General features: G+C 46.1%; 1 protein-coding gene across 1 annotated transcript; it reads right to left on the bottom strand.

The window, feature by feature from the left end:
• Positions 1–10,354: 10,354 nt before the first annotated feature.
• Positions 10,355–115,451, bottom strand: Arhgap35 (Rho GTPase activating protein 35). Its single transcript, XM_052172179.1, has 7 exons — positions 115,233–115,451; positions 64,974–68,845; positions 53,860–54,004; positions 21,453–21,530; positions 20,006–20,137; positions 13,711–13,816; positions 10,355–13,288 (listed from the first exon to the last, which is right to left on the bottom strand). Exons 2-7 carry the CDS (start codon positions 68,652–68,654, stop codon positions 12,931–12,933), a joined length of 4,500 nt encoding a protein of 1,499 aa, XP_052028139.1. The 5' UTR covers positions 68,655–68,845; positions 115,233–115,451; the 3' UTR covers positions 10,355–12,930.
• Positions 115,452–118,362: the final 2,911 nt, after the last annotated feature.

The raw sequence follows: 118,362 nt of genomic DNA, 5'->3' as shown, positions 1-118,362 counted from the left end.
CACCTGCTGTCTCCTGAATTTTTAATCTTAGCCATTCTGACTGGTGTAAGGTGAAATCTCAGGGTTGTTTTGATTTGCATTTCCCTAATGACTAATGAAGTTGAGCATTTTTTAAGATGCTTCTCCGCCATCCGAAGTTCTTCAGGTGAGAATTCCCTGTTTAACTCTGTACCCCATTTTTTAATAGGGTTGTTTGGTTTTCTGGAGTCTAACTTCTTAAGTTCTTTATATATATTGGATATTAGCCCTCTATCTGATGTAGGATTGGTGAAGATCTTTTCCCAATTTGTTGGTTGCCGATTTGTCCTAATTGTTTGAATTTTTAAGGCTGGGGGCACTTTTAAAGTTTGTAACATGCTTATATTGTGATGTCTATATTAATGTCAAACACGGAGATAAGCAAGGAAGGAAAGGGTGTGGTTTAACAGCGATATGTTTGTGTGTCAAGTTGACAAGGGGTCAACTGTGCTGGAGTGTTTGATGTCAAGTTGACGTAGCTAAAGTTCTCTGAAAGAAGGGAAGCTCAAATTCAGAAAGCACCTCCATAAATCGGGCTGTGGGCAAGCATGTAGGGCATTTTCTTGATGACTGATGGGGGAGGACCCAGCCAGCGTAGCAGGAGCCATCCCTGGAATGCTGGTCGTGGGTTCTATAAGAAAGCAGGCTGAAACAGCCAGGCAGTGGTGGCGCACGCCTTTAGTCCCAGCACTCCAGAGGCAGAGGCAGGCGGATTTCTGAGCTCCAGGCCAGCGTGGTCTACACAGAGAAACCCTGTCTCAACAAACAAACACACAAACAAGAAAGCAGGCCAAGGAAGCCATGATCAGCAGGTCAGTGAGCAGTGCTCTCCTGTGGCCTCTGCCTCACTCCTGCCTCCAGGTTCCTGTCCTGTGTGAGTTCCTGTCTGGACTTTCTTCAATAACGAACAGTGCTGTGGAATTACAAGTCAGATAAATCCTTTCCTACCCAAGTTACTTTGGTTATGGTGTTTCACCGCAGCAAAAGGTTAAACCACACCCTTTCCTTCCTTGCTCATCTCCGTGTTTGACATTAATACAGACATCACAATATAAGCATGTTACAAACTTTAAAAGTCCCCCAGCCTTAAAAATTCAAACAGTTTAAAAGTTGTCTTTTTAAAAATAGCCAGTCTCAGTCGAGCTGTGATGGTGCACACCTTTAATCCCAGCACTTGGGAGGCAGAGGCAGTCAGATCTCTGAGTTCGAGGACAACCTGGTCTACAGAGTGAGTTCTAGGACAGCCAGGGCTACACAGGGAGACCCTCTCCCTATCTAAGACAGACAGAAAGAGAGAGAGAGAGAGAGAGAGAGAGAGAGAGAGAGAGAGAGAGAGAGAGAGAAAAGTTTCAATTTACAGTATGTAACACTTCATGAAGGAGAGACTCTCCTAGAACCATCACCTATCAATAAAAAAGCTGATGGCCAATGAGCTGAGGCAGGAAACTGGAGGTGGGACACTGGCAGAAAGAGAGGATTCTGGGAAAAAAAATGAAAGAATAGTCAGGCGGTGGTGGCGCACGCCTGTAATCCCAGCACTCTGGGAGACAGGCAGATTTCTGAGTTCGAGGCCAGCCTGGTCTACAGAGTGAGCAGGGCTACACAGAGAAACCCTGTCTCAAAAAACCAAATCCAAAAAACCAAAAAAAGGAAAAAAAAAAAAAAGAAAAAGAAAGAAAGAAAGAATGAAAGGGGACACAGGGAGAGATGAGGGGAGACACGAGTGTGATGCTGGAGGAGATGTTAAGGAAGAAGCAGGTTGGGACTGGAGGAGGGGCTTTACGTGGTAGACCTGGAATAGTCTCAATGGGTTGAAAGAGTTACAAGCTAATCAGGGAATGAATGAGCCAAAGCTTATGGCCCGGGCATTTATTAATAAATAACTAGTCTGAGAGTCATCATTCCGGGAGCAGGGACCAGGCAAGAGGAAAAACGGATTTGTTTTCTTTTACAATGAAGGAAAGTCAGGGCAGGAGCCTGAAGGCAGGAACTGAGGCAGGGGCGGTGGGGGAGCGCGGCTCACCGGCTTGTCTCTGGCTAGCCCCGCCTGCTCTCTTCTGCGGCCCAGAGCTACCTGCCTAATGGTGGCGCTGCCCGCGGTGGGCCGGGCCCTCCACATCAGTCCTTAAGAAAACGCTCAGTGACTTGCCTGTGGCGGATCTAATGGAGGCGCTTCTCAATCGAGGTTCCTCTTCCCGGCTCATCCCGGCTTGTGTCTAGTTGACAACCACCACCACCACCACCACCACCACCAACAACAACAACAACTAACCTAATCTTGGATGGGCTCGGACTTAACTACCAAGCTGAGGTCACCCCCGTGGACTTCTGATCCCCCTGCTTCTGTCTTCCAAGGGCGGAGATTACATGGCTGAGTCACCTCTGCGCCTGGTTTCCGCGGTGCTGGGGACTGAATTCCTGGCTCGGCGTATGCTTGGCAAGTGCTTCACCAACAGAGGCGCACAGCCGCCAGATCGAGTTCGAACACAGACCTTGTTAATAGCTCGACTAGGCCGCCATCAGCCTTGCCTGACGCACGTGTGCTTTGTACTGGCTGAGCCGGCTCAGCGTCGCTGGGGAGTTGGGCCCAGGCTACAGCCAGAGATCGCAGAGCCCCAAGGATTCGCCATCTTCCCACGAACAGACCATTAACAAGATGTGAAAACGGAAAGCAATAGCGCCGCTCTCGCTGAAAGTTTTAGTATTTGAAAATACATTTCCCACTGGGAGGGCGCTTGACCAGCATGCGTGAGGTCCTCGGTTCAGTTCCCTACCTTGGAAAAAAGAAAAGTGCATTCTCCCCATATTTATGTCTTATCTTACCTTGTAAGTGAGATATAGCATGAAAAGTAAAAATTAAAACTATTCTGGTGTTGCTGGGAATGGGAATTCTGGGCCTCTGTATGATAGTGCATTCACTGGACTTTTGAATGTCCACTCACTGTGGGATTCTAGGCGGGGCTCTACCACTGAGCCACGCCCCCAGCCCCTCACTGGGGGATTCTAGGCAGGGGCTCTACCACTGAGCCACGCCCCCAGGCCCTCGCTGGGGATTCTAGGCGGGGCTCTACCACTGAGCCACGCCCCCAGCCCCTCACTGGGGGATTCTAGGCAGGGGCTCTACCACTGAGCCACGCCCCCAGCCCCTCGCTGGGGATTCTAGGCGGGGCTCTACCACTGAGCCACGCCCCCAGCCCCTCACTGGGGGATTCTAGGCGGGGCTCTACCACTGAGCCACGCCTCCAGCCTCTCACTGGGGGATTCTAGGCGGGGCTCTACCACTGAACCACGCCTCCAGCCTCTCACTGGGGGATTCTAGGCGGGGCTCTACCACTGAGCCACGCCCCCAGCCCCTCACTGGGGGATTCTAGGCAGGGGCTCTACCACTGAGCCACGCCCCTAGCCCCCTCACTGGGGGATTCTAGGCAAACATCTATCACTGAGGTATACCATAGCCAACTCCACTTGGTGGCTTCTAGTCGCTTCTAGTCACACTAAGCCACACCCACACTTTTATTTATTTATTTATTTATTTATAGACTTGGTCTCACTACACAGCCTTGTCTGGCCTAGAACTCTGTTATGTAGAGCAGGCTGGCCTGAACTTATAGAAATCTGCCTGGCTTTGCCTACCAAGTAGTATGATTAAAGGTGGGCCAGGCTGCCTGGTTCTTTTTGTTGCGTTATTTTTGACAGAGGCCCTTGACAGCTCTGTCTGGCCTGGACTTTGAAGCCCCCTTGCTGGGCTTCTGGCCTGATTCATTTGTCTATTTTTAAATATTTTTCTCAGCTTTTAATTTCAAATATGGTAATATTCATTACTTTGCAGATGAAAAAACTTTTGGAGTCTCATAAAAATACACAAAAACCTGGCCAAAAAGTGTGAGGAGAGCTGAGCTGTGCTGATTTTAGCTGTCCTGGCATCTCTCACATGCTGGGAATGTATTTGTTCCCAAGGCCACGTGCGTCCTCAGATACACACTCTGCCCTACCCAGTGTGCATTGCAAACCTGTGGACACATGCTCCATTTTGGGGGGTCTGCGTCCCATCTGCGACCCGGGAGGTTCACCCCACTGCTAGCAGCTTGATGTTCAGAACTGGCTCCAAAGGAAGATTCAGGAATCCACAGGAAGGGATAAAAGGGCAAGGCTGGCAAAGCGGAAGGCTGAAAGGGAACGTGCGCGTGCGCGTCTGTGTGTGAGTGTGAGTGTGAGTCCTTTACCGTCACGCCCGTCTCTTCCCAGCTCAGACCAGCGGGTGTGCGACTAAGGCCAGGCCGTGGAGGAGCTGGGACATAAGTCTGGTTTTGCCATGCCTGTGTTTTGGACTTCTTCTTGGGCTGAATGAACTCTGCAGCAAGGTTTTTGTGTGGATGAGGCCCAGCAGGGAAAGAGCAGGATGGGAGACAGCCTGAAAGGCCATGGGACCCCTCGTCGCTTCCCCCAGCCTCCTCTCTTTCGGAGTTTGGGTCTCCCTGTGTAGCCCTGACTGGCCAGGAGCTCGGTACATTCCAAGCAGCTCTCAGCCTCAGAAACCCTTCTGTGCGGAGATGAAGTGCGGGTGCCACCACTCACGTGAGATTTCTAAGCTACCACTGGAGCTGGTGAAAACCTGCTTGGTAGTGGAATTGAAGTTCTGTCTGGGGTCGCCAGGGGGCACCCGATGGTCAGAGGACGGCTAAGGGGCTTGTTTGTGCCCTACGCGGTATCCGAGGCAAGCTAGCCCCTGAGCTTCGAGGCGATTCCATCTCTGCCTCGCTTCTCGCAGAGGGATTGCTGGGATTAGAGATGTGTGGCCATTGCATTTGGCTTTGAACATGGGCGCTGAGGATCAGGTCTTCAGGTTTGCGTGCATGGCAAACACTGCTGGGATTACAGATGGTCCCTAGTTGTATTCGGTGCTGAGGCTCGAACCCAGGGCTTCCTGCACACCAGGCAAGCTGTTTAGCATCCAAGAGACCAGTCCCTTACTCTTATAATTATTTCTTGTTGTTTTTCAGGCAGGATCTCACCATGTAACCTTGGCTGGCTTTGACAGAGATCTACCTGCCTCTGCCTCTCGGGTGATGGGATTGCTGTTGTAGGCCACCACAGTCAAATTTATTGATATGTTTGCTTGCATGTTTGTCTTTAAGACAGGGTTTCTTTGGGTGGCCCTGGCTGTCCTGGATCTGGCTCTGTAAACTAGACTGGCCTTGAATTCAGAAATCTGCCTGCCTCTACCTCCAGAGTGCTGGGATTAAAGGCGTGCGCCGCCACTGCCTGGCTAATTTATTAATTTTTTTTTTTTTTTTGGTTTTTTGGATTTGTTTTTTTCAAGACAGGGTTTCTCTGTATAGCCCTGGCTGTCCTGGAACTCACTCTGTAGACCAGGCTGGCCTTGAATTCAGAAATCTGCCTGCCTATACCTCCAGAGTGCTGGGATTAAAGGCGTGCGACACCACCGCCCGGCTAATTTATTAATTTTTATAAATCTACTACTTTATTATTGTTATTTTTGTTTTTTCGAGACAGGGTTTCTCTGTGTAGCCCTGGCTGTCCTGGAACTCACTCTGTAGACCAGGCTGGCCTCGAACTCAGAAATCCGCCTGCCTCTGCCTCCCAAGTGCTGGGATTAAAGCGTGCACCACCACTGCCCGGCCTAATTTATTAATTTTAATGTATGGGGTTGTTTTGCCTGAATGTGTAATGCCTGTTAATAATTTGCATGCCTGGTGTCCTCAGTGGCCAGAAGAGGGTCTCAGATCACTTGGAATTGGAGTTACAAACTTTGTGAGCCTCCACGTGGGTGTTAAGAATCCAACCTGGGTCCTGTGGAAGAGCAGCCAGTAGAACTGGCTGAACTACGTCTCCAGATCCAAGGATTATTTTTATTATTTTAATTTATGTATTAAATTTTATCATGTGTGCAATGCCTTTGGAGGCCAGGAGAGGGCATGAGATTCTGCTGTAGTTGAAGTGAGGTCACAACATGGGTGCTAGGAACCTAACTCAAGGCCTCTGGAAAAATGGCAAGTACTTTTTCCCCTTTGAGCCATCTTTCCAGCCCATATTAGTTAGTTGTTTGTTTATTGTGTGTAGAGGTCAGATGGAGCCAATTCTCCCTGCTATGTCGGTCCTAGGGCTTGAATCCAGGGTATCAGGCTAGCTCTCTTTATTGAAATTTTTAAAAATTGGGCTGGAAAGAAAGCTCATCAGTTAAGAGCACCGACTGCTCTCCCGAAGGTCCTGAGTTCAAATCCCAGCAACCACATGGTGGCTCACAACCATCTGTAAAGAGATCTGATGCCCTCTTCTGGAGTGTCTGAGGACAGCTACAGTGTACTCACATATAAAAATAAATCTTTAAAAAAAAAACAAAAAAGATATTTATAAAAAAAATTATTTTATTTTTATATATTTTGTCTGAATTTAAGTCTTGGGGCTTGGTGCTCACGGAGGTCAGAAGAAGACATCAGATCCCCTGGAACTGGAATTACAGATGGTTGTGAGACCCCATGTGGGTGCTGGGAATCAGACCCAGGTCCTTCACAAGAACAGCCTTAGCCCCATGTTGCTTCCCCCCCCCCCCACAGGTCTTGTGTAATTTAAGCCAGTCTTCTTTTTTTCCCGTTTTTTTTTTTTTGGGGGGGGGGGGATTTGGTTTTTTCAAGACAGGGTTTCTCTGTGTAGCCCTGGCTGTCCTGGAACTCACTCTGTAGACCAGGCTGGCCTCAAACTCAGAAATGTGCCTGCCTCTGCCTCCCAAGTACTGGGATTACAGGCGTGCGCCACCACCGCCCGACAATTTAAGCCAGTCTTAAATTTAGGCTCCCCAGTGTCAGGATTACAGATGTCTGACAGCCCACACCTGGCCTGAATTAAGTTCCTTAGTTTATAAAGCTCAGTGGGGGCCTTGCTCCCTGACCTCCGGTAACCGAGTGGCAGAATAAATGAATGGACTTGGTAGGTGAGGTTGGTGGATGAATTGACCGAGAATGACGTCATTCCCCTCCTTCTCAGATGCCATGTGAGACACTTTGATTCTAGGGCCGTTTTCAGAAGTCTCCTCCTAGCCACAGCCCCCATCCCCCCACCCCCCAGCCTTAGGGTGCTTTCTTCAGAAAGTTCCCACCCTCAACTTTTGTTTTCCTGCATGCAGCACTGCAGGACGATGTTCTGCTGACCCCTGGTGGCCATGTGGAACAAGGCAGTGCATTCTCTCTGCAGGTGTTGCATTAATGCAATCCTGGCATGGCCAGCATTGGTTCTCACAGGTGTACACAACATTCAACTGACTCTGTTGTCTGGACTTCTAGGATGTGCAACACCCACCTCTCTTTCCCATGTTCACATTCCCTCAGTGTGCTAATCCTCTTTTTTTTTTTTTTTCTTTTTTGAGACAGGGTTTCTCTGTGTAGCCCTGGCTGTCCTGGAACTCACTCTGTAGACCAGGCTGGCCTCGAACTCAGAAATCTGCCTCCCAAGTGCTGGGATTACAGGCGTGTGCCACCATGCCCGGCTCAGTGTGCTAATCCAACTGACTCTCAGCTCAGCACCCAGGCTGGGATTCACTCAAATCTTTTCTGGCTTGGACTGACAAAACACACACACACACATACACACAAAGATGTTTTCAGTGATTTTGAGATGTCTCAAAGCGTCCCTTAAACTCATAATCCCCCTGCCTCAGCTTTTTAAAAATATGTGCTCATGTTATGCACACTGGTATTTTGCCTGCATGTATGCTTCTGTGTGGGTGTCGAGCTGCCGTGTAAGTGTGGGTGCTAGGAATTGGGCCCAGATGCTCTGGATGAACAGTGTTCTTAACTTCGGAGCCATCTCTCTGCCCTGCACCCCCCCTCAGACTTTGATTGTGGGGACTATAGGTATGAACTTCCACATTTGGCTTAGTATTTTGCCACTTTTTGCCATGACTGAGGATTGAACCCAAAGCCTTCTACCTGTGCACGCTGGGCAAACTCTACCACTGAGCCACACCTACCACCTTTTAGTTTTTGTGAGATAAGTCTTGCTAAGTCTTTAATTCCTCAGTGGCCAAGCAGGCCTAAAAAGGGCAATTCTCCTGCCTTAGGCTGAGTAGCTGCTATGATTGGCCTGTTTGACTGCGTTTCATGGACTTACTTTAATATTAGGTGTGTGTAGAGGGACTGGTGGAGGACAGAGCTGCAATCAGCAGTTAGCCTGTGTAGGTGCTGGTAACCGAACTCAGATCCTCTGCAAGAGCAGTATATACTCTTAACTGAGTCACCTCCTCAGGGAGACTTTCAAGAGCAATGGTCAGAGCAGGCACACACAGCTATGGCTGTAACTGACTCTGGTTATTCCACTGACAGGTGGGCTTTGGGCGGCAGGGCTGTGCCTGCGGCTGTGCTCTCTGGGGCCTGGCACAGAGCACACACTCTGGGATTCTGAATTAAATGAGTGGAGACAATCGAACGCCAAGTTCAGTCCACTGAGAGAAGCTTCCCAGCCAGGGGTGAGGGGTGTAGCCTATCTGCAATCCTATTACCGGGGAACGGAGGCAGGAGAATCAGTTCAAGGCTAGGCTCAGCTACATATTGAGGGCTCTACCAGACTAAACAATAAAAAACAAAAGGACAACTGTGGAGGTTCCAGGGATCAAGTGCTTTTACCCAACATGCCACTGCACAAGCCTAGAATCAGGTGACATTCTGGGTGGGCATAGGAGAGTCACAGATGTGCCCACAAGAACTCTAGACTCAGGTGAGTGGTAGCTTACATCTCGGCACTCAAGAGGCTGATTCAGGAGGATTGCACTAAGTATAGGAAAAGTCTGGGCTACATATTAATACCATCTTTGGGTGGAGATGGCTCAGTGGCTAAAGGTGCATGCCGATTATAGAGGACCAGAATCCTCTTTCCAGCTCACTAGTTCTCTCGTTCCAGGAGATCCTATGCCCTCTGCTGGCCTCCACAGGCACTGCATTTACCCACAAAAACAGTCATATAAAGGCTCAGAGGTTGAGGGCTTGCTGCTTTTGCAGAGGATCCAAGTTCGGTTTATTGGGTGGCTCACAACTGCCTTTTAACTCACAGGTAGGTAGCCAGAGTGAGTTCCAGGACAGCCAGGGTTACATGGAGAAACCTTCTGAAACAAAACAAACTTGGAGGAGGAAGAGGAGGAGGGGGGGGGAAGAGGGTGAGGAGGAAGAGGAGGGTGAGGAGGGAGGAAGAGGAGGATGGGAAAGAGGAAGAGGAGAGGGAGGAGGAGGAAGAAAGGGAGGAGGAGGGGGAGGAAAGTAGGCTTGTTTGAAGTCTGAGGCTGCCTGGAGGTTCTCCCCATCCATTTGGTGGTGCTGTGACAGACATCTTGGATGAAGAACTTTCAAGCCCTGCTATAGGGAAGGGTCAAGGGAGGTCAGGTTAAACGCACATGTGGACATGCCAGAATCCCAGCAGGCCTGAGTTACAGCATTCTAGAGCACTGGAATGGAGGCAAAGGGATTCTGCACAGCTTGGTACGAACACTTGACAGCAGCTGGGACCCGGATGGTGGGAGATGCCCCTATGTCACCAAGGTGTCCTCTGACAGGCCTCTGTGACAGCCATGTGCCTCACACACAGATGCTTAAAACTGACAGCTCAGCACACCGGGTCCTAGACTAGGTGTGCACCACACGTAGTTATTTTCCAGTATTTCGGGGTGGTGGGAATGTTTCTGGCGGTGGCTTCTCTAGGAGGCCGGCCTTCTCCCTCCTCAGGATGCAGGATGAGGGGAGTGGGTCGTCCCGGCTTGGCCCCAGGCTGCTTTGGAGACGCAGCCCTTCATTTCTCAGGCCTGATTTTCTGTTTGTTTGTTTGTTTGTTTGTTTTTTTTACAAGACTGATTTATTAACTATAATACATATCACATAAGGCCTTTTCTTTCTTTCTTTTTTTTTTTTTTACACCATTCCCATTGAGACAAGTACAATACTTTGTAGCAAATACATGATCTTAAAAAACAAAACCAAACAAAAACCTCTCAATTGGAGATGCCTTGGCAGCCAGGACGCTGCCCATGCACTAAGCAGGCTGGAGCCAGAACCCATGACGAGTTAAAAACAAAAAGCCTGGAAACGAAGCAGACATTCCCAACAGCGACTAGAGTCCTGGCTTGAGCCCCCATGATACAGGAAATCATCATTACACTTGCTTTACAGACAGGTTTCCAGAAGTTTGGGCACACGGCCAGACTACTAACACACTTCAATACCATTAATGTTTCTGTTTGTTCTTAGGAAACTCAAAATATTTGTTAATTCAACACATATAAAGATCATTTAACATGTGAAAATACAAGTACCAGAAAAATAAGCCGACAGCAGCACTATTCCAAAGTTTCAAACAAGTTTTATTCCCACACAATCCGAGACTTCTCCTTTGCTTAAAATGTACACAGGGAACATGATTCTTTAATGCGAACAGTAACTTATGTTCTGGCTCCACTCCTTGGGTGGCTTCGCAACTGGGCACCAGTGCCTCTAGCCTTAGCCTCTCAGTGTCCCTGGCTGCAGCAGGGCTGGACTGACCCAGCCCCTCCTGTGCCCTCCCTATGCGCACTGTGGTGACTGAGATGGAGGACCACTTCCTGCCACCTGTTGATGACTTTGGGAGATGAGGATGATAGTTGGCCCACTGTTAAGTCTGAGGGTCTGGGGGCAGAGCACAAAGTACCCTGCAGGTCCTCACTTAGGGGATGCAGGTCTTCAGGGCTTCTTCCCACTACACCAGGGGTGCAGACTACAGGAGGGCTCACCCCACCCCTCTGGCCTACAAGGTGCTTATCTTACCCCATGTAGTGGTAGAAACAGTGTGGAGGTTCTAAGAAGTTTGTTACTGCTGCCTGCCTGCCTTGGCTGGGGAAAATGGAGAGTGTAGGGTCAGACAGAGCTGCAGACCTTTCCAGATCCCTTAAAAAGCAGAGATGAGATGGTGGGACAGTGCAGAAGGACCGCATACCAACCAACGTGAAACACAAGACCCAGCCCTGGGGATCGTGGGGATGTTGGGCGGTGCTAGGCTGCGATCACCTCCAGGGCTACTTTCGGGGTAGGGCAGCAGCTGACCTGGCTACTCACGCAAGCCCTGAGTGCTCTGACTTCTGTAGTTCCCCAGGTTGCCTTGTCATGAGTGGAATGTCACCCAGAGTGCCCGAAGCAAAGGTGAGGTCCACCAGCCTGGTGTCCACAGAGAGGTCCAAGTAGCCATGTGCCCGTCTGCCGCCCACTGCCGACATAACAGGCACCATAGCAGCCTCAGAGATGGGTGGCCTGGTTCATAACTCTGTTCATAGCAGGACAGCTCCACTTCCATCTCTGCAAAGACTCAACACGGAAGCTATGGACTGGAAGCCATTTCTCTAGCTGAGGCTTGGGGCATAAGTCAGGGTAGGGACTGACTGCGACCTTAGTGGACACTACACACATTATGTTTCTATTGGCTCCAGGCCCACAACAACCAACACAGACCCCAGGAAGGAAAACATTTACGTATAACACGTGTGCCTTGGGTCTGGTCTGGTCTTGTAGATTACTTTGCAGGGGACAGTCTTAGTGTTTGCAAGCACCTTATGTTGCCAAGTATTAGAGATAGGGAGACAGCCAGGACCCTGGCCATAGGCCAGTCATCCTCCTCTTGTCCTACAGAGGAAAAGGCAGGGTGGCAGTCCACCTGAGGCCCTTGGGAACACTCCCATGTGTTATTTCTAAAGTGCAATGGTGCAACCCATGCCCCTCCTATGCTCGGGGTACCTTAGTGTCAAATTCCATGGTCCAGTGCTTCGACTGGTGTGTGTGTGTGTGTCTGTGTGTGGCAAAGGCAGGAGCCAATAAGGGCCGCCACATCAGGAGCAGAGTATGGGGAGGCTGCTGGGGAAGGGTGAGGGCTGGGGCTGTGTGGTGACAAGCCAGGCATGGCGCCTTTGCTTGAGAACAGGTTCCCTCCATCCCACAGTCATATGATCATTTCTGGAAGGTGTCATACCTGCTCAGATCCCAGACACCTCTGTTGCATGAAATGAAATGACCCCACTTCAACAGCAAGCACGCTAGCCTGGGTGCCGTGTGCACACCCCTGTAGTGTTTCTCTAGTAGTATATGTAGTGTGTTGGTCAACAGTGGGGTGGGGAGAGGGGCGGTGGGTGTAGTTACTGCCCAGGTGTCCTTGCCTTGCTGTCATACATACACAAAGGGACTTTTTTTACCCAGTGGCCACCTGGCATGTGGGAGTGGAAACTTGAGGTCTGTTTTCTTCCCGTGATTTCTGTCTTTCTGTCTCTGTGGAGGAGTTCCATCTTTCTTCCAGTGTTCCTTTGCTGCAGGGAATGGATCAGAAGCCTGGGGAGGGGCTGGAGGAAAGCCACACACTGGGTCTAGGCACAAAGCTCTCCTCTTGCTGTGCTGCTGGGCCATGCTGGCGCCCCAGTGTGTCTATGGGGTAGCAGAGCCAAAGCCCACACGGTCCCCAGACCCCTGCTGCAGGTGTGTGTGGGTATGGACAACGAGAGAGGACAAACTAGGAAACGTCCTCTTTAGAGGGGCCAGCCCTGCTGGGGTTACCTCTGCCCCTGGCAGAGGCTGGGGTGACGTCCTGATGGTGGGGCCTGGAGCTGGTGCAGGCAGACAGGCTGGGCAAGGGGCCAAGGAGCAGTCAGGGCCCTGGGGCCGCTCGCTGGTCAGTTCAGTCTGCAGATCGACCCAGACCAAGGGGAGGCCTTACTGCTGCCACAGCCATAGCCAGGGCAGGGCAGGGCAGGCTGCTCAACTGCCCAGCCGTGGACGACACCACTCAAGTCTTAGAAAGGCGCTTGGCTGTGACTTCCACCCCAGGGAACCTGATTTTGTTCAAGGCCAGATCCTACCCCGTCAAGAAGACGACTGATGTTCCCGCTTCCTGGGCTGTGGCGGCTCACAGCGTGTGCTCGGCTTGGAGCTGAGAAGGGAGCAATGGCTGCATTGGGGACTGAGGGGTTGGAGGAGGGGACTGGGGAGGTGATGGCTGACTGCTGGCAGGTGTAGAGGTGAGGAAGGGGACGGTGGGAGCCATGGCTGAAGGGGAGCCGGGCGCAGCCCCTGGAGGCTCGCTGATGGGCCGGTTGTAGAAGAAGAAGGGGCACTGCTGGATGAAGAGCTCGATGATGGTCTGGTAGGAGCGCGTGGCTGTGAGCGCGTCCATGCTGCTGAAGTCAGGCCGCATCAGCGTGGGCCAGAAGCAGATGGACAGGTTCTCACTGGTCATGAGATTCACCTTGTTGTTGTGGCTGACTCTGCAGGTGACAGCAAAGCTGGGTGAGGTCTGCACAGGGCCTCAGGGGTATCCTCCCTGCCTGGCTCCAAAACCTACCTCTCTGCCAGCAGGCCCACCATGAGCCGCTCAGCCTGGGCACACAGGACAGGCTGCTCTGTCCCGAGGCATGCCTCTTGATATGTGATCTGTCTCACACGAACACTGAGAAGCTCTTGGCATTTTTGGTTCTGTGAAGTTTCTGAAGGCACTGCCACCTGCCAGAGAAACTACCCCGCCACCCCCACAGGCTTGGAGCCAGAGCCAGAATGGAAAGTAAGGATGCCAAGGGCCTAGCTATGCCACTCGCTGCTACGAGAGGGTGGGCCCTGCTGGCCTTCTCCCTCAGTTAACCAACCCAACATGCTGCTTACACAGGAGGAAAACAGCGGCTCCCAAACCTACTTGTTCAGGTGGGAGATGACATATTTGAAGACTTCATGGTTTTCCTTTGGGAATTTCTTCAGCACTTCCTTCAGAGCATGCAACTTCTGTTCCCTGTCGTTGATTTCTGAAAGACAAAAATGAAAGGCGCTCAGGTCCGAGTGTGGTGGGTGTCTTGAGGACACCAAGGGGCTAAAGAGCAGTTGGCAGGACAGGTGGCTGGTGGCCAGCCCAGGTGTGCTCTGGGAATCCTCTGGAAGGGCAGTCCTGTCCTACTCTCCTGTGCAGAGCCAAGGCGCACACCTGGACGGGGGTCCAGGCCGTGCTGAAGGGTGGTACTGTGTGCTGGGCTTCCTGCCCCCAGCCCCCCCAGCCCATGCCGACTCTGCCATAAAGAACACCATTCTTTGCTCATGGGTTGCCCTGGAGACAGGCACCCTGATGTAGAAAGGCTGCTTGCTTCCTGGCCAGACGGAGGGTGCTGCCACCCACCCACGCTGACAGACCATGGAAGGAGGGGTCTGCCACAAGACCAGGGCTCTGTCCTTCCCTGCACATGTTCTGTCGGAAGGACTGATACAGTGGGCGATTCTTAGGCACTCAAAGGGACCACATGCCCTGTTCCCACTGCTGTCTACTGTGCCCACAGAGTTGTAATGTGCCGTGGCAGGAAGCATGTCGTCTATGCCATGCCAGGTCAGCCATCGCCACTCTGCCCTGTTCTGAGTATGGGAAAGAAGCAATCAGACAGAATGGCGTGGAGCAGGATCTGAACTAACCACTGCCCAACTCAGCTGAGTCCCGCTCATTCTGGCAGGAGGCAAAATGACGGTTCCGAGCCTAAACAGAACGACACCAGTCAACTCTGATTCCTCTGCACATAGCAAGGCATCTTTGTGGCCACTGCTCTGTGGGGTTACAGCATGCTAGTGGAATGCCCATGGGCAAAAGCACTGTCAGGTCTGTCTGACAAACTAAGCTTGATCCTTGGGATTCGGTACAAAAAACTGACTCCTGTAAGTTGTCCGCTAACCTCCACGTGTGTGCACATGCCTACATGCACACAACCCCCAAAACAAAACAAAATCCAAACTACAATGGTTTTTGTTGGTTTTGGGCACAGCCTCAAGCAAGCTAGCTGCAAGTACACAGACTCTGTGATGGGGACAGGCAGGGAGGAGTGAGGAGTCCCTCCAGTCTATCTGGTCTCAACGAGCTGCCTTATGGCTTGTGCTGACAGAAGTCCTAGAGCTAGGACTCTAGGTCCAGCGTGGGTCAGGGAAAGCAAGCCAAGGACCTGCAGACTGTCAGTGTCTGATCGTCCAAGGGAGACTGTTCTCAGTGCAGGCTTATCATCCACCTCCACTAGGCAAATGAGAGCTCAGGCTACAGGTACTATACGGCTGACAGCCAGCCTGCGGGGACGGACGGCTCCCGCTCCTATACTATCTCAGGATGCTGCATTCTCTTGTCTATCCACATAGCTCTTTAGGAACCCTGTGTCCCTCACTACAAGTACATGTGTTATGTCATGTTGTATGGACCTTATTTTTAGTTTTGGTGTGTGTCTTAGTCAGGGTTTCTATTCCTGCACAAACATCATGACCAAGAAGCAAGTTGGAGAGGAAAGGGTTTATTGAGCTTACACTTCCACACTGCTGTTCATCACTAAGGTAAGTCAGGACTGGAACTCAAGCAGGTCAGGAAGCAGGAGCTGATGCAGAGGCCCTGGAGGGATGTTCCTTACTGGCTTGCTCAGTCTGCTCTTATAGAACCCAAGAATACCAGCCCAGGGATGGCACCCACAAGGGGCCCTTGGTCACTAATTGAGAAAATGCCCATAGCTGGATCTCTCTGAGGCACTTCCCCAACTGAAGCGCCATTGTAATAACTCCAGCCTGTGTCAAGTTGACACACAAACCCACCCAGTACGGTGTTTTTATTGGTTGGGTTTTTTGATTTTCATTTTTCTGAGACGAAGACCTCACTACAGAGGGCATCAGCTTCCACCAGGAAAAGCAGGAATTCAAGTTCTAGCTTGCTAAGTCCTCAGCTGTGTGACCTGGGCCTTCAGCCCAGCTGTGTCACTCTCAGAGCCTTGGCTCATGTGCACCATGGAGAGACAATCCTCCACCTCACTGGTGACTAACAACACGCATCCGTGGTCCTGCAGAGCCTGCTGCACACAGCAAGCAACAATCTGCAAGCTCTGGTGGTGCCTGAGTTTCCATGCAACCTTGACTAAGCTGGGAAGACAACCGTCAAATAAGCACACAGACTGCACTCGGTGAGAACACCATTCCTCAGTAGTGTTCGATACTCTAAATTCTGATGCATACCTAACAATCAGACAATGACCTTGATATTGCAGTGATGGGATGTGGAACTGAATGCAAGCCTGAACACACAGCTACCTCTTGAGGCAATAAGGGAAAAGAGCTGGTCAAGGTGCCGTTGCCATGGAAGCCTGTGCTACCTTAGGACACGGAGATCTTCTCGTGACACAACCTTTCCATTGTCAGGCATCTGACTATGTTAAGCCCACCTTGAGACATAGAGCCCTGTGCTCCATTCGCTGCTTCGTCTGTTAGGTACCTTGTCAGCAAGATCCCCTTGACCCCACTCCATTCTGTCAGCCAAGAAAGGACAGCCCAGGCAAGAAGGCCGCCCAGCCTTTCAAACAGTACACAGCGACGAGGAAGTTATGAGACTCCAACTTTCCCAGGATGCTGTGCAGTACCTTCTGAGCTGTGGAAACTTATAGACTAGGCATCAGAAGTGACTGGAGGAAGGAAGTGGTTCTTCTGTGGCGGTTTGTATAGGCTTTGCCCAGGAAGTGGCACTATTAGGAGATGTGGTCTTGTTGGAGTAGGTGTGTCACCATGGCATGGACTTTAAGACCCTCATCCTAGCTGCCTGGAATCCAGTCTTCTCCTAGTAGCCTTCAGATGAAGATGTAGAACTCTCAGTTCTGCCTATACCATGCCTGCCTGGACACTGTCCCGCCTTGATAATGGACTGAACCTCTGAACCTGTAAGCCAGGCCCAATTAAATGTGGCCCTTTATAAGAGTTGTCATGGTCATGGTATCTGTTCACAGCAGTAAAACCCTAACTAATTAACACAGAAGTTGGTACCAACTTGCTGTGACAGGCCTGACCATGTTTTGAGGAAGATTGTAGAAGGACTTTGGAACTCTGGGCCAGAAAAGCCATTGAGTGCTGAGACCTCGGTGGGAAGTTCTTTAGGAACTTGGAAGGTAAGAGTGTTGAGAGCAGTACTGAAGATGGAGATCTGGCTTGGGAAATCTCAGAGGGAAGAATAAAGACTCTAACAGGGCCATTTGCTATTTTGAATTAAGATTCTGTGGTTTAGGTCAGCTGTGATGAACAAGAAACCAGGACTACTGAAGTGAAACCTTTACATTACTGAGACAGTCAATGCTGGTTAGCTAGAGCTAAGAAATTAGCAGGAATTAAGAAGGGACCAGCAGTGGTGAGGTGAACTCCTTTGTGAAGTGTTTCCTGAGAGTCAGCACATAGAAACTATGTTCAGAGGTGACCACAATTGTACCTCACGTTGGCAGCTGGACTTGGTAATGTGTAATAGTCACCCAGGTTTTGAAGACATGGAGAACAGCTTAGGCTTGGTACTGTGAGAGGCCAGGAGAGGCCATCGGTGAAGGTGCAGCCTTGGTGGCAGGACTGAAGGGTCAGGCAGAGAAGTTGAGGCTTGGCACCATGAAGAGAGCCTATGAGCCAACAGGTGAAAGTGCAGGTCAGTCGTAGCAAGAGACCCCAGCAATTTTTGGAGATGCCAGTACCATGAGATGACCACTAAGAATAGCAGCAGCCGTGGAGTAGAGCCAGGTGGATCCTAGAAGACACGCTGTGTGCTGCAGAGGGCAGAGCTGGAGAAGTGACTCAATCCCTTCCTGGGATTTCCAAAAGATTGTGAGTGGATCCTAGACCTTGGACAGTTGGAGTATAATTTTGTTTTGATTTGATTGTGACTATACCCTGATTTTTCCCTCTTGAAGTAAGAAAATATTTGGTTTACCTTTTATTTTACTGGTACCCATAATTGCAAGATCTTGAATGTTAACAGACTCTGAATTTTAAAAGAGATTGGATATTTTAAAGCGAATGAAAATTTAATGTGTTTGAATTTGTAAAGACTGAGGGCCTTATTGGGGATGAATAAGAAAAATTATTCACAAGAAAAGGATGAAAAATAAGGTTGAGGTTTAATAGTGATGTTTGTGTGTCAGGTTGATAAGGGGTCAGTAGTAGTGTGTGTCAACCTGACACAAGCTAGTCATCAGAGAAAGGATCCTCCCTTGAGGAAATGCATGCATGAGATCCAGCTGTGGGGCATTTTGTCACTGAGTCATCAATGGGGACGGTCCAGCCCACTGCAAATGGAGCCGCCCCTTACTTGGTTCTGGGTTCTATGAGGAATCGGGCTGAGCAAGCCATGAGGAGCACTCTCCATGTCCTCTGCATCAGCTCCTGCTCCAGGTTTCATCTCTAAGTTTTTGACCTGACTTCCTTTGGTGATGAACAGCGGTGTGGAAGTGTAAGCAGAATAAACCCTTTCCTCCCCATCCCATTTCCTCCCCAACTTGCTTCCCCCTCTCCCCAGCCCCCAGCAATAGAAACCCTGAGATAGCCAGCCCTCTATCCTCTTCTGCCCCTTCCCAAACAAAAAGGTGCCATGTCAGCTGTTCCGAGAAACAATGGCATTCTGTTGGGTGCCAGCATTCAACCTGCCTCTAGATGGCGCCAGGTCAAGGCAAAGCAAACGTGGTGAGAACTAGGTGTCCAGCAGCTGGGTACTAACCAGTGCCAAGCCTCCTTAACCTCCTTCTGACTTCCCTTAGAGATTCCCACATAGGTGCTGCTTCCCAGCCTTGGTAGGTGGACAACAGCAGAGGCTAGCAAATGTGAAAACAAAGCACATGTAGCTCGCTGAGCCCTGCACCCTCTAGATGGCTTCATGAGAGGAACCTCAGCAGCCTTCAGAGGAACGCTTGGGTCAGGCTCGAGTCAGCCAGGACCAAACCTCTTTTCTTGTCTGACCTCTTTCTTGATGCTTGGAAAGGGAACTCTTTCTTTTCTTTTTGAGACAGGATTATACTATGTAGTTCTGAATATCCTGGAACTCACTAGGTAGATCAGGCTGTCTCCCCCGCCAAGAGCCAAGGCTTCCTTTGGCAAAATAATAGAATAAGTGCCCTATGGTGGGCAGCCACAAGAGGTGGTCCTTCAAGGCTCATGCTGTTCTCCTAAGGCCAGCCAATGGGGAAACTCGCACACATGGTCCCCTAGAGCAGGGGTCTCAACCTCCCTAATCTGTGAGCCTTTAACATGGCTCCTCGTACTGTGGGGACCCACAACTGTAAAATTATTTTCATTGCTACTTCATAACTGTAATTTTGTCACTGTTATGAACTATAATGTAAATATCTGATTATGTAGGATACTTGATATGTGACCCCTGTGAAAGGGGGTGACAACCCACAGGGTGAGAATTGCTGCCCTAGAGACTGTCACTAAAACTAGAGGTTCTAAGTCAGGCATGGTGGCACATGCCATAATGCCAACCCAGAGGACTTAGAGAGAGCAAGATAAGGAGTCTGAGGGCACCCTGTGATATCTAAGACACTACACCTCAAATAAACAACAAAAAAACCCCAGAGTGCTTATGTGCTACAGAATCTTGTGATCTGGCCAAAGTCACCAGACATCCCCCTTCTCCACACATGCACCCAAGTAGTTTTATTAAATCAACAAAAAGGTTTTATAGATATATTAATTTCATTTTGTGTGCTGTGTTTGCATTCATGTCTGTATATCACATGTGTGGCTAGTACCTTCAGATGTCAGAAGAGGGCGCTAGAACCTTAGGAACAGGAGCGGGGTAGCTGTGAGTTACGCATGGTGCTTCAGAGACTGAACCTGGGTCCTCTGCAACAGGAGTCTTACAACCACTGAGCCACTTCTCCAAGCCCAGAGGTAACTTTCTAATAGTCTGTTGGACCTCAGATCACGGACGGGCTGGCTGCCTTAAATGAGGCAGCAGAGGTGAGGAAAGGGTCCGGGACAATGTGCTTCAGAACAGGAAGTTCTACCTTCACCTCAAGGAGTAAACGCAGGGGAGACATGGGGAGGTCAGCCATAGCAGAGGAACAGGGATCACTCCAGGTTACATGCCAGGTTTGGGGACCGACAGCTGCTCTGGTGGAATACTCAGAGAAGTGCCTCTGTCAAAAAGGGCAGGACCCTGGAGTCTCTCTCAGGCTGTCTATACTTACTGTGAGCTTCTACCAAGTCAATCTGCATGCTGTATGGTACCAGGGGGTCTGGTAGCTCTGAGAAAAAACTCTTCATGGCCCCTGCCACGGTGTTCACAGTGAAGTCTTTCTCGGCCAAGTCCAGATTGTGGTCTGAAAGAAAGCCAACAAAGTGAGGCCAGACCCATCTAAGTTAGCAGAAGCCACAAGAAAGCTCCTAGAAAAGGCTTACACAAGTTGTCCAGGGCAGGGGCTAGGGACTAACAGGTAGTAGAGGGGCTAGCAGCCTGGGTTCACACACATGGTCGACAGGTCACCTCTGGCCTGTGGGAAGGAGAAGAGTGACTGGGGACCCATGGTTCCCTAGGCCACCTGCCATCCTTGGTTCTGATGAGCTTCAGACTTTTCCTGTCAGCCATAGTCACATCTTCATCCAGATCCTGACGGAGGGAGGAAGAATCCCTCATGTTCTTCCAGCCCACGGCTCCACTGACCCTTCTTCTCACTTTCCTTCTCTCTCTAGGCCTCACTGCGTCACTGACTCTGTAAGACTTGCGTACAGATGGGCATGAAGCACTCCTCTCTGGACTACTAGTGGTTCAGATTCTTATTAGGTACATACCTGTAAGATAATTCTACCTGGTGACATCGGGGCTTAGTGTAAGTGTATTATCTGACATGTGCATAACAAGGATGCATTTTACTAGGATATATTCTTTTTTTGTTTTTGTTTTTTGTTTTTCTTTCAAGACAGGGTTTCTCTGTGTAGCCCTGGCTGTCCTGGAACTCACTCTGCAGACCAGGTTGGCCTCGAACTCAGAAATCTGCCTGCCTCTGCCTCCTGAGTGCTGGGATTAAAGGCGTTTGCCACCACTGCCTGGAGAATATGTCGACATATTCTCCATGTTTGACCAGCAGCACATGATTACAAGGTGGCACTGTCAGCTGGTCCATGGCAGTAGGCAATGGCTGCCCCACAAGTTGGCCCCCATTCTCTCTGCTTCCCTATGCTCTGGCTGGCGATAGCTGAGAGCACTTCACTGTCCTGCCCTGGCACTGGTGGCGTGGCCTGGCATTCGCTGAGTCCCTAGCTTGGAGCCTCTCACAGACTAACACAGGAGCAGGCAGCCTGAGAACTCCAGCTGGGAAATGGGAGCTGCAGCTCAGAGCCTAGGTTATCTTGAAATGTTCCCCCATTTTCTCTCCTACAGGGCCGTTTTGAGATGTACACACCTCTGACCTGACCATTAATTAAATGCTACCACTCTGGCCTCAGGGCAGGGAGGCAAGGCCCTTCCAGAGAAGAGTGGCAGGGTTAGGAAAATGTAGAATGGTGGCGGACAGTAATGGGAGCCAGGACCCCCAGGCTCAGCTCAGATTTACAGGTGGAAGGAGCACCCAAGCCCTGCTGACATGACAACCCAGCTGCAGTATCCAGCGACATATGTCCAGACTGTGCCTTACCTACCTTGATCAAACTGTCTCTGTAAACTTTCCATTTCTGACTTGTTTCCGCTGACCCGGTAGATGCCTTCAGTGCTTAGTCCTGTGGAGAAAGAATAAGCAGGTCCTAGGAACCAGAGTTGGAGAGCAGAGGGGCCTGCGCATGGGGACATGTTTGCAGAGTCCACAAGGTTCCCACCATGAGGGAAGAGCAGGGCTAACAGTACTTTCCTGTTTGATGCTTCAGCGCACTCTCTCTATCTGTCTCTCGGTCTCTCTCTCTCTCTTTTCAAGACAGGGTTTCTCTGTGTAGCCCTGGCTGTCCTGGAGCTCACTCTGTAGACCAGGCTGGCCTTGAACTCAGAGATCCGCCTGCTCCTGCATCCAGAGCACTGGGATCACAGGCCACCACCGCCCTGCCCAGCTCCTCCTTTCACTTAGAAATACCGTACTACTGGGTCCCACCTTCCTTTACTTCCAAGATAGGATTTTATGTTGTTCGGTCTGGCCTTGAATACCTGGTCTCTACTACATTTGGCTTAGCACTTGTTGGAACCTGATATGTAGAACAGGCTGGCCTCAGACTCAGAGATCCATTTACCCCTGTTTCCTGAGTGCTGGAATTAAAGGCATGCATTTCTATTTCCCAAGCCGACAAGGGTGACAGAGAGGGACCATGCCTCAGAAGGCCAAAGAAGAGCTTGGTGAGGCAGCTTAGCAGACAAAGGCACTGACAAGGTTGAGGGGCTGAGCTTAATCTCCGGAACCCAGGAGGGAGAAGTAACACTTATCTCTACCGTCAACAAAATAAGTAAAAATCAAACACATAAAAATCAAAAGGAAGAGAAAGGGCTAGAAATGTGACTTAGTGCTCTAGCACTTGCCGGCTGTGAGCAGGATCTCCACTCCAGTCCAGAGGCACAGAAAGCAGAGAGAAAGGGCCAGTGTGCCTCACCTCAGCTGCTCCCTTGCCGGACACTCAATAAGCTTTTCTTGACCCCAAATAAATGAAGAATTGACACACTGTCCCTTCTCTCACATGTGGGGCATCCCATGCCGTTCTGCTGTATAATCCAGTGTGTTCGTGTTCTTATCACAGCTCAGGAGCTGACTGAGCCCTCAGAATAGTTCCGTGGCAGTGGTAGGTCTTGGTCTGAGCTTCAGCACCATAAAAACCAAAGCACAAACCAAGACCGTCACACACCATGTTTCTAAAGAACCCGCATACACAATGACTCCAGAAACACTTTCATCCTTGTTTAGTTTCTCCCAGTCCTTCACGGGTAGAAAACTATGAGTAGCTTTTTGTGTTATAGCAGTGCTAGGGAGGAATTGGCCCAGCAAGCGCTTTACCACAGACAGAATACCCCAGGCCCTCGCTTAGGTCTGTTTCTCACTAATACCGCTGATTTCCCTCTCTAGTGCTTCTTACTTTGTACTTAAAAGAGGTCTTTCAGTATTAAAAAATGTTTGTTTTCCTCCCTCCAGATTTTTTTTTTAAAGAAAACATGTATTTCCCACCCATCTTCCTTTCTTTTGCTTAAGCGTTTGCAGAACAGCGTGCCACCTCTGACTGAGCAGCAGTGAGCTGAGGAGCCAGTGTGCTCCATAGGTTCCGACAGTTCTCCCTGGTCACAGCCTTCTCAGCTGTGCTTGTTCTTCCTTTGCAATTTCTTCTGGATCTCTGAAGGGAACCAGGCATGATCTCCCATGGGTGCTCATGGGAGACAGTGCCATGCATGTGCACAACTTCCTGGATTGGCAACCACATCCGATCACTGACTGAGCTCCCTTGTTGTTGCACAGAACATACAGCAGAGGAAAGCCCGTGTCACACAGAGCTATGGCAGGAAGATGGCAGACATCTTAGTCAGGGGTGGTGCTTAGCCCTGGGATCTGTAACCCCCAGAAGACGAGGCTTCCTGAAGGCTGCTTACATCTGGTAAATCAAGGCCTAGGAGCAAGGAGGCCGCTGTTCTTAGAGACAACGATGCTGACATCAGGGCTTCTCCGTGCCCCCCTCAGATGTATGGTGCAGATGGCATCACTTTTCCTTTTGTAGATGTACTGTTTCATTTGAAAGCCAAGGTTGGTGCCACCTGTTTGGGTTCCTGCTATAAGGATCTTAAGGAAAGGCTCCACTACAATTTGCAGGACATCAAGGACTCTGAACATGGTATGGCTTTTTTTAAAGTAAAGCTGTGACTCAAGAACAACACTGTATGGATGAAAGTGCAAAAACAAAACAAAACAAAACAAAATAAAGTCTTGCTTTATTGTCAGGTTGGCCTTGAATCCCTGAGTTCAAGAAATCCAATTACTGCCAGGTGGCACATGCCTTTAATCCCAGCATTCAGGATCATCCATCAGGTAGGTGCAGGCAGATCTCTGAGTTCGAGGCCAGCCAGGTCTACACATTGAGTTCCAGAACAGCCAGGGATACACAGAGAGACTATGTCTCAAAAAACATAACACAACAAAACAAAACAGAAATCCAGTTATCTCAATACTACACTAGCCTGACTTCTTGTTTAATTGAAATCATTTCTTTGTTTTGAGACAAGGTATTGCTATGTAGTCTTGTCTGGTTTTCAACTCACAGAGCCTTGTCTGACCTTTGACCTTGAGTGCTAGGAATGAAGTCATGCACCACATGCCTGGTTGTTTATTGCTTGCTTCTTTTTAAGTGGATTTTTATCTCCTGTGCATCGCTGTTTTCCCTACATGTGTGTCTACACAAAGGTGCTGGGAAACTGAACCTAGATCCTCTCGTGCTGACTGCTGAGGCAGCCCCCCAGCCCCTCTTGATTACTTTTTCTGCAGCATGCTAATTAAAAATTTATAAACTTTTGCTGGGCACTGTGGTATATCCCAACACTCAAGAAGCAGAATACAGGTGGATCTCTGTAAGCTCAAGGCCAATCTAGTCTATACAATGAGTCCCAGCTCAGCTACGGCTACACAGTAAGACCCTGCCAGAAGCCCAAACCCAAACCAAACAACAACAACATTAACAGTAAGCATTTTTTTCAAGACTAATCTTAAAAACAAAAAAACAAAGTCACAAAAACATAATGTGAGAGCTGGAGCGATGGCTAACCAGTTAAGAACATTTGCTGCTTTTTTAGGACTTGGGTTTGGCTCCCAGCTCCCACATGGTAACTGTCACTAGCTCTGTCCCAGGGGACTCTGATACATCTTCCTCGGGCACTAGGCACGTATACATGCAGGCCAAAACACTCATACATATAAAAAAGTAAATATTCAAACAAAACCTTGCGAAAATTTTGTTTTTACAAATAGAAAGGCTTTCCTGGGACCTAACTCTAGAGTCCATTTCCAACTGCCAAGAAAAGTCCACTGCTGTCATGAATACAATCTCATCTAGTGCTGCAGTATCACTGTGAAAACCGAGATGGGCTCTGCTGTCAACATCCCTTCTGAAGACCATTGTCTTAAGCAGTGCTAGTTAGTTAGCAGAAGGGCACCGAGGATTCGAGGGGGATGGGGGGTTGTGGGGGAGAGACCTGCACATTCCAGACAACAGGCTTCTGAGTGCCAGGCATTTCAACACTTGTCAGCATTTTGACTGCTGCTTCTGGAGAGGCCACTGGGTGAATAAAATCCCTTGGCCTATGTGTTCAAGGGCCCTGGACTAGCAGGTGGACTCTGACAAACATGTATCAGAAGTCACCAGTTCCCCTTCTAAAAAGCTAATCGCCCACAGACCTTTGAACCTGTAGAATTAAGTAGCACCAAACTCAACAGCAGCACCTGGCCACAGAGCAACCACCATGCCTCTGGTCATGCTGTCCTCTGCCTGCTGGGGTCCCATCGTAGACCCCTCGCCCCATTCAGTGGGACATGACGATGTTTGTTCTTCTCCATGGTCAGTGGGTAGGGTAGTCTGAGTGTGTGGTGGCACAGCTCTTCCCTGCCACCTACCAAACTGGGCTGAATGCTGCCCTAAGCTCACAGACCAACTAGGGTCCAGGTGCACTCTCTTCAGAAAAATGGATGGTCTGTTTTTTCTTTTAAGATTTATTTATTTATTGTATGTCTATGAGCACACTGTAGCTGTGCAGTGGGGATTGAGTTTAGGACCTCTGCTCGCTCCGCTCTGCCCCGCTTGCTCCAGTTAATCTTGCTCGCTCCGGCCCAAATATTTTTTGTTTTGTTTTTTGAGACAGGGTTTCTCTGTATAGCCCTGGCTGTCCTGGAACTCATTCTGTAGACCAGACTGGCCTTGAACTCAGAAATCCACCTGCTCTGCCTCCCAAGTGCTGGGATTAAAGGCGTGTGCCACCACTGCCCCGCCCAAATATTTATTTATTGTTATATGTAGCTACATTGTAGCTATCTTTAGATGCACCAGAAGAGGGCATCAGATCTCATTACGGATGGTTGTGAGCCACCATGTGGTTGCTGGGATTTGAACTCAGGACCTTTGGGAGAGCAGTCAGCACTCTAACCCACTGAACCACCTTACCAGCCCTTGTTTTTCTTTAAACAAAACAAAACCCCAAACTTAGATTTGCGGGACGGTACTAGAGCACACCTTTAATTCCAGCACTCACTAGGGAGGCAGAGGCAGACAGATCTCTCAGTTTAAGGCCAGCTCCATCTACAGAGCAAGTCCTACAGTCAGGGCTATACAAAGAAACCCTGTCTTGAAAAAAAAACAAAAACAAAACAAAACACCCCCCCCCCAAACCCCATATACCCACCATACCCATCCACCAAAAAACCATCTTAATTTAAAATTTGAGTGATATGTAGGAACCAGGTCAGGGGCATACATCTTTAATCCCAACTACTGGAAGGCAGTAGAGGGGCAGGTGGATTTTTGTGAGTTTGAGGCTAGTCTGGTCTATATAGTGAGCCCAGCTAGGACTACATAATGACCCTGTCTTAAAACAAAAAACTAAACAAACATAAATTTGTATGTGTGTGTGTATGCTGTGCATGCGTATAGCTGCCCTCGCAGGCCAGAGGCACCAGGTCTTCTGAACCTGAAGTTGGAAGTTTCAGGCGGTTGTGCGCCATAGGATGGGAGTGTTCAGAATCAAACTTGGATTCTTTTTTTGGGGGGGCGGGGGGGGGGGGCAAGGTTTCTCTGTAGCCCTGGCTGTCCTGGAACTTGCTCTGTAGCTCAGGCTGGCCTTGAACTCACAAAGATCCATCTTCCTCTGCCTCCTGAGTGCTAGTACACTTTGCCTGTTTTTTAAATTTCTTAAAAACGTATTTACATCCATCATGTGTTTGAGTGCTTTGTTTGCACGTAAGTACGTATGTAAGGCCAGAAGAGGATATTGGAGCCCCTAACCATATTATAAACAGTTGTGAGGTACCATATGGCTGCTGGGAAACAAATGCAAGTTTTCTTGCAAAAGCTGCAGTGCTCTTAACTGCTGAGCTAGCTCTCCGGTTGCCTATGTAACTTCAGAGATGCTGTTTTTCTACTGTAGCCAACGGCCTACTCACGGCTCCTTGTGTTCACTCTGTCTCTCCTGAGTGCTATGTCATCACAGGCAAAGCCCTACCAACTGAGAGCTACATCTCCAGCTACAATGATGCCAATAATGAAGAGGACAACAGCGGCCTCCTCAAAGCTGACGGTGGTCTTGCTATGTAGCCCATGCTGGCCCGGATTTTCTTCATGGTGATTTTTCTGCTTCTGTCTCATAAAGATTACAGGCAAGTGTCATTTTTAGTAATTTTACCATGGATTCATTCCTCAATGATGTAAGAAAATGATCTTCGACACATTTAAACTTTCTACCTATTTTGCAGGAACTGGACATATGTTGACAAGCCATGGGTATGTATCGGCAGCTTCCGGTTTTCATGAACTAGTCTGAAACCATGTTCTAAGCTCTCTTTCATGTCCCCAAGTATCAGTTTCTTTAACATGGCACTAGGATGAAGTACTGTGCCCAGAATGGAAAGGCACCTGACACTGTGCAAGAGCCAACAACCAGCTTACGCCAGGCGTCACTACCCTCTGCACAAGGCGGCAGAAAAGAAACTACATGTCGGCTATCTGGAAATGAAGTAGGGTGTGGGCTGTAGCCTCACTACAGGCTCCTCACAGAACAGCTCATCTGAAAACAAGAGGCAGCTCCAGAACATCAATTAATCATCAGCTCAGCATTTCCTGTAAGCCGCCTGCCTGTTTGTTTTACCAAACCCCATGTTAAAATAGCAATCCTGTTGCTGTTGTACCCAACACCATGGCGTAATTTAGGAAAGGTATCATTAGCCTAACAAGTACAATTTATTACAACTACCACTTACAATCAATTAAAAACAAACAGCACCAGGAGCTGACTGTGCCTATCATGACAGCTGAAAGTGACCAGTGGGTTGGCAGATGGGTGGAGACCAGGCTACTGTATAGTAGAGCAAGACTACTTGGCTTGGGCCTGAGATCATACAGAGAATAGGCTGGGGGCTCAGGCAGAGTCCCACATAGATACACCAGAATCCAGTAGGGCATGCCAGGGTCATCACAAACACAGAAAGAAAATTCTAGGGTGCCTCGTTCACACCTGCCAGCAGAATTCTTACTAGTAGCGACTGATATGCACTATGTCAATTTACCAGAGATTGAGGCACCCTTCCTACCATTAAGTCTCCAAAGAACCCTTCTTTAATTAAAGCATACTTCAACCAGAAGCCTTCCACCTTTTAAATAGCCCTTCTGATTTCAAATTTCTTCTCTGGGGCTGGAGAGAGGTGGATCTGTGTAGCTAATCTAGCTAAAACAGCAAGTCTTAGATTCAGTGAGATCTGGTCTTAAAACGTAAGACCAGCCAATGAGAGAAAGCTGCCTGATTATTAACCTCAGGTCTCTGCATGGGTAAGCGTACACTCATACACACAAAATAAAAAAAGAAAAGAGAGAAGTCAATGTCACGATTTCAAATATCTGACAACTGCCATCTAGAACAGTCTTGTTCCAACGGCTCTAGGGAACAGAGCATGACTAAGAATGGAAATAGGATGGTCACTATCCTTTCAATACGTAAAGTAATTATTAATAGCTATGAGTGCCACTTAAAGAATGGTCCAGAACCTTTATTCCCCTCCTTAGTGGATAACCATCTGTATGGGATGCTGTTTAAGATTAGTATCTGGCCCAGGGAGGTGGTACCTGACAACCATCTCGATAATGAGCTGTGTGCCAAGTGCTCGCTCAGCATGGCCCAGTGCGCAGTGCTGGCTGTGCTCGGCACAGTAGCTCCATAGGCAGGCTGCCTCCAGTTCCACTGCAGTGACAAGGATGCTGAAGTGAACTGACATGCGAGGGAGAGGGAGGGAGAGCTTCCACTCTGCTAGGTTTACCATTTCAGTTAGATATTTTATTAATACTATCCAGTTTGTTTGTTTGTTTGTTTTTCATCAGTTAAGAGCACTGACTGCTCTTCTGGAGTTCCTGAGTTCAAATCCCAGCAACCACATGGTGGCTCACAACCATCTATAGTAAGATCAGATGCTCTCTTCTGTTGTGTCTGAAACACCTACAGTGTACTCACATATATAAAATAAATATATCAGAGAGAGAGAGAGAGAGAGAAAGAGAGAGAGAGAGAGAGAGAGAGAGAGAGATGAGTATCAATAAAACCCATATACTACATACAAAACAAAAAAAGATGCTTTTAGGAAGAAATGTTGTATACACATGCGCGCGCGCACACACACACACACACACACACACACACACACACACACACACACACGAGTGTAGGTGACATGAGGCCAGGTGTTGGATCCTCTGGAGCTAGAGTTATGAACAGGTCTGAGCCACCAATGTGGGTGCTGGGAACAAATTTAGGTCCTCAAGAAAAAGACCACACACTCTAAACCACCACTTCAGCAATCTCTCTGGCCACTCACAATTGCTTTTTCTTGTAAGCAAGCCCTTAAATGCTACTGAAGTTTTAACCATGGTCATATATGATATTGATAAAATATTTTAAAAAATATTAAAAAGGAAGGAAGGAAGGGAGGGAGGGAGGGAGGAAGGAAGGAGAGAAAGAGAGCAAACAAACTGGGTATGGTAATCTACACAGTGAGACCCTGTCTCAACCATTACTCACCCTCCAAAACAGACAAAAGCAAGATCTACTTCTTAGTAAGAATTTACTATTGTGCTGGGCGGTGGTGGTGCACGCCTTTAATCCCAGCACTTGGGAGGCAGAGGCAGGCGGATCTCTGAGTTCGAGGCCAGCCTGGTCTACAGAGTGACAGCCAGGGCTACACAGAGAAACCCTGACTCGAAAAACAAAAACAGTTTACTATTGCTTTTTGTCCCTCTGGCTATGACCAAGTGTGACATGAGCTCACTAGTGTGCACATGGCAGGCTGGTTACTTTGCAGAACCTTTAGTATTGGTGAGAACTAGTCTGGCCATGAATGGCACATTTTACTCTTCAACCATCCAGATCCTGGGAGAGGCTGGGGGTACAATGTCTCACAGGAGCCCGAAAACTGAGGGGGAAAATTGGCTCTTGGACATTTTTCTCAACCCCAGGGACATTTTTTCTACATAGCCTCGGCTAGCATAAAACTCACAGAGATCCACATATCTCTGCCTCCTGAGTACGGAAATTAAAGGCATGTGCCACCAAGCCCAGCATTCTGAGAAAATTTTAACATCCAAATGAGCTTTTCTCCTCATACTGGCAGCCGTCTTGAGCAGAAGTCCTTCTGTTAAGGCCCGTGGGCTGTGACCACCACTCTGTTCTTGTGATTTCTGTTTTAGCAGTGAATCAATCCTGCCTCCAAGGCAGACCTGGAGCTGCTTATGTTTACTTTCTATATTTAGATATAAAAAAATCAGCACTTAATGTTTTAAAAAGTAACGGGTACTGTTAGCATGTTAAAACACTCCACTCAGACTGGACGGACAGCAAGCAATTCAGTGGACTTCCCAGAGGCTTCAGAAGGAACGGCATCACCCATTCACATCTTCTATGAGGTATCTGGGCACCACAGTAACTTTTCTGTCAGGACACATGCTCACAGTCTGCCATGGCTGCAACTTTTGCGGAATGCAACTGTGCAGCTGTGCAGTGCCATCACCCCAGCAGACAGGGACTAGGGTGGTCAGGTTGATGTGCTGAGTCCCATTCTTTGGGTACTGGAGGTACAGGCCCTATCTTAGCAGAGTGGTTTGTGTTTGATCCTGTGTTTAGAGTAGCTACTGCCCCAATGCAGCACTAGTAGGTACTCGCTACTGGAATATTATGCCTTTGTCTGTTTCCATAGTGTGCATTCTTTCTTCTTTGTGTCTGGAATATCCCAACAGGTGGCAGTGCTTTCAGGGTTTACCCAAGTTCTTGGCCTCTTGGATACACCCACCCTTCCTAGTTAACCTATGTGGGGGTCTTAGACCGTTTTTTATAAGCGGCTCCAAAGGATGGACTGGGGCATGTTGCAGACAAGGTTTCTTGGTCTGATCAGTGATGCTAAGTGACCTGTCTGCCCTCCCAATTGCTCATAGCCTCACCTCAGATCTGCCTCTGAAAAGTGGGGAAGCTACAAGAACTCCATGTTGGGGTTGCTTTGTCTATACTGCCCACAAGAGTATCAGCATTGAGCCTTGCTTCTAAGAGCCGTGCACTCAGGCACATAGGGTGGCAGCACCTGGCAGCACCATCCCACCACTACCTCCAGGATTGGCAGGACTCCTCTGGAAACCTCGAGTGGGAAGTCAGCAATGTGATGATCTAGTACAGTAAGATGAAGGGATGAGAGTGAAGGACAGACAGATACCAACAGGTCTTAGGCTAGATGGGACAGGCAGCCAGGTCTATGAAGAGACACTCTTCTAGGACAGGCTGCTGTTGCCATGACCCTGCTTTTCTTGCATGGCAAAATATCCCCTCTCTGTTCACTTAGGGCAGGGCAGCCAGGACAGGTAGGCAGAATGGGCCTGCTGGAACTATGCTGGGGACTTGGGCTGACGCCCAGACTGTTTCTGTCTTGGATGGAACGGGGTTACTTGGTGAAACATGCTTGACTTCTCTTTGGCTGCTGGGATCCCCTGGCAGCATGCCAGGGCACGCTGTTCTGATCATGCAGGGTACCTGGTCCCAAGGAAATCCTTTATTCTGGCAAAGTCACGAGCTAAACGAATTCCACTTATCTGGATCGTGACAGAGCTGGCAGGATGACCACCTGGATATGTGGCAGCGAGGACTTTTTGGAATGTAAGGACTTGTGCTTGCTTCACCGACAAGGAAGTAGGAGGGTGTTAAGGGATGTGCATGTAAAGGTGTATAAAAAAGCACCTTAGAGCTGGAGGTGATATTAAGTCACACAGACCCCCTCCAACCACAGCTTATGAAACCACACGCCTTATATCCTAGTATCCTAATAGCAATGGAAGGGTACATGGGAAGTGATCACTTGCAGCCATACTGGTTGTGTCCAGCCTTGCACTCACCTACTCGAGGCTGCAGCACATCTGGAGGCATCTCTTAGGTAAGGGGCCCTGTGAGAATGGCTTCAAGCAGCTCATCTTGAGGCTTTCTCAACTAGCCCTGTTACACCCAGTGAGCTGTGGAGCCTTCCCGGGTTAGAACAAGCTTTGTCTAGTCCAAGACTGTAAATCACAGCATAGAAGGAAGGTCTTCAATGATGCTGTGGGCAGCCAATGTCCAAAGAACTCTGGGATTTTTAGTTTTGATTGCAAAAAGGGATTAGTGTGTCTTTGAGGTTAACACTGTCCAGCTCATGGGAGATTATTAGCTAATGTATGAAGCCAGTCTTCAAGGAAACAGCTCTATGAGGAAAAAGACCATGTTGATGAGGCGCACTCATCATCATCCCTCTCGGTGCACTTTTCCGCACAAGGTTATGGCCTCTAGCCTCCTGGTTGGGTTGGAAGAAGAAGCCCAACTTCATGTCAGAGCTAGGCAGGGTATTGTAACACATGCCTGATACTCAGCTTCTAAATGATCTGGAAATTCCTCTAACTCTGAGAGGCAGAGTCAGAACTGGAAGTGCACGGTGGATGATGTCATGCTGTCACAGTGGTGCTGACATTTGCAGGAGGCAGGCCCTCAAGAGGGGTTTGGATGCCGGGAACAAACTCCAATGCTATCTGGCCCATGTCCATTTTCATGTAAGGCTCCAGGGCTCTACCTGATGTGTCTCTTCTGGCTTCTCGATAATACCAACCATTGGATGCTAGGAAGACAGTGGCTCTGGATTTGAGTCCTAGGCCTGGTCTCTTTCTGGACCTGGTTTTCCTACCATGGCAGTGGAAGTGAAAGCTCCAGGAATGGGAGGAGGAGGACAGAGTGAGAATTAGGAAACTCAGCGCCTGGCCGGTGAACTCCAAATCAGCACCTGGCTGTGCTGTGTCTTGGGCACCCAGAGGAGTGGAGGGACTTGCTCAGAGACACCCTGGCCATGTTACTTGCAGATGCTGCACTGGCACCGTGCTCACCAAAGACACTGTGCTGTGCTAGGTCCAAATAAAGTGCTTTCCCTACTGGACTGGCGATCTGGGAGTTCACCAACAGCTGGGAGGAGTCAGTTCCGGCATTAGTTGGCCTTTTGTCCTGCTGTCCACCATCAGGGTGACACTATAGTTTGCTTGGTTAGTTATAGAGCTGAAAAATATTTGCATATTCAAACTCTTAACAGCTATTTCCTATTTAACAGCTTGGTGGAAATATTTTGGGGGAAAAAAATTAGTTCCAGGAAAAACTGGGTTGGTCTTTCTGAATAGTGTATCACATTCTCAAGTGCTCCCTAATGCTGGTCGGCTATTTCTTAAGATCATGTGAAACCCAGTGCAGGGCAGGGGTGTGCTTCTGAGGGGGAGATAACTGAAGCTAGCCTAGACTCAAACACTCAGATGAGAGGTACAGATACTCATTTTGATTCTTTCACAAGGAGGTGAGGTGTGAGTTGTAAACCCAAGGGTGAATTTGGTACTTTGCTCAGAAAGCTACTGCTCCCCACTACCCATGCTTGCTGTCAGAATATTTGGTCACTGACTATGTGTTTACAAGGATGGAGCTGTAGGGATGGGACTCAGCACCACAGAGGTGGCCCAGGCCCACGTCAGGTGAGTCGCTCAGAGAGCTGTGAAGGGCAAACTACAACCCACAGGCTCAGGCCCCCGCCCCTGCCCCCCGCCCCTGGGGCTTTCCTCATCTCTTTTCTAACACTGCCCTTCCACCTTTGAAGGCAAAGATCTTTTGTGGGTATGTCACACATATTGGACAGTCAGTGTGATGGTTCACCTTCACTGCTAGCTTGACTGGGTTTACTATCACCTAGAAGACAGGTCTCAGGGTGCAGCTGTGACGATGTCCCCAGACAGGCTTAAATGAGGTTGAGAAGAACCACCGTGAATGTGTATGGCACCATGCCAGAAGAAAATGGCAAAGACAAGGTGAGTGTTAGCCCTGGGCACACGTAAGCAGCTACAGTCCTCACCATGCCTCCAAACTGGGAGCCAAAACAAGTCTCTTCTCCTTAAATTGCTTTTGTTGCAGCAACAAGAAAAGAAGCCAATACAGAGAGTGCCTGGGGCGACACCCGATGAAGGACACACACGTGCTGAAGTGCAGACAGCATGATGTCTCCAAGGTGACTCTCAGGTCCACATCTCCAGAAGGTCACACAACACACGGAACTCAAAAATATCCCAAAGTAAAATATATGTGTTGTAGTTTTCCAAATGGAAAGAGGCAGGGGCCTGACAACCTGTCATCCCCTAGTCTTGCTCTGCACTGTGCTGTGCTGGGGATCCCACACATTACATGCTTAAGCAAACTCCAAGACAGCACCATCGCAGCAATACCTTGTAGCATTCAATGACGAACAAGGAACCAAACTTGTATGAAACAAAAATGGAACACGGCCTGAGGACAGACCGAACACCGAGGATGAAGGAAGAGGGACATGCTGGCCAACTCCAGCCAAACACAGGTCCCACAGGGGTCAGTGCCCAGGAACGCATCCTGTGTCGTATCTGTGAGCGGGTTTCCTTATATGCCTTACTCTTCCTCCTGTGAATGTTTCTTAAATATACTGGTCACAATGAAAAAATAACTAGCATAGACTACTGCTGTCGTCTTCTCATCCTCCAGGTGCTCCAAGAAGCGAACACCTTGAGCAGCCTCTTCTTTAAGGACCAACCTTAAATCAAAGCAAGCACCCATGAACTCAGTGAAAAAGCCAACAGTCCTGGAGGAAAGTTAGATATTTATCCTCTATTTACTGTTAATATTTTATAACTTGATTATCAATTCACATTTATTCAACTCATTCAAAATATACCACACAAAGGTTTTCACCCCCTCCCAATATATCAAGAAAAAAAATCAACCATTAATTTCAGCCCATAATAAAGAAGCTGTTCCCAGGAGCCGACACTCCTAATCCCCGCCTCCTTCCAGCTGTTCCTGAACAGACAGGTCTGCCTGTTTGGATAGTTAGTGTAAATGGGAGCATACATCCTGGCTTTTGTAGGGGTCTATTCCAATGACTTTAGATATTCCATCCTTTCTGGGGCTAAGTGACAGGATAGTGTACAGATGGATGCTACTATATTTCTCTTAGCCAGGCATGGGTTTGCTATCTGGTGTTTATCCCTCTGGCTATTATGAATATCAGCTCTCCACAGTATTTTGTTGCTTTCTTTTTCCAGTGTAGGGAATCTGTGTTGTTCGCTTCCACCTGAAGGACAGCAATCTTCCCACCGGTCTTTCTAGGCTGACTCCTGCCTTTCATTCTGCTGGATGGCGGCTTGGCGTCACATGCTCTCTTCTCTTAACCCCATACCAAAGACAGAGGGCATCTGTTCCCACCCAGATACCGAAAGCTTGTTTAGGACTTAGTATTATATGCATCTCTCCTTTGCTATGTACACATCCACATTTCCATGGCTAAATGGGGCTTTTGAGGGATGGTGTCTTTTGAGTGTTTTACACTATTCATTATAGCCATTTACAGAGTCTTGTGCACTTGGCTTGAAAGAAACAATGCTGAAGATCCAGTGTCTTCCCTTGAGGAACTTAGGGTCTATTGAGGAAGCAAACAATCAGGGTCCAGTGCATACAGTGCTTGTAGAGAAAGGGGCAGGGCACACAGATAGACGGTTCAGTTGGGCTCTGGCTTGGAGGACAGGCCAGAGAAGGGTTCCAGGGAGGACTTGTGGAGGAATGGGAGCAGTTCTAATCATGACCTGAAGTTTGGGGTAAATGAAGAAAACATCAAGAAGCAAAGCTAGACGACACCAGACTCTGCATGCAACAGCATTCCCCTTTGTCCAGGATGATGGAGAACACTGACCGGGGAAGCTGATGTGGGCTCCACTGACTTTACAAAGACACTGCAGCAGTGTGGAAAAGCAGCTAGCAAGATGAGAGCACTCACTAAGATGTTATGCTAAAGTCAGGGACAGAATGAGAGTAAGCTGGAGGCAGGGACCAGACTCAGGATACCTGGAGCAGGAAGACAGCAGGACTCACTGACAAGAGCTGACAGCTGTTGGAGTCATTCCCTAGGTCAATCATCCTAAGGCAGGCCAGCAACTTCTTCCACATATAATATCCCCTCCAAAACAACAATATCTTTTCAAAAACCTATCTTCTCAATAGAAACAATCTCTCTGCCAAGGAACTCTTTAATAGACCTTTAAGAGTGCAAGCCCCAGCATCCTGATGCATGGCCTTTCTTAGACTCCAAGGGACCTAAGGAAGAGTCTGCAAACCCCGGAGCAACCCCAGGCACTGCAGGCTGACCTTCAAAGGACAAGAGCAGTACATCTCCTGCTTTGTACCAGTCTACCTTTCTCTTCTAAAGATGTTCCCACCCTCTGTCAGAGAATGGGACTCCTCTCTCAGGCAAGCGTCCAAGACATGCCGACTTCCTTCCTGACATTCCTACCATGGGAAGGTCTGCAGGCGCTTGGACACTGGGAAAACATGCAGCAGCAGCTCCTCTCTAATGTGCTCGCTCAACAGTCGCCCCTCCATTGAGGGCCTTCAGGTGTTCTCTGCACTGGAAACACCGTGTGTGAACTCAACAGGATGCATTTTCAGAAGGACTCACTTGCTGTTAAACTTATTACCCTTACAAAGAAAAGTAAGGTAACAACTAAAACCGTGTGAGACAAGGAAAATAACACAAAGACAGCAAGAACACAGAGACATGGTAGAGTCTGTCTGTAATCTCAGTACTTAGGGGGCCATGTAGGGGGATCTTGAGTTTGAGGCCAACCTGGCCGTAGAGCTAAGGCCCTAGTAAAAAAACAGAAACAAGAACACTTCTTCATAAAATGTTTAAAAATACACTAAACAAACCAATTCCCGGACTGTATAGACGCTTTGTGAAAAAAGGGAAAACACACATTAAAGTACTGCTTGAAGATGTGATCGAGGGCTGGGGACAGGGCTCAGTTGGTACTGAGTTCAACTACTATATATGAGACCCAAGGGCCAATCCTTAGTTCCATATAAATGGTGGCAGATGCCTGTAATCCCAGGACTCTGGAGGTGGTATAAGATCATTCTCTAGAGCCTGTCATGCGCAAAGCCAGCCTGGGCTACATGAGAATGCACCTCAAAGGAAAACCTAAGCACACATTTGGCCTAGGTGAGGGTCCCTCAGGGCGTTATGTGTTACCCTACTTATTTTTTAACCTCTAGCACCAAACAGAAAACAATGAATAACAGGTCGGCCCCCCAACCCCCACAGGGTTTCTCTGTGTAGCCCTGGCAGTCCTCGAACTCAGAAATCCTCCTGCCTCGGCCTCCCAAGTGCTGGGGTTACTGGTACACCACCACCGCCCAGCTAACAACAGGTTCTTAGTTGCTATTTTAAGACTGTAAGAATGAAACACCATGAAGATACAAAATGTTCTTGGTGGAGGGGAGAAATATTGAGAGAACAAATATTGAGTTGAAAATAATTTTATAGCACATTTTAAAATAAGAGTTTGGGTAGCAGGGCAGTGGTGTCACACACCTTTAATCCCAGCACTTGGGAGGCAGAGGCAGACGGATTTCTGAGTTTGAGGCCAGCCTGGTCTACAGAGTGAGTTCCAGGACAGCCAAGGCTACACAGAGAAACCCTGTCTGGAAAAACCAAAAGAAAAAAAAAAAGAGGAATTTAGGAACTATGATTTTGATATAGAAAGAAAGTAATGTCAGTAAGATAAGACAAATCTTAGAAAATACTTGTTTTACTTTATAACCTTTATTAAGTTTGTGTTTGTGTGTACATGTACCTGTGTGCACATGGCATGACACATATGTGGTTAGAAGAAAACTTGGAGGAGTTGGCTCTCTCCTTCTACCATGTGGGTCTTGAAGATAGAACTATGGGAGTCAGCCTTGGCAGCAAGTGCCTTATCTGCTGAGTGATCTCACTGGCTAGAAAAGACTCAATATTAAAGATTTACTACTCGTGCCAAAGGTGGTGCATGCTTTTAACTTCAGCACGCAGGAGGTAGAGGCAGGTGGATCCCTATGAGTTCCAGGCCAGCCAGGGGTTCATGAAGAACTTGTCTCAAAACACACACACACACACACACACACACACACACACACACACACACACCCCTCACAATACCACAAAAGAAAACAAAATAAACCCAAGTTCCAGGAGACCTGATACCCTCTCTAGCAACTGTGGGCACCAGGAATACAAATGGTATACACATATACATGTATACACAACACCCATACACAAAGATTAAAAAATAAACTACCCCAGAACTCGTCCCGTTCCCTTGGAGTATTGGGATCGCAGACGTGTGCCCTCATGCCTAGCTAAGGCTGCTGTCTGCTCCAAGTCTCTGTGGCTCTGGTTCGTACTCAGTACATGCCGGCACATGTTCATTCTGTCTTCTGAAGAGCCTGTCACACTGCTTCAAACAGAACCAAACAGAACTAGGTAGTCTCCTTCTCTAACATGGGCCCCACTGCTTGTTCTGCTGAACCGAGTCTGCTCCATTGAGCATAATACGACAGAGGGTCAGTGGGTGCTTGAAACCATCACTGCACACTCAGTTTATCTAGGAGTCTCTGCCATAGTCACAGGGTCCCAAAACAAACTAAAAATTAAATATGTAATAATCTCATCTAATGGTGATATGGCAGGATACATAATGGCATTTGATAAGTAGAGTATCAGGACTGATGAGATTGCTCAGTGGGTAAGTGTCTGCTACATGAATTGGTAACTTGAGTTTGATCCCTGAGACCCACATGGTGGAAGTAGAGACTGGACCCCCGAAAGGTGACTCCTGACCTCCAGATACATGCTATGGTGTGTGTGTGAGTGTGTGTGTCCACACATACAACTAAATTAATATAAGTAAAAAAATATAGAGCATATTGTTCCCACAGGACACTCTATTGTTCCCACTCTTGAGAGTTCTTTCTCTTTCACTTAGATAATGGTTCTCAACCTTCCTAATGCTGCAACCCTTTAATAAAGTTCCTCATGTTGTGGTGACCCCCAAACATAACATTATTTCATTGCTACTTTCTAACTGTAATTTTGCTATTGTTATGAATTATAATATTAATATTTAATATGACAGCATCTAATATGTGATCCCTGTGAACGTGTTGGTCAACTCCAAAAGGGGTTGTGGCCCACAGGTTGAGAACCACTGCCTTTGTCTATTGGTGGGTTTGGTTTTTTTTAAATAAAAAAATCTATATACATACACATATACCTATCAAAACAAAAGTGAGATAACTCAGTTGGTAAAGAAACATGCCACTGAACTTGATAACTCAAAACCCCTATGTTGGAAGGAGAAAATGGATTCTTGCAAGCCGTCCTCTGACTTTTCCCAAGTGAAGGTACACACTGGCATATTCTTAAGTAAATGTAACAAACAAACAAACAGTAGCTTAATAGGATGCTTTGGCTTACCCAGGAGGCAAGGGAAGGTGGGAAGAAAAACCTCACTGGAAGACTAAGGACAAAGGGTAACAGGAGTCAAGCACACACCTTTCAGCAGTCAGCTGATTAAGTAACCTGACACACACCAAGAAGGAATATGCAGGGGAGAGGAGGTGTGTGTGTGTGTGGTCAGTGGCTTATATAAGGTAGGACTGGAGGGAGAGGCCTGCAGTCCTAACACCATAAGGAAGAGAACATGAGATATTAATGAGACATTGTCTCAAAAACTGCAAACAAAATGAGTCATACAAATGCATCATGTCATTTCAATTTGTTTCTTTTAAACAAACAAACAAACAAAAAAACCCCCAAGAATCCGTGCATATGCAGAAATTTCAGTTAAGGGGTGGCTGGAGAGAGGAGCCAGCAGTTAGAGTGCATACTGCTCTCAGCACCCACACTGGGTGGCTCACAGCCTTGGTAATTGCAGTTCCAGGGTTCCAACACCCTTTTGTGGATTCTAACAGCACTAAGACTAACATGTATCACAAAAGTAAAAATAAACCCAGGGGTTGGAAAGATGGATCAGAAGTCAAGTACTTACAGAAGACCTGGGTTAGATTCCCAGCACAGGTACAACCCACACCCACCAATAATAATTTTTTTTTTTGGGGGGGGGGGTCAGGGTTTCTCTGTGTAGTCCTGGCTTTCTACCTAACCTTGCTTGTCTTTGCCGCTCAGGCATGCTGGATAGGCGCTGTCACATAGCTGCATCCATAGCCTCACACTCAATCTCTGTAAAGGTTCATTTTCATGTCAAAGTCAGCCTTCCAGGGCAAAGATCAAGAAAGATGGACCAGTAATAGTGCCCTCAGCTCCTCAAAGTTCTATCTTTATGACAATGGGGATAACAACACAGAGCCTAGAGCACACGCTCTACCACTAGACTCTAGCCCCTTCATAGCCATTTAAACACAGACAATCTCCATCTAGAATCCATCTCCCATTTCTGTTTTCTAACGCCTAGGAACTACAACTGTGCCCTAATCGAAAGAGACTCACTATATCCTCACACAGAAACAAAAAAATGATTGATAAATCCAGAGTTAAACTTGGATGTATTCTGACACTGGCCATAATTATCTTGCCACCATCCACAATGGTCACAAGACTCTAAGGTCACAGAGAAAGCCTATCGGAATGAATATATCATACTTTAATAACTCAAATCACACACACACACCCTCCCAAGATAAAAAGGATTATTATTGGCATAACAAGTGCCTAGTTACTTACAAAAATGAGGTAGGAGGACTTGTTTTGTTTGCTTTTCCAGACAGGTTTCCTGTGTATGTATGTAACCCTGGCTGTCCTGGAACTCACTTTATAGACTAGACTGGCTTCCAATTTAGAGATCTGCCTGCTTCTGCCTTCCGAGTAGTAGGATTAAAGGCATGTGCCAACACCTACGGCTCTGGTAGGAGGATCCTTAAGTCCAAAAGTTTGAGCCTAGCCTTGGCACCCTAATGAAATCTTACCTTAGAACCAAACCAAACCAAACTACCCCCAAAACAATGTACTTTGCATATATTTGAATCAATGAGATACTCAGCAGATAAAGGTGCTTGCCGAGTTTGATGATCTGAATTCCATCCCTGGGACCTACATGACTGAAAAAGAGATCCAACTTCTTCAAGAGGTCGCCCGACCTCTACATGTATGTTGTGGTACTTGTGTAGAAAATAAAAGAAGAAAAAAAAATGTTTAGCCCTTTCCTTCAAAGATCACTCTAAAGATTCAGCACTCCTGCCTTTAAAACAGGAAGTATGAACCAGTAACTGGTCATTTTAGGAGATACATGACAGTCATCAAGAAGTTCACTGAAATGTAGATGTGAGATAGAAAGATGCCCTTAAAACAGTAAATATCCCAATCATTCTTGTTATTAAAAAGTATTACTAAATTCTTCTTAGGTGGCCTATGCCTATTCTAATGTTTTCCAAAAAGGGCCAACTAAATGTTAATGCCTAAGCCCACCACTAAACACCCATCCCTGTGGAGGGGCAGCTTGGAATCAGAACTGTGCTTAGGGGCTGGGGAAATGGCTTAACAGGTTAAAGTGCTTACTATGTGGGCCTGATAACCTGAGTTCAATGCCCTGAAACCCATGTAAAACAGTCAAATACAGCAACATGGGTCTCTTAAGTCCACAGCTACTTTGAGAGGGGATGTAGTGAATGCCTTGTTACCTCCCAGTCTTTCCAGACTAGTGTACATAGCGCAACCATAGAAACAGAGTCCCTGCTTCTCGAAGTAGGCGGAGAGTAGACACTTGAAATCTGTCTCTGACCTTCACATGGGTGTAACAGTGCATATGCATGCTGCACACAGCATGTATAGAAAAATTATGTTTAGGATGAACAGAGTGACACAAGTCTGTAATCTCAGCACTTAGAAGAGAGAGTGTGGAAGGAGGACCAAAAGCTCTAAACCAGCTTGGAGATAGATAGATAGATAGATAGATAGACAGATAGATAGATAGATAGATAGGTAGATAGCAAGACCACGCCTGTCAGAATTAATGAATGAAATCCTATTCCGTCAAGTCCAGGGCAGGCATCTCTACTTTGGCTTTTCTTTTCTTTTCTGTTTTTGGTTTTTTGGATTTGGTTTTTTCGAGACAGGGTTTCTCTGTGTAGCCCTGGCTGTCCTGGAACTCACTCTGTAGACCAGGCTGGCCTCGAATTCAGAAATCTGCCTCCCAGAGTGCTGGGATTACAGGCGTGAGCCACCACCGCCCGGCTTACTTTGGCTTTTCTTACTAATCACACATCTTTTTGTTCTAGCATGATAGGCTAGCCCCATGCTGAAAATCGTCTCAGAAGACTTGTGGACTTAGGGTCCTGCAGCACGTCCTAGTTAGGAGAGAACACAGGCTCCTCTCTTCCTAGAGCAGCCAGCTAGAAGTGAACACCTCTCCATAAACTGTTCCACAAACACTGTCTTGCTGTCACAGCCCAAATGTTGGCTCCTGACAATCACAACAGAAGAAAGAGTTCTCTGTTGTGGCTTTTGAAACCCATAAAATAGATCACCAAGTACAGAAATCAATTGTAGTTTCACTTATCAGGAGCTCTGGGACACACACTAGAAAGGTCTCTCATTTCAACAGAACTGCAGCTGACGTGGAAAGATAAACCATGTTTTGTTTTGTTTTAAGCTGTTGGGAGGCTGCGGAACTTAATAGCTGAAGGATGGATTCCAGCCAGGAGTCAAAGGACCTAAACCAGGGTGAAATCACAAGGTCTTACGCCATCTCTGTTAGAAAAAGTGGGGTTCCATTATCCGATTCCCAAGTCATCTTCTGTTTCAAACCAGTTCGGCAGTTGAGAGCCAGGCACTATACAAGAGTCCCTTTATCTTTTCTGCCTGGGGTTCTCGAGTGTACGCCTCACATCTTCACCATCTTGTCCTGACTCTGTCACCCCAATTCCCATTCTGCTGACCCAATTCTTTGTTTTGGTCCTCTAGGCACAAAGGTCTCTTACTGAGGCCCTGAAGAGCTAGGGAGCTGGGGCTGAGGAAAGGCTGAAAGTGTTCTGAAGCCAGTAGCAATCCTTTGCTTCTGACACTCTGACCCCTAAAACATTACTTGAGGTACTGGGAAACAACACAACATTTATGTTCTGATACTCATGAAGCTGTAAAATTCAAGAATAAAATGTCAACTCAGTTTGTGTTGAGTCCCTCCTGGCTTGCAGAAGGCCTCCTTCCTGCTGCACCCACCCATGGTCAGAAGACAGCAATTCTTTCATGTCTCGCCACGTGAATGGCAACAGACAGACAGACAGACACATAACCCACCTACAGAGAGAGATGTGCTATACTAGTAGCCTGCTAGAGTGAAGAAAGGGAAGGGCCGTGGCCCACCATACAGGAGGCAGCGATGAACAGTAATGTGGAGACGTGGCACTGAAGAGTGCCTGTGTGAAAAGAGGGCAGACGAGATCGTCTGTGCTGTTTTCCCAGTGAGGCTCCCATTCAGGCCACTTCCAGGTTGGCTGCAGCAATCCAGCTGCGACTGCAGATCTGGGGGGTGTAGGTGAGCAACACGGGGGACTAGAGTCTCCGGGCCTTCTCTCCTTCCAGAGAAAGAGCAGAGTGAGACTTGGAGAAAGGCGGCTACAGCAAGAGCCCGTGAGCCCTCTAGGCTCAGGCACTCCACAGTGGCAGAGCTGCTTTTCTAGAAGGAAGCCAAATCCCACCCCTCTTCAAAGCCCTCCACCAACAGTGCTCATCCTCAGTATCAGGGCTCTGTCTACAATACTCCAGTCTCAGGACATCCCACTTATGATCTTGCTGTCTGAAGGTTCTTCTCCAAGACACAGAATGGCTCCAGTTCTTACCACTTTTACCCTCTTCAAAAGCAACTTAGCCTAATGTGGTAGCACGTATCTGAAATGCCAGCTCTTGAAACAGAGGCAGAGGAAGGAAGATCCTGATTTTAGAGTCAGCCTCAGCTACACAGTGAGTATCAGACCAACCAGAGCTACAGAGCAAGATCCTGTCTCAACAAACCAACCACCCAACAAACCAATCACCACCTAAAAGCCTATCTCTCCAAACCTTACTACAACGAAATATATATGCTTAATTCAGAGTTCCTATTCCAGGGGAGACACTTCATTTCTTTAAAGCACTAATCACTAATATTCTTCATGGTTTCCTTATTCTGAAGCTTTGCCCTCCTTCTGTCCAACTGCACCATACACAGGGGCAAGGGCTTATGTATTGTGCAGCAGTGAATATCTAGCATCCTCAACACAGCACAATTTCTACTTTCAGAGCCTTCAATGTGCTGGGCCACTACTTTGACTTTCTGGAGCAGGCAGAGAAATAAATACACAAGAATGAAATAAAGTTGAGAGGTGAGCTCTCTGGAGGAAAGCAAATCCTAAGTTGCACAGCAGACCTGAACAGCAGGAAGTGCTATGAACAGGATACTAGGATTTCAACTATAAAAGTGAATAATAAGAAGTTAAAAGTGAAGTCTCACAGCATGGTCACAGCAGTTTCCCACTCCCTGTTCTGAGGCTGCCTGAGCTAGGCAAGCACCTAACCCCCCCACACCCTCCCCACCCCACACAATTTCTTAGGTTCAGTCCTAAAGGGGTGGATAGGTCACAGGCTGTGGAGACAGGAGGCAGTTTGGTCTACATCATGGTAAAACTGGGATTTTAAAGCAATTACATGGGTTCCAGAGTCCATGCTGCCCCACCCTGCTATATAGCCTTTAGTAATTCATAAAGGAATGTCCTTCAGGCAAGTCATTCTTTGTGGGGAGTAGCCAGTCTGGACCCTGAGAGCTGGCACCTCTGTGTAGGGACAGATAAGGGTGCAATATCCTGGACAATGTCGTAGCAGCAGGGGCAATGGCAACATACTTATTAGTTATGGCCACTAGCTACTGTTCCTGTGTCTGTAACACACTGAATCAGCCTACTGACTCAAAGTGCTTTGACTAGTGCCATTTAATAGTGCAGGGAGTGAAGGCAAAGCAAGGTTAAACATTTGCTAGTAGCAGCAAAGCCGAGGTTTGGCTTGAGGTCCATCCTGTACAGATTATTCACTAGAGAGAAAGAAAACACAACCAAAACGTGCTGAATGCATAGCAGGGCCTTATGCTGAAGGCCTCTGCAGGAGATCCACTGTTAATGACAATGGTGTTCTGTGACCTGCCCCCACAGGGATGCTCAGCTGGCCCTGAGAATGTTTGCTAAGAGGCCATCTCCCAAAGGCCTCTGATCTAATGGCAAGAGCTGCTCCCTGAAGAGGCTCCCATCAATCAGTGGTGAAATCTAAATCTGCCATGCAAAAAGCAATACACACATTTACTCAGGCAAAGGAAGCCGAGTCCTCCGTTTTATGGAGCGTTTCACTTGTGCTGAGATGCCAGGGTTGCCTCTGAGTGGAGACGTAACACTGAAGCACATGCACAAGTACAGAGAACGACAGACGCGCGGCTGCAGGCCATTGGATTGGCTAGAGCGTGCTTCCTGCCCGGTCTGTCTTCTCATACTGCCTGAGAGCTGACCCTGACGTTCTGCATTCTGGGTGAGGCCTGTGCATCACTGTCAAGTGTCAGGGAGAGCATCACCGCTCTGTTCCACACATACGCAACATTGCAGCAGAGAACAATGGCTGGGCAAGCAGGACTCTGAGGTCATCAAGATTGTGTAAACCTGTCTGAACTGGAAACCACAGAGAGCCACAGTAAAGAGAGAAGCTGCAGGGCACAGGCAGACAAGTGCCTCTGACAGGTACAACCATTCAGCTACTACAGCAATGTGTGTCACTGTGCTGCCCCATCCTCGTCCTCCACCCTACCACAAAGCCATCATGTCAGCACACGAAACTGAAATCCTTTTTTTTTTTTTTTTGGATTTGGTTTTTCGAGACAGGGTTTCTCTGTGTAGCCCTGGCTGTCCTCAAACTCAGAAATCGGCCTGCCTCTGCCTCCCATGTGCTGGGATCACAGGCGTGCGTCTCCACTGCCCGGCTAAATTGAAATCCTTCAGCATATGCTCACTGCAGGACTGACTGCTCAGACCCACCCCACAGATACAATGCTGAACGAGGGAACCAGGTACAAAAGGAGCATCTCCTACTATTGCACTGTTACAGCTATTCTACCGTGTCAGAAGCCAGAACATGCCCATCCTTCCTGAGGGAAAGAACTACAAGGGCACAGCTAGAAGACTTCTCACCACCTGCTTCTCCTCTGAACTGGCTATAGCAGCACAGGTGTGCTCCATCATGCACATCTATATTGTGCACATGGATGGTGCACTTCTGTTAATGTGAGGTCAACTTCAGGGACAAGGTTTAAGAGATCTACTGAGGGCACAGTCCAGAGTTTGTCAGCCTGCTGCTCTGAGATGGCTATTTTGCTATCAACCCCAAGCATGTCACTGGCTGGTGCCACTGAAACAATGGCTAACATCAAGCAAGCCATCCCAGGCCCTCTCCTAAAATGTAGATAAGATTTGGGTTTTCAGAATCTGCTGACTGACAGGCGGGGCACACAGGCAAATCTGGTCATAGCCAGTAAACCTGACACTGCCTATGCAGGGAAAGGGCTTCACTGACAGAGACGTCATTATTAGGTCCCCAAACTCTTCTTCACGATGACATTCTTGTTGAGTTTAGGCCAGTTGTCTTGTAAATATAACACAACTGATTTATCCAGTCATTGTCTCCTGATGAATATTTAGATGAAACACTTGGCAACGAAGTTCATAAGGTTAGGGTGCACTGCTAGTGGGCAGGGCATGTTCAACCATTTTGTTAAGACAGTAAGCCTGGCCTCTCTAGCATAAGATACTTCAATTACTAATTTAATGTGTTTGATGATTTTTTTTTCCTCCCCTTTCTTTCTGAGGAAACAGGTCTTACTGTGCAGCCCTGTCTGGCCTCAAATATAGACCCAGCTCTCTCTGCCTCCAGAGTGCTAGGATTATAGAAATGCTATCACAAACAGTCACTTATACCTACCTACGTATATTTATACAATAATTTATTGTTGAAACAGCACCTCATGCTTTAGCTTCTTAAAATAATAAAACTAGAGGCATGAACTATCACAGCCGGCTTAGGCTATACAATTGTAAAAACAGTTTTCTGAACCATTCAGCCAGCGACTGTTGAGTACCTAAGATCAACTTCACTAAGGTGTGATTTACTGAAGTATCCAATTATGAAATGTGTATACAAGCAAAATTACCACAATTAAGACAAGAATGCTGCCCCTGTCCCCAAGTTTTCTCAGGCTCCCTTGTAGAAACTCACTCCTGGGCCGGCTCCTGGGCTGCACCTGCCTGTCTGCTGCAGACAACGGCCTTGTGTTACACCTCACTGCTTTGGTTTCATGACTAGCTTCTGTCACTCTTGGCAGAATGGCAGCCACAGTCTGTCGTGTTAGTGGGTGTGGCAAAGCTAGCACCTTTAGGTTCCAAGTTGTCCTCGATGGGGTGGGTGCACCATAGTTTGTTCCTGTTGAGGGACTTCTGGGTTCTTTCCAACTTGGGGATCTCCTGAACAAAGGTACTACAAATTGTGGTATAAGTCTGGGTGAACATGTTTTTATTTCTCTTGGGTAAAGAAATACCTAGAAGTGGATGGCAGGTGTATATTTAACTTTTTCATAACGTGCCAAAGAGGTCTGCAAAGTCAGCCCTCTTCTCTACGCCTCTCTGTGGTTTCTTTGAGGATGCTAACTGCTCTACCTCCTCACCAATACTTGATCTTGTTAGTCATTTAATTCCCTGTTATCAAAAAACCCAATCATGTTCTATGCTGATTAATTATGGATGTATGATTATGTCTATCTCTGTAGGGATAATCTCCTGGGCACTATGTAGAAAAATCACCTGTCAATAAAAACCTAATGGTCAATAACCTAAGGCAGGATTAGAAGGCCTGCAGCCACGCTTCCTGCTGGGAGAGTCAGGTAGGAGGAGGATTTTTTTCCTGCCACCTGGACTCTGAGGAGATGGACATATGAAACTGAGGAAAGGTAACTAGACATGTGGTACAAAGAATAGAATACACAGAATAGTTACATAAGTTATGAACTAGCCAGGGAACAAGCCAAAGCTCATGGCCTAGGCATTTATTCATAAATAATTAAGTCTTAGAGTAGTTATTTAAGGAACTGGGTGTGGGTGGAAAACCCCGAGCTTACGTATCTCTTCCATCCTGGATATCATGAGGGCAACTCAAGTTCAACACAGTGCTTAGCATACAGAAGGTGCTTAATTAATAATAAATATATTTACTGAATACTGGCTGGATGGAATCTGCTACCCCTACCAGCAGATGATTTTTAGATCTACTCATGAGTTCTAAGGAAGTTTCTGTCTCCCTATGAGCATGCAGTCCTGTATGTGGGACTTCCCCACTCAGGCGAGCCTGACCAGTAATGCTGTTTAAAAGGTCCAGTGTCCCGGAAGGGTAGACGGGATAGCACCACTTGCTTCACAGAACCATTAATTGACCACACACTACATGACCAAGGTAAGGTGGTATGACTTTATTCCAGGACTTCCCAAAAAAGACTTTTTTGTGTTTTTTGGAGACAGGCTTTCACTATGTAGCCTTGGCTGTCCTGGAACTCATTATGTAGACCAGGCTGTCCTGAAACTCTCAGAGTTCATGTGCCTCTGTCTCCTTGAGTGCTTATGTGTCACCACCACACCTGGCACACAAAGAACTTTAACAAATGAATGGGCTTCAGTTATAACACTGCACCCGACTAGGAGCAGCCGCTTAGGGCTGCCAGGCTTTCTCAAGGTTTACTCTGCACTGCTTCTGAGATGAGCAGATGGGAACACACACGCTGACATCCTCCTGCCAGTGACACTAACCCTGTACTGAAATGACACCAAGGCTCTCCCACAGGGAGCAGAAGGTTAGGATGCAGCTGCCTTGTCCCAAGGGCTTGCTTTCCACATACCTGTTTTTTCAAACAGAACAAGCTATTATGAAAGGTAAACACACACACACACACACACACACACACACACACACACACACATCCTAAAACAAAGATAGCTCACAACACCCACAAACACATACAGATAGGAAGTGAGCTGATGGGTATGACAGCAAGTCATTTTTGGCATTATTTGACAGCTGTCCACCTTGTTTGACTTTGGTGATTTTCTTATTCTTAATCCATAGGAACTAAAACTGAAATGTACCAACAGGAGGCTGGAGACATGGCTGAGTGGTTAAGTGCAGTAACCACTCTTCCAGAGGACCAGGGTTCAATTCCCAGCATCCACATGGTGGTTCAAAACTGTACAGTTCCAGGGTTCAGATGCCTTCTTCCCCCAGGCCCTATCCACACACACAGTGCAGACATATATGAGAGCAAAACAGCCACATACATAATAAAAAACAAAAAGGTTTTAAAAATGTAACATCAGATTTGAGGCCTACCAGTTAGGTGTACAGAACAGTCTGAATATTATGATTTAAGACATCAAACAGGTACCGTATGCCCATGAAATCACTTCATTACTCTCCACGTGGTTGCCTGTCATGCTTGCTTGAGTGAGAGGCCCTTGAAAGTTTCCTCATAGATTCCTGTGATATTACAGCACAGTCATTTCCCAAACCACAGGAATCCTTGATTCAAATCTGGCTGGAGACTTAGGTTTTGAAATTTATTTAATTACCAGGGCAATTCCAAATCAAACCATACTCTGAAGAGGTATTCTTAGAACACCGGAGTTCTAAAAGTAATCCTTTACCATGTTCCAGACAAATACACTGTGCAGAACTGGAGACTCCTACTTCCTGCCATGAAGCAGGAACTCAATTAACTTGGCCAGTATTCTTGGTTACTTAGGAGTCACACTTCTTCACAAGGGAGCAGTGACTCTATAGCCTCAAGCAATTTTCCACATAAACGGAAACCAGGAGCCAGGGAGAGCATATGACAGAAGGGCAGCCCCTAGGCTCCCCAGTGCACAGTGACACTCACGGAGGTCCCGGAGCAGCTGCGGTAACATGCTCTCTTCCAGCCTTTCCATGTAACTGGAGCCGAGAGGATGAAAATCTAACACCCTATTAGCAGAGCAAGCACAGAGGCTGACCCCACAGCTGCCTAATAGCATCTGCAAATCAATCTGGGAGCTCTTCTAACCATGGCCACCACCTCAGCACAATGCAATTTTCAGGCAACATTTAACAAAGGTAAAGGAAACTGGTCATGAAAAAAGTAAGAACAAGAACTGATCTACACCTATGATGTTCCAGCATTCACCCGAGGTGGAAAATGTACTCAGGAAGAGCTTCAGCTGAAGTCAGGTTATAAAGAAAGCACCAGGAATGGCAGTTTTCACATGAGAAGGCCATGAGAAAAGAAGACATAAGTATGGAGAATTTACAAGTTCATTCTCACTGAAGTAGCAAGTTCAAGGTTAGCCTGGGCTCCATGAGACTGCTTCACACACACACTCACAAACACACACACACACAAATAAATAGCCTGGGCTCCATGAGACTGCTTCTCTCTCTCTCTCTCTCTTTCTCTCTCTCTCTCTCTCTCACACACACACACACACACACACACACACACACACACACACACACATAAATGCCCCAAACCCCACAATTTTTAAAGGTGCTAGGATAGCTTAAGTTGCCTGATTTACACAACATTAAGCCCTTCTCTCACCAAGTTCCACTCTGCTGTCTGTGCCCCTGCTAGCTGTGTTGTTAAGGCTGAGAACTGGATGGGTGGAGGCATCATGGGCCCTGAGGCTGGGGTCTGACTGAGCTCTCAAGCCCACCTCTGAAATGCAAGGTCCAATGCATTGTTTTATCTACCAGAACCATGTGTCATTGTGCCCAGATTAAGGGGACAGATGCAGGAAGTGGAGTACAAGTTCTTTTGAGATTGGGTCTGCTCTGACAAGGTTGATGGGATGCTGGTTCTGTTGGTCTGGGAGGGCTCGGCTGGACACCCGTGTGAAACTGTGCAGGTTCAGGGCTATTCCTCCCACGAGCAAAGAGCAAGAAAGATGACAGGCCAGTGAGAGCACCCACTTTACTGAAGGACAGTCCAAGCTGGGAAAACAGTTCATCCAATCACTCAACACAAGCTTACAGAGCTCTCAGAATTTGTATCACAGACATGCCCTGCTTGGGGAGGAAGCAGTGGTCCTGTCCACTGCACACTGGAGACTTACCCAGGACCATGCTCTGAGAGGTTGTGGGTAGTGCTGAAATGGGCTGAGGGTGTGATTGAGATGTCTCGATCATTCCAATGGGCCATTTTGCAAAGAAGCTGTCTAGACACTTCAGAAACGGTCATGGTAGCAGTAGGGGTGGTCATGTGGGGGTGGGGTTAAGTGCAGAGGGGACAGTTCTAGTAGACCACTGTAGTGTATAACTGTTGCATCTTGGAATAAAAAACACAACAGTAACTGACAGTTTAAAGATAGCTGAGCAAATTCAAACATGGACTACTCTTGAAATAACACTATTAATACTATCAAGGGTAATGATGTTTTTTTTTCAGGTGCTCGAGGTAGAACCCAGGACGTCTGTTAAGCAGAGCCTGAGCACTGAGATATGCCCTAGCCCTTGGCAAATACTGCTTTCTTCCTAAAATTATCATCAGCATGTGTCTGCACACGCCTGTACATACTATGGGTTATGTGTGGAGGTCAAGGACTTTCAGGAAGTGGTTCTTACTTTACACCACAGGTTATAGGTTTGCCATCAAAGGCTTGACAATGCCAGTGTAGTATGAAGACCCTTTCAATTTTTCAGTAGCTTTTACTACCTTCAGCCAAGAGAAAGAGGGGAAAAGCCACGGGTGTGGTGACACATACATACCTATGATCCTTGCCAAGAGACAGTAGACCAAGGAGCCCAGCCTGATTTACAGATCAGGATTCGGGACTCTTTTATGGAGGTGGGGGATGGGGGCAGCGGCACAGGAGCAGAGATGATACCCCTGCCTCTGTGCCTCTGGAGCCAGGGACGAGACATACCAACACAGAGCCACAGTGGCCTGTGGTTAAGATTCAGGACTCTTGGAGTATGTCTATAGCAAGGTACCTTGATCTATGCAACTCATGTGGGTCTCTTTGAGTCCTTCCATGAGGTAGGGCAGTTATCAGTGTATTGATCTACTGATGAACAGATGACAGAGCAGTGATTCTGACCTAAGGAGGACTATGAGTTGAAAGATTCACCAGGACTCCAGAAGACCTCTTTAGCTATTCTGACTCATCTTTTGACACAGGGTCTCATTGTATAGCTGGGTTTGCCTATCTCTGCTTCTCAACTGCCAAGATCTAAGGTGTGAACCAGGCTCCTGCTTCTTAGGCACACAGGGAGATAATGATCAGCAACAGAGGCATGGTGAATTGCTTATTGTTGACCTTATGCAACACTGCATAAGATACAATGCAGTTAGACATTCTGTATTTCAAACAAGTTGTATAAAATGTATACTTTTTGTCAAAGTAAATAGCTGCTTTAAAAACATGTATGCTTTCAGAGTTTAGGGACCGAGGAACATGCACATCAAACAATGTCTTATTAAACATAAAACCTAACATGCTTGCACATGAGCAGGAGGGGTCAAGCAGTGCACTGAGGAAGGGTGGAGAGGCTTGTCTGCAGCAAGATTACACAGCAGAATAAACTGAGAAAGGGAGAGGGCAGAAACAAGAGATAAGGTAGATTAAAGGTTGGAATATGTTCAGACAAGTCAGTTTTTGGGGGGGACAGAGATGCAATCTGGCAGAGTTCATAGAGTAGCAGCTTGGCTTGGCAATGGCTGAAGGAGGATAGGGGTGGGGTAAAAGGACTAAGAGACATAGATTCCTGTGTCTGTGTGTGCTCAGGAGGTGTGAAGAATCACACTCAGGTCCTTGCACATGCCAGGTAAGTGCTCTAGCACTGAGCTACACGCCTAGCCCAAGCCTCTGTATTTTCTACCTTAAAGATTCTGCTATGTGGGTGCTGGGAGTCAAACCTCAGACTTCTGCAAGAACATATATGCTCTTAAATGCTGAACATTCTCTCTAGCCTCCCAAGTCTACAGTTCTATTTTACTTTTTTCCTATGGGTGTGTGTGTGTGTGTGTGTGTGTGTGTAATGGGATGAGGAATTTGAGTCAGTGTCTCACTGTTTCCCTGGCTGGCCTGGAACTTACTATGTAGAGCAGACTGGCTCCCCACACAGAGATCTACATGTCTTTGCCCCCTTTAGTGCTGAGATTAAAGGTATACACTGACTCCCAAGCCTACATTTTAAGTCTAACTAATTGGGAATCCAGTGACAGGCACCTGTCTCAGGGTCTCCTCGAAGGTTCCTGAGAGCAGTTAGGAGAAAGCAGAGGGAAGCAGTGGTGTGAAACTGGACGGCAAAGAGCCTCGAGGGAGCCCTAAGTCAGTACAACAGAGCAGCCACAAGTGAAATGCTGTCATCTCAAAGACAGAAGACCCTGAGGAAAACCTTGAGGCAACTTTTCTTTGCTGTACCTCTAGTGTGCAAAAACAAAGCTATATGATCACAAGATACTCAAGCAATGTGACTGTCTTACTTTTGCAGAACAGAGACCCTAACTATATGAGTCTCAGACGCCTGATCAGAATGCCAGAAACGCTAACAGTTTCAAATACTTGTTCCCAGTATTACATGTAATATGCGTTCCAAATAAAGCCCTCTCTTTCCTCAAGCAATTTACAGACCTACTAGCAAACACAAACAACCAAGAAACTACTAAACAAAGAGCCATACGCTAAAGTTGTCTCTGGTCTGAGGACAGAACTGCTGCCACATACTTTTAAGTCTAGTCAATGTCACATTGTTAGTGTCCTGACTGAAGCCTCAGCTGTCAGATCACCCAAGGCCTCGTCTGTTAAATCTCTCATTTCCAGAAAGCTCACCAATCTCAGCTCTTGGAAACTCCTTGCAGAGTGGGAGGTACTAACTGCTCTGGGGGCACTTACCTGTGGCTTCAATGTACTCAATGCATCTTTCAATGAAAATGGGTATCGGCTTCTCTGGAGTCACCACTGTTGTTAAGGGCACTCCAAAATAGTTACTTTCCCAGGTTGCCTTTGTGATGGACGGCCGTGGTTTGGGCTTTGGTTTCTGTCCAGGAAAGAAAAAAAAATGGAAGCACAAAGAGTGAGGATGTTTGTTGACAAGATTTCAAGCAAGACAAACAGACCCAAATTCACTCATGTCCCTAATAGTATTTTCTGGCCTCCAAATATCGTACAAGATACTGGAAAGTTGTCATACAGTCACACCTTTAGTGGGAGAGTGCATCAATAAAACAAAGATGTTTATAAGAGCCAGGCCAAGTTTACTTAATAAGTAACATCATAATGGCATCCATATCCTGCACTGGGGCCATGCTGGAGCAAACAGGAAATCTCCAAACAATCTACATGGCTGACAGATGGTATATACTCAGAGACAGCTGATGCCTTGGAAGAATCAAATGAACATAAAAATTAGTAATTTCCTCTTTCCAGAAAAGAAATAGAGTAATTTCTCAGCCTAGGGTTAATTCCTGGGATTATCCATACTAGGAAATGGTAATGCCTACTAACAAAACAATGCAATGACATGACCTAGGTCCATGCCTGAATTTCAGCCCCTAGGAGGCTGAGGCAGAAATATCAAGAGTTCTAGGTCAGCTTGGGCTACATTACTGTGAGGCCATGTCTCCAAACAAGCAGCAGGTGCAGTGACAACCACTGAGATTTTACTTTTACCAAACAAGTCCCATATGTGCTTGCTTTAAAACCTCACAACCATTCACTCTTCCAAGAAAAAGAAGTCACACAGGTCTAAATGACTCAACTAGTAAAAATGCTTCATCATTAAAACCGATATAACTGTTTAACCCTAAAACTGATGCCTCAAAATCACTCAAACTGTTACCCCCCCCCCCCAAATTTAGTTATTTTGAATCTCATATGAGAAAAGTCCAAAAACCGAAAAACATTTTATACTAATGTAAACTCTCCAAAGCCTAGGAAACAGGCTTAGAATGTCTACCTTTGTTAAAGTGTCTACTAAGAGAAGAGGGCAGCTGGGCAGTGGTGGCGCACACCTTTAATCCCAGCACTTGGGAGGCAGAGGCAGGTTGATTTCTGAGTTTGAGGCCAGCCTGGTCTCCTGGTCTACAGAGTGAGTTCCAGGACAGCCAGGGGTATACAGAGAAACCCTGTCTCACCCACCCACCCCCAACAACAACAACAACAAAAAAAAAAAAAAAAAAAAAAAAAAAGAGAAGAGAAGAGGGCAACAGGATAGGGTCCAGGTAAATGAGAATGGTGTGTCTCTGGTTTCATTTCCAAGTGGCTCAGCCCAATGCAGCAGGGCAGACAGCGCCCCCTCAACAACAATGTGTAATGGCTATAAACATATTTCAGGACTTTTCCAAAACCCTCCAAAGTCCAAATGCCAGGTCACAGGTCAACCTTTCCTTTTTCTTCTGCCCATTTTCATTCATTTTAATATTCCTTTCAAGGGAATAAGCTACATCCTGTTTAGTCTGAGATTCTTTAAGAACTTCTGGTGCAAACTGGGGCAGGGGAGGGGGAATGGGGTATGAGTTGGGATTAGAGAGGGTAGAAGCAAATTTAAAAGTATACTGGGCTGCCAACTGGTAATACCCCAGAAAACAATCAAAAGGTAAAGAAAGCGCAACCATCAGACTGCTAAATAATTCAATGTGAAGATCCATGTATCCCATGTGGTTTGGCCCTACCAAACACAAGCCACAGCTCTTTAGGTAAGCAAGCACTGACTTTAGGGAAAAACAAATGGGTGACTTATGATATTTCCTTATGGACAAATCTAGACTGCCCAGTAGTGTATGATGAATGCCTGTAATCTGTACTTGTATAAAGCTCAACATAAAGAATTTAAGCTTTGCAGGTACATGAGTACACCCTCGCTGTCTTCAGACACTCCAGAAGAGGGCGTCTGATCTCATTACAGATGGTTGTGAGCCACTATGTGGTTGCTGGGAATTGAACTCAGGACCTCTGGGAGAGCAGTCAGTGCTCTTAACCGCTGAGACATCTCTCCAGTGGTCACACAATTTTAATCCCAGCACTCAGGAGGCAGAAGCAGGTAGATCTCCAAGTTTCAGGCCAGCCTTGTCTGGGGTGGGTGGTATAGGAAATGGGTTGGAGAAGATAGATATGATTGTGCGTGCGTGCGTGCGTGTGTGTGTGTGTGTGTGTGTGTGTGTAAAAGATTGTCAAAGAGCCTGGAGTGATATGTGTGTGTGTGTGTGTGTGTGTGTGTAAGTAAAAGACTGTCAAAGAGCCTGGAGTGGGGTGTGTGTGTGTGTGTGTGTGTGTGTAAAAGATTGTCAAAGAGCCTGGAGTGGTGGCCCACACCTTTAATCTCAGCACTTGGAAGGCAAAAGCAGGTAGATCTTTGTGAATTTTGAGGCTAGCCTAGTCTATATATAGAATACTGGACAACCAGGTCTAGAGAGAATTTGTCTAACCAAACCACAACCAAAAACAACACCCCCCTCAAAAAAGCCCCAAAAAGACAAGAAAAGAAACTATCAAAGAATTAAAAAAATAAAATAAGAGTCTGGTGTGGTGGTACAAGTCTTTGGTTCCAGAAGGCAGGAGGTAAGGACAGGCAGATCTGAGTTCAAGGCTAGCAAAAAATACAGTGAGACTCCCCACACATACAGCCTCCAAAAGAATTTAACCTGTTGATGATGTGACTCAACTAGTAAGACACTTGTCTAGCATGCATAAAACTTTGGGTTTGATGCCTAGCACCACATAAAACTGGATGTTGGGGGGTACATGCCTTCCTTTAATTACAGCACTTAGAGGTGGGGGAAGAGGATCAGAAGTTCAAGGTCATCCTTGACTAGATAGCAAAAGGAAAAGGGAAAAGGGGAGAGAGGGAGGGAAAGAGGCATGTCCCCGGACATCAGTGCAAAGGAATCCCACCTAGGTGGGTCCGTGTGACTGCAAAACTTGTGCTTGCAGCCCTATGGTTTAAGTAAACGTCCTGGGGAAATTCTTGGGATAGGTAGAATGAGTAAGTGGATGCCGGAAAAGGAATAAAGGCAAATCAACTATCTAGATGTTGAAAGGCTTCTAAAGACTTTATTTGTGTGTATGTGTTAGCTTGCTTTTTATTGCTGTGGTAAGACCACAGGCAACCTGGGGAGGAAAGAGTTTTATTTTTACTTCATTTACAACATCCCTATTATAGACCATCATTCAAGGAAGTCAGGACAGGAACTCAAGGCAAAAACCTAGATATAAGAACTGAAGCAGAGCCCACAGGGAATGCTCTTCCTGTCTTGTTTATTTACTTTGTGACAGGGTCTCACTATGCAGCCCTGGCCAGCTATGGAAAGCAGGCTGTTCTCAAATCTGAGCTCTGCTAGCCCCTGCTTTTAGGGTGCTGGGTTAAGGCCGCTGCCATGCCATAGACCAGTTTACTTCCTCGTGGCCTGGACCACCTGCCCAGGGGCGTACTAACCAGTGACCTGGGCCCTCCACAACAACCATCAGTCAAGGAAATGCGAATATGACAGGGACATTTTCTCAACTGATAATTCCTCTTCTTAAATAACTCTAGCTTATATCAGGTTGAAAAAACAAAACAAAACAAAACCTAACTAACACAGTGTCTGAGCATGCATGCCCACTGATGCCAGAAAAGGGTAATAGTGGTGTCAGATCTCTTAGAGCCAAAGTTACAGGCATCTGATGGGAGTGCTGGGGTCTGAACATTGATCTTCTGATAGAGCATTAAGTGCTCTTGACCTCTGGGTCATCTTTCCAGCTCCACATATTACTATTACTATAACAACAATAACTACTAGCAGTAGTACTACTGCTGTTTTTTTTAAAAAAAATAGTATCACTACTGCTGCTGCTGCTGCTACTATTTTAAAAAATAGTATCTCACATAGACCCGGCTGGTCTTAAGGTCCTGAATCCTCTTGTCTGTCTCTTCTGTACTGGGATTATAGGCATGGGCAACTATTCTCAGGTGATTTCAAGCTGAAAGAGAAGAGCCCTAAAACAGTTACAGGGCCACCTACTGCTACTAAGGAGCAGGCTTCTTCTGTACAGTTGTGCTGCAGAGATAAGAGCAGGATAAAACACAAATTAGACAACTTCTTATCTTTCACCTCAAAACGTCCAAGATCTAGTTTAACCCTTCAATTTATGAATGTGTCAATGAAGACAGCATTTAGACAATATCAATCCACCTTGCTGAATTGCATGAATTCTACTCCACCTCTTCACGTGCACTCTCTCGAGATTTAAACTCTGGATTACAGAATGTCAAAAACATCCTTTAGATAACTGAAGGTTCTTGAGAGCATCACAAAATTAGAAAGGAATTCTTGAACAACTACTCTAACCCTTCCTCACTGGGAAGTCGGTGTGTGTAATGTTATGCCAAAAGCTGGGCTGACTTCTGATATTACCAACACTTCTGACATCTGAAAGGTTACTGTGAACATTTTAGTTAGAAATGCCATTCTCCCAAGTGGCTTGCCAGATGTCTCATGTCCCCAGTCAGGCACATGTCCCTCTTTAGGGAATCATAGGGAGCACTCTCACAGAAGGTATTCTCAACATCTATCTTCTTTTGGGGTACTCACTTAGCAGGCCTAACTGGAAAAGGCTGGGAGAGGCCAAGCCCTAGAATGACCCACACATCTGTGCCTGGAATGAATCAAACAAGGAAAAGGCAATTCCCTAAGAAACTAGTGAGGTGTTGAAACCTCGAAGCCATCCTGCAAGGCAAAAGTGTCTCAGCCCCTTTCACCGCAGACATCAGAGACCCTGTAAAAGGCTGTGAGCAACTGCAGCCAAAGCCCACACGCCTTCCTCCAGGATGAAAGGCCAAGGCTACAGATGATGGCAGGCCCAGCTTAAATCGCCTCCTCCTATCCTTTTAGATAGATGCTGATGGAATGAAGAATGGCTCCACTGTTCCAAGCCCCTTGGTTTCCTTAAAAATAAGCTTAAAGCTGTGTGTATTAGCTCACATCTGCAATCCTAGCCCTTGGGACACAGAGGCAGGAGGACTCCCCGGTCTGAAGCCAGCTTGGACAGTACAGTCAAAGCTTGTCTGGAAAAACAAAAGGCATCACCCAGGCTTCCTCCACCCATCTTGCATTCATCGCCAACACTGTGATTTTCTAGTTAACAATCATTCTCTCATGTTTCCAACAGAGCTTCAAAGGGGCCCTTTCAATTAAGTTACTCATGCTCCTGGCACGCATCAGCTTAGAGCACCTTGATTTAGGGCAAAACAGGAAGGCGGTTGTGTCAACCCACTGCAGAGTGATAAAGAATCTGGCAAGTCTGGCAAACCTGCATCCTGGCAAGCTGGGAATCTTGAGACTGAATTCTTGGACAGAGCAGCTGTGGGCAAAGTAGAAGAAGCTGCTGGATCCAGGTACAGCTATGTAATGCTCTGCCAGAAATCTCATGCACAGACTGACTGTGCCAGAGCTGTGGGTCTGGCCTTTGGGAGGAGGGGTGATTCCTGACTGTAGTTGACCTCATCTAGGTCTTGCAGAGGTATTTTGGTATAACCAGGTGGTGGAGGAGAAACAGCTGGCTTAGGGAAGCATCACAGCAATTCTTTGTCCTTTGAAATAAAGATCTGGGCTCCCTATTTTATTTAAGGAACAGGTGTATGCAACCTAAAGCAGATAGTTAAAAAGACTGTCTATTTTTAACAGCAAAAAAACACTACAGAAGTTCTTTAGGTTTAAAATAAACAGAGAAACCAGGCTTGATGGTATAATGCCTAACACTCGGGAGTTTGAGGCCAGCCTGGGCTACATAAAGACTGCCTCAAAAAACACAATAAAATAAACTGAAAATCCTCTGGCATGAGTTTAAAACAACTTGTAAAGTTCCAATGACTACTTCAGTCCCTCTGTGCCTATTTTGGCTCTACTTGACTAGCCTTTCAAGACAGAAATAACAGCACTGTATTCTTAGGAGGGACAGCATAAAGGAATGGATGTACCTACCTAGCCTCTGAACTAACACAACGAATGAGCTCCGTGGTCTAAACATGTGCAAATAAACAGCAAATACTAGCGACTTTCTTGCGAATGGGAATGGCAGCTACAAGAGTGGCCTCAAAAGCTCACCCATTCTTTGCACAGTGGTAAACCGGGCAAGGTAAGGTGTCTCATGTAGCCAGACTGGCCTCCAAGTCACTGTGGAGTCACGGCTACCCTTGGACTCATGGTTCTACCTTCACCTTCCAATGGCTGGAATTACAGGCAAGTGCCACTATGCCCTGCTAGGGTAGTGTTCAATCTCCCTGAGACTTAGTCATTTCATCTCTAAGGTAGAAATGAGTTCTGCTTCTTGATCCAGCCAGCTGTGAAGAAGTAAGCACTTCTTTCCCCACTGAGACCACATCTGTTCCCATGCCTTCCCCACAACAGACCACACCCTCAAACTGTGCTCCAAAATATACTCATCTATAAAATAAAGGACGGGGTTAAAAAAAAAATCACATAGGTAAACACATGCCAGTATGCTATTCATAATTTGGCATCCTTTTTCTGTTTCTGTGGCAGCCACACTACAGACTGTACCCATATGAAAAGACTCTGGCCTCCCCTCCCCACTCTGAATTCCACACTGTATCCCCATGAATCCTCCATTTTTAATTGCCTGCCTGCCTGCCTGCTTGCCTGGTGCTGTATCCATGTTAGTTTTAAACTACCAATTCCTTAGGTAACTTTCCTAGATGTCTCAGTTCTTTGTTAAAGAACGCCTCCATATCTAGTACCTGCTTGTCTGGTAACACTTAAAGTACATACAAGTTCAGGTTCAGAATCACAGAGGAACTCGAACTAGCACATTTGGACACTGTAACAGCAGGCTGGAGACAGCGCCTGCTGCCACCACCGCACTGAACGGAATGCTGGCTTCCTAAAGGGCAAAACTGATCGTACAGGGAAGCCAAGGTACTTTCTTTAGTAGACTAATCTTTTTAAAAATTTCCAAAGATTTTTTTTGTTTTATGTGCATGAGCATTTTGCTGCATGTACCTCTTATTATCCATCTCTCCAGCCCCAACAAATCTTATTTTAGAAGTCAGAAAAGTCATGCTAGTCCTGTTTTTAAAAAAGCAGTTTTATGTAGCCCATATTAGCCTCAAAGTCACTATGTCCCAAAGGTGACCCTGAGCTCTCGATCCTCCTGTTTCTTACCTGGAAAGTGCTAGCTAGGATCATAGCAATTCAGGTAACTGATCTTGTAGCTCACTCAGGAGGACTAAGCTCAGAGGCACACACTGAGGTTTTCTGAGCAAGTTACAAAGAGCTCTTATCACATTCCACTTGTCTATCAAAACCAATATCCCTCTCAGGGATGCGGGCAGTCCAACTCCCCAGCTGGTTTTCATTCACACTAGAAACTTTAACTCCGTTCTAGGCCTCACAAAATGAGAGCTGTGTCCGCACAAAGCCACAACAACCAGCCAATTCACTAAATCCAATGAAATAAGCCAATTCACTGGGGGGACACAAACTGTCAAACTGGTTACTTGGTGCCTTATAGACCAAACAATGTGTGATTCAAACAGTTCACTTTTCAATAGGTTGTCTTGTCATGTGGCAGCCACAGTAAGTAAAAGATTTTCTTTTATCACTGTTTTGTCTTTTTATTAAACACAGGAGTAAGAACATTTCTGACAGAAGGGTAAATAGCCAATATTGTCTAGTCTTTAAATCGCAGTCAAACACACCAAATTTCAGCAAACTGAATAGATCCCAAGGGTCCAAATGTGGAGCAAGGCTATGCAGCCTGATTTTTGGCTTTAAAATAAGAGCTGCTGGTCCCGATCTCTCTTTGCAAACGCACAGCCCTGGGAGACAGACGTGAGCAGCAGCAGCTTTAGACAAAGCTCTATTCACAGCCGCCCAAGTGCAATCTTGGAGTTTCAATTTCATTCAGTGGAGTGCGGAAGGCTCCCACTGAGGGTGGGCCGCTGAATGGTTCTGTTGGGAAAAGGACCCAAGAAGGAGCATTGGCTTTACAGTCTGCACTTTCATTAGAAGAGATGAAAGCATCCCTCTCTCTGACAATAGTTCTATAGTAAGGTACTAATCTAGCAAATTAGCAAGAGTACTGAGGAGTTTTTTTCCCCTTTCTCCCCATCACATTGGTACCCAGAGCAGAGCTTCTGTTCATTAAGGTGATCATCAGGGTGAGCACAGAACAAGTAGTTGAATCACTGTGGGTTAAACCTTGTACCAAAGAGGAAGTGGTGTGGTTAGGAGGACCGCAGCGTCTCCTCCCTGGGTACAGAGCCATGCTGCACCTGCTGCTGGGGATGTCACCTTCCTTATGCACTGCTTCAGTCTCATCCCTCTTCCAGGTCTAGTTTCATGGTGACAACAACCCGAACTTCTGGCCCACAATAGTTAGCCCTCAGCAGACCACGCTCCAGAAGGAGCCAGAGGAGGGAGGGACATTATGTGCTCAAGGTCCAAATAAGAAAGTAGGGAGTTGGGATCTGACCCTAGGACTTCATTCTTGGCCTCAGCAGCTAATAGTGACCTCTTCTCTACCTGAGCTATCCCAACATGAGCTCTGTACACAAGGCTTTAACTGGACAGACAGATGATCCATTCATAGCAACCATGTAAATCAGCTGTCCTGAGTGCTATGGCCTGGTCCAGAAAGGGGGGGGGGGGTCATTTCCCCAGTAGTCTGGCCTACAGGAGGGTCTGAGTTGCTTTCTATGACCAGCGAAATCCAGAGTGTTTTCCCCTCACTTGAAATAAATGTTGTACTGCTTTGTCATGCCAATAAAAATCAAAAGATAAATCCCTCATGGAGGGTTGCTTGTACTCTCTGTGCTGATGGTATCAAGTTCTTCCAGTAAAACAAGTGTCAGTCTGCACCTCCAATGGCAGCAGCACCAGCAGGAGGCCTGCTCTGTGGCAAAGGCTTTCATCCTCTCCACAGGACGAAAAACAGCCATGCTTGCTCCAAAGCACCGCTCTCCGTGTCAGAGAAACACAATGCCAGCTTCTACCCACACTTCTGGAAAGATATTCCGAAGATGACTGCTGGCATGCCATGGTTCTTGGGCCAGAGGAATCATTTCAATCTGATTTGGAGAGGCGTGGCCTGGATAACTCAAGACAGGCCGGAAGCTGGTACTTCAAGCCTGCTGATCCAGCAGCTGGGGACAGGTCTGGTCTCCAGCAGGTACACAGTTCAAGATGCAGAGACCAGCTGTTTCTATAAAGTTAAGTCTTCACCGCAATGTGAGACCTAGAAATCAGGGCTTGCTTGACAATTTTTTAAAAAACTATTTGATTATTTGGGGGTGACAGAAAGGTTCCAGGCTGGCCTTAGAGCTGGCAGGATCCTCCTGCCTCTACCTCTTGAATGTGGGTACATTCTCTACCAATTGAGCTACATCCCCAGTGTGAGAAGGTGTTTTCAAAGTGTCGTTCCCCGTATTAAAAATATTGCCATAAGTCAGAAAGAGACTTGTAATTCAGCTTGCTGTTATGCCGCCTTCCTAATTCCCAGGTGTGCCAAACACCCCCACAAATCAGAAGACTGTCAGCATTTGCATAAGCTGTTCCAGCAATAGTTTTTTTTACCAGTAGAGGAAGAAGAAAGCCAAAACATTCAAAATGCTCAGATTCAATATCATTCAGCGGGGGACCTTGGGGGAAAACACGGGGAGGTTGGTTAGATTCCTAAGTAAGAACTATTTTTCCTGTGTCTTCCCACCAAGTCTAGAAGAACAAAATCCAAGATGCAGCATGGACCCCGAGTAGATATGTAAGTTGTGGACTAACTAAATGAGAAGAATATAGTAACATAGTAGTATATAGTAATATGGGGGCCCAGGACCCATACAACACTGTTCTGCCCTTTCTGACACTGCAGACAAGTAGGCCATGGAAGCCCTGGCCAGTAGTGACCAGTAGCACTCTGCATGTCCAGAGTCACAATGGTGTCATACTCCTGCATCTCCTGGTGCCATAGGCTACCTCAATGGCTTCTGTGCTCTCTCTCTCAGGACTCCAAATTATATGATGTTTTGATAAGGTGTTTCATATAGCATTCATTTGTGGCAACTGCACCCTTCAAGGCCCTGTAAAGTCTCACACTAGTGGCTGATGCCTGCTGTTTCCTGGCAGAGAGGAGGATTTGTTTAACGATGGTCATAGGTTATTTTATCTGTGCCAAGAGTCTCACCAAGAGGTCACTTCTGAACAGTACTTCCTACAACAAATGGCAGGAGGAGTTGGATGCTACTCTGTCTCAAAGCTCAAGCCCTTTAAGAGGACAGGACATTGTCTTCACCTCTCTGCCAAGCTATAGTCTTTGGTAAGAAGATACTTCATCTGCTGCTGCATTAGGGACAGACAGGCCTGACATGTAAACCACTACTAGTAACTTCTTCCTTCCCTTGTTGGTCCCTACCACACCTGTTGTCCCTTAAGTTTAGAGATTCATTGACTGAAGCAATGACTGCAAAAGGATGTAGTGAGGAACATGTAAAAGTTGCACTTTTCAAATATGGATAAACTTCATGCTGAGACTTCTTGCCATTTCAGCACTTTCAGATTTGTGTGTGCAGAGGACCATTTATTCCTCATAATGTAAACTGCCGTACCCTTTGTGATCAGCATAGGGAAGAAGGAATGTGTGAGAGTCATACAGCTAGAAGATAGATGTTCAGGGCAAAGGGTGCAAATCTGCAATCTTTAAGGGAGCAAAGAGAATCCGTAACGATGTCACTGGCTTGGCCACTTGTCATGACACTGAAGGGCTCTACACCACTTGCTCATTTGGGTAATTACTGCTCCAGGTGAAGGCAATCCCATGAGACCTGCCAGTAGTAGATACCTAATACACAGGCTGACTCTTCACACCAGGCCAAAGAATGAATGTACTCTCATGGTTATACACTCTCACATCCAGTATGTTTTTTAAAAACCAAGTTGTCCTTGAATAGTTTTCACCATCAATCAACTGTCAAAGATGCTGTGCAAACCCATCCTAGCTCATCCTAAGTCAGGTCTTACCTTGGTGTTCCTCCTTAGACTTCGAAGGATATTTCTCCTCCTGGGGTCCTCATCTGTTTCATATGGAATGACAGCATTGTCCCCTTTATAACCCTGGGATGCCTGGTCTTCCTCTTTCTTTCGGATGGGTCCCAGCTCATCATCACTCCCGACACTGAAGCTGGTGCGATAACTAGCAAACCGCCCCAGGCGAGTGCATCTCGTCCTGTACAGAACAGGCTTACTCACTGCAGATATCTTGCGGCCTCGCTCTAGAGAACTTGTGTCCATCTCACTGTCAGAACCATTACCACTGCCATTGGACTGGGCTTTGTTGATGTTCCGAATGGTAATGATCTTGCCCTGGGTGCTGTCGTGGGGCACTGAGTATATGTTTTCTTCCTCATTCCTTGGCTTGACCACAGCATCCATGGGCTCTGCGTAGTCAGAAGGATCAAACCCATCGTGAGGCATCCAGGGGCTAGAAGACATAGACTTCCTCTGTCCCTCCCGATGGCCTTGGTCTAAGTAGGAAAGGTCTTTTGTGATATCAAAATGCACAGGAGGCTTTGGTTTGACTGGTGGAGGTACTTTGTTGTTGAGTTTACTCTCAAAATTGCTCATTATGAAAGACAGGCCGTCATTTCCCTCCAGCTCCAGAGAGAACTTGGAATGATCTGTGGACAGGGACGGCAATGTCGCATCTTCCCGAAACAGGTGGTACGATGGAGGCTCCACATCTTCTTCTGAATCCTGTAAGTTTGAGTTGCAGAGGGGTGACCCAGCTCTGGGGGAGTTGAACACCTCCTCAGTGGTGCTGCAGGCCTCAGCCACATTATCATACATGTGCGTGGCCTCAATTATGTTCTTTTTCTCCACCACATCTTTAAAAAAGGGGTGAAAGAGCTCAAGTTTATGCTGGGGCTGGCTACAAGGGATGCTTGTGAATCTCCCATCAATTTCTTGTGCAATTTCCTCTCCCTCTGTTAGCTGCTCTCGACTTAAGTCATTGTCCAAGACATCTATAGCGCCATCAGTGAGTGCAACAAGCTGGATGGGGATAATATCCTGCACTTCACAAAGAAAGGCACGTAACATTGCCAAAGAGGCCTTACGTTTGGCTGAATAAAAAACAATGTACCCATGAACCAACCGGCTCTTTCGGATGCTAAATGAGGAATGGTATGAAAGAACAGACAGCTCAATGCGCTTCTTGTGTAGTCCAATTGGAAGTTCAAGTAAAACAGAGTTGCTGCTCCCACAGTGGGAAGATTTACAAGTTTGAGACTGTAGGACAGGAGAGAGAATGTCATCTGCACTAAAGGGATCACCACACATCAGACACATGACAATTCGAAGGTCCACATCAGCCAAATCTTTGATACTAGCAGTGGAGCTAACCAGGTTTAAGTTGCGCTTAGAGTCCAGGAGTCCCTTCAGAACTTGACTGATCTGCTTCTCGTTAATATTGCGTCCATAACCAATGCCAGCAGAAGCAGGATCAAGAAAGACACACTGAAGTTTGCTGGCAATCTGCTGACCTTGCTGTATTAAGCTGTGCAGAGTCTCTCCACTTGTGTCCCCTCTCTTATTAACTAAAATTAAGGTCAAGGGGAGGTGGACTAAGTGATTATCCCGCCTGCCCAGTGTAGACTCTCTGCTCTTCTCTATACTCTCCACCACATAGGATAGTGACTCCTTTGAATTGTAAAGGCAGAGGCAGCCATGGGGTTGGAAGGTTGGTGTCTGGAAAGAGTTCACAGGAAGCCGGACATTCCCCTCTATTGGCCTCAGAGAAAGCTCATACATTTTACCATCTATTACATACTTGTCATCATTTGTACAAAGAGCTCGAATTTCATTGGCCAACTCTCGGGCAAGGCCATCTTTGCCTAAGATAACCAAATTGATCCTATCAATATTGGGGTCAGATAGAGAGTTCTTCTGATTCCTATCAGATGGTCGAATAAAGCGAGAACTGATCAAGTGTTCAATCTTAGCGTCTACACAAGCTGGACAGCTTGGGCACGTCTCCTTCGTGGGGTGGTACACAAAATGAATGTGCTTCAGAATGAGAGCATCGCGCTCAGCTTGAAGCTTCTGCAACGCCTTAAATCGCTGCTCTTCACCCAGAACATCCTGGATGACACCCATCTTCTCCTTGCTGGGTTTAGCATCCAGCTCCAGCTCATAAAACAATTCTGAATACTCCAAAAGCAACTCTTGGAACTCTTCCTTTGCCCGGTCTATGATCTGCTTTTGATGCTTGCCGTAGATTTCCATGTACACAGATTCTTCCAGCCACTGGTAGAAGTCTTCATTCATAATAAAACTACGAGCTTCTTCCCAAGGTTTCCCAGGAGTTATGAAAGGAGAGGTCTCCAGGTTTTCTTTGAAAGCCCTACGCATCTCAGCTCTCTTCCTCTCGTTCCTCAGTTTCTCCAAGTGGGTCTCATACAACTGCTCAGCAGGGACTGTGTCCATCAAGTCAAAGGGAATCCGCTCATTCTCCATGTTGTCAATGTGACTGGTGGCATCCCATGGTGTTTCTTCAAGTACAACAAACCACTTCAAGAACTCTGGCTTGGTCTCTAACAGCTTTTTTGCTTTAATGCAGCTCAGGTGGTCCACTTCATCTAGATTAGGTATGAGGGCTTCAAAAGCCAACGGCAGCGCTGCCAGGTAGAGCTTTCTCCGACGCTCAATATGCTCATGCTTGAGGCGGTGAATGTGCTGCAGGAAGAGCTTCTTGGCCTTCTGTGTCCCTTCCAGGTAGACATAGTCCTGGTACTCTGGGGAGGCCTGCATCTTTCGGCTGACACTTAGCCAGTTCTCATTGTGGTTTTTCACAATGCGGCTCACCAACCACTCATACTTGTCCTTTGCTGTAGCTATCTGCTGACTCTGCTGCTTGAGAGCTTCAAAGTAAGGGATGATTTTCGTCTTCCCTCGACTCTTGTCAATGAGCTGCACTAAGGTGCTGAAAGCCAAGTCCACATTCACATTGGACCTTGCAGAGGTCTCTACAACCTGGAGGTTCTTTTTGCTTAAGGCAAAAGTATGTGCATCTCTAATGTACCGCTCAACGCCCTCATCACACTTAGTCAGGACGACCACTATGGGCTTTTTTGTTTTTGCAAGCTGATTGTAGAGATTGGAGACAAACTTGAGCTGGTCATCGAAGTTCCTGTTCATGCCCCTGCTAACATCGATGCCCAGAAGGAAACCGTCAACCAGCAGCTTCCCATCTGGCATCTGTTTCTGCTCAAAGTCTTGCTCCAGCCCCAGCTGGTCAGTGCAAAAATACATGAGTTTTTCAGCTGAAGCAAGTTTGGTGGCTGCGGCTCTCTTGATGTAGGGCTGCAGTGCCGTGCTTCGATGAGGCTGGAAAGTCTGATCATCAATAAACTCAGTCTGCTCCACAATGTGCATCTTACACTCCACACAGTCCTCCAGGGAGCGGCTAACTTCTCCCCAGTACAGAAAGTGGTCATTATTGACCACCCGCCCACCAAAGTCACTGGTGCTGAGGACAGAAGTGTGGTCCAGGTGAAACTCATCAGCACTCGGGCGCACAAAGCGGTTACATAGACAAGACTTCCCAATACCGCACTGGCCTTTCTCCTTCTCAGTGCCGGACAATCCCACCACACTGATGTTGTAGGTGGGGATTCGGACATCTTGCTTTCTTGCCATCATCATCTTCGAAACATCCTGCCACAACCAGCCACTTCCAAGATCAGATTAGTGTTTTGCAGTAGAGTGAGGGCGTCTTAGCAGTGCCAGTGGACACTGGCTGCCCAAGCAGGGCAAATGTCAGGTCCCATAGTGTTCTAAACCAGTATGGTGTCAGTTCTTCCTACTCCTCATCGCCAAATAGCCAACATGTCGGCCTAGATAGAGGGGGAAAAAAAAAACCATCAGCGTCCAAACTATTTTAACCATTGGATTACAATAAAAGTACTTTGTAGCCCCCAAAATATTTAGTGAACCTAAAGTGTCAGGCCTTGTGCTAGTGCTGGGTGAGTGGTTAAGGCTGACATCAGAGTTGCTAAAATAGCTCTGGGGGAAGGGTGCTTGCTGCATAAGCCTGACAACCCAGACTTAAGTTCTGCATCCCATGGAGAAAGGAAAGAACCAATGTTTCCAAGTTGTCCTCTAACTTCCACACATATGCTGTGGCATGGGCATGCCTATATAGGAGGGTGTGCGCACGTACATTATACAAAATGATAATAGCAAAAAGGCTTATATCAATGTATTTTCAAATAGTATATAGTCCAGACCAGGACAGGTGGATATAGATAAGGAAAGTGTAAAACGCTAAGGTGGCAAGTGAGTCTGGAGGAAATAAGGCTAACTCTAATGTAGGGTGGATACAAGGTGGGCAAGAAAAATATTTTTTGTTTTGTTTTGTGAGGTAGGGTTTCTCTGTGTAGCTCTGGCTATCTTGGAACTGATCTGTAGACCAGGCTGGCCTCGGATTCAAAGATCTACTTCTGCCCGTGTCTCCCATGTTCTGGGATTAAAGGTGTGTGCCACCATGCCTTGCTGGGCCAGGAATGTCATAAATAGATAGATAGATAGATAGATAGATAGATAGATAGATAGATGTGGTGGTGGGACATTTTCACAAGGACAATAGTGTCATCTTGAAGGGGTTCCCATGAGTAGAGTCTAAAATAATCTGAGAAGCAAAGGAATTATACAGTAATGAATTACACTCCACTGCAAAAAAAAAAAAAAAAGAACAAAGTCTAATTATTGGATCAGATAGGAGTCACGACAGAGAGTTAAATATAGAGGAAATCTTGAGGGGGCAGGACACTGACAGCTACATCAAGTGCCTCCGAAGACTGCTTATTGATTATCAGGAGAAATCTCTTAACAGTAATTACAATGGAGAAAGCAGACAACACCTTTACTCGGTAATCAGAACCCACATCATCAGTGTGGTGTGGAAGCAGTTAGGAGAGTGAGGCAGGAGAAACAGCAGGTCAAGAACAGCTGTGACCACAGAGAGGGAATGGGGAGGGCAGAAGAGAAAGGAGGAAGAAAAAGAATGAACCTGGAAGACTCATAATCTTGCTTTCAAATTTACTACAAAGCTACAACAATCGAAACAGTCCTGAAGTGACATAAAGATAGACCAATGGAAAAGAAATTGAAAGCTCACAGCTAAATCATCATATATATCACTGAGTGACCTTTTTAAAAAAACAGGCTGGCCTCAGACTCACAGAGCGCCTGCCTCTGCCACTATGACTGGCTGCCTAAGTGACTTTTGACAAGGATGTTGACATCATTCATTGGAAAAAGGACAGACTTTTTACCATTTGGTGCTGAGAAAGGCAGATCTTCACACAGGAAAGGACAGAGGTAGGTCTTTATCTACACCACATACAGGAGCTAACCTTAGGCAGGGGATGTGACTCAGATGTAACAATATTTGTATAGCATTTGCTAGGCACTGAGTGGTGGGGCATGCTTTTAATCTCAGCACTGGGGAAATCTCTGTGAATTCAAGGCCAACTGGCCCACATAGCAAGTTCTAGGGTCTCCAATACTACACATTACAACTCTGTCTCAAAAAACAAGAACAAAAAACCCAAACAAACAAACAACTCTGAATGGATCAAAGACCTAAAACTACAAAGCACAAAAGAAAAACTAGGGCAAAAGACAGCCCCCACTTCAGCACTGGTGATGGTGCAGAGGTCAACACCAGCCACCAAGCCTGTCAGAGAAGATATAACCCCATTAAGCTGATCCCAACTGCACAGGCACACGGTAGGTAGCATGCATTCACACAGACATCTACACGTGCACACACACACAATATATATACATTTAAATCTGAAAAAGATTTAACAGTAGACTGAATATACCGTTTCTATCTTAAATGCTGTAAGAACCAGAAGTGTAATGATGCTGGCTGCAATGGATGAGAACCCTGCATTCACATGTGGGATGAAGTCACAGGGATGGGCCCTGGTAATGGCTACATATTAAACACTTATGAAATGTGTACTAAAAATGGCTAAGACTGTAACTTTGTGTTACACAGCTTTTACACACTGATTGTTTCACTGTTACGCAGTAAATCAATGTAGGTGGGATGATGAAGCTCAGTGATAGAACACTTGAGTAAGAAGAATAAATCAGAAAAAAAATCAATACTAGTGTATATAAAATGGTTGGCTACACTGAGATAAAGTATCCCTACTTTTAGACAAGTCATACTAAAGTATTTGGGGGAGGGGAGGAAGAGGCAAAATGTAAATGTTCAGGGAAAAAAATCTGTTTTAGAGAGAGTAAGAATGCCAAGGGACTAGGGCTATGGCTCAGATAGTTCAATGCTTATCTAGTTTGACCTGGTCTTGATCCTCACCTCACACAATCTGGAAGTGGTAGTGCTTGCCTGTAATCCAGTGTAAACACTTGAGAGGTGTGGGCAGAAAATCTGGCTATGCAAGGTCATAACCAAAGCCAGTCTTGGGTCAACATGGGCCACATGAGAACCTTTCAAACCAAAAATTACTACAGTTGAATAAAATGTTAATAGGTAAATCTGGATTAAGTGTGTGTGCTGGCTAGTTTTATGTCAACTTGACACAAGCTAGAGTTATCTGAAAGGAGGGAATTCAATTGAGAAAATACATCCATGAGATCCTGCTGTAAGCAATTTTCTTAATTAATGATTGATGTGAGAGGGCCCAGCCCATTGTGGGTGGTACCATCCCTGGAATGGTGGTCCTGGGTTCTAAAAGAAAAGTGCCTAAGCAAATCACGATCAGCAAGCCAATAAGCGTCACCCTCCATCAGCTCCTGCTTCCAGGTTCCTGGCCTGCTTGAGTTCCTGCCTTCACTGCTTTTGATGACAGACTATTCTGTGGTACAGTCTCCACGTTGCTTCTGGTCATGGAGTTTCATCACAGCAATAAGAAGCCTAACTAAGACAGTGTACATGGTATTCTTCTGTGTTGTTTTCACTGTTACCAGTGACAAATTCTCAGAGAATTCCTCTCATGAGAGCTGGCCTGTGAAGTTTCGAGTTGGCTGCTGTGTCCTCCCCCCACCTGTAATACTTGTAGAGAAATCAGTACCAGGGCAGCTACAAAGCTTAAATCCCAGCTCTCTAGACTTAGGCAGCTACATCACAGGTGCCCTGTTGAACATTTTAGACAAAGGGACTCGTCAAAGACTGTTCCCTCAGCAGGCGGGGGGAGGGGGGAAGGAAAAAAAGAAAAAGGAAAGGTCAGGCTAGTTGGGGGAACCAGCAAGAGACTGGGCTGAAATAATGCAGTCTTTCTTTAGTATTTTTTTCTTTCCCTCTTCCCTTTGGTTTTTCTAGACAGGTTTGTCTGTGTAGCCCTGGCTGCCTTGGAACTCAGTCTGTAAACCAGGCTGCCCTCAAACTCACAGAGCTCTGCCTGCCTCTGCCTCCCAAGTGCTGGGAGGCTTGCAGCACCATTGACGGGCTAATGCTGAGTCTTTCCATGGTCAGGAGCCAAGGAGGCAAGAATGCAGCTGAGGAGAGGGGACTTCAAGGGAATCCAAATTGTTAAAAAGTTTTTGTTAAAACCAAAAAGCTTTAACAATTTCAGTCAGTAACAAACTGTTTTGGTGTCAAACAAAGTCTTTAGCATCCTTTCAACTGAAGTTAAGTAAAATAAACCACCCTTGGGCTACTTCTGCACACATGGGCCTCTGGAATTCACTACTCTGAGGTACTGATATTTACTTGCACACTCAAGTGTGAGTGTGTGACTGTTGAAATAGCAGCCAAGCAGTCCCGAATCTGTCTAAAGCAGCAAGCAGATCGACCAATCTCCTTGTGAGTCTCCCTTGTGCCTGTTCGGAAGCTGGCACTTCTATAAGCTTTATGCTTGGTGTGCTTCACGGAAAAGCCAAAAAAACACATCTTTTCTTTAAACCTTCTATAAAAGTATTTATTTTATGTATATGAGTGTTTTGTCTGTATGCATGTATGTGTACCCTGTGCATGCCTGATGCCCATGGAGATCAGAAGAGGGTGTTGGATTTCCAGAAATGGAGTTGTGGATGGTTGTGACGCACCATGTTGGTACTGGGGAAAAACTTAGGTTCTCTACAAGAGCAACAAAAGCCTTAAACTGTAGAGCTATCCCTCTAGACCAGCGGTTTTCAACCTGTGGATTGTGACCCCTTTAGAGGTTAGTCAACCCTTTCACAGTAGCTGTTGCCTAAGACCATTGGAAAACACAGATATTTACTTTACCATTCACAGCAGTACCAAAATTACACCTTGGGAAGTAGCAGCAAAAATAATGTTATGGTTGAGGGTCACTACAACCTGAGGAACTATAATGAGGAGTCACAGCATTAGAAGATTGAGAGCCAGTGCTGCAGACATCATCTGTTGTTGTTGTTGTTTTGCTTTTGTACAGTGCTAGGGGTGAGACTAGACTTTGGACACACTGAGCAAACGTCCCAGCCCTTCACTGGTGGATTCGAAGCAAGCTCTCGGATAAGCCACGTCCCTGGCTCTTTTCCTCCTCCCCTTTACCGTTCCAACTGCTATAATCCTTTCACCTCTGCCTTTTACTTTTGACGCGGGGTCTCACAGGCAAGCCCTGAACTCTATGTTCCTCCTGTCCCAGCCTCTTACAGGCACGAGCCACTGAACTCACAAACACCACATTTTATTCTAAGAGACAAAATAGAGCACTGCTGTCTACTGAGATGACACCCTCACTGGTGGCCATGGGTCACTTCTAAACATTTTTCATGACAATTTAAAAAACCAAAACTTGTGAAGACACCTAAGCTGTAGTATGTAAAAGCTATTTCCAAAGAGGAGCCTCAAGGAGTGTGTGTGAGCAGCCTATGCACGACAGGCTTCGAGCCAGGCTAGGGAAGTGAGCAGGACAAGCAGGGCGCCTACGACAAGGCCTCTGCTCCACGTCCCTAAATGGCTGCCACATAGACAAAATGAAGACCTGCTTGTAAACATCTCAAATGCATTTACCTCCCTCCAATGCAGGACAGGAGAGAGCTATACACAGGTCAGCAAGCTGGGCACAGGGAGGGATATGTAGTGCACACAGTTTGTTGGAATCGATGACAGAGCTGGGGAAGGACTGCTGATGGTGCTCGCCCCAAAGGACAGGGGTCTCAAGGTCTCAAACTTACCTATCTAGAAACATACTTAGCAACACATGTCCTTGTTGAAGTGAGCGCAGTGTGTAACTGTCAATCTATGACTCAGCTCCCTGTACAGTGAGTGGGTCTAATAGCATCCCTTCCCAGAAAACTCAGAGGAAAATGAAACAAAAGACTGTATCAAATTTGAAGTAAAAATGAACCATCATCTGTTCAGTCCTTACTTAGTCATAATTTTCAAATGGCAGGATGGTCTTAGCTGCAGAAAGCTGAGATGAAAAGAACAGCCACCAATGTATATGTAGTTTTGCTGCTATTTTGAGACAGGGCCTCACTATACAACCCAGGCTGGCCTTGGACTCCAACTCCTGCTCAGCCTTCTGAGTGGTATATGCCACTATGTCTGAACAAAAAGATCAATTAAACTCCAAATTATGTCCACACAGCCAAAAGTGTTACAAAACTTGAGAATCAGGTGGTATGGAAATAGTTAATTTTTGAACACCTGCTAACTTCTATTTGTTAGAAACCTAATAAGTTCCTTAGTGTAACTGCACTCTCAGCTTTGATGTCTGGATAGTGCAGTTTTACTAGTTCCTCAATTGGACTGAATTACACAGTAAACAAAGCTGGTTGTAAATCTAAGGATGTCTCAAACACTTAGTTTAGAGGAAATAACTTTTAATAGGCTGGCCACATACACGTTCAACTTTGCAAAGAGGTGGCTAAAAAAAAAAAAATTAGCTGAGCCATTAAACTTAATGATCACAAGACCATAAAGAGAGCACAGAAAACAAGGAAGGTATGTTTAAGACTTCATGATGTCCAGTGTCCTCAAACTTACATCTGGTAGAAATAAATCCTTAATGGACAAAATCGAATGTCTATGCCAGTGTTTTCTAGCACTAGTCCTTTCAAAAGTGGAGAGTGACAACAGAGGAAAGATACATCTTTTAACCCAGGGGCTAGAGAGTGACTCGGTGGTTAAAATACTTTCTGCTCTTATAGAGGACCTGAGTTCAATTCTCAGCATCCACATGATGGATGGCTCATGACTATCAGGAACTCCCTAGCATTCATAGAGTACACTTTGATACAGATTGACTAAATCTAAGGATAAATAAAACCCAAACTGCTACGATGGCTCATTCTTGTAACCTCAGCACCCAGGAGGCAGAGACAGCAGACTGCCGCAAGTTCCTGGTTACCCTCAGCCATATAACACATTTCAAAAAATAAATAAATAAAGATGTATTTAAAAACCAGGATAAAAACAGTAACTCTTTGTATCACTAAAGTCTGTAGAACTCCTGATACTAGGAAAACCAACAAAATTCAAAGCCTAAAAGCTTTAACGTCTTGTGAGGAGTCAAGTCAACTATCTTGGAGAGGAGGACCCTTCAGGAGTATTTTCAACTCTATCACAAGTGCTGTGCTACTGTAAAAATCATGCAAACACCTGTGTGCTCTGCAGATCTCGTCACAGAATATCTAGAATTGTCTCTAGCATGTGTAGCATTGACTGTAAACTAGAGCATCTTTTCTACAGGGATATTTTTTACTCATCACCCAGAGTAGGAAGCTGCACCATTCCCAAGACAACACTAGAAATGCCACTATGACTCCAAAGTATGTGGACTACTGCTCCCCAGGGGCTATAACTGGAGGTGTATTCCCTAACAAATAATCTGTCCCCTCCCATCCCCCCAACACACACACCATTCATAGTAACATCTTCTGAGCTCCGGTCTCGACAAAGAACTCTAACACAAGACACAGAATCCTAACCATGAGAATAGGTAACAACCTCCAAATGCCACCAACTACAGCTAGAAAGAAATCATTTCATGGGCTATTACTCTTGAAATGCACAACACAGCACTTGCTACTGTCATTTTCCTTCATCCTAGTCAGGAAAAGAATGAAAACACACGTAAGCAGCACAATGGAAAGGCATCTCCTAAACATCTTCAACCTCAGTTTCTGAGTGTGTTTTAGAGGTGTCAATCATGATCAGTCAGTAAAATGTCTGTTATTCAGCTGCAGGGAAGCTGGCAGAAGAAAGATATATATGGAGGTGGAATGACAGAAATTAAAAAATAAAATTAAAAAAAAGCAAGCAGGGAGCACAAACCAGGAGTTACAGTGCACATCTATGACCGCAGTACCCAGGAAACTAAGCAGAAATACAAGTTCAAGGCTTGCTTGGGCAACTTGGACCCTGGCTCCAAGAAAATTAAAAAAAAAAAAAGAGGAGGGGAGGAAGAAGAAGAGGAGGAGGGGCTACACTTTAAGGCTAAGAGTATTTGCCTAGCAAGAAAGGCTATGGATTCAAACTACAACACTATTAAAACAACAACAGCCCTTAGTGACAGTCATTAACCCCAGCCCAGAAGGTAAGGACTGTTGGGATTCAAGACCCAGGCTAGGCTACACAGCAAGTTCAGGCAGCAGGGTTACAGAAGACACTGTCTCAAGCAAATAACATCCCCAAAACCTTGGAGCTGGAGAGATGGCTGTGATTAAGAGCATCTACCCTTCTTCTAAAGGACCTGGGTTCCATTTCTAGAACCCACAGAGCAACTCAAAATGGTCTGTAACTCTTTCAGGGGATCTGACGCTGCTTTCTTCTGGCCTCCAAGGAAACCAGGCACACATGCACATGGTACATATACATGCAGGTAAAACATAAAATTAAAAACAAAAAAATCAGAAGGGGCAGATACTACCATTCTCTGAGGAACTATTAGCAGTTATTGGTTGGTGGGATAGAATACTTTTCTTCAGTAAATAACTTGATGGACTGAGTCCTAAACCTGAGAGGAGACAGGATCCCCGGGGATATAGTATTAGGGCTGCCTTGAGTCTGAAGGACCCACTGGTATCTGCTGTTTGCTTGATGGGGATGGGGGGTGGGAGGGGAGAATAACGGGATGGGATAGAGAGGTGGGAAAGATCTTCTACATTTCTAATGTTAGAATTGAGGTGTCAGAGTATAGTGAGAAGAAAGTTTACATTTATTCCTGTATTTTCTTAACCTCTGAGCCATCTCTCCAGCCCTTATTCCTGTATTCTCAGAATTGGTGTCATAATAAGGATTTGCTGAGTTAGACATGGAGGCACATGGCAGCTCTTGCACGGTGGACACAGACGGTCAAGAGTTCAAGGTCATCTTGGACTATGTATAGAGGCCAGCCCAGATACATAACATCCTGTCTCAAAACACAGAAAAAGATTATCCTTCCTCCAGTGCCCCTTTCCCTCTCAGAAGTTTATTTTCCCCTCACTTTTCCCTAATAAAGCTGTTTGCTCTGCTTTAAAAAGGGGTGTCTCAGTGATTAAGAGCACTTATTGCTTTAGCAGAGGACCTGAGTAATGGTTCCTAGCACCCATGTGGTGGCTCATAATGATCCCGAATTCTAGTTCTAAGGAATATGATGAGCTCTTCTGACAACCTCTGTGTGTACCAGTCATGCTCATGGTGTGTGTGTGTGTGTGTGTGTACACGTACAAGTAGGGCAAAACACTCATACAGAAAATAAAAAGAGAGACAGACAGACAGACAGACCGACTGACTTCGTAGGATGCTGGTTCACAGAAATGTGGATTGGGAAAGAAAATCAAGAGTAGGAAGTGAGGAGGTTTGGTTCCTTGGTGCCCGGTCACACAGTCTCCTAAGATATGGGTTCAGATGTACTTACTGTGCTCAATCACTGAAGTTTGTAAAGTTAGCAAAATTACTCAGAGACATGCTTACATTGCCAGAAAGTTGGTCTGCTGAATATATAAAAAAAATGCAGATACAGCTCTAATCCCAAGACCCAGGAGGCTGCAAGTCTCTGTGAGGCCATCTTGGTCTATACATTTTGAAAACCAGTCAGTTAGTTATACAGTGAGCCAACCCCCCACCCCCACTCCCCAAAAAATAAGCCAGGCAGTGGTGGCATATGCCTTTGATCCCAGCACTCAGGCGGACTTCTGAGTTCGAGGCCAGCCTGGTCTACAGAGTGAGTTCCAGGATAGCCAGGACTATACAGAGAAGCCCTGTCTCAAAAAACCAAAAATAAATAAATTAATTAATTAATAGCCATTGAAGGTAGTGAAGGAAGCTGTAATTAGACTGAGAGAACATAAGACTGTAAAGTGCAGGCAGGCTGCAGCAGTGTCTCTCCCCACCTGGGGCTGGAGAACAAACAATGGGCATGCTAGGAAGGCACTAACTACATTAGTGCTGCATCTTTCACCTGACTGTACTATGGGATATACAGGTCTCTCACTAGGCAAGTCTGTGCCACTTCCCCCCTTCCCCACCCCCAGCCCACACCTGTTAAACAGAAGTGCAGAGTCCACTTTCTGGCAGGATTAAGTGGACATGTGAAACTGGAATTAGGCATGCTGCCCAAGCCGCAGCCCCAGATACAGCCTAGACAGGGCCTTACAGCAAAAACTCTGGGCCACACAAATTCATTGTGGGGGTTTCTCTACCTTGCTGTGGGACACTGACCGAAGCTGTTTGTGCCAGAGGACATAAGAGAGAATCCATGCTGTCTGGATGAGTCACTTCTGGGACTCCTAACTGTCTATACAGGGTGGGGCTACTTGAGTAAGGTGGAGAGGAGCCCTTAGGAACAAGAGGCATTCTTCTCCCTAGGACTGACTCTAAGGAACTGTGGGTCTAGTGATGCTTGGACAGCATCCTATAACTAACAGTCCCAGAAGCTGTAGCAGTCAGCTACCCACTTGGGAGGACACTGCTCCTAAGGAAGCAGGGCTGGGTGAATGGCACAAGGCACTGCCCAGTACTGGAGGCCTGTATGGACATATATCAAGGACCAAAAGAGTTTGTTGATCCCCATATTCTTCAGACATATTGTAAGGAAAACAAAGACCAGTGTCTAGGATATATTGTACAAGTACTACACATGAAAGGTAACATAAAACTTAAGCAAATTCCAACTTGAAAGCGTTTCAATAAGCCAGGCATCACAGAGCTATCTAGCCATTGGCACAGTGCACATGGGTATCCTTACCAACTTACAAACAAACTAATGAAGCAAGTGAGTCTTATCCTGACATGAAGACCAATTTTATCCAGAGTGTGAAACAGAAAATAAAACCTATAAAATACTTCTTATTACATTTTTCTTAGGAGGAGGGGTATATATACCATGATGCACATGTGTTGTTGAAAAAGTAGTTTGTGGGAGTTAGACATCTCCTTCTCCTACTTGAATCTCATGCAGAGGTCAGGCCAGCAAGCTTGGGGGGGCAAGCACTGTTAGTTATCTTGCCTGCCCTCACCATTTGCTTTTAAACACTTAAAAATATAGCAAGATTTTTGTTTGTTGGTTTTTAAATTTCTTGGCAGGACAAATTTCTTTTTGGAAAAAGATTCTTTACTCCAGCATTTGGGAGTCGAAGCAAAAGGAGCTCAAGTTCAAGGATAACCTGAGTCCAGGAGCTAAGAACCTGTCTGACAAAAAACACACGAATATTCTTCATGTATCTGAAGATTGTGCACAGTGCAGAAGACATACGTATTGCTGTTAATTGGAAAGAACATGTTAGCCTCATTTTAAGTCTAGCAGTAAACCTTACTATTCCCCTGAGAGCATTTCAACCTGACAATTAGGATTTCAGCCCATTATTTCTAATTATTCCTCACTATCATTTGCATTATTCCATAATTTGCCAGTCCTAAAATGAGCTACTGTACAAGCAATGTAACCTATACCAAATCCATAACCTTGGGAGTAGGAGGATGGCTTTACCTCATACCTCATCTAATATTCCTGATCTGAAGGGGTAAGGACAGTATCACAGGCTAGAACAAAGGTAACTTCTACATGCAGCAAACTTTAATAGGAAACAGTTGGATTTAGGAACTAATTTAAGTTTACACAGGTAAAACCGATTCTCATATTCATCTTGGCCATTTTCTGGCCCCCAAAATTATGTATATGCTTGTCTTATTTAAAATGAAGTTAAAAACAGCACCATGAGTTAAAACAAAACAAAACCCAAACAACGGTGGTAAGAGAGATGAACAAAAGACTGGAATCTGCACAAACTGTGCCGTAGGCCTAATCTTATCTCAAAATCTGATAAACGGGGCTTTGTTCTTTGTTCTTCTGCAGAAGATTGTATTTTAAAAAGCTAAATTTTCTTTTTGTTTTCTTTCCTTGTTTAAGACAAGGTCTCATACAGTGGTGGCTAAAGGAGACTGAGGATGAAACAGCTGATCCTCCTGAGTTCTGGGGTTTACAAGTATATTCCATTGTGCCTTTACTGATGCTGAGACTCAACATCATTGCCTTGCGCATGCTACATACATATTCTATAATCTGAGCTGCAATCCCAGCCCCAAATAAAATGGGACTATCTGAGAAAAAGTTGTTTTATTACTGGCAAAAACAGAAAAACACCGGGCAGCTACAGTGGCACCTATTGCTAAGCCTAGGCCTGGCAGCCTGAGTTCCATTCCTAGAACTCACATAATGGAAACAGCCAACTCTGCCACACACACACCTAGGTATGTGCATCTCTCTCCCCCGCCCCATACACACAGACACACACAGACACAGACACAGACACAGACACAGACACACACACACACACACACACACACACGAGTAGGGAATGGATGGATGGATAGATGGATAGATGGATGGGATGAGTCAGGATGGGACACTACGACTTAAGCATCATCTTTCACAATGTAAAAAAGCCCATTTTGGGTTCCTTCTGAGCCAGAACACAGAGGCATACTTTCAGACTGTGTAAGCTTTATACAATTTTATGTAATTTTCTAGGAGACATGCAAACGAAGTCCCATAGCCAGCAAGCATATTTGGGACTTTATAGGCCACATTATCATATTCATGACCCTTGTCCTCCAGGCCCCTGCTAGGTCATGGCAAACAGGTAAAAGTAACCTTCACTGTTCTAAGTGCAGAAGCCATGCTCTGGGGAGCCAAGGATATAACTGGAAGTTCTTCAGGCTCAAGAGGTGATCCACCAGGACTCTCAGTTTCAAGAGAACATTCTAGCACAGTCTGCTTTTATATGCTGAGATTCCACATTTTAAAAAATGCTGCCAGTTGTGGTGATGCATGCCTTTAATCCTAGCACTCTGGAGATGGGACAGGTAGAACTATGTGAGTTCCAGGCCAACCTGGTCTTCATAGCAAGATCCAGGCACTGTGGTACACATCTGTAACTCTAACCTTAGCACTTGGGAGGCTTGGGCTACATAGCTAGATGGATGGGTGGGTGGGAAGGGAGGAAGGAAGAGGGTCAGGGATGCAGTTCAGTTGACCGAGTGCTTGGCTAGCATGCACCAAATCCTGGATTCAACCCCCAAAGAAACTGTCCCGCCATAGTGGCATATACCTACAATCCTAGATTCCAGGAAGGTAAAGCATATAACCCGAGGCCAGTCTAGACTCCTAGAGACCCTGCCTCAAAATGCATGCACACACGCTCTAATGGTTCTATGATTTTGCTTTTTAAAACAAAACACTAAATATTCAGACATCTAGCAGTCTAATTCCCAAGACTCCCCCTAAAGGTAGGAGTCAAACAAGTTGCCATTATTCCCTCAAATTCTTTCTCTTCCTTCTCCTGAAGTCTATCCAGACGGGTGAAACTGAGACAGAGGAAGACGTGTCAGTTTAGCCAGGGCCCTGATAGACGAGGGCGCCAGCCTTCAGTGTCTACGGAGCCAAGGCTTTGTGTGCTTGCACAAACACAGCAGGGCAGATCTGGAGTGAAGAAGGGCATCTTCCTGCTTCCTCCCTCCATCCAGCCTGCGCTTTCACCTTCATGGGAATGCACTTCCCATGTAAAGACCAAGTTCAACCTGCTTTTAACAAGTGCTGTGCCCAAACAACTGCCTTCGATGGAATCACTGACACGGTGGCTGTGTGACACGGTGGCTGTGTGGGACGCTCCTGTGAAAAGCCTTGTCAGGCCTCAGCTGTGTAATTTAGTGGTGGCTCACAGGAAGTGCTGGGAGCCAGATTCTTTCGGCCAGTGCTCAAGGCCATCATTTCCTTCCCATACTTAAATCAATGACCCCGTGGCTCTCTGTCAAGGGAGTGGGCTGAGGGTAAAGGGCAGAAAAATAAGAAGAAAATCTGAAGAAATTGGGTTGATCTGAAAAGATTCCTAAGATTCTTCTTAAGATTAACTAAAGAGGACTGCTGAAAAACAGTTTGCAGCCTCTCACTGAAAACCCCCACAGGGCGGAGAGGGCTAGCGGCCAGTAAGGCCCAGAAGTTGACCAGCAGAGGCAGTCCCAGAAGTCACTTCAGACCTGGGGCCATCCTGTGCCCAGCCAGCGAGGGAGAGGTTAACCAAAATCCTAGAAGCAGTATGACTGGGAAGTGAAGGGTGAGACGGTGGTGGGCTGGAGTGGGGGACATAGTTCAGGAAAGGACGGTGATGCACACTTGCTGAAGCTAAGGGAGTCTAAGGCAGATAGCAGGATCCTGAGTTCGAGGCCGGCCAGCACCACTGATTTACAGCAACAAGCCCTGTCTCTAGCACAGACAGATTTTATGAGCCTGCCTGTTTGTTTCATACAGCACCTGTTCACCCTTCAACATTTCAAGAGCAACTTTAAACTGTAAAATATATCTTGTTGGAAAGTCCAAACATAAGAAAAGAGTTGTGTTCCTATGAGGAATAGAGTAAACAGACTTTTCTATATAATGCTAGCTTCCTGATTCTTTTTAGATAACAGACCAGAATAGTAACCAGTTCCTCCTTATCGGCTGCCATTCCTTAGAAAGTGCTTAGCCTGTAATTTTTTTTGAAGATCAGTGAGTCACTCTTATCACTGCTGCAGTCCTCACACTAAGAAGGAAAATACGCCCAGCCCACTCTTCCAAAACACCAGCTGACCTACCTGCAGGAGAAAATCACCTTGACCTCATCATACATTTGGCTGCCTTTCAGAATACCGCCTCCTCTCTCTGTCCAAATTACCAAGAACATGCATACCTTTCTGAGCTGCACAAAAGACACTGTACTGCCATTGTCAACAACTCCAGAGCCTCTCTTTTGACCTTATCCCTTGCCCTGTGACACAGGACCCTGAAGAACAAAGCCAGCCACTGCAGCTGTGATGTTAAATTTATGAGAAAACAGGTAGTATGGCTAATGTGCTTTCCTGTAGTCTATGCCTTTCGAGGAAGATTTGGGGCCCACAGCTCCTGACCACTTGTATCTTCCTTCTCAGACCTCAACTTTGCCCTTGTCTGAATCCATCTATTTCTATTTCCTCTTGGGAAAGCCTCCACACAAGTGCCTGTCTGGCACTTAAAATGCCACCTATAACCCAACAATCCTTCCAGCTGTTAACCCTCACTAGCAAGGTGTGGAATACAACTTGTCCATACCAAGATACCACATCAGACACAGTAACCCTTTATGAAGGATAGAATAGATTACATTCAGCTCAACAGAAGACACTTTTCTGCCCAGAGAAGAATCACGTACAACAAACAGAACAAGATGATTATGTGTATTTGCTTGTTGAAGGGAAGGGTTATTTGGTAATAATTTGTCAAGTCTATAGGCTTACAGACTCTCCAGCTATATTTAAAACATAAAAAGCAAACCATTTCAGGTTGGGGATACGGCTCAGTGGGTAAGAACACTTAGTACCCGATTCAGATCCCCAGCACCCACATAAACACTCAGGTGTAAGCCAGGCTGTGCTAGTATACATGCCCTTAAGCCCAATATTCAGGAAGCAGAGGCAGGCAGATCTGTGAGTTCGAGGCCAGCCTGGTCTTCAGAGGGAGTGCCAGGAAAGCCAGGACTACATGGAAAAACCGTCTCAAAAACCAATCAAACAAACAAGCAACCCCCACCTATAAAACAAACCTAGGCAGGTGTGATGTTGCACACCTACACCTCAGTGTGCTGTGCACTTGTAGGAGTGTGTGTCAGTGGACATGACAGGGACTAAAACAGAGAGCAACACAGGACAGCACCTCATCTTCTCTGTCCTCCATACCCCGGCACATACAGTGGGTCATTTCAAAAATGGCGCCAAAAGACACTCCACCAAGATTATGAGTTCTAAACACTTGAGCAACTCAACTCTTATTTTTCTTATTAACAGAGAACTCAATTCAGTTGAATTATGAGAGCCAAAAGCTACGTCAGGCCCTCACAAAAGGCAACTAGGCTCAACAGTTGTAAGTCCCCATTCACACTAATAGATCTACAGAACAGGCGGTGGAAAGCGCTGGCCTGTGAGTGTCCAGCCTTCTTGCACTATTCCCCCATACAGTACCCTCCGTCTCTCTACAGGTGCACACCCAATGGCTGTCTGCAGTCAAAGCTTTATATCTGCTAGCTTCTAATTAAAGGCCATTTGATTTTTAGAACTTCATAAAACATCTATAAACCTGTGCCCTCTGTAAGAATGTCAAGAATGTTAAGTGCCCAACTAGTACTCTTTCAAAGTGACCTTCACAAAGGACTGCTTCTATTACTTTGCCAACTAACATGTCAGGAGGCAAAATATACCTATGGCAGGCTACTAAACTTGGAAAGCCAAAGACATTAGAAAAGGCTTCTTAGGGGCTGGAGAGATGGCTCAGCGGTTAAGAGCACTGACTGCTCTTCTACAGTCCTGAGTTCAAATGCCAACGACCACATGATACCTCACAACCAACTGTAATGGGATCCGATGCCCTCTTCTGGTGTGTCTGAAGACAGCTACAGTGAACCCATATACATTAAAGAAGAAAAGAAAAGAAAAGAAAAAGAAAAAAGAAAAGGCTTCTTAAAAAAAAAAGAAGAAGAAAAGGCAGAATTATGCTGAGTGTGGTTGTATATACCTTTAATGCCTTCACTCGGGAGGAAGAGGCAGGTGGACTCTCTGAGTCCAAGTCTGAGTCTGGTCTGTCTGCATAGCCAGACCCTGTCTTAAACAAACAATGCAAAAATGGACTTTAAGAAGCCATTCAGGGGCCAGGTGCTGGTGGCACACACCTTTAATCCCAGGACTTAGGAGGCAGAAGCAAGAGGATCTCTGAGGCCAGCCTGGTCTACAAAGTGAGTTCCAGGATAGCCAGAACCACGCAAAGAAACCCTGTCTTAAGTCAAACAAACAAACAAACAAACAAACCAAAAAAGCCATCCACTGTGAGTGAGCAACAGAGAATTCTGAGCAAGGTAACATTAACGTAGTCATGGAAGAGTACTTGGCAAGTAGCCAACAAGGCCTGGACTACTGCTAGCTGGGTCATCAAATCCTCTGTGGGGAGGGAAAGCACACACAGATAAAAACCAGTTAAATGGCATTTTACAGCCAATCTACCTTGCCAGCTCTCCTGTCAGCAAGATCTGTGGACAGTGGTGTTTAGAGGTCTCGGGCTAACCTAATAAAAACCTAAGTGCGTATCATTATAATCAGCCTGATAACCATCAGTCCCTTCCCAGGCATGGACACCGAATCCTGTAACCTCACATGTTCCCTTCCATGCCTCTGTGCTCTTGCTCTCTACATCAAACTCCCTAAAGCAACAGTTTACTTTTTAAAGAACACACCTCATCTTGTCAATATCTTGCTCATAGTTTCCCTCGGCTCTATACTTAAACCCAAATCCCAAATTCTTAGCATGGCCTATGTGGTCTCACATCCACCTTTTCCTTATTAGACTTTGGCTACTGTGGCCTTCCCTTTAGTTCCCAAGACGCACTCTTTTACTTATCTTCATTCATCCACCCAACCACTGGATAAAATTACCATAAAGCATACCCAATCATGCCAACACGGTATTAAGCACTAACACCAACAATAAGCTTAGAATGTTTGCCCTTAGGAAGCTCAGAGCTTAGCAAAGAGAAATACACAATACAAAATAGACATAATTCAGATAAGTTGTACCAAACAGGGTAAGAGCTTCAGCAAATGAGAAAAATAGTGCAATGTTAGAAAAGATGGTCATATGGCAAAAGGGCTCATTAGGTAAGAGTCCTTGCTACCAGGCCAAATGACCTTAGTTCTTCCCCAGGGCCCACACCATAGAGAGAACAAACTTCTATACAATTTTCTCTGACCTCCACAGGTATGCTGGGACATACACACAAGTACACAAATACACACAAAATCTCAGGAGCAAAATAGTGAGAACAGGTTTCAGTGTAAATGCTGACAGAAAGTCATACGTAGGAGGGTTGCCAGGTGACTACTCCAGTGAAGACAGAGCAACTACAGAGGTCCTAATATCAAGAATTAGTCCTCACTTAACTCCAGGGGAGTAATTTAGTTTCCATTTAACCTCAGCATGGCACACAGTACCTGACTCAATAAATATCTGCTAAATGGAATGAGTTTGTATCTAAAACAAAACAAAACAGGCAGGAACATGGCTTGATCGAGTACAAGCCTACTGTGTGGAAGGCTCTGGGTTTAACCCCAGCTCAAAGGACCATAGCAGAAAACAGTATTCCAGTATTGGGGGACGGAGCAGGATGGAAAGCTCAAATGCAACCTGGGCTACGCAAGACCGGCCCTGTTTGTTTTGTTGTTTGAAGCAGGGTCTCTCTGTGTAGCCCTGGATGCCCTGGAGCTGGCTCTGTAGACCAGGCTGGCCTCGAACTCACACTGCCTGCCTTTGCCTCCTTGAGTGCTGGGATTAAAGGCATGCACCACCTTTATGGTTTGTTTGTTCTGCATTTGGAAACAGAATCTCTTCCATCAGTCCTGGCTGTCTTGGGACATGCTGTATAGAGCAGGCTACCTCTTGGGTGCTAGGATTAAAGAAAGGCCCAGCTGTGTTTTTTTGTTTTACAATAAATTTTTTTCAGCTTGTATAGAAAAATAGGAAATAAGGTTTCGTTATTTATTTATTTATTTATTATTTATGCTAATCACTTGCCTTACCCCATAAGCTCATCAGTTAAAAACTTGTAGTTGGTAATTTTCTTCAGCTCCATTACCAAGCCCTAGTTCTGTCTTTCACTTCAAAGCTCATCCTACTGGTGTGCCCAGGTCAGGGCATAGATGCCCACAACAACCAACCTACCGGCCAGTGCCAAGTGTCCCTCCCCAACCTTACTGCAACTATCCTCTGCATGCCACTAAGCTGCTTCCTGCACTGCGGTGAGGTTCTGCTTCCATACCCAGGGCTCCTCGAGCCACTGCACCTCTGCTCCACAGTAGCAATGTGCTCAGCATGAAGGAATGCTTTCTTTCCCTGCCCACCCCCGCCACTCAACATTCATCATACAGCACCTACAGCAGTGGTCCCCAACCTTCCTAAACGCAGAGACCCTTTAATATAGCTCTTCATGTTGTGGTGACCCCCAGCCATTAAATTATTTTTGTTGCTACTTCATAACTGTAATTTTGCTATTGTTATGAATCATAATGTAAATTTTTGAGGTTTGCCAAAGGAGTCACAGCCCACAGGCTGAGAACCTCTGACCCACAGCATTCAGTAAGCCACACCTGCCAAACAGCAGAAAGTGGAACAAGCCTACAAATCACATTTCCATATTCCTCTCCCACTCGGCTCCAATTAGGTTCTGCTAATGGCTGATGGAAACTGATGGTAAAGAGAGGACCATGTAGCTGGTCTGTCTCCAGCAGCAAGGACAGTGAAACAGTGTGGAGGAATATTCAATACAGGCCCCAGCAGCAGCAAAGGTGACTGTGACCAGGGCAGCAGGCTCCTGCACTTGTGCACAGTTTATTATTGGTTTTTAGTAACTAATATTCCTTTCCTCCTTTCTAATACTCTATAGCAAAGCTTTGGAGATACTTTTATGCCCATATTATCTATAGCTGTTTCTACTTCCTGCTTGGACAACGATGAGGATGAGAGAGAAGAATAAAGAACAGCTCCTGGGTGTGACGTATGTGCCTCTCGGAATTCAAGGACACCCTAATCTACAAAGCCAGCACCAGGATAGCAGAGAACTACATAGAGAAACCCTGTCTCAAAAAAGAAATAACAAGTTGGGCAGTGATGGCGCACACCTGTAATCCCAGCACTCTGGGAGGCAGAGGCAGGCGGATTTCTGAGTTCAAGGCCAGCCTGGTCTACAGAGTGAGAAACCCTGTCTCGAAAAACCAAATCCAAAAATCAAATCAAAACAAAAAACAAACAACAACAACAATGACATAAAACCAGCACTACTAAGCTATAAAACTGAATATAAAAGTACAAAATATAGTTTTCAAGGATCATTATTTTGGGTATCCCAGAAATCAACTGCAGAAAATTTCTCTCTAGGAATATCCCGATGAACGCCTGAATTTAACCCTTAAGCTGCTGGGTTAGCAACGGTGAGAAGGCTCAGTGGGTGAAGATGCTCCTCAAAAAAGGTTGACGAACTAAGTTCTAGCCCGAGGACCGGAGAACTAACCCCAGGGAGTTGCTCTCTGCCCTCCACATGTGCTGTTGCACTACCCCAACCCCCACAAACAAAGACATAAATTAATATAAAAGCCTAGGTTTAGCTGCTCTGTTTGTTATTCTGAGACAGGGCCTCCCTATACACTCTCAGTCCGCCTCCTTTGGTTTCCCAAATATAGTTGAGCACAAGAATGGATGGCAGCTCCAGTTCTTGCTGCTGTTTAAAGAGGCAGATGACACAGCATATCTCCAGGGCTAAATCAAGCATCTGTAGATAAGAAGAGGCTGTGTTTCCTCACATGCATCACTCAGCACCGGCAAGTTGTTGGGTTTTTTATTGTTTCCCCAGGTAGCCCAGACTGACACTGATCTTGTGATCTTCCTGGCTCCCCTTTCTAAGGGCTGGGATCCCAGGTGCACACCTCTATCCATCCCGGCTCTCAGCAACGACTTTGAGATATTTGTAAGTTGCCTGCTTAGTGACTGTTTTAAAACATTTAGAAGACATCTCATCTACAGCACTCAGTAAAGGATACTTGAAATTTTTTCACTCACCAAATGTGGCCACATTCCTATTGTTTCTTAGAACCAGAATCACTCTATGCTTAGCTTCACACACTTACACACACTAGTGTGTAATGTGTGAATTCACATTACAAACTGTATGAATTCAAAGTCTGACAACACTCCCAACAACTTACCTGTGTTGAGCCCTTTGAGGGAGCACAGAGTGGTGGGTGTCCGGCAAGAGGGCTGATAGCTACACACATAGTACAGAGACTCACCCCTTCCTTGCTGAGGCCTCCTAACAAGGCTGTGTCTTCACTCCTAAGAACCTGCCATCTGTCTGAAGAGCTAGCCTGAAGCTGCACTCCAGCAAACTACCATGGTCTCAGGGAGGACTGAGGGCTGTGCAGACCTGAAGCAGATCCTCAAAGTCTAACCCCTGAGAAAGCCTCTGTGTTTACAGCCTGCTCAGAGTTCATACAGGTGTCCCTAAGCCTTACTCCAAATTCACTTTCAGTATTATAGTAAACCAAGATACAGCTAGTGGAGGTTTTTAAGGAAAAGGCCAAATAGAAACCAATAATTTGGGCTAGAGAGATGGCTCAGTGGTTAAGGGCATCAACTACTCTTGCAGAGGACCAGAGTTCAGTTCCGAGTACTTACATAATGGCTCACAACCATCTGTAATTCCAGTTCTAAGGGATCTGACACCCTCTTCTGGCCTTCAGGGGCACGAGGTGTACACATGGTACACAGACATTAAGTGCATAAAAATAACTATACACATAAAAATCAAAACAAAAAACCAGAACACCGACATACTAGCCACAAATTTTATAACTACTGTAGCCGGGCAGTGGTGGCGCATGCCTGTAATCCCAGCACTCTGAGAGGCAGAGGTCCAGCCTGCTCTACACAGTGAGTTCCAGGACAGCCAGGGCTATACAGAGAAACCCTGTCTTGAAAACACCAAATCCAAAAAACAAAAAAAAACAAACAAACAAACTACTAACCTCACACTAAGACTTCTGCAGACACCTGCTGGCCCCATTTTCCATGAGAAAGAAATGTTTCATGAGATGGACACCTTAGAGAACATGATGCTCGCCTCTTAATGCTTTCCAGGCTGTCTGAAGTAGGTGGGGCGTCAGTTATGGATGTTGGCATAGTTCCTTTCCAGTAGTCAAACACTTCAACACTATAGCAACTCCATCATCACCACCGCTAACAAAGAACCACAGGAAACACTACCACAACCAGCTACCGGCTTTCTTCGAGAACTGGATATAATAGATTCCTTTCAGAGAATGTAACTTCTGGCAAAAGGGAAGTTACTGGATGCTTCATTCTGACAATGACGGATAACTGCCTCACAGAAAACATCTCTCAATAAATTAAACATCAGTAATTTAGCCACTCCTTTATAAAAGGGTCACCACGTGCTTGAGATTTGTTGAGAGCCTCCTGGGGACAGTTAGAGCAGGAGTCCTGTGCCGAGTTTTTTTTTTTTTCACTGCCCAGAAATGGGCAAGAGAAAGAACACAAGATGTCTCAGAACTGACTTCAGCATAATCTGTCTAAATGTTTCCTCATAAGTCAGCTGTTGCACCAAATAAAAAGGGCCATGATATGATGCAGCTCGAGCACCTGTGACTTCATAGAATTCTCCACAATAACCAAACAAAGCAGGCACTACCATCATCCTCATTTTACAGAGAACAAAAGAATCTTAAAGGCATTAAGTGCCTCATTCCTGATTGCTGAGTACAACTTAGTAGGGCCATAGCTGTGGACCTCCAAAACACATAGAGGCAGTTTAACAACACCCTTGCTCTATTACACAGATAAACGGATGAGAGCATCATGGCTTTCTGGAAACATAACAGGCTCCAGTACCAGAAGTCCCTTGGTAATTTGGCAAAGCTCTCCAATATGGGGAACAGGGTCTTACCTGACTAGACCCACAATTTTAATAACCTGCTCCCCACAATGTACTTTATGCTGCTCAAAATATTACTAAATGCTCCAGAAAGGAAGGGCAGTTACCTCTTCATCCTACATATGAGAACACTGAGACCTGGAAGACATCATTCAATCCATGTCTTCTCATGGTATGCCTACTGAGTACCTAGCCTCATAGAAGAAGCACAATTCTTTTTGAGTTACTATTCTTTTTGTTTGTTTGCTTGTTTTTGTTTTGTTTGAGGCACAATCTCACGGAGAATCTCAACTGGCCAAGAATTCATCATGTAATCAAAGCTGCTTCAAATTCTGGGCACTTCTCCTGCCTCAGCCACTTCCTTCTTGAGTACTGGGGTTATGGACATAAATTTCTTCCATAGTTAATTTTAACTACAGATACCATGTCCAAGGTTAGAATGAAGGGGAAATGGACTTCTGATTTCAGTAGTAAGAATTAATTAATAAAGGGCTGGCAAGATGGCTCCGTGAATACAAGTGATGCTTCCAAGATTGACAATCTCAGTTTGATGCTCAGAGCCTACATGGTGGAAGCAGAGAACAAACTCTACCAGGCTGTCCTCTGACCTCCACATAAGCGCTATGATGCATAGCTCCACCCTGCATCCAACAAGCATGATAAAATAAATAAATGTTAACAAATATTTTGGAGGGCGGTGGTGGCGCATGCCTTTAATTCCAGCACTTGGGAGGCAGAGGCAGGCGGATTTCTGAGTTCAAGGACAGCCTGGTCTACAAAGTGAGTTCCAGGACAGCCAGGGCTACACAGAGAAACCCTGTCTCTCAAAACAAAAACAAACAAAAAAACAAACAAACAAAAAAAAAAACAAAAAAAAAAGAGAGAAATATTTTGGAGTTAGAATCATTTCAGTTATCTGAAGGTTAGGCTGTGAGAAGCCCCATTCCCCACATTTCAAACTATTACAGGGGTAGTACCATCACAGGGGTAGTACCATAATGGTTGTGCCCTTAATTTATCCTCAGTTTTCTTTATCCTACTGGGAAAAAAAGTCAGTTTTATTCACACCTCTTTTTGAAGAGGTAAAGGAATATCTCTTAAAAAAAAAAAAAAAATCCCTAACCCTCCCCAACTCCAATTACACAATGGTACTATTTTAGAGATAACACTGAAAGCTCCAGAAAGAATACCTCTTCACAGTATTACTGTGAACATCAAGGAGTTTGGCCCCTCATGAGAAGAATGATACAGTTAAGTACAACAGATTGCACCGTGATTGCATCACTTGAGCTTGTTTTCAGAGTGTCAGGGACAATCCTAACACTAAAAAGAGTAGTGCTTAAAGATGACTCATGCTTGGCTGAGGAGTGTCACTCACTCACTGCTCACCTATCATGCATGCCCAAGGCCCTGGATTCTAACCCTAGCACCTACAAAAATCAATCATTTTTTAGCCAATTAAAAAGAAATCAGCCTAATTTAAAAAAAAAAAAAGAACTATTTAGAAGGAAAAAAACAAAGCACAGCTCCCGCCCAATAAGAAGTTTGCCTCACCCTCAGACGCAGTCTTCGTGGACCCAAACCACCTAGTAGCAACAGAGACAGGCCATTATCTTAAACAGGAGAAAAAAAGCACAAGGGGGAATAACCTGGCAAAGAAGCCCTCCAAAATTTTCATAAGTGAATGCACTCCTCTCAAATTGCTTATTATAGTGAATATGGTATTACAATTCTACACCAAATCAGTCAAGGAATTCACTTACTAGTAAGGATGTAAGTCCTCAACGCTGTCTAAACCCTGACACCCTCAGTTCATACTCTATTGGTATTAAGCTTCTATCTAACTTTAAACAATCTTCACCTGATTATAGAGAAAGACAAGAGGAGAAGCATTCATAACTAACAGGGAAGCACACTTTTTCCTCTTTACATCTCACGTGCTCTTTACAATGATCCAAAGCAGGGCTGGTGTCACTTCTCCAGTTCACCAAATCCTAACTGCAGAATTTCAGGGCTGGAAAGCATGACTTGATCCAAGCTATCCACTGAACAGAAGCAATGCATCCTGGGTGGGCTGCTCCACAGGCTCAGGTCCACAAGACAGCCCAGTATACATGAGTGGCCAGGAACAGCACCAAAGCCCAAATTGAAGATAACTCCAGTCCAGAAGTAACATGCTATACCCAGGGCCTTTCTACTGTCTACACACTATACTCCAGTCTTAGGAGGTTTCTTTCTCAAGCTCTCTTCAGAGTTCAAATGGGTGCCAGGTAATTTTTTGTATTTTCAGTCACTTTGACCCCCTATTCTATTCCTTCATATGCAACATTCTTTTTCATTTAACTAAGTTCCCAACTCCACGTCAGGAGAGGGTGTTCTAAGTGAGGGAACTCGAGCTGACACTGCCTAAGCACAGTGAGTTGAAAGCAAGTGGTCCAGTGTAGCTGGACAGTTCCGAAGGAACTCCCAGCTGGAGGAGCTGGCAAGGGAAATCTTCAGAAAGTGCCTCACTTCCTCCTGACAGCCTCTCCTTCCCACTTCTCTCACAAGATAAGAGCATATGAAACATTTTCAAAGTTTCTATGCCTTCAATATGTTCTTTTTAATTGGGAAAAGTTCTCTAGTAACACTGTACTTTTAAAATATTCAACTTCAGAGTGAAAGGTGCACTATAGCTCCACTCTATCCCACAGGCCAAATGAACTAATTCTTAGAGTTATGGATGAGTGGCTGTGAGCTGCCATGTGGCTGCTAGGAACCAAACCCAGGCCCTCTGAAAGAACATGTGTCCTTTAACTGCTGAGCCATCTCTCCAGACCCATTTGTTGTTTGTTTGGTTGGTTGGTTTTGTTTTGAGTTTTCAAGACAGGGTTTCTCTGTGTAGCCCTGGCTGTTCTAGAACTCACTCTGTAAAACAGACTGGTCTTGAACTCACAGATCTGCTTCCTGAGTGCTGGGATAAGGCCTGTGCCACCACCAATTGGCTCTTAACCAATACTTAATCTTACAGGAGTCAAAGATCCCTTAGACAATCTGATACTAGTTTAGACATCCTGATACCAGTTTAAACAATCTGATCCAAATTTGCACTTACACAAAAATGTCAGGAACCCTGAATCAGGAGCCTTCATGCTAGCCACATTATGTAAGAAAAAAGACCCAAATATAAAAATACTTAAGCCATTGTTTCTAACTATATCTACTTTCCCATTCTCTGTAAGTATATTATTCTTTCTTGCAAGTGGCTCAAAAATTTTTTTTGAGTACATGTGGTCAAGCACGCACACACTGGGGTGTATGTGTGTCTGCACACACGGTTGCACCCAAAGGACAATAACGAATGTCTATCTCAACTGTTCTCCACCTTATATTTTGAGACAGGGTTTCTTGCTGAAGGTGGAACTCACCAATCTACCTAGAGCAGCCAACTAGTGAGCACCTGGGATCCTCCAGTTTCTGCTTCCCCAGCAGGAGAACAATGGTCATGCTGGGTTAAGTGAACACTGGGGATTTAACTAGAGTTCACACAGAGCAAGCACTCTACTGACTGAGCCTTAGCATCAGAACAGATGATGCACAGGTCCCATATCCTGCCAAAGCCCCGTAGGGTAATAGCTATATTATCAATTCACACAAGTGAAAAGAGGTCTGGTCAAGGCTAATGAGCTGAGTTTTTGGAGCTCTGGTTTTTAGATCCTAAAGCCCACCAAACACAACCTGACAACATACTGATTAGTAGGAAAAAAAGAAACATGATGAATGAATGAGTACCTGGACTTGAAAAGCAGCATTGTTTCAAATATGAAGACATATTTGGTAAACAATCAAAGAGACAAAGGTTTCAGAATCAAATTAACTAACTTGCAAAAAGAATAACTTACACATTTCCCCTCTTACAATCTCAACAGCAGAGTTCTTTTGCACCAAGGACCTTTCCAAATGTGTATCAGAAAAACCCAGGACTCCATCTCAACTGTACAGGAAGAGACAAAATGAGGCCCTGAGGTTCAGCATTACTTTAAACCAATGGCTGTAAGCTTTTTTGGGTCATGAATTTCTTTGAGAATTTGATGAAAACTAAAGATCCACTCTCTGCAGAAAATAAACAAAACCAAATTCAGGATTACAGCCCAAGAGCACCATAAAGACCCATGCATCAGAGATACAGCCCAAGAGCTCCCAGAATCCTCTTCATCACCTTTGCTCCAAATCTGTTTTGGTTTTTTGTTTTGTTTTGTTTTTTAGTTATGTCTAACTAGAAGCCACAAAGACTGACACTTGAAGATTAGAGTTAGGAGGAGCCAGGGTCTTACCATGTAGTCAACCTAGGTGGCCGGAACTTACTGTGTAGCTCAGACTAGCCTCAAATTCAGTCATCTTCCTTCCTCAGCCTCTTCAATGCCAGAATTAAAGGCATATGCCACCACACTTGACTACATTTTATTTAGCTATTACTGACCAGTTTACTAAGTAACAGGCTTAAAATAACACACACACATAATCTTTTATGGTAAAGTGAGCTGTAGATTTAAATAGTACAAGAAAAGATCATGTTGCATAAGTAAGCAGGATTTTAAAAACAAAACATTTCTTCAAATGGGACCCCAGAGAGCTTGAAATACAAGGAGCCTACACAAAAATGATTTCTCCTCTCTGCAGAGCTACACTGCTTCTCTGGCAGAGCTGTGGCTCTCTTCAGCACACATGGATGCAGAAACCACAGCCATCCATGTCCAGTATATGAAGAAAACTGAGCAGAAATTCAGAGTTTTAGTGTCCTGCCTCTGTCCTGTCTTCCAAGTACAAATTCCTTCCAAATACCTGTTGTACAAGGTATTTCTTCCACCAGCATTTCCTGATCACTGACAATGCCTAGGGTTATGTGCCTAGAGAAAAGGCCCTGACCAAAAATTCTGACACAGAAGAGACAAACAAGGCACTGGGAGACAGAAGAGTAAGTATAAGCACTGAAGGGTACTCAGCATATGACACAAGGCACCTCCTTCTGCGTGTGAGGGAAGGCTTGTTGGAAAAAAAGCTAGGTATCAAGAAGTAAACAGACTTAATCAAGCAATGTTTTTAGGTTGTTTTTGTTAGATTTTATTCAGTTTGACTGGAGGAGCAGGTTAGAGAAGACTATGTCAGATACAAGGCATATGAAAGGCGGGTGACATGGCTCAACTGGCAGCATGTCCAGCATGCATGAGGGCCTGAGACCAATTCTCAGAACCCTAAAGACTGGGCATGGTGGGCCATGCCTGTAACCCTAGTACACAGGAGGCAGTCAAGATGATCAGGATTGATGGTTTACACCTTTAATACCAACACTGGAGAGGCAGAAGCAGGTATGTTTCTTTGAAGCTGAAGATAACCTAATCTACGTAGTGAGTAGACTTTTTTTCCTATCTCAAGAAAAAAAGGGGTGAGGGGCGCAGTTGGTTGCACACACTTTTAGTCCCAGAAGAGGCAGGCAGATCTCTCTAAGTTTGAGGCCATCCTGGTCTACATAGCAAGCTGCAAGACAGCCAGAGCTACATAACAGAAACCCTGTTTCATCAAAAAGAAAAAAAAAGAAAAGAAAAAAGAGGGTGTGGTGGGATGAACTGGGAATATTGCACTATGCGTAAAAAGCACTTGCTGCTGTGCCTGATAATCTGAGTTCAATCCCTGGGACAAACACAGTAGAAGGAGAGAATCAATTCCCACAAGCTGTTCTCTAACTTCCACACCTGGGCACTTTGTCCTAAGTAAACACAAGTGCATACAGGACTCAACTGATACATAGTATTATGGTCAAAAGAAAAACTAAGCCAGCCACAGTTACATGCATCATCCAAGTACTTGGAGGACAGGACAGAGGCAGGAAACCTTCCATTCCAGGCCAACCTGGGCTGCAGAATGAGACCTCTCAAAAAAGAAAAAAAAAAAGTTGAGTTAAGCTACAGGCTTCAGAGGTGGGGCTTAGCGGCAGAGCACTTGACGCTGTTGGTCAAGGTCCTAGGATCTATCCTCAGCACCACAAAAAAGAAAGATTTCTTTCCTATTTCACCAATTATCTGTTAATTCTATTAATTCCATTTTCTCTTCCAGGATTCAACAAGACCCTACACCCCATGCCACTTAATTCAAAGACTCCCTAAAATGTTTCCCTTACCTTCTGAACACTGCTGTTTGATTCTTTACTGTCACTATCTAGGCCTCCCATTGCCCCACAAGCTACCGGAAAGGCAAATATATTTCACCTCAGAAGACAGGGACAAAACAAATGGCCTGAAGTAAGAACTAGGGATTCTCGATAAACGAATGACCTAACATGCTGCTTCTCCTATAGGAGAAAAAAGACCAGTTTCTGCTTCTTCAGATCTGGTGCCAAGTCCCTTTTTATCCTTCTTAAAGGCTCAGCACAAGTCTGAAGGGACCCTCAACTATCTCTCAGAACAAAATGCTACCAATCCACCTGGGACGCCAGGAGGCTAGGAAGGATGACTCATCTCAGTCCCGGGTTTTCAGGCCTCCGATTGTTAAGACAGCAATCCACTGCATGGTAATAATCATCTCTCCCTGCATTAGTCATACCTCGACTGTAGAGATGCACTCTACCTCCATCTCCCAAAACTCCCAAACCAACAGCCTTGAGCAATGTCCACTTCCTAGGACCAAGGATAAACCCTGTGGTGCGGCTCAGGTAGAGTGCCTAATAGCATGTGGGAGTCCCTGGGGTTCATACCCAGCACTGTATGAGACAATAAAACCCCACTGTGCAGCAGAAGTCATTGCAGTGCTGGCACAAAGGATCGAATAGACCCACAGTTTTTAAAAGAGCGGTTAAGGCAGGGCATGGAAGCACACACCAGTGGTCCCAGCACTTAGGGTGAGGCAGAATGATTCACAGTTCAAGGACAGTATGAGCTACCCAAAGAGATTTTATCTCAAAACCAAAGGCATAAGAAAGCAGCCTTTCTCAGAGCTGTAAATGGGAAAAGAGGGAGGGAAAGGAGACAGGGAGGTAGGAAGAAGCAAAAGAGGGAGGTGAGGGCTGTCTTTTGTGCACATATTATCCAGACTATACCACATTCTCTAGTTCTTTGGACATTTTGATAGTCAAGTTAGTTAAAATTAAATAAAACTAAAATCTTGGCTTCTTTATCCTACTAGCTATATTGCAAAAACTGACTGGTGATAATGCAGAGTGCAGTGCTACACGGCTTAGGTTACAAAAAGGCCAAGCTGAGAAGCACAGTTCTAAGCACCAACTACTTAGAAAGCTGAGGCAGGAGGATTAGAAGTTGAAGGACGGCTTCAGCTACAGAATAAATTCAAGGCCGTACCAGACAACTCACAGAGACCCTATTTCAAAACAAAAATCAATTAAACAAATCAATAGGATGAGTCTATAGTCTAATGGCACAGCAACTGCCGAGCTCATGTGAGGTCTTGGACGCAATCCCTTGGTACATAAAACAAGTCCAGGTGCTAATTCAAACTTGAAAATGCAGGGAGGTGGGGTAAGGGGACAGGCGTAAGAGTATACATTCCAGCGTGTGCTGGTAACACAAGCCACCGGCATATAGCAGCACAAATACCATAGCTCTTCCCAAACCCAGGAAGCAAGCGTTTCAAGGAGGGATTAGAGAAGTGGACAAGCAGCAGACTCTAACTTCGCTAAGGTATGCTGAGATCAAATGTGAAAAACAAACCAAAGCAACGCCTAACAGCCAGGCACAGCCATCTATGCCTCCAAGTCCAACACCTAGTAGGCAAAGGCAAAAGACCGGGAACTCAAGTATGGCCTCAGCTAGAGTGAGTATGAGGCCAGCCTGGGTGATATAAAATGCTAGTTAAACACACGTACACCCATGCACAAATAAAATTACATTAAAAACTCTAATTAGGCCCCCACAACAAAATAGAAGGGAAGACAGAACTGAAATTAGCTAATGGTTATTCTGGAAATCTTTAACAAGTAGCTCCTGCTTCAGATCAAGGTAACACACCAAAAAGCCAAATTCTTGCCACCAGAGCGCCTTCAATGCAGTTCAAATTGTCAACCCATAACAATAAAACAAGTCCTTACCTGCCCCTGAACCCTTCAGCTATCAGCCTCCTATTCACATTGCCTCAGCTTCCTCATCCGAGAAATGGGAGCAAACACAGTAGCAAGTTCCCAAGGATCTGTGCTGTGTGAATGGTGCCTGGCAGACCGGGAGGGAGGGCACAGTGCTGGCTGTTGTCATTAGTCATTACATACAGCTCGGAGGATCTAGTTTCTCAGGATGAAACCTCAAACGGGGAGAGGGGTGCTGTGCAGATTGCTGTATTAGGAGGGGATTTTGTGAAGTCTCCTTCATCCTAACAGACACCTTCCAACCATGTCCTGTGGGCTCTACGCCAGCAGCCAAGAGGGCACCTGTAGAAGCACTGCAAGCTTGAGGCTCACTGCAGGCCACAATGCTTCGCCCTTCATCCAGGCCTCAGGAGACACCCTAGCACACATGATATGCTGGATTGAATCCCATCCTGACAAGGAAACAACAACAGCAACAACAAAAGGAATCAGTCTCAATTAAGCACTCATATCCAGGCACTTTACTAAATAACACTAACAACAGGAACAAACAAGCCTACCTTCCGAAGGGAAAGCCAGAGCAGACATGGCATACATGCCTTTAGTCCCAGCACTTGGGAAGCAGAAACAGAGGCAGGTAGATCTCTGTGATTTTGAGGGCTACCTGATCTAAACAGTGAGTTCCAGGACAGCCAAGACTACATAGAGACCCCACACTTAAATAAAGGAAATTTGTAAGAAAGGGGAGAGAGAGAGAGAGAGAGAGAGAGAGAGAGGCTAACAAACAAAGGAAGGAGAGCCAGGCATGATGGCTTATAACAGTATTCTTAGCCCCCAGGAGGACAGACAAAGATTACTTTGAGTTTCAAGCAAACCCGCACTGTAGGGTAAGACTATCCATAAAATACAAACAGAGCCGGGCGGCGGCGCACACCTGTAATCCCAGCACTTGGGAGGCAGAGGCAGGTGGATCTCTGAGTTTGAGGCCAGCCTGGTCTACAAAGTGAGTTCCAGGACAGCCAGAGCTACACAGAGAAACCCTGTCTCAAAAAAACAAAAAGAATATAAACGGAACTGGGAGTAAAGCTGAGGTGATGCAGTGCTTGTCTAGCATGTAGGAAGTCCTGCATCTGACTTCCAGCACAGTGTAGATCTTAGTACGATACACACCTATACTCTCCTACTCAGGGTAGAGGAAGGAGTCTCAGAGGCTCAAGAGCCAGTTCCATACCATCCTAGACCACATGAGACCCTGTCTCAACGCAGGCAAGCAAACATTCCACTCCTCAGAATTCTAATGGATAGCAAATGACACATCCAAGTTTTCCCTCTAGCACTAACTGGAAGCACACTAGTAATATACCTGTCTAATGGAATAGCAGGAAGCTGTAAAAAAACAAAAACAAAACACCCTTCTGTGTTAGTATGAAATGATCTCTCAAGACAGCAAACAAAAAAGATACAGACACAAACCACAGCATGGCAATATTCATGCCAAAGGAGAGGGTAACATATCTAAGACTCTGGCAAACCATGGACGCCTCCAAGGAAAGGAACAGGGCAGCTGGGGACAGGGGCAAGGAAGTAGTATAGAGTGCTTTATGACTGCTGACATGGAACTCCATAAACATGTCACTGTACTGGTGGCTTCCCTGATGAGGACAGGCATTTAGCTGGGAAAGTACAAGTTAGAAAGGGCAGGACAAACTGTTAAGGGTTCTGCAGATCACACAGAAGCCCTGAGGGTTCTTCTGGTGTTTTATAAGACTTATTTTTATTGTATATACACCATGCGCATGCAGTGCCTACAGATGCCATAAGAGGGCAACAAAACCTCTGGAACTTGCAAGATCATCACACACACACACACACACACACACACACACACACACACACACACACCCTCAGCAAAAGCAGCAAGTGTTCTTTACCACTGAATCATCTCTCCAGCCCCAAGTCCTGAGAAATTTAAACCATGGGAAAACAACTATCAAAGTGCTTCCCTGGGACCCCAATTTACAGTTTACAATTTATAGTGAGACTAAGTGGAAAAGACACAGGATACAGGATTCCTTGGATTTCTGCAAGCAAGCACAGTGCACTTCACATATGACATCCAACCAATACTCTCTGAAAACTGTAATCCCTATTAAGTGAATGCTTCTATATGCAATTATTTTTTATCCACTGCCTACACTCCTCATAAATACCCTGTTAGCTATTAATAGTAATCTGATTTGTTTAAGGTGACATGGAGGGACACTGTCAAGAATCTAAGTCTCCTAAGTATCTGACTGATATTCTTGTTGCTGTCATGTAAAGCAAGATTTAAAAAACGTGCCAGGCGTAGTGGCACACGCCTGTAATCCAAGCACTCTGGGAGGCAGAGGCAGGCGGATTTCTGAGTTCGAGGCCAGCCAGGTCTACAAAGTAAGTTCCAGGACAGCCAGGGCTAAAAAGAGAAACTTTATCTTGAAAAAAACCAAATCCAAAAACAACAACAAACAAACAAACAAAAACAAAAACTGCATACCTCCATACTTCCATATGTCCATGCAAGTCCATCAACTTTCTTGGGAAATACTATTTCTAGTCTGACCCGTGAGCCTATTTTCTCCCTCAGCCCCTTCCTGAACAAAATCCAGGAACTTGTGGTTAGTAAACTTTCCCACCACCATCCTCTCAGGTGGTCCTAAGAGGCACTCCAGGCATCACAGCACTAACGGGCATTTGGTGAGCACCTTCTGCCACCTGGGCAGACATTCACTCTCCATCCAGGCTTCCCAAACCCACCCTCAGAGCCTGAATTTGCACGGAGACCCTATGGTAGTCACTTGTGCAGTCTGAGCTGAGCTGACCTGATCTGCTCTTCCCAGGAGGTAGCTGAGTCACCAGAAGTTTTGTCTTGCCTCAGGGGAGAGGGAAAGGACTGGGCCTCACAACTGCAGAGAGAGAAAGTGGCTGAGGCCTGGCCTAGGGCTGGATGGTCTGACAAATAAAAACAACTGATACCTCACCTGTGGCCAGGAGTTACCATCTCCACAAGGAAGATACTTGCTGATAAGACCCCAAGAGTCACTGTGACCTGGGGCAGAGACAGTCTTTGCAGCTGCAAAGACTACGAGATAAGGAGCTCAGCAGCAGGTCTGCTCCACTTAAGGGACAGATCCAGCCTAGGGCAACCTAATGCTTATCTGGACATTCCTGTACCGTCTCTCCTCTCCACAAGGGTTTCCCAACTTCACAGAGTTCTCATTGCTCTACTTTTAGTCCATGATGGTAAAAAGACTAAGCAGGCAGAATCAGCATTGAGCCCATTTTATATACAACTCACAATAAAAATAACCAGTCCCAGGGCCGGAGAGATGGCCCAGTGGTTAAGAGCACTGACTGCTCTTCCAAAGGTCCTAAGTTCAAATTCCAGCAACTACCAGGTGGCTCACAACCATCCGTAATGAGTTCTGATGCCCTCTTCTGGTGTGTCTGAAGACAGCTACAGTGTATTCACATGTGACAGTAAATAAATCTTAAATAAAATAAAGTAAAATAACCAGCCCCATGTCATAAGATTGGTAAGAAGCAACTGAAAACAGCAAAGAAAATGTTCCTTCCCCTGAACAGTTTGAGGAATCCCAATATTCTAATAAGGACCAAAATACTCAAGACTGCAGCCTCTCCAGGTTTTTCCTCAAGATCTTAAAAGGAAAAGGGGATGGCAAAACAATGATGACAGGGTCTCCTGTAGCCCAGGCTAACCTAAAACTCAAATGCCTGATTTTTGTGCACTAGAACCTAGGGCTGTGTGTTAGGTGAACACACCATTAAGTGAGGTAACTCTCCAGACCACTTCCCACACCTTTTTTTTGGAGACAGGATCTCATGCAAACAAGGCTGACTTTGAATTCTAATTCTCCTACCTCTGACTGTCTGTCATGTGTTGAGATCAGAGGTGGACATCATCATGCCCCACACTCACCATTTTAAGTCAACAAACACTAAACTCAAGATTATCTGTCAGACCTGCACTAGAAATAAAAATAATGCAATGAGCTGCAGGTATGAACCTTGAGGCCCTGGGTTCTTCTTGTCTTGGGACCAAAACAAACTGGCAGAGCTGTCCAAAATCTTTCCTGATTTGTTTTTTCTTATTTACATTATTTTTTGAAATGGGGTCTCAATTCCTAGTGGTCCGCCTGCCTCTGTCAGTACTGAAATGAAGGTATACAACACCACATCCATCCTTTATTTATTTTTTATTTAAAATAGAACTATATAATCTAGGCTAACCTCAACTCAAGACCCTCAGCCTCCTGAGTGCAGAGATTAAAGGTATGCATGCCCTCATGAGCAAAAACTAGTGGCCAATAAAAATGCATGCTGTGCATATAGGTGTTCTGTTAAATAGCTACAATAAAAGCCAATGTGGTACACATAATTCCCAAATTATTCGTTCTTCCCTGTGGGGCTGGGAATGAAAATCAGACCTGTGCATAGGCAAGTGCTCTACCAGTTAGCTGCACACTGGCCCAGATTATTCCTTATTCAAGAGAAACATGAACTCAACCAGCTTCCTAAAAAAAAAAAAAAAAAGAAAAAAAAAAGGATTTTTCCTCAGATGAAATCTGTCTTAGCCCCAGTCAATGCATTCTTGAATTGAAATGTTTAGTCACACTTAATTCTTTAAGATAAGATCAGGAAGAATCAGGCCACTGGCCTCTCAAATCTGTACTTTTTGGTACAGAAGAAACAGTGTGCTCCTTGTGTTACCTGTAAGGGAAGAGGGGCCTTTGTTCCTCAGTGGCCCACATACTCGGCAAGAAGGACGTGCAATTTGTGTAACTGGCACCCTTAACTTCTTATCACCCAAACAGTGGCTGAATGAGGAGGTAAAAGGATAAATAAAACTTCTGTCCTCCTACCGATGAGCTACAAAGAACCCGCCTGCGCTCTTCTCCTGCTTAGCAGCTTCTAACTGTGCACATGATTTCAATAGATGGAATTAAAGAGATGAGATAGTACGTAAAACTATGTAATTTTGGGGGTTTTTTTGGAAATGGGATCTCCAGCTCAGGCAGGCCTGAACTCCCAAGCTTGTTGAGGATGAATCAGAATTCAAGATCCATCCATTTCCACCTCCCTAGAGCTTTCTGCGTTGTTTATTTAAATTACTTAACTCTTTAAACACATTTTGGCAGATAAAAAAAGAGAAGACACAGGTCAGGTATGGTGACACATTCTGGTAATCCCAACATTTTGGAGGCTGAGGCAGGAGGATCTCCAGTTCAAAGTAAGCCTGGAGCATCTAGTGAGACCCTTGTCTCTTCACTGTACCGACCACCACTAAAGCACCCCAAAATGTGAAAAAGACACAATTAACCTCATGGCTATTCCTGACTCTGACCTCTTTCTCCTTGAACCAAGAACATACAGGGGAGACTCAGTGAAACAGTATTTGGCAAAACCAGAACGGGGAACTGGGAAGGGGTGGGAGGGAGGACAGGGGAAGAGAAGGGGGCTTACGGGACTTTCGGGGAGTGGGGGGGGGCTGGAAAAGGGGAAATCATTTGAAATGTAAATAAATTATATCGAAAAAAAAAAAAAAAAAAGAACATACAGGGGATTAACTGGGCAGAACTGTGCTCCGACTGCCAGCCAGTTCATCTCTGGGAGAGATCACTTTGTGTGGAACATCCTGGAAAGGGAAAGGCAGTCAGAGAAGCTTTCCACCCAGGATGGTTGGCCAGGTGGCTGTAGGCTAGGACCTCACTCATGTGCCTCAGTTCCCCTCCTCGGAGCTGGAACAACGCCCACCTGGGAGGGTGCCTGCGAGGAGAGGAGCACTTGCTTGGCAGCCACTGGTACAAAGTAAGCAGTGGCTGCTGTTAATAATTAATTCGATTACTCTATGAGAAATAGTATCTGCCCCGAAGGGACTAGAGTCCAAAAGATCTCCTTGATTTGTTTTTCAGCATAATTTTCCTTTTGATTTTATATAGAAAAACATACGGTTCAGTGACTTGCTTAACTTTTTTTTCTAAAATCAGGAATAATGATGATGATGATGATGATGATGATGATAATGCAGCTGGATTTGGTGGCACATGACTTTAAACCCAGCAATAGGAGGTAGAAGCAAGCAGCCCTCTGAGTTCAAGGCCAGCCTGGTCTACAAAGTGAGCTCCAGAACAGCTGGAACTACACAAGAGAAACCCGTCTCAACTCCCATTCTCTGGGGGAAAAAAAATGCACTCTAAAATGTTGTCCATCAGTCACCACACATGCATAGCGGCATGAATGCACAGCACTCCCCCCCCCTAAATCTGCCATTTATACTATATATAGTATATATACTATATATAGTATATATTAAGTATACACTATATATTACATATATGCTACATGTAGTATATACATACTATATACATATATGTTTATGTATATATAGTAAAGGGGACTGGAGAGATGATTTAGTAGCTAAGAGCACTGGCAGTTCTTCCAGAAGATACAGTTTCAGTTCCTAGCACCCACATAGCAGCTTATAACCATCTTTAGACCAGGCAAGCATGGGGTACACAGACATATCAGCTGGGCTTTAATTCCAGCAGAACTGATGCAGAGGCAGACAGGCAGACCTTTGTGAGTTTGAGGTCAGCCTTATGGACACATCAAGTTCCAGGCTAGACAGAGTAAAGTGAAACCCTGCCTTTATTAAGGGAATGTGCTGCCCTTGCTCATGACCCAGGCTCAGTTCCCAGCACCCACATTTTAGCTCACAACCATCTGTAACTCCAGTTCAGATCCAATGCCCTCTCCTGACTTCCCTGGACATTAGGCATGCATGTGGTGCACAGACATATATGAAGTTAAAACACTCATACAGCTGGGCGGTGGTGGCGCACGCCTGTAATCCCAGCACTTGGGAGGCAGAGGCAGGCTGATTTCTGAGTTCGGGGCCAGCCTGATCTACAGAGTGAGTTCCAGGACAGCCAGGGCTACACAGAGAAACCCTGTCTTGAAAAAACTAAATCCAACAAAACAAAACAAAACAACAAAAACAAAAATACACTCATGCACATAAATCTTTAAAACACACACACACAAATTTACAACTCAGGAAAAACAATGGTCCTTACCCCAAATTCTACAACAGAGATAGCTCAGCTAACACTTCAGCACTTCACTCTTTCCCATGGTTTAACTAGATCCACCCTGTATTCAGTTCTACATCATGCTCCCCCCCACAACACTTAATTTGGGTTTTTGTTTGTTTGTTTTTTCTTTAATCCCAAATGCTGGGATTAAAGGCGTGCGCCAACACCACCCGGCGACAAACACTTAATTTTATATGCACTTTCCCATGTTAAGTATTCTTGAAAAACATACTTTTAAACTTTTTCATAAGTTTATTTTTCATAATTCCCCTAAGGTTAAAACATTTAGATTTTCATCTTTTAAATATGTAAACATCAGGACATGTTCATATAGGATCATGGTTTGTACCTCTGCTTCTTAGCCTATAATGATAGTACAAATAACCCAGTGTGGTGGTACATGCTAGCAATCCAAAACGTCAGGGGGCTGAGGTAGGAGGCATCTGGGCTGGGAGGCTAGCCAAGCTACACACTGAGAGCCTTCCCTCAACATTAATTAACAGGGTGGTGGTGGTGGTGGTAGTGGTGGTGCACACCTTTAATCCCAGCACTGAGGAGGCAGAGGCAGGTGGGTTTCTGAGTTGAAGGCCAGTCTGGTCTATAGGGTGAGTTCTAGGATATGTATGTATGTATGTATACATATATGTATAACTTAAAATTGTGGGCATAGTGACACACACCTTTAAATCCCAGTATCAGGAGGCCAAGTCAGAAGGGAAGGGTCACCGTGTGCTCAAAGCTACCAAATTCTACCAAAGTATGTTTCAGGTTAGCCAGGATTACAGTGAGACCCTAACTTAAAAAAAAAATGTCTGTGTATGCACATATATATATATGCATATATATAACATATATTAATATATATATATATGCATCAATTTATATACTATTTATTTGGGCTAGTAGTTAAGAGCACTTGCTCCTCTTGCAGAGGCTCTGGATTTAGTTTCTAGTACCCATACTAGAAGCTCATACCCTCACATACCTTTAGTTCTGGAGAACCAATCAAATACCACTGTCCTCCACAGTCATCAGGCTGTGGTGCACATATACAATCTCAAACCCAAAAAAGTAGTAGTAGCAGTGGGTAGTAGTAGTAGTAATAATAATAATAACAACAACAACAATAACTTACAAAGATCTGTGTACAAGAGAGTAAGTATTTATCAACACATCTCAAGTCCAAAAGCTACTACTGCCATTTTCCAGTTTTAGGGGCTTAATACTGGGCACACACCAACAGGTGGGACTCACTTCTGTAGCAATCGGAAACCTTACTCCCTTTTTCACTTTTCAGAAAGGTTTTTATCTGCATTCAATCGACCAACCAGAGGGAGACAGTTCTATTGCCCAGCAACATTAAAAAAAACACACCAGGATTTCAAGTCATGGAGAAAGTGGTCACTAAGAGCAGAGTGGTGTCGATCTCCAGTATCAGGACCCTGTCCCACCCCACCCAAGGTGGTCCTCTTGCTCTGAGCCACTCTGCTAAAGACATAGATTTCAAGACGCCACTAATCTCGTGTTAATGCAGCACTGACTTTCATTTGTATACAATCAATTTGTTACTGAACAGAGAGTCCTCTTTAATTACCTATGGCAATTAACAGTGATCATTTCCTTTTGTCTCATACCTAACACAGGCTCCAAGAGATAAATCCATGATGTTGACCTTTCATTTAAATGTGGACAGGAAAACATTCAGTGAAACTACACATGTATTTTTTTCCTTAATTTTCATTTTCTGTGTATGGGAGTTTTGCTGGCATGTATGTTTGTGCACCATGTGTGTCTGGTGCCCACTGAGACCGGAAGAGGACACTGAATCCCTAGAACTGAGTTACAGATAGTTGTGTGCTATCATGTGGATGCTGGTAATAGAACCTGGGTCCTCTGCAAGAATATATTCTTAAATCGATCTTTTGTAGGTAGGAAATTTTAGCCTCAGCCATTAGCTACAGCTGACTACCATACTCTAACCGCAACCCTATTTTCCAATTGCAATTCAGAGTTACTAAATAATTATAGTGACCCAGGCTAGCAAGATGACCTGCCTAGTGGATGATGAAACTTGCTGCCAAATCTGACAATCTGAGTTTGACTAAGTTCAATTCCCAAGTCCCACATGGTAGAAGAAGAGAACTGACTATCAGAAGTTGTCTCCTGACTTCCATATATGTGCCTGGCATAAACAGGCACAGTATGTACACGTGCACATACACATGTGTACACACACATACACAATTAAATGAACAAATGTAGGGATTAATAGTCAGCAATGAAACAAAACTAGGAAGCAGTATTTTCTGTCCAAACACCTGCATTTCTATGTACTTTTTAATGTTTTATATCAGCGGACTGCTGTGCTAGAAATAGAACCCAGGACCAGATGCATGCCAGACAAAAGAATACCACTGAGCCTATACACCCACCTCATAATTTTTTTTAGTTGTAAGTCAACAAATTATGGCAGTAGTGTCTCTATACATTTCCAGTTGCCTAAAAATATTCTCAAAAGAAATTTTTGGCTGAGGCTGTATGTCAGCGATGGAGTTCATGCCCAAATAACGTGTGTTCCTGGGTTCCTCCCCAGCACTAAAAAGACTCACTCAAGAGCTACTTTATCTTTTTGTCTCCTAAAAAAACCATGGAGTTAAGCAGTCAATACTTGACCAAACATTTGTACCTTCTGTTAGACAAACTTAATTTTACCTAATTTTGTGCTGTCTGGATTTGAATCTGGAACAGAAATGGCCAAATTTCTCAATATGTTGGCTACACAATATGGCAGTGCAGGAGCCATCTGATACAATCCCTTCATTCTACAAGAAGGAAAAAGAATGTTCCCAAATCACAGAGCTGATAAGTCAAAGGGTCAGGATAGGCGTTTCCTCAACATTGTTTTCTAGTTGGTTTGGTTTTGGGGCTGGGGAGAGGGGGTGTTTTTGAGACAGGATCTCTTGTAGCCCAGGCAGGCCTTGAACTCAGTAAGTAGTTGAGGATTTCCCTAACATCCTCTCCTCCTCCCTTCCCTGCTCAGGCACAGAGATCACTGATGTGTGCCACTATGCTGGGCTTTGCCAGTATTTCTTTACAACATGGAAAGCTTTCTGTCACTGGCCCAGTGTCACTACAGTGGGCAGGAAGACGGCAGGCCCGAGGAGAACATGCACAAGTCACAGCCGCTAGAGTCCGTAACACAGCAGCACTCTGTCCATAAGGAAAGGTGAAGGAGTTAGGCAAGTTAGCTATTTCCAGCAAAAACAAATATTCCATTATTGTAATGACGCTTCATGGCTGAACAGACCCAGTTCTCCTCTAAGCTCAGTGGTGTTCAATATCAGAAATGTCAATAAATGAAAGTCACATTGACAGGCCCATTTATTTTCAAGAATTCTTTATAGATAAAGTCTGATAAAGTATTAAAGTTAAATAGAAATAAACTTTTGGGAAGATGAACACGAATGATTTGTTTGCACTTCTAAATACCAGCAATTCAAGTACTATTCAGATCATTGCTATTTGAGAGCCTAGGTCAACAATGACTCAGCTTGAAAAATCCCCTACCATTTTACAAAAGAGGTGTAAGCTGAGTTATGTAGCTTATGAAATCTGGAGAGCACCCCCCCCAGTGTTATAAACTAATTTCCATATGAATGGCTTAGAAAGTGGCAGTATATATTTTCCATTGAAAAAAAAGTATCCACAAAGGTAAGGCCAAGAAAGCCCTATCTCAAGTCTGTTTTAGTGCATGACAAGGACAAAAGGGAGATCCTAACACAGGACTAGGAGCACTAACCCAGCTCTTCCAACAGTTTGTCCTACTGAATGGAGTCTACGATCAGGGTTGAACTCCAGTCTTCAGACAGGGATCTCCATCCCAGTGGAGAACCAAGCTGTCCCCAATCCTAATTAATTAGGATAAGGCCTTGACAGGCCCCTGATCTTGTGTCCAAGCTCTTGTAGCGGAAGCCTACCACGTGACCCCAGGCAAGCCTTTCAGTTTGATATTTTAGACTAGAGACTCCACAAAACTCCCGGGCCCAACGTGGTATTTCTGCTACTCATCTTCCATCTACAGCCAAGTCATCTTTGGGGTTTGTGAAAGGTAGAAAATTTAAATAAGTAAATTTAAATAAATTAATTTAAATAAATAAATCGTTCTGATCAAACGATTAATCAGAAGTCACATGGATTGGATAAATTACACCAGATGTGGTAGTGCATACCTGCAATCCCAGAATTTTGTAGACAGAAGCAGAGAGATGATTGAAAAGCTATCCTCAGGTATATATCCAGATAAGAGGCCTGCCTGGGCTATGTGAGATCCTGCCTCGAAAAATTAAAGTAAACGAACAAAAGACACAGTTTAGATTGCCAGGTGGCAAACAACAACAGTCCTACAAAATCACAAGAAGGACCTGCAAGAGGTTCAATACATTTCAAGAGACCACATCTGACCAAGGTTGGCAAAGCCACCCAGCTTAGTCCCTACTGCCCCATCCTCCTCTAGCTACGATGATCTAATCTGCTGTATTGTCTCTGGAAGACCGACCATACACACAGGCACGAGGCTACAACCATCTACTAACTATGCAACCTGTACCCTTTCCAACTGACCTTTTCCTAAAGTCAATCACTATTCAGGCCAGATACCTTCACTGATCTGTCTGGTATGAAGAATAGCACAAGCCTTTAATCCCAGCCCTTGGGAGGCGGAGGCAGAGGCAGGCTGGTTTCTGAGTTTGAGGCCAGGGCTACAGAGTGAGTTCCAGGACAGCCAGGGCTACACAGAGAAACCCTGTCTAAAAAAAAAACAAAAAAAAAAAAAAAAAAAAAAAATACAAAAAACAAAACAAAACAAAAAAGAATTAGAGTTTCTGACTTGTGATTTATCCTGAGGCATCATCAAGCCAACTAAGAAAAGGAAGGTTATGGGCAAGGAAAAGGAGACATGGGCACAAAGAAAGGTTAGTTTTAAAGAGGGGGAGGGGTTAAGAAAGGACTCTCATGGAGCTAGTTCTAAAAATCTAGACAAGCTAAGAGCCCTTAAAGACACACTAGTGCACAGCAAAAAGTCATCTGCTGCCGTCTCTTGCTTCACACTCTGCCCCAACTGGCAAAGGAACTGTTCCATACGGCCAAGGCTACCACCTCACATTTTTGTAGCACCCAATTCCATCACGAAAGCAAATGTCAATTCTGGGACTGGAGCCTCCACTACCACCAGAGAAATATGACAGTCCTGAGACATTAATTCCCAGCTTAGGAGGAAAAACAGCTCTTTGTTCTTTCTGTCACCCCTCTTCCTATTATGTGAACTCAGCTTTGATGCAGAACTTTTTAGGCTGCCAGTGTTAGGAAGACCCTGGAAACATATGTTGTAGTGGTGTTGCGCACACAGTTGTTCCTATTCTTAAGTAGGTGTCACCTCCACATAAGAATGAAAAAAAGACAACTATTTGTACTGACTTGGAGAACACAAACTCTAAAATAAATACAGGAAATTGTGACATGAGGCCAAACAAACACTATTAGAAACAAACAAAAGTGTCACACAAGCATCAAAATCCGCACTGTTCTTCTCAGGGCTTAAAGTCCCACAGCTCCGTGCAGTACAAGCCTAGCAACGACGTGCAAGACACCAACTTCCAACCACACAATGCAGAGCTGACAAGAAAAAGAAACAAGACTTGAACCCAGAAAACCTACAGTCCTAGAAAGCTAGAAGAGGCACACAGATCTATTATGCACCCCTCCATGTTCTTGTACACAAATACCCTAACATTGGATGAGTCAATGATCTAATTCTGTAGCTGACAGTGAAGATTTTTTATTCCGAATGTGTTCACACGGCACTATTTCTAAGCAGGTGCTGAAATAAACAGTCTGATCATAGCTCAGTTAAGAAAGTCCTTCCAATAAATGTGCCTTCACAGCTGAATAGCTGTCTTAATATGCAATTGCCCTAGGCCACAGAGAAGAAAACAACGATAACAACAAAAACAACAAAAGGCTTTCGATTTAAGTTTACTCAAGAAATAGAATAAACCTACAACACACCAAACTTCGCCCCCTCCCAAGTTAAAGAACAAATAAGGTCAGATAGCTCTTGGTAAAAAGCTACCTCTACTTCAGAATCACTTTCCTGAACCCCCACCACAAAATCATTGAAGAACTTGCGGAAGACAGAGTCAGAAAGGTAGGAAAGGCACAGTCCAGACAACAATCCCGAATGCAATCCACAGTCAGCTCTTGACAGCCCTCTCCACTCTAGCAGCCAGGCCCCTCATAGAGTCGGGGCTGTCAGAACTCACCACTGGCTCCCGCACAGGCAGCGTGGGTCTGCCCAGCCAGGCACTGGGCTCCTGTGGCTCGGAGGCCGGCTACACCAGAGGGCAGAAACCGGAATGACACTTGGCACTCTTCCTTTCAACAACAAGCACAAATGCTTTCCAAACCCAGGCTCTCACCATTCTGAAGACCAGGAAGCTGCAGTCTTCCAGGGGGCAGAGGTGAAAAAGGAAGAAACCCACTAGGTCTAGCCGGACCCCCAAGGTCACAGCATTAATCAAAGGCTAGGCAAGAAGGCACGACTACTGCTTCTGAAGGCTAGAGCCTGTAAACACCAAATATGGCCTCAGTAACCCCTGGGACCTGAAAAACTTGAGAACTGGCATTTCCGTGGCCTGGAGTAAAACAAGAATATGACTTTTCAGCTGATGAAAAAAAAACAAACAACAACAAAAAAAAAAACCAACAAAAAACAAAATACATACTCCTAAATGCTTCTGGGGGTGGGGTGTGCTGGTCTGTGGTGGAGGTGGAAGAGTACAGAGCGTACAACTGTCTACAACTGCTCAGAGACGCAAGGAGCCCAGTGAGGAGAATAAAGAGTCAGAAGCAGCTGCAGTCCCCTTTCCCAAGGGCACAAAGCTGCTCCCAGAGAGGGAGAGGGAGAACATGAATGGGGCAACAGACAAACCCTACCACCATCACTGACCTTGATACGAATCAGAGAAATGGGGAGACACTCCCAGACTGCAGAGAGCTGCAGCCAATCAATCCCTAGCTCTGAAACAAATCTCAGGAGGACTTTTGAGGATAAAATTCCAAACACTCAGGACTCCACAGAGACTCTGCAGCCTGGATCAGGGCCCAGAGCACCTCGGCTCAACCTACCCTGACAGATGCTGAGACGCAGAACAGGTAAAGACAGACCCTGAGACAGAGATGTCCTCAGTGGAGAAGCTGGTGGGAGAGGATGGAGACCCTGAGCAGCAGGTGTGGTACGAGGTAAGTATTAGAAAGGGAGCCTGACAGAGTATGAGGAAAAAGGCAGAAATCTATGAGTGAGAAAAGCAAGAAGCACAAGAATAAAGGAACTGGGAGACGGGTATCAAAAGAAAATGAGCATCGATACAAGAATGTGTAGGCTCCAAGAAAGGGGAGATGGGAATAATGAGAAAGGAATGATACCTCCAGGTTAGAACTAAGGAAAAGGACTTGAAAGGAGGTGAGAGGCAGAGCAACACAATGAACAAATGAAGGAAAAAAATCCAGTGAAAGGCTGAGTGGGGGATGTGGGTTAGAATTAAGAGGGACCAAAGGTAGAACACGAGATTAGTGTTGAAGATGGTCACTTTGACAAGGACAGCAACGGTGAAGTTAAAAACGGTTCAAAACTACACAGACAAATGGACAGCTCCAAAAGGGGGTTACAAGGAAAGGGCACCAAATAAAGAGAACGAAGGAGAAAAGCCTGTGGGAAAATGGGCAGAATGGGCAGAGTGTGGTGTGTGTGTGTGTGGGGGGGGGGGGGGGTAGAGTCACCCAACGTGCAGAGGCACACCAGGAGCAAGGGAGAGGAACAAATACGTGCAAGCAGTCCTAGGTGTACGTGAACTTAGTGGAGATGGGCTTGGGGACAGGGAACGCATGAATGAACGGAGCAGAGAGGCACTGAAATAAAGGTGGGAAAGAGAGGAGACTCAACGAGAACAGAGGAGCAGAGTACAACTGCGTGCAGTCGGGGTTAGGGCAGAGGTCTGCTAAGGGGAATGGCAAAAATGAGATGCCCTAAAGGACAGAAAAGGGGGTAAAAGAAAAGGCACCACAGGGGAGTGCATGCAAGATCAGAGCGCCTGCACAGGGGCAGAGTTGGCAGGCAGAAAGGTCTGGAAAAGACGACAGGGTCTGAATGGCAAACCGGGAGCAAGCACTGAGAAAAAGAAAGCGAGCAAAGAGCAGCTAAATCTGAGACCAGCAGGAGAAGCAGCCTAGGGGCACCCCAAGGAGCTGCAGAAGGTTCAGGGTTACGACTCGGCAAAAATGTGGGGCAGTTGGGCCCAGATGTGAGGAGGAATGATGTATCCAAAGCAAAGACCGGGAGGGCAGCAGAGCAGTGCTTACATCGACAGACGCCTAGTATGGTTCTCCACGGAGGTGGATCCGCAGGTCCTAAAGGGACAGCTCCTGGAGACGCAAGATGGTCTAAGGCAGGGATAACAACAGTAGATAGGCCAAAGAAGGCGGATGGGGATTTCCTCCCAAAAGTGATGCTGGCAGAAAACAGGTCAGATAGAAGGGCCATGGATGTCCAAAGTGGGCGCCAGAAGGGATACAGAGGGGTCAATGGGGAGGTAGGTTGTCCCAGGAGCACAGCCGACTCCAGGAGGTGGCGAAGGGATGACTGGGGGTCGGGGGAAGAAAGTGGGAAAGAAGACGACTCAGAATTGGGAGTCGGGTATCTCGAGTGGAGGCTGAGAGACACCGAGATCCCTCGCCGGGTGGTGGTGGGGCGTGTGTGGAGGCAGACGCCGGGATTGCAGGGCTGCGGGGACACTGGCGAATAGGAAGGGCAAGGCGGGCCGCGCGGGCCGGGCCCGGGCATGCAGCGGCCGGGACGCGGGGACCGCGGGGCGCTGGGGGGGCGCTCCCTCCCCTCCCCCTCCGGCTCCTCCATTGTTCGCGGGCTCCGGGCCCCGCGGTCCCCGCCTTTCCCCCCACCCTTGGATCCCGCAGCGGGGCGGCGCCCGGCGCCTCGCCCGTCCCCACATTCCCCTCCGCCAGCTACGAGACACTTACCAGCCTTGGGGGCGCCCTCAGCGCGGCCCCGGCCTCCTCGATCCCGGCCGCAGCGACGGCGGGCCCGGCGCCATGTTCCCCTAGCGACTCGTTCCTGAGGCCGCTGAGGCGGCTCCGGCGGCTCGGGCGGCGGGGGGCCGGGTGGACCCTCCCTCGCGGGCTCCCTCCTCCGCCTCCTCCACCTCCTCCCGCCGCGCCGCGGCTCTCCCTCGGGGCGGGGGGCGGGGAGGGGAAGGGGGAGGGGCGGGAACCAGGGGGAGGGCGGATCAGCCTCGCTCTCTCGCTCCCTCCCTCCCGCGCAATGGCGGCGGAGGAGGCGGCGGCGGCAGCGGCGGCGACGCTGTCGCCTCCTTCCTGCGGCCGCCGCGGCCGTGCGCGTGCTGGAGACCCTCTCGCAAGTGCGCGTGCGATTCTGCGGGACGAGAGGCGCTGGGGCGGGGTTTGGGAGGTGGATAGCGGCCCACAGGGCCAAGCGCACCGCGAGGACTGTAGCCCGGGAGGACAGGCACGAGCGGACACCAAGGGCGCGAGTGCGCGTGCGCGCCGGAGGAAAACGCCGCTACCCCAGCGGCTGCGGCGCCAGATTCACACAGCGCGAGGACACCCGCGACCTGGCACAGGGGGTGGGGGGGCGCACGGGGGGGGGGGGGCTTAGCGCGCGTGCGCAGAGACGGCTGCAGCCTGCGAAGCCGCCAAAGGGAGGGAGGGGCCCGCAAGGGGCGCGCACGGCGTTGCGCGTTCCAGGCGACAGATCCCCGCCACCCCTCCCCACACCGCGCCAGCTCCAGGAGAAAGCCAGCTCTGAGAGGCATGGGCCGGCTTGTGAGGGCGGGGACTTAGGGCTCCGCTCGCGCGGGACCTCGCTAGCCAATGGGAGGCAGAGGGAGGTGGGTTCGCCTCGTCAAGCCGCAGCCTCGGGATAACGGAGGTGGGGGGGTGGAGAGAGGGATAGACGTAACGTGGGGTGGCGAGGCGTGGCTGTGAAGAAGGGAGCGTACCCAGCGAGGGAGCCGATTGGGCAAGGGAAGGGGGCGTGGTCCTCCGCAGCCCAATCGAAGCTCGCCGTTGGCCAGCCCGGAAGAGTGGGCGGAGACAGGGGGCACGTGCTCTTTCCCGGGCGCTGAAGAAAAACCTGTGGGCCAGGCGCGTTGATACAAGTTGCTGGTGATTTCACCCAGGCAGAGGGAGGACAGGCCCTGCATTGCAGCCCTAGCCTCCAGGTCAGCATCGGGCAGATGACAACAAACCACATGTCACTTTGGGTGCTTGCAGGGCAAATGGTGATGTGAAAGGGTTCCCCTCTAACTTTATATTCCTCTGGGAGCCCTCTGAAAGGATGGATTGTGAAAGACAGGCTTTCCCGGCGCCTAACTGGGGAATGCATGAAGGAAGCACGTGTTTCCAATTCAACGTTGCACTTTTTCCAGGCTTTTCATCCGTAAAGTGGGATAACAATGATACTGACCTCAAAAGATCACTTGGAGAATCGAATGAGATATAATAGTCCCTATGGCCACGATTCACGGTGAGATCCTCGAACTACTAGAACCCTGTAAAATGTGGGCGATTTCCCTTATACATTAATATCCATAATAACTGGTGAGTTACTCTTAGCAAAGGATAAACCACAACAGAAAAACTATGAATATATTACACTGTAATGAGAGAAATGTGGATGTGACCTCTTATATCTCCTTACTGTGTCTCTAATTGAGGGTGGGGTATAAGGGAATGATTTACACGTATTGAGTACTCAGTAAGCATTGCTAAATAAAATTACATGTGCTGAAATTTTGCTTTGTATTGTTTTGTTTTTTGAGACAGGGTTTCTCTGTGTGGCCCTGGCTGTCCTGGAACTTACTCTGTAGACCAGGCTGGCCTGGAACTCAGAAATCCACCTGCCTCTGCCTCCCAAGTGCTGGGATTACAGGTGTGCGCCACCACTGCCTAGCTCGTGTGCTAAAATTTTAAAACACCCCAGCAAATAAAGCCTCTTATTAAAGTTTGTTGAGATGGCAGGTTCTTGTGGTGTGGGCTGAAGAGATCATCATTACTTGAGGTTGAGGACAGAAGTCATTTGTAGAATGCTTGCATAGATACACAAGGCATTCAGTTCCATCTTAAGCACTGAGTGCCTGGAGTAAACTAAAGGTACTTTTCTTTTCGTTTTTTTGAGACAGGGTTTCTCTGTGTAACCCAGCTGTCCTGGAACTTGCTTTGTAGACCAGGCTGGCCTTGAATTCACAGAGATCTGCCTCTGCCTCCCCCCCACCCTCCCCCAGTGTTGGATTAAAGGCCACCAGCCTGGCTAAAGATAATTTCCATTGACGTTTTTCTCACTAGCTCTCCCTGGCTACCCTGGAATTTCCTATGTAGCTCAGACTGGAATTGAATGTGTGATTGTCCTCTGCCTCTGCTTCCTGAGTGTTGAAAAAGAATGATGGTGGAGTTGCACAAAAGAACGCAAGAGCAAAGCAAAAATAACCGGACAGTTTATTATTATTACTGTTGTTGGTTTGCAGTGCTTACAGGGAGGTGTAAAGCTAGATCAGAGGTTAAGACCAAAGACTCAGGTTGTAGTCCAGCTCACTACTGCCTGAAATTCCAGTTCCAGGGAAACTGATGCCCTCTTCTGGTCTCCTGAGAAACTGCACAGAATAAAAGCAGGAACACCCATGACTGTAAAAATAAATTTTTATAAAAATGTGTGTGTGTGTGTGCGCACCAAAACCCAAACTCAACTATGGACCAAATGTGGATGAGGTGGCTCCATCTTTTATTCTCTTTGTTTCATCCCTTTGACAAGAACTCAGGCTCTCAATTTGACATGACTGGCCGCTCATCAGTTAGGTAAAGGGAAAGAGGAAGGTTTAGGAAAAATGGACCTTTTGGGACTAACTACTATGGATAGAAAAGGAATCCTGTTTCTCACACGAGTACATGCATTGCCACAACAGAGTCCAGAAAGCTGTAACGTCCTCCCAAGGCAGAGAAATGGCATGGTGCTTAAGAGCACAGGGTGCCCTTCTACAGGACCTGAGTTCCCTATCTAGTGCCCACGCGGTGGTTCACGACTATCTGTAACTACAGTTCCAGAGGCTCTGGTGCCTCTTTTAGCCTCCACTGGCAC

The sequence above is a fragment of the Apodemus sylvaticus genome, chromosome 1, assembly GCF_947179515.1.
Source record: "Apodemus sylvaticus chromosome 1, mApoSyl1.1, whole genome shotgun sequence".
Classification (NCBI taxonomy): Eukaryota; Metazoa; Chordata; class Mammalia; order Rodentia; family Muridae; genus Apodemus; species Apodemus sylvaticus.
Note: the sequence above shows the minus strand (reverse complement) of the source record. Positions and strands in the feature narration are given on the sequence as shown.

What these genes read in the sequence shown, in the direction of transcription:
- Arhgap35 (XM_052172179.1), bottom strand. Translation starts at nt 68,654, where the DNA reads ATGATGATGGCAAGAAAGCAAGATGTCCGAATCCCCACCTACAACATC. An exon ending in ACAGAGACAGTTTGATCAAG is followed by an intron (nt 20,138 to 21,452) that starts GTAGGTAAGGCA and finishes GCTTTCTTTCAG; the next exon opens with ACCACAATCTGGACTTGGCC. An exon ending in TGACTTGGTAGAAGCTCACA is followed by an intron (nt 13,817 to 20,005) that starts GTAAGTATAGAC and finishes TTTGTCTTTCAG; the next exon opens with AAATCAACGACAGGGAACAG.